Consider the following 144,179-nt stretch of genomic DNA (forward strand, 5'->3'; position numbering starts at 1 on the left):
TTACAACTGTTTGCTGATCTATGGTGTAGAAAGTAAAGTGAGAAAATAAAATGTTATTTTTTTATATCGTTCTATAGCTAACCTAGTCTACAATGATATGAAATGACAGGATCTAAATAATAAAATAAACATCGTATATGGTTCGCGCAATGGTTGAATACTGGGTAATTGCCTGCCACAAGGGTTAAATTCGGACCGTTTGCGACATACCCACCGCCGAACCGAATAAAAAACCCCTTCGCAGGAGTTATCCGGGGTGGGTAGACAAATGGGTGTCGTTGCATATGTAAAACGAGGAGCCCAGTCACCCTTTGTCCGTCATTTGTCACTGTCCGTGCGTCGGGGGCGGCGCACGTAGCCATGGAAACACGCACACGATTGCGTCGATGTCGGTCCGAGTCCCGATACCATAGTCTTTCACGGAACGTAATTGATATTGCATCGAACGAAAATGAGCTATAAACTGGTTTTTTTCAGACAACGTTCTCAGCTCATATTCCGTCCTTTTTTGTCGAATAGGTCGAGTGGTGCACGTATACCTACCGTGTGTGTTAAAAAGTTTATATATTTTTAAATGAAACACCAATGGCTGAGTGGCGAAGTCTATCTCAACCAAAAATCAGTCAATCAACACATGACCTCATTAAAAATTACGAAAATCAAATCAAATCACATTAATTGTTTTCAACGTATCACGCAATCAAAAAGAAATAAAAAAAAGACATAATATAATTATTTGAACCAGTCAAAACTGCAAAACATGCATGGAAGTTTCATCGCGCTACAAGTAAAAATTGTTTGAAACACGGTTTTGTGGGGAGACAAAGTAAATCAATCTTTATAAAAAATATATGTTTTGAAGGCACAAATGATTGTAATAAAATCGTTATTCTGAAAGTTATATGAATACAGCGTATCCCAGAAGCAGGCCATCAAACTTAAGGTGTGAAAGAGAATCAAAATAACCTGATATATTTTATCCATTATGAAATTTATTGTAAAATTTTGAGAAAGTGTTTTTAGCTAACGTTACGTAATTTTTTTCCTTGCTATAAGGTTTTTTTGAAATTAAGAATGATATATAATCAGAAAGTTTATTTTAATGAAAAATACAAAAACTGAAATGTTTAATGGTTAAATTGGATAAAGCTATATAGGGTTCTTTTGCTTCAATAGGACCACCCCATTCCCATCCTTCAATTTGATCGTCGACTTCTGGGTCACCCCATAATCAGTTTTAGTTTTAGTTGAAATATGCATTTATCGGCCTCCATCGAAATCGTTTAATTGGAAATCCAAAACTTCACTACGGTACAAATCTTGGATTTAGTTTTTATTTTCAAGGTAAAAATTTATTAGCCGTATTTTAAAAGAAAATTTCCATGAAAAATGAAAAGAACAATTTTTGTCATAGAACTTTGTCATGTGTATGCCCTTAAAGTTTAGCAGTATATTTTTTTAACTCTCGGTATATCAATTCCTATCTCAGAAAAATTTCTCAAAAACAGTTTAAGTTCTCAAACGAAAAAACCTCTAAGCACAATTCATCGCTTCAAAACAAATTTAAATCATGCCTGTCAAAAAGTTTCGGGTCAACCCGCGTGTGCACTTACCAATAATTGAAGGTTCCTCTGAGATTCGAAAAGTACTGGGGCCTGGAGCAAAAGCCGTGTCTCGTTGAAAAATAAAACAAAAAACTTGCAATTCATTAAAATCTGGGTCAAAGTCAGTCCCTTTTTCTACGCTAACGCTGGCGTCGGATCCATAACAATAACTCAAAAGCTGGGAAGCGAGCTGGATATCAGCAAAATGAAATAAAGTATAAAACAACTAGAGAACGGATATTTTCTATTATTGACCGATGACCAAAGAAAACCCGACAAGCTGCTAGCGTGAAAATCACATTCTAAACTCATAGCCTATTTAATATTTTTAACGTGCCGGCAGAAACTCACGAAAACGCATATTTTTAGGTATATTAATTTATGATCTCTATATTTTTCGAGAGAAAATGGAAACAACCTTGTTCTTCTATTGAGCTTACTACTCTGCTTTGACAGACTGACTTTTGGAATTTTAATAGTTTTCAGTTATTTTGTTAATTCACCAATATTCCCTATTTAATATTCTTATCATAGCTAAATTGGATCAAGTTCAAATTACGTAAAAATTTCAACACTTTAGCATCATTTTACGACGCATTGTCTGGGACTGCTTTCTTACTATTCCGATTGTTTAAAAATCATTGTGTGTTCGGGATTTAAAAAATATTTAACTGGTCGGTGTTTTAGTGTTTAACTTGTTAGAACGTAGATGGCGCGTAAGTATCTCTAAACTGTACTTCACTGGCATTTTAACAGTGGTTTCGAAACCTAATTACGCCGTTATTAAGTGAGATTTAATTAAATTGTATATTGTTAAATACGTAACCAAAGCTCGTATCCTTTTATTCGATGGACAGATTCCGTTTACTATTTCTCCATTCCATACTCTCATTTGATACTTTTCGTGTTATTACTGTCATTTAATAGAGTGAGTAAAGTGTAATGTGTCATAAGTATATAGCTATTAGATTTAAAGAGGCCTATGCTGATGTCTATGCTGATAATATTAGGAATTTTTCAAGCGGCGATGAAAAAAAAAATTAGTGTATAGTGATCGCTATTTAGAAAAAAATATCGACTGCTTAGAGTCAAATTTAGAGGCATGTGCGGAAGACCGTTTCTACAAAAATGTTATCTAATAGCTACATGGTACAGAAGTAAAAAGAATTACCGTCGCCTGTGGAAGTTTCTTTAAAAAAATAACTTCGACGCAGTTTGTAAACGAAACATAACCCGATTCATAACGACAACACACATTTCCCAACCGTTTGGCAACGTTGCAATATTTGATAGGCATTGCGATTATCAATCCTACAGTAAGATCGCGATTGCGGTCATAGTCGTTCTGTTGCGCTGGATAAAGTTACGGAAAAATAGTCTTTTTTATCCGATTTGGACTGTATAAGATATCGGTTAGACAGCAGTACAGATTCACTACTTAGATTAGATGAAGTCAATAAAATAACACCCTGTATAAGAATGTTTCATCAAATTTGAAATTCCAAAGTACACCGTCGTTATTTTAGGCTTCTTGTTTGTTAATATTTCTCCATTATTTCTTGAACCTTCATTCGACGTCCCCGTCTTTTTTCCGGGGATCGCAGCGACGGGGTCGTCGCTCGACTGGCTTTAGGTGGATAATTTGGAACGGGCGGCAAGCGAGCGGCTAGCTTTTCAGCCGGTCCGGCCATTCATCTCCGGTTTTCAGCCATTAGCCGCTATCGCTTAGCTCGCCTGTGTAATGGCCCGTAATGTGACTGATGCCGCGATCGCTTCTGGCTTGCAAGACTTGCTTCGGGAACGTCGATGTTTTTCGTTTGTTCTATGCATCGTTCAGATGTAACGACGATGAATTGCGTGTTAATAAAATTCGATTAATTGAAAACGAAACTTATTTCAATCAACATCGAAACTATTTTTTCGATTAAATTCCACATCATATAACCATTTATTGGATCATACCTTAACAGCGTAATTAGACATTTTCCGCTATTTTAGAAACTGTTCAGCAAAATTTTCTACTCCCGTCTGTAAAATATCTAATTACAAACCGATTTGGCGTGCGGGAAGCGTCACTTTACCACGCCACTTGGGTTTTCCACGGATCCGAGCCACTTCGGACATTTCCGAGATTTTACCGCATGGTTTTGGGAGCAATCGGATATTTTCGGAGATATTTCCCACGCTTTGAATTTTGGCTTTTGTCAATTCTGACGGTCATGTCAGTGAATGCATTCGTGTTGTTTTGCGAAAATTTAGTATGCAACACGTCCAGCAAACTTTTTAATTCACTCGTTTATTAAACACTCGCTCCGCTGTGTTTCGCCCGTGTCAAATAAACTCATCAGTCAAATGCCGTTTACCGCACTTGTTGCATAATATACAATAATGTAAAGGGCATTTGACTCCCACGCCTTGAATTTTGACGTTTGTCAGGTCTGACGGTCATGACAGTGAATGTATTCGTGTTGTTTTGCGAAAATGTACCCAAAAACTGACGGTCGTAGAAAAAGTATAGTATGCAACACGTTCGGTAAACTTTTTAAGTCAATCGTTTATTAAACACTCGCTCCGCTGCGTTCCGCTCGTGTTTTTATTAGTAATGAATAATTACTTAATACTTGTGCCTCTGTTTAGTTTTACAAAAAAAAACCTGATTGACGAAGAGGATGAAGAAGTGAATGTAAATGTAAAAATTGAAAACTTTGTAGAAGTCAGGTGCCCCTTGTTAATAATAGACAGTTTAAAAATATATATGATGAGCTTCTTTTAAAGTTTTTTATTCCTAGTATCCAACAGAAATATTGAAAAAATTCCCTATATTAATAAACCAATTTAGGAAACCGAAACCGCCCAGCAAATATTTGGTACTTCATCATAGAACAAACGGGCAAATTCGATAGTTTGCCACTTTTGCGTATGTTTGCTCTTAAAATCCCTCATTAGGATGTAGAACCTTTGCAGTGAACTATGCACAACACTCCGTATAACCGAACGCAAATGGAGTCGCTCTATTTACGTCAAAAAGCAATACCGGAACGAATAGACTTTATATGGAGTGACTCGGAGTACACGGAGTGAACAAGCCGAACCCACCTTATTATAGATATAGTTTCACCAGTTGCTATTACTGGTGGCGTTAAATAATTCTTCAGCGTCAACATTATGCCGAATATTCTCCTATAATAACAAGTTATAAATATCCATTATACAATTTACATTTGATAAACAAGAAGAAATTCAGGGAATAAATAAAATCGAAACACGTCCACTTGCTCTTGGGTTTTCTATTCTATTGCGGTCTATTGCTTTGAGTGGGATATACGGGTAAAATTTACCTATGATTTTAACTCTAAATATCAGCTTTGTATTGAACAAGTTGGATTTATATTTATTCTGGTGATCTATTAAAAATTACTGACATATATCAAAACCTCAACACCATATTTACGTAAAGGAAGATCTATCCAACTCGACAAAAGAATTTTCTAAATGCGCATAAGTAGGAAATAATGTCATATCCAGGATGTGCTACAAAATTACAATACAACCTGAAAGTTTTTCGAAGCACCATATAACCATATCGTATAAGGGTAACGTAAAGGGGAAAAGAGTGCCAGCGCCCTTATGTGATAAGCAGTTACTTTTCATTTTATTCGATGACGTTGCCGTAGTCTCATTTTAAATTCCACTTTGCATGTCTGCAGTCGTTCGGTTTATTATTATTTCATGCAATGGCAAATTATCCATCAAGGCGGTGGCGTATACCACGAAATCCGGCAAGGTTTTTTTATTCTAGAAACAATGTCATTGGCGTACCGTATTATTAAGTTCAACAACGACGTGACGTACAAAAGAAATACCTTATTTTGAGATGCTAAAAATGCTTTTTAGATTGACATGTAAATAGTATGTTATTATTAAATCGGAACAAAAATAAGTCGGGAATATTGGCAAAATTATAGAGAAAGTTTTACTACATCTTTAAATCAAAATTAAATACAAAAAAGAAATAAAGTAGTTTTTCTGAGATGGCATGCTATTGATAACTAATTTCTAAAAATTGAGTGGATCTTATTTGAAGAGCGGACCACTCCGCCACTCCAATCGGATTCTAGGTCTACTTTTAGCTCCGGTACTGTACCACCATTTGTCAAATTTGTATTAATATAAAAATATAAATATATATATTTTTTAATCTATTAGTTTGGTTTATTTTTTAGAGGTTTCGACACCGCGAGAAGCCTTCAATCTGGGTAATATGTATTTAGATAATTCTATTAATTAAATTTAAATATATTGAAATGAAAGGAGGGATAGGAAACAGGAGTAAATAAATGAGGTTTTTATTGTTTAATTAGTTTTTTTCATATTATATAATTTTATACATATCTAGTTTTGTTTGTAAGTGTTTGTTGTTTTTTTATTATGAAAATGCGTGAAATGCAAGGGAAAAGGTAAGCAAAATTTTATTATTAATATCAAACTGTTTTGATATTTTTTTATTTATCTCACCAATCTTACCAAATCTAGGCGTAATGCTTGATTCGCAACTTAATTTCTCCAAGCATGTTGATTTCATGTGTGCAAAAATTGGCAAGAAGATAGGTTTTTTCAGAAGAGTCTCTCAAAATCTTAGCCATTGGACTCGATTTCTTATATTCAATACTATAGTATACCCACAGTTTACTTATTGCAATTTACTTTTAATATCTTGTAACAAGTCAGACGTATAAAGACTTCAAATCTTGCAAAACAAAGCAATGCGAACTATTTTATCTTGTTCCCGATACACTCCTATGCGTCTTATGCTTGAATCGCTTAGATGGCTCTCTATGTCCCAGACCATTGAAATATTGTATTGATTTTCAAGATTCAACATCAATTGCTACCCCCATACTTACAGGAATATTTAATTCCCAGGTGCATGAAACATGCTTATAATATCAGATCTAAAAACAACTTCGATATGCAGTAAACCAGAACAACACATATGCAAAAAAGTCTTTTCAATGATGACCTGAGATTATTCAATGTTATATAATAAAAACTCAACCAATGTGCGGATTTTTCTAAAATTGTCCGTAATTTCTTACTCTACACTTATAACTCATTGCAGCATAAACACTAACAACTGAGCATATTTTTGCCTATGTTTATATGCACTTTTTTTTTGTTGATTTGAAGTATTATTGAGTTTTAATTCACTGTTACATACTCACCGAAAATAACCAAAGTGTCGACGGTATAATTTTAACCAAACTATCGACGTATCCATATTCAAATAAATTGTAATCGCATCATGCATGTGTCATTTGAGCGGTGCAACTATACTTCCTGACCATTCGCCGAGTTATCACAACAGGGCGAGGGGTGCCAAGCCCGACTTACTTAATAAGTTTTCTCGCCGAATTTTAATACGCCATTATCAGCTGGGTGCCTTCAAACATTTCGCATTAAAATCGAGCGGCGATGATACTGGCAATTTCAAAGAAACATCCACAGGCTACTGTAATACTATTTACAAATCTTCTGGATTCCTCCTGTTTATAAACTAAACTTGCTGACGTTACGCCAATCATCATGTTGATTTCTTCAGGGAGTTTCAGTTAAGTTCTGAAGTTGGGCAGTTTCTGTTAGTTTTGGTTAGAAAAACAAATATTTGGTGTTAAACTTATAGATAGAAAAAGAAACGAATGGATAAGAATTAAATGTCAGTAAGAGACGCTAGAGAGAAGTTAGCGAATAAAAAATGAAAATTCGACAGTCATAACATCCGACAAAAGGACAGATAGAACAAAAATATTATAAACTGGGGACCTTGGGAACAGAAAAAAAAGAGAGGGAATGAGTAACAGTAACATTGCCAGTTGCCAGTTGATGACATTCTTTTTATATCTCCCTGTTGTTGAACATTATTAATGTAGGAATAAGTGTTCATGTTTCTTTTTAAAAAAGGAAGGTTTCCAAAAGTTATTGCAAACTAAACGTCTTTCTCAATGTCGTCGGCAGTCTTTCCTATGATCATCGTAAACCTACAAAGAAAAACGTGATTGTTCACATGGAACGACCCAATTTTACTCCTAATTTCAGTGAGTCCGTTTATTACATCATGCCAACGTAGCTCTCTATATTTATTGGTTAATAGCAATGCCAATAACTGAGGAAAGTGTGACTGTAGCCCATAAGCTCTAAGCTTGTGTCTGAAGGCTGTCTCTAAAGGCACTAAGTCTTAGTCATTTCTAACGATGCGAAAGAATTTCAAAATTGAATACAGTTTCATCAAAACTAATTAAGTAATTATTTTGCTATTGACTAGTGGTTAGTGGTGATATAAATAACTAAAAAATATGAAAGTTCGTTCATTACAAGAAATATCTGCAATAGACAAAATACGTGAAACTGGTCTATAAATAAGTTAGATAGATGAAATAAAAGTCGAAGGGTAGCGGCCGATATGAGTCCGCCATTCGTGGATCAAAAATTAACTGGACATCATTATTTCCATTTCTTAGAACACAAATAATTTGGCAGCAAGATGATGTGCATCAATGTTATCCGAATCAAAAGAACACAATTTAAGTTTAAGCAAAATGCGTTGTGCAAAATCGTGGCAAATAAATATTTAGAATAATAAAATAATTAAATTGATTTTTCTTGTTGCAAATATGAAAACAACTCTTATCACCTTTCATTTGTAAGTTGTTGTAATAAAAAAAAGTAATGTATTTTTGTCCTACTTTTTTCCAAAATCTATCAAAACAAGTGCAATAAAAAATATAAAGTGTGTGGCCCTATATTTTGCTATAAAGAATGAGTTGCAGCGGACCATATCGATTTTCGTTTTGTATTATATGGCCTAAGAATTCTAGTTTTCTTTTCCAGTTTAATTTTATCGTTGATCTCGTACATTCCATAGTTAAGTCTTTGTATTACATCGACATTGGTCAACCGGTCCAATCATGATATACTCAAATGTGATTGTGTCATTCGAATACATATAATGTCATTAATAAGAATTATAATAATTACTGTCTTACAGAGCCATTCATTATTTTCACCGAGTAGATATTGAAAAGTAGGGGCAGCATGCAGCCTTGTGGCCCACATTCTATGGTCACTTCTTCCGCCATCTCTTTTCCCACTCTAATATTGGATATTTCTTTATAATTGAGTAATGTAGTAATGTAGTAATGCTGCAGTAATGACATAAGGTTATCGTGTTTGACATTGTCGAAGGCTTTATTGTAGTCAATGAAGCACATGTTGGAACAGTACTAGTACTGCGAGTAACGCTGTTATCAGTTCTTTGATGTATTACTTTTAGAAATGTTTTCAATAAATGGCTCATGAAAAAAATAATCCCGTGCTCGTCACATTTCTTCCGATTTGGTTTTCTAGGAAGGGTCGATTTGAACCCGTCGTGGGATTTTTGAACTGTAAAATATGAAATCTCAAAAAATTATTAGTGTTTTGTTAGGCTAAAACTTGACTCGCAAACCCTTCGTATTTTTTTTATTTACTTTGATATTTTTATAAACAAAATAGTTTCAATAATTTCCCCAGAATGATCCCATCTATCGTTCAAGCTACAACCAAGATACAGATGTATTTTTCTCTTGCAGATTAGCTTTGGCGTTTGGTTTTTTGCTAATGATCATAATCTTGATGTTCCTTGTGTTTAAGCTCATACCATATTTTTCGCATATATTTACGATTCTGTTGATTAATCTTTGAAATCCTTCTGCGCTGTTTGATATTAGGACTGCATCATTTTGTATATTTATTTCGGTAGATGTTGCACTGCTACTCGGATTATGACTTTTTGTTGACTAGGTTGACTATAATACTTATATCTGCGCCATTTATATCTAGGCCATTTCTAAATCCAATTTGAGTTTCCCCGATATGTTCTTCTAGTTGACGGTGTATTCTGTTGTGGATTATATTCAAAAAAACATTGAGAGAACATGACTCATTAAACTAATCATGCGATGTTCTTCCCATTTTTTGGCGTTGTTGGACTTATTAATTGGGATGAAGGTTGATAGAAGCCAAGTTTGATTGCTTTGATTTTTTCTTCCTTAGTAATATTAATAATCTCTTTTACTTAAATGTGTTCTAGGTTCTTATAATTTTCTTCACGGAACAGTTAATTCTTCCCATCTGTTAATTTTTTCATCCGTTTCCCAAATTGCTTTGCCATTTTGATCAGTGATGATATTTGATTTTTAGCCTTTATCTTCTTGTGTACGTTGAATGTGTCATGTCTTTTCTCAAGCTCCTCTATTTCTACACACTTTTCTGTTAGCCATGCTTCCTTGCGATATAATTTTATTTATTTGTTTCTAGTCTTGGTTTTTGGTGTTATATTTTCGGCGTTCCTCCATTTGTTTCAGTATGTTGCAGAGTTTAATGCTTTTGAAGCTTTTCAAAATGCTTTTTTAGGGCGTGTATTGATTGTTGTTTTACCCGTTCTGGGGTCTTTCATTTTCTGGATGTCTATTAGATGTTGATTATTTATTCTTCTTGTTTCTTTAAGGAGCAGTCTTATCACAAAAAGGAATGAATTGTGGTCAGAGTTAATGTCAGCTCCTGTGTAAGTTTTCGCTGATTTTGCGGCGTTTCGATAGCGTATATGGTTGGCAAATCTGGTTTCTTATTATATTGTTATTGTTGTCAGTGTATAATAGTCTAAGTGGGAGTTTCAAGAATGTATTCCTTAAGTCAAGAGTATGGTTCTTTGTAAAAGTCGCTGCGGGTGCTAAGTCCGTATTTTGACATTACGTTATCTTCCTCTCCATTTCCAACTTTGGCATTGAAATCTCCAACTAGCAAAGTTATATCTTTTCTTAAGACCATTCAGTGAGGTCCTCAATTCATGTTAAAATTGTTGGATGTCGTCTTCATTGCTATCAGCTGTTGGAGCATAGGTCTGAATAATATTGATATTATTTGGTTAGTAGTGCAATCTTATTTGATATAGGTAGAAATCCAGCTACTGCTTCTTCTATATTTATATTGACTTTGATAGCTACTCCGTTATAGTGTTGAGGGATTCCTGCGATGATCTACAGTTGTACACTCCCCGCTTCCTAATGGCTATCTCCCTTCACCGCAGCCTAGAATGTATATTTTCAGGCGGTTCATCTCTTTGGCCACGTTGGCAGTTTTTCAGCCTGGTATATACTTCGTAAGATTCTCTTCTGTTGTTTTATCTTTGGCTGACCGTGGAATTTTTAGCCCATTTCCGCACTGAAGGGGTGCCCTTCACCGCAGCCTAGAACCTAGACCTAGCTTAGACCACCTTGGCAGTTTTTTCAGCCTGGTACATACTTCGTACGTTCCAAGTACCGATTCTCTTCTATTGTTTTATCTTTAGGACAGTGGCTGACCGGGGTATTCTTAGCCCATTTCCCCACTGAAGGGGTGCAAGGGACTGAGGGCCGTAGATATTTGATTCTCAGCCATTATGTTATCCTGGGGAAGGTTTTAGTAGCCTCGGTAATTTCCAGTTGTTTTCCTAGGTTTTTCTGCTCAGCCGCTCCATACATGAAGACGCTGTCGGATAGTCGCTCTACTGGAGGAAGTCATTTCGTAGTTGCTAGTTTTGCTCCGCCTTGGGTCTTTCATTTCCCCATATCTGGGAGGCTTTCCCCTATCCACCACCTGAGGAGGCGCCCGATGGGGGACTAGCAAACCCCACATGAGACTTTTCACTATGCACTATAACTAAAAAATTCCATGACATCTCTTAATTATATTTCTCTCTATTTATATCTCTCTATAATTACAATCACATTCCCGTGTTTTAGGGTTTTATGGTTGTAGACAGGGTTGTTCAACACAGATAGGTCTGTAATAGTTCAAGAATTCTGAGGGTCTTAACCTCTTACATGAAAAATCTGTTTTCTACTAAAACGTGTCTTTTGTCAAACAAGTTGTTTGCCAATCTTAATTTTTAATTCAATTCGACCGCGTATCGTGGAAGTAAAGTCATATTCCCTTTATGAATTGGCTAAGCGAAATAAAAAAAATCGAGAAGAAATACGGTCTGCTTCAGCTGCAGAAATTCCGACTAAAGCGTTAGACGTCTCGCGAAATTATTCGTTAATTAACTTTACATAAGAACATAATCCGATTGCGACGCTCCAAACAATTAATTTTCCTTAAATGGCTGTATTATTGTCGCCGGGCAAAAAAAAATCGAGAGACGGCAAGCGAGCGGGGTTTTGCGGGGCGGGCGGGGTCGTCCCCGCGGCGGCGGGTGCGAAAATACATTTAATCAGAAATCTGCATTCTCGACGGGAAAAAAACCGGGGCCGCCGGACGGCAGATGAATGCCGCTTAACTGATAAAAAAGGAATTAGAGAACGAAAGCGAAAAAATGAATTTCTCTGTTTTTGACAGGCCCTTAATCGCGTATACGAGATATGCCGTATTAAAGGGGCACTCGTTTCCCTTTAATTAAAGCCCGGTGGCGTCCCATCGAGTCGTTTTTCCTGTACGCTGTGTCGCTCTATCTACTATACAGGGTGCGGCAGAATCCCCTGAAAAGCAAACCTCGATTAAATTCGTCAAAAAATTAATGTTGAGCCAAATATGCCCCGAACTTTTTCTCCGATGTTTCGTAACGTGACCCTTTGGAAGTATTTCACAATGTTTACATGATTAGTTTTGGTTAGTTGTTAGCGTACTTGGATATTCGTATTCCAGGGTTAAATTTTTGCACCAAGGACACTGTTAACTGTGTTCGGGCCAGACCAAACCTGCTAAAAAGTTCTCTGAATGTAGCATGTTCTAATTGTAATAATTTAATAATAATATTTATTTTCCCCAAGATAACTACAAAATTGGATAGGAATAGTCAAATTACATAGTACGTACAATGTACATAGACATTTACTCAAAAAAAATCTTCTGGACCATAAAATGTTTTGGATAACAAAAATATTTTTAATCGTTCTTTAAATAGACTAGGTTTTAAACTTTTGTCAACTCCAAAGACCGATTGTTAAAAATACGAACACCCAAATAGTCAGGAGACCTCGAAGTCGTCGACAGCCTACAGTAAGGAACATACAGCTTACTGCTCTGTCTTGTATGTTTAAAATGTACGTCACCAACTAACTAAAAATTCGATAAATTGTTAAAGACATACAATATGAGAATTTTGCACTAAGCAAATAAACCCCTACAAGATGTAATCTTGGACATATGCGCAATACTCCATAATATTTTATCGGCATTTACAGATGCCCCCCACAAATTCACCCCATAACGTAATCGGTATTCCACCTTCGCATAGTATAAATAAGGCAACTGTTGCTTCAGAACGGGTCAAAACAACAATCAATATACGCCCTAAAAAAGAGAAAACGGAAAGAGAGCAGGGCATTGAGAAAAGCTGCAAAAGCATTAAACTCTGCAACATACTGAAACAAATAGAGGAACGCCGAAAATATAACACCAAAAACCAAGAGTAGAAACAAATACATAAAATTATATTGCAAGGGAAGCATGACTAATAGGAAGATGTGTAGAAATAGAGGAGCTTGAGATAAGACATGACACATTCATCGTACACAAGAAGATAAAAGAAGCAACGTACCTGTGAAAAGGCAAAAAATCTAATATCATCACTGATCAAAATGGCAAAGCAATTTCGGAAACGGATGAAAAAATTAAACGATGGGAAGAATTAACTGTTTCGTGAAGAAAATTATAAGGGTCTAGAACACAATTAAGTAAAAGAGATGATTAATATAGTTGCCGAAGATTTATAAAAAGATAATTTAAACCATTTAAAGTTGAAATAAGAATATCACAATGCGACTTCCAATTTAAACATTCATCCAAACTCAAGCCTAGAAACCTCACAGTATCCCTACAAGCAATAGTGTCATTACAACCAGATAGATATTAAAATTATCACATTGATTCTGATAATTATGAAACCTTATATGGGTTTTACCGGCGTTGAAATATAGTTTAATTTTTTAAAATCATGTCATCAATCTATCGAGTACCTAACAGCGCTTCTCTGAGAGGTCGTCGTCATTTCCACACAACAAAAAAAAGGAAAGATCATCCGCATACATCACAAAAAACGTATCAGTTAAAATTTTCAACATAAAATTTGCATATACTATGAAGAGTACAGGTCCTAAAACTGAAACTTGAGAGACACCCATCTCTATGCGTTGACCAGCTGAATTTATATTTTCCATTCTCTTGCCGTTATAAAACTTAAGGGAACAAGTCTAGTCTTATTTATACTTATCCAACCTGGCACTCACCGTCCTCGGAACAACCAGCAGTTGAAGTGTTTCAATCTTTTCTGAAGCCATGTTGGCTATCTATAAAAATATGATATTTATCTACAAAATACATTAATCTCTCTAAGAAAGTCTACTCAGACACTTTAAAAAGACTATTTGAAATTGTTACCGGACGATAGTTCTTCGGTAACTGGCGACTTAAAAACTGGCACAACTATATTTCTTTTTAGACACGATGGGAATGTGCCACTTAGAACCACAAGAACGTTAGAGGACCTATTATCAAACTCAGTACTCTTTTTAATAAAAACGTTATTATGCCATCGGATGCAAAAGATTATTTGTTTATTTTCTAATATATGCAAGAGCTCATCCTCCACAAAATGTAATATATAAAAATTCTAGTCATTAACATCCCTAATAAAGAATAAGAATATTTTTGGGAGCATCTATAAAATAGTTATTAAATACAGACGCCACAATATTAGACTCATTTTCGATTTTATTACTCTGCTTATTCATTAAATTAAAATTCTCAACAATAGACCGAGAATCACTCTACAACTCCGAAATCACACTCCAAGCAGCACTATAAGGATCAACAGAATCCGAAATTTCTCGCTGATGGAAAGCTTTTTTAGTTTCAGAAACTAATTTTTTGTTTCTTCCAGGCCTCTGTATATACCCCGTTCAATAGTGAATTACACTGCTTAAGAACAAACAGATTTTTAAATTTAGCACTAGGCGCCTTAATTTCATTATTAATCCGTTTTTTGGATGATGTACAACCTGAAACCAATGAATTCTCCAAACGAAAGTTTCTACAAATTCGAGATGTTGAGCAAACATTCGACTTGGTGATGTCATTTCGAAATACTTCAAGTTCTATGAAAACTGATCTGTGATCAGACACATAATTGTCAAAAACACAACCTAAAGAATCCTTACAAATGCGTGGTCAATCACTGTGCTTGTAAAAGTATTCAGTCTAGTATCCCATTTCACAAGGGAAACAAAATCATAACAGGACATTAGACAACACAAATTTTTAAAATAGAGGATTTGAATAAATCGAAATTAAAATCACCACAAATTAAAATATTATTAGCCTTGTACAAACAATTAATAAGGTTTTCGATGCATTCCAAAAAAAGCCTTATCACCACGCGGAGAACGATAACGTACTATTATCAAAAAATTTTTCTTGTCTATTACACAGGAAAAATCCTTGTCCACACACGAGACATCTGAAAAGATTGGCCGAGCCTTGATCCTTTTTTTTATCCATAACGCAACAATACGAATTGATTAAGTCGTAAGTAATTTCAAATAATCCTCAGGCACCCGGTGTCAATAACACTCAAGAAAAGTAAACTGGGATAATTAACGCTTTCTTCAGTACATAATTTATTTTGGGTTGGTTCAAAATGTTTATATTTAAAATTAGGATTTGTCAAATTTGTCATATGTATGTGATATATTTAACTGCAGAATGATGTCTGGTTCACCTTAGTTTTGTACAACCTCAATGTCGATTACAAACTGTCTTAATTGACTACCAATTGATATATCGCTGCCGGAATATTTTGTTAATTTGTTAATATATATTTGTTTGATATTAGTAATTATATATTGCTCTGCTACTATTATTATTATTATTACTATTATTACATTATATTAGACAAGCCCTAGATGATTAACCGAGAAGGACTATACGCACGAACGGACAGTAAAAAAGGATTGCGATGCGGAATGTAATCCCAATTCCTCGTGGTTTTATTATGATGGCTATGAGTAAGATGTCCAGTGTGCTGCAGACGGCAGCATTACTGGTACCGCAAAGGAAATCACCAGGCGCAAAGTGGTTGGTAAAACTGTATTCATCCTTATAGATAGTAGGCAGGCAGTTCTGGCAGGTCGTCATAGACCACGATTTACGTCAGAACTAGCATTAGAATATCACCGTGGCCTCGTTGACGTGTCAGTCGACAATGTGCCTTCCAGAGGAAATCAAGCCGCCGACTCTCTGACCAGGAGTACTGCCGAACTAAACTTTAACCGGAACCTTCTGTCCGTCTAGCGACGCCAATCATTAAGGAACTGATAAAGGAAAACTACCGAAAACAATTTTCAAAACAATGGGATAAAACAGAAAACTGTTGGCTAACTAGAAAGCTATTGAAACAGCACCCAAAAAATACCTAACTAGCAGGAAAAAGATGCTCATGGCCACAGGGTCATTGCTTACCTAACAAACACCAACCCAAGTTGGGTTTAGGTTGCAGTAGTATGGTGTGCAAATAGGAGGACAGTAGAACACATTTTGCGCGAATGTCCTAACCTCTCGTTTAGGTGTGACTCTTGGAGCTATCATCGCCTAACTCGACTTGATGTAAAGCTAAGTGCTCTCTCTAGGAGGAAACACAATGGGGTATTATTTCGTCCAAAGTTCTAGTGCTCTTAGATTTAATAGGATATTGAGTTTTTTCGAAAACGGATGATGAAAAATTACTTTAGGTATACTTATACAGGGTTGATTTATGATACCAATAATAGCGTTATCTCGTCTAATAATCAACACGTCTAAAAACGGAATCGTATATGCATTAAAAAACATATTCGATAGGATCTCGTAATGACACTTACTTAATACTACTTACTTAAATCTAATTCTTCAAGTGGTTTAACACCGGACAATTCCGAAATTGCCAATTTTGATGCACCTTGGACCTTTGTGGAGGAGCTTGGTCTTTCTATTTCTGTAGCTGACGCACCAATGGAACTTGCGGTCCAGTAATAGCTGATACAGGCTTTGGATTTTGATGAGGAGCAGAAGTTAAATAATTGTTGGTTGAACCTGGTGCACCTATTGATTGACTCATTGTAAGTATATATCTCGACCTGACAGTATTGTAGAAAGATTTGGCTTAGAGCAGGTCAGCGAAATTGTTCCAAAAGTGACTGGAGGCTTAGTAGTGCTAGTGGTAGGAAGTGGATTGGTATTACCCGACATAATTATAGTGGGTTTAATCGGGTTATTAGTCAAGCACTTGGAACAGTCTGTGATATTTTCATATACTCTATAATTGCACTGTGGGACACTGCATCCTTGACTTATATCATTTTCCGTGCGACTCCTCTACTTTCAACCCTCTAAGAAATTTTTTTAAATATTTTTTACATTATATGAAATATTTTACTTTTATCTTTATATTGTATTTTTAAAATTAAGTGGTCGACCGGTTCGTGCAGTTTTCTTGTTTGTGTTTTGTCAAGACTCTGGTTCTTTCGAACGGAACCACGCAGGATGTTCATGATTATCACTAGTTTAGTCGTTTTGCATCATTCAAAGTGTATCTTTAAACATATCTGGGCCTACAGACATTTTTTTTACGAAAGTCCTTTAATTAGAGTTATATGGCACATATTTGGACCATAAGGATAGAAATATCGTACACTACTCGTGGACTCGCTCATGTTATGAGGTTCAACTCATGGATTTGAACGAAGCACGTTGATGGCCTTGGTTCCTTTATGCGCAAGTCTCAGGGAAAATATTTAATTAATCGTTAGACGACACAGCTAGAACTGGAATAGAAAATTCTCGATGCCAGTCATCGATTTCGGCGAGGAGCAAATTTTGCAAATTGTTTTCATTCGGGTACATTTCAATCGGCCATCAAAGGACACGGTCGGATAAAACGAAGCGTACACAAACCATTTTCAAAATTAATAATTAATGGAGCGTGTCCCGAAACGCTCACAGAAAGTGTTCGGCCACCCGCGTGCATGTTTCGGCGAGTTTATTATATTATTTACGTCGCCACAAGGAAATGTACATTTTAAAAATGAAGTCGTTCGGATGCGTCGCATCCTGAACAACTCCTCGTGCCTCGCTTACTACAGGTGTGTTCCTAATATAGCGGAGTGTTTTCGGATCCCAATGGGACCGGAGAAATGGATTGGAAAACTTTCTGTCCATTGATTTGTATTCGCTCTGCGTTTTGCTGCCGCCACTGCTGTGCTCACATATTCACCGATCGGTTACTTTATGCCCTTTTACCCTCTCGCGCTACGATATACCATTTCCGAAAGGTTTTTTTTTCATGAACTTTTGCGGCATGATTATGGGATATTATTTAATTGACTTATTGCGATACTATGGTTATCCGGCCATCCTCACTCTAAGGTCCATTGCAACCATCCTGGTATTCTCTAAGATTTCTAAAAATATTCTAAAATTACAAAAGCAGTCCAATTTCATTAACTCGAAAAATAAATTCAAAACAAAGTTGGTGAGGTCAGGTGTGTTTATTACATTTTTAGAAAAGTGAGTCAACGATACAGTAAAATTAATTGTCTTATTGGTTTCAAAAGTTTTGAGAAAAGGTCATTACACAAGTTATACAGATTGCTAAGATGCACCATTTATTTTTTTTTTGAAGTATACAGGGTGGCTCAAAAAGATTGACGCATAAAATTACATTTTTTAAAATTGTTTTGATTTCGTTTTGAATTTTTTTAACTTTTTTTTAAATTATTAATAACTCATACCTAAACCTAATAGCTATTCCAATATTTTAATTTTTCTATAGAAATACCAGTTTTCACACTTGCAAAAAAAATTGAACGTAGATTACTCATATTTGATATTACGTTATTCGAAGATGACGTGAGAGATTTTGAATTTGAATTAGATTCTGCAGGATGTTAAAATTAAACGAATATATTTGGATCATTTTAAATGGAAAAATATCGATTATCTTTAATATCACATCATATATAATATTATATTTAGCGAAAGATCTTACAAAAATCAACAACTTATATTGAGTATGTCATTTACCTATTTTTAATACTTTGCGGTTTATTTTAACTTATCCAATATTTACCTTTCTTTACATTTTCTTTCATTACAAAATTATTAGCTAACAGGTCTCTGTTAACATTAAAAAATCAACAGGAGAAAGAACTTTGTTAGAGCTGCAGGTAAAGCAACAAACAGTTATTAACAATTTTGGTGAAAATAACCTATTGCTATACTATTATTACTTTTATTTAAAAAAAACATCTAGGCCCGTTAAACGGTTTGGGAAAAAAAACATGTTCCAATATAAATATAAATTATAAATAAGTGTTTTATTCCACACTACACATTAATTGACCAATGGTTTTGGTTTTGCGCTTTGCGTACGTAAGTCATTCGTTTATTGAACACTCGCTCCGCTCGCTACAAATAAACTCGCGACTCAAATGCCGTTTACCACACTTGCTGCATAATATACTATTTTCTATTCCCTTCTGTAAAAAACATGTTGCATGTGTGGTAAACTTTTTAAGTCGCCCGTTTAATAAGTACCCGCTCCGCTGCGCTTCGCTCGTGACTCAAATCCTGGTTACCACAATTGTTCCATGATATACTATCATTAATTGGTTTACTCGGTTTTCAGGTAAGCCAACCAATGTTATAGCAATAGTCTTAGACAGAAAATAAAAATTAAAACAAATCGCAAAGTATTAAAAATAGGAATATGACATATTTAATAAAAGTTGTAGATTTTTATAAGGTCTTTCCGGAAATAAAATTTTATACAGCGTGTTTTCTAATTGAATGTCAATAATTAAGGGGTGGTTTTTGAGTCTATTTTGAAAAGAAAATTTCATATAATTATTTTTTAAACACTTTCGAATAACGCTATTATCAAATATGAGTGATCTATCTTTAAAAATGATACCCCTATCGTAATGTGAAAATTAGTATTTTTTAGAAAAATTAAAATACTGGAAAGACCATTAGGTTTACGTATGCATTATTATTAATAAAAAAGTTGAAGAATTTTAAAAGCAATTCAAAGCAATTTTTTTTAAATGTATGTTTTATTCGTCATGCTTTTTTGAGCCATCCTGTATACTTTATACTGTATACTGTAACAATCTTTACAACTTTTGCATTTACCATTGTCTCATAACTTTTAAAACCTATGAGATAACTAATTTTACTTTATCGTTGACTCACCCTGTACAAATAATGGGTGTTTTTTTTCGATGTATAGAACTTTAAGTTGGCATTACTGTTCAAGATGGCGACCGATTTAACAGCTGTCAAGTGATTTATTCTCAGTTTGGTTTGGCAATTCATCATGAATAGAATGACGCCTGAACAACGCTCGCAAATAGTGCAATTTTATTTTGAAAATAATGGTTCTGTGCGGAATACGTATCGCGCACTACGTCCATTTTATCGTCGACAAAATCGTCCATCAGAGCAGTTAATTCGATTAACCATGGAACGTTTTCGCACCACGTTTATTCTTATTGATAAGACGCCGTACAGTGCGTACAGAAGAAGCTATTGCTGCTGTAGAACGTAGCATTGAGGAAGACCCGAGTCCATCCGCCATCGAGCACAGGAATTTTATCTGTGTCCATCCACTTTATGGAAGATTTTGTGGAAGGATCTTGGTTTACGTGCTTACAAAATCCAACTCGTGCAAGAATTGAAGTCAAACGTCAACGTAGATTCGTCGAATGGGCCCAAAACGAGATTGCCGTTGTTCCCGATTTTCATAAGCGAATTTTGTTTAGCGATGAAGCGCACTTCTGGTGGAATGGCTACGTCAACAAACAAAACTGCCGCATTTGGAGCGAAGCTAATCCTCAAGTGTATGTCGAAACACCGTTACATCCAGAAAAACTGACTATTTGGTGCGCTTTATGGGTTGGTGGAATCATTGGGCCGTACTTCTTCAAAAACGATGATGGCCAGAACGTTACAGTTAATGGTGATCGGTATAGAGCTATGATTACTAACTCTTTCATTCCTGAATTGAATAACCATGATGTTCAGGAGATGTGGTTTCAACAAGACTGCGCAACATCTCAAACAGCTCGTGCCATAATCGATTTATTGAAAGACACGTTTGGTGACCGCTTAATTTCACGTTTTGGACCTGTGAATTGGCCTCCAAGATTTTGTGATTTAACGCCGCTAGACTCCTTTCTGTGGGGCTATGTGAAGTCATTGGTCTATGCGGATAAGCCACAAACGCTTGACCATTTGGAAGACAACATTGCCGATATACGAACACAAATGTTGGAAAAAGTTATCGAAAATTGGACGTCCAGATTGGACTACATCCGCGCCAGCCGTGGCGGTCATATGCCAGAAATCATATTTAAAATGTAACGCCACAAGATTATCTTTCGGATAAATAAAATTCATGTCAATCGAATAATCCATCGTTGTTTTATTGCAACTTAAGTTCTATACATCGAAAAAAAACACCCCTTATCATCAAAACGGTTTTATTATATCAGCAGTTTTACTGAAACGCATGTACATACAAAAAAATATATATGGCGTACGGAGCTTCAACCTCTGGTTCTAAAAGTTCTTTATCATTTTTATCAAGCACCACTTGCGGCAGATGTCTTTCCAAAATAGTTTCGTCCGTGGAAACTTCAAATGTTCAGATATCCTTGCCAACAACCTCGAGGATATATAAGAGTATCAAATTAATAAAACCGCGACTTCAAGTCCTATACAATCTTTTTCAATTCCTTAAAAAATATTAGTGGAAGATACTCTTCGTCCTCCTGTGCAGAAAATTGACCAAAACTTCAACAATTTTGCATGGTTTCCACTGTTACATCGGTGTTCCAGACCTTTTCTATTTCATGCACACAATGTAACAAATTTACTTATTGCAATTCAAGTTGCAATAATTCCTTGAGCTGTAATTTAGACGTTATGTTTGGTGGAAAACACACTCATCTTGTGGGTATGCAATCGTCAACTACTAAAAAAGAATCTTTTTGTCTTTTGCGTTGCATACATAATCAACAGGCATCCATTTTACTGCTTTAAACGCAGATTTTTGTTTTTTCCGTTCAACAGAATTTTCAACCAAATTTTAAGATTTTCTATAAAGACATTTAAAGCAGAAACCGCTTTCATCAGAGTTAAAGACAACTTTCCTAGATCTATCCATAATTCTATGAATTCGGTTACATTTGTGTTGTAATAAATAAAGGAAAAAGCAAAATAAAAATTTTGGATTTGGTTTCACTAGAACATAGCCGCAAGTGAAGGTTCGATAAAATCGGATTACGGGAAGAAAAAGCGTTTCGTTTCGTTTAATTCACGCTTGTTTACTCTATCGCAAACTTTGCCGTCGCAGATAAAATGAAGTTTTAGGGTCATGGTGGACATGAGACCACAATTGAACACACGACGCGCAGTATAAGTTTACCATAAAGAAGGATTAAATTAAAGTGATACTTTTGTGTTTAAACTTTAAAAAAATGTGCAGGCGAACTGTTTCGCGTCATCAGGAGATGATATAAACCGTTTAGCATCATGAGCAAATTATTATAGAAACTGTTTAACATGATCAATAGATGATATAAACTCCTTAACATCCTGCATAGATGAGATAAACTGTGTGGCATAATAATAGTAATAATAATAAGTGTCATGAAGAAATGGTATAAGCTGGTTGACATCATCAAGGGATGAGATTAACCTATTCATTATTCTCCTCATGTTTATCTAACAACCAATAACAATATCGAAGTCTTCTTACAAATTCAGTTTCATAAAGATGTTGATGAAGGTTAAACTTACAAGAATGATAACCGTGTTTTTTTAAAATTCTCCTCACAGATTCTCTTGAGATGTCTAATTCTAATGACACTTCACTTAGCGACACGGCTGGATTTACGTTGACGTATACCACAACAGGAAGCAGGAAGGCCACGTCCCAGGTAGCGGGCTGCATACGATGCACGGTGTTGTCGAGAGTTTTTTCTGCATTCCCCGTATATCAGAAACATATCAACTTTTTCTCCATTTGTAAATCGATTATTGTTTTCCATGATAATCCAAATCGATAACATGACAAAATCGATAATCATATAAAAATGTACCAAATGTCAGAATTTTCAAATATGAAGCAAAGCAAAGCCACCTAAATAATATTTTGGTTTTTATAAAAATGCACATGTGTTTACTTATCTGGTTTTTTCATTCCTGTGCACTTATTTTTTAACGGATTTTGAAAATTTTGGTGTCAAAATGTTGCAAAAAAAGTACCGGTTTAAAAGTGTTTTCCAGTTTTCTTTCTTCTGTGCTCGTGAAGGTAGCTGCTTGAAACTTGGTTTGTGAGCGGCGTTTATAAATACATTTTGTTGTATGTTGGTCAGTATGGTCTACTTGATTAGGTTTCCGAAGTTATCCGCGTTCAGCCGTGTATGTATAAGGTTGTTCGGAAAGTCATTTCGTTTTTTCCCGTCAGAGGACTTAATTACGTTTTTTCGAAACCAACTTCACACTTAAGCCGCATAACCATTATATGTCTTGAGAGCTGATATTGCAAGGCTTGTGTGTGAAAAAGTTCTATTAATTCTACGCAGTAGTTTTTGGTTGGTGCCCTTTTAAATATGGAGAGCAATAAGCAACATTTTCGTCATATTTTACTTTTTTACTTCAGAAATGGTAAAAATGCTGTCCAAGCGAGAAAAAAATTGACGGATGTGTATGGAGAAGGCGTGTTAACAGTACGCCAGTGCCAGAACTGGTTTGCAAAATTTCGATCCGGCAATTTTGATGTCGAAGATGCACCACGGTCTGGAAGGCCGGTCGAAGATGCGATAAAGGCATTAGTTGATGCAAATCGGCAAATAATCACACGAGAGATCGGTGAGAGATTAAATTTGTCGAATTCAACTGTTTATGGCCATTTGAAAGGCATGGGCTTAACCTCGAAGCTCGATGTGTGGGTGCCCCATGTCCTTACGGAGCGAAATTTGTGTCGTCGCGTTGACGTGTGTGATTCGCTCCTCAAACGTCAAGAAAATGATCCATTTTTGAAGCGGATTATTACTGGGGACGAAAAATGGGTTGTATACAACAATGTTAAACGCAAGAGGTCATGGAGCAGAAAAGATGAACCGGCTCAAAGCGTGTCAAAAGCCAACATTCACCAAAAAAAGGTGATGCTCTCCGTTTGGTGTGATGTCAAAGGAATCGTTTTTTTTGAGCATTTGCCGGACAATACAACGATTAATTCAGAAGTCTATTGTCATCAACTGGACAAATTGAATGATTCACTTAAAGAGAAGAGGCCCGAATTAATCAACAGGAAGGGTGTAGTGTTCCACCAGGATAATGCGAGACCTCACACAAGTTTGGTCACTCGCCAAAAACTTTTACAGCTTGAATGGGACGTACTGCAACATCCACCATATTCTCCAGATCTGGCGCCTTCCGACTACTATTTGTTCCGGTCCCTGCAAAATTTTTTGGATGGCAAAACCTTTACCTCAAATGAAGATGTCAAAAACCACCTGAACCAGTTTTTTGCCAGCAAGGACCAAAACTTTTATGAGAGGGGAATTATGTTACTGCCAGAAAGATGGCAAAAGATGTTGGACCAGAATGGCCAATATATAATTTAATAAAAACTGTCTTTCATGTTCCCCAAAAAAAACGAAATGACTTTCCGAACAACCCAATAGAAAAAAGCGGGTGACTTAATTAGCCATAAATCGAGGATACGTTGCAATTGTATTTCAACGGAAATAATAAAATCGTATCATTCAAATGCCAACTCAACCACGCATATCAATTAAACTCGAGTTGGGTTGAGAATACGAGTCGAATAAATTCAAAATAGACGCTGGCGTGCCACGTCAATCAACTGTCTGCGAGAGGTAACTGATTTAAACTTTCTGACGACGATGCACTGTTTTTGGACACGCGAAAACGGAACTAATTTCTTTAGCCCTGTACACCCATGTTTTTAAGATTTCCAGATATATGTCGAGAACTCTTACTCGCAACATTGACTAAAATAACGATTAACATAGTATTGAAAATTATGGAAATCACGGTTAACCAGTCACTATCATCAGTTTTATTTTTGCTTTTGAGGTCATAGTACATTTTTTCTAATTAGCCTTTGTAAAGCCTCAAGTATTAAAAAAAATCGCCTAAACTTTGACCTCGCTAAAAGTTTTTTTTGCATGCTACCTCTTGGCAAACCAGACAAGTTGCGAATCAAATTCAAAGAGAATACCTCTCTCTACTCTACTACTCTCTCTGTGTTAAGCCAGCAGCACCAAAACAGTACTAAACAGAAAAGATGACGTATCTGAACCATGCAGAAAATATAAAAAAAAAACGTCTTTTAGTTTTTTCCGAAGTATTTTCATAGAACTGACTCGACTCGTTTTAACTATCGATAGCTAAAACATAACAGTATATGACTATTTAGTACTTGCCCATAAAATGACCCTCTAGAACAAGCCTTACACCTGGTAGCAAGAATGTATTAAGAAATAGCTTAGTTGACCATAAAAAAGTTTTACTGCCTACTCTTCATATCAACCTTGGCTTGACGAAGTTTGTTAAAGCACTGTACCAAAATGGACAGTATTTCAAATACTTGTGCCAGAAATTTCCAGCCATATCTGATGCTAAGATAAAAGAAGGTATTTTTGTTGGACCGCAGATAAGAAAATTATGCAGACAAGAATTTTTAGAACACAATGAACAATGTCGAGAAAAACGCCTGGGTTTCATTTAAAGAAGTAATTGATAAGTCTCTTAGGAACTCTAAGGACGAAAATTACGAAAGTCTTGTTCAAAATAAGTTAATTTCCATCGTCTAGTTTGTAATATGAGTTTGAAAGCGTTTTCACACTGTTTTCCTAACAATTTTGGAGCAGTTAGCGAAGAACAGGGAGACCGACGGAGCATAACGATGACGGCATACTACTGCTGGATGTTAAAACGGGACATTCCCTTAAAAACAAACAGCCGAATGTCCGGACAACGCAGCTTTCTGGCAAAAGACGAAGATTTCACTCAAAAAAGTATGAGCAAAGTTTTTTTTTCACTTTTTTAAACTAGGATTCCACTTTTTTAGAGCAAAGTATTCAAGACGACTTGACCAGTTGAAAAGTGGTGGAAGTAATTGTTTGGGGAAATATCTCATTTGATCAACCAGTAAATATAGCCTTGAAACTTCAAGGCAGAGCAGCAAGAATGATAGAATGATAGAATACTGACTTCCATCTATGCACATCTTCGGTTGACATTTTATGTTAAAAGCAACTTAGATAATAATGAACTGCGCGCCTACAATAGTTTTTATCGAATTATTTATAGACATAACTATCTAGCAAAGTTTTGATAAATGTGGTTTCGGGACAACTGTCTTCCACACACTGACAAAGACTGAGAAGTTTTCAAAAATTTCAATACTGTTTAAAGTTAATACTGTAACCCATTTTCTAGTTTCCAAAATGCAAACGATCACTGGAATGTTGTGTTACGTTTAGATATTTTATAATTATTTGGGTGTCAATAAATTCTATTTAATTTTATTAATTCATTGATTATTGAAATTAATAAAGTTTATCATAACTTCTTCACCACTAAAAATAATTGCGACTGTAGCCAATAATATTTGAAATTGCGCTTTTATATTGACTTGGAAACAGAAAATAAAGGCAGACGCTTTACCAGTTTAGAATGCCAGAGGTTGTTCGATCGGAAACTTAATTATATTGGATATTTCGTCCTGGAAGGGGAGATTTACAACGGATTCCAGGATGCTGATCGACGACTTTACTCCGGCAACGAAACTGTGTGGAGCCGCAGAACTGAATAAAACCATTTCACCAATTTGTTTGCTTTTTACTTTTTTTTTGTTTTACTTGTACATTTTGGTAAGAGTTTTTGCTACTACTTCTTATCTCGTTTACCAATGTGACCAACGCCGTTTTAACTAAAATTAAATTAATACGTATAATTTTTATCATAAAAGCGTAATATGAAAAAAAAATTAAGTTAAGAGTCAATGTGATTTCCACTCAGAGTTAACAATAATGACTAATTTCAACAAAACCGTGAAAATGATCATTGAGATATTAATAAAATAAAATTGACGGTCTGTATTTTGAAAGACTTGGATTTTGCAGCTAGAGTACAGAACCGACACTTTTCAATTTCAACCTGCGACAGCGATTAACTTGAACTTGTACAAGTTAATGAATATTAAAAAAAGAGTTCTTTAAAAAATTTCATAAATGTTGAATTAATAAATGTACTCATGTTTGGTAAACTTTTTAAGTCCCTCGTTTATTGACTAATTAATAAATTCTTGATTCAAATGCCGTTTACCACACTTGTTGTATAATACACTATTAAAGCATTATGTTTCTGATGCAAGTATACATCTGCGAAACTTGTGACAGTGTAATAATTATTGTTGTTATTATCCGACTTTAACACAGCCAGAGCCAAAGCTCCAATTTCTCGTTTGCTTAACTTAATTACTTAAAAACTTCCCAACTATATGGCACATATGTAAAATAAGATTTACTACGAGAGGACGAAAAAACGCAATCTGATTGTCTGGACAATGGCAAGCAAGATATGATAAAGAAGAAAATATGAAAACCAGATTGTTCATTCCTACTTTGGAGAAATTGAGAGGGAAGCTAGAATAAATGTAATTATTAGCTGGGTCACCTTCCACATGTGTCGCGCAGATTGGTCACTTGGAGATTTAATTACCCCAGAAAATTAAAAAGTATATATCTTAACATATGTATAATTTAAGTAAACTTCATTCGATACACACGAAACAGTATCCAGCACACCCGCACTTTGGATCAGAAGAATTCAGAGGGAGATTTATTCCTGCGTGCCTGCCAAGACAGTTAAGGACTTTTATGAAGACACAAGTGCAGAACTTTTTAAAAACTGGTGTCAAAATTATCTTATCTGATGCTCTGTCCTATATATCACCACCACATCGCAAGTGATTTCCCCTATCTGAGAAAGACCATAACGGAGGTGGAAAATAGTAAAGCAGAAGCGTACAAAAAACAGAAACATTTCCGCTACGGGGGAGACTGCGGAGATTAAAATATCAACGGACGTTGCCGAAAGAGCCGGACCGGCACATTATAACTTCCCAAAGACCATTGGTCATCTTATATAGGTCCAGGGGTGAGTCCAGTCGGTGACAGGTTTCATATAGGCCTGGAGGCCGGAAATTGTGTTCAGCGCCGTTGGTCAACTTCCAGTTCCGTATCTTACGGACCTCGACGCCTGATTCATTACCCTTATCACGACTTAAACCAAATCACTGACGCCGAGGGTTCGGGGAGTCGTCGTTAGTATTGCATCGGAGTGCGCACAGACCGAAAATAACCGTAATATGCTAAACTTCATGACTGGATTTGCAAATAGTAACTTTAGAATTAGGAGGTAAAGCTGGATAGATTTGATTTTGATTTGAACATCAATAAATATATTTTGCCCCTATAGAAGTTGGGTTAGTATATCTATAAAGGAAAAGTAAGAATTTTGTTCTACAGGAGTAAAAGTCATAAGGATTAAAGACTAAATGGACTTATTAAAGTTAACTTATGCATATACATCTAGTGTCGAGGTTTGTCAATTGACCACTACTTAATTGACTAGTCCAATTCGATCAAAATGTTTTTAATAACATGTTGCAATTGTAGAGTGTTATCTATCATTATTTAATACGTATTTTTTAATATATTATTATGCGTTTGTGATGTCCAATTTAACTATAACTCTCTTCAAGGAATACCCGAATACGAGATTTAACGATTCGGGGTTTCCCGACTCCATTTAGTTCTCAGAACGACGCAACGGCGGCGTATCGCACAATATAAATAAATATAAATAAGTTAATATACATTTCATTGAAATTTTAAAATTATTTTGGTCAATTAACACAAAGAAAATATTGGCCGGTCAATTCAACAACCCTTATGTATGTGCAATGAGAGCAGTTTCCAATATTAACGGGTTCATTTTCTGACAACTCGTTGCTTAGTTTAGTTTCTAGATATGTATATTAGTAAAGAAAGTCAAGAGGAGACAGACATTTTGTTAGCTCATGCGCAAATTATTTGAACGCTCACTTTTAACGAGTAAAGTCCGGTAGAGACGAGGCATTTTCTACATGCATTTCTGCATCAATTTTTATGAAATACACAATTCTATTAAACATGCACGTATTTCAACACGTTGCAATTTTTCGAGCAATATACATTAAAGGTTGGTTTTGGCACTTAAGAAATGTAGTTTATAGTGTACGGAAGTTTCAATTAAATGACTGAACTTTATGCGAACATATACTTGCCACATTCTAAAACTAGTCGATGAATAAAAGAAAATCGTTAATCCTAAAACTAACCACGAGGGAAATAGGGTTGTTTGACTAATCTTTAGTCCTAATTTATATTATACTAGAAAATTACAACAGTTTTTTTAAATATATTGTTCATAGGCATTTTTTATTATCATAGAATTTGGAAGACGATCCGACTATTACTATGCCGTAGTTTTGGAAGAACGTGTTTTCTTTATTACCGGTCAATTGACCACTTTTCAATTGACCAGTGAAAAAATGTTTTATATAACATCTTGCAATTGTAAAGTGTTATCTATCATTATTTACTAATATATATTTGATATTAAATTATTATGCACTTGGCATGTCCAATTTACCTCTAAACTTCTTCAAAGAATATCCGAATACGATACAGCGATTTGGGGAATCCCAATAATATCGACTCTATTTGGTTCCCAGACTCGACGCGACGGCGAAATAACGCATATATATTTCATGGTATCTTAAATATCTCGGTCGATTGACACAAAAAAATTGACCTGTCAATTCCATAACCCGATAAACACTGGTGTTATAGTAATACTAATACTAATATTTTCGTAAAATAACTTCCGCAAAAATACATGTCTTAATTGCATCGTGTCTACCGGGCTTCAGTCATTGCGGTGCAGTTGTTCAATTCTACAGCTTTGTTTGTATATGGTGTTTTTCGATCAGAATGGGTCCAAATCTGCATACAAAAAACCAGTTAAGTGTGTGGCTGTTTGGAAAGAAATTGTTACAATGTGCAGGTAAGTGTGCAAAATGAAGGGGCACGGGCTAAAAATGTAAGAAAATATGTTTGTGAATACTGTTAAACTATTCCCAAGCAACCAATCGAAGGCTTTCATCAAGTGCTTCGGAGGGTATTTGCACACGCTACGCACTGCGAGCTTATTATATTAAACTGGCCACGCACTCTAAAATTTTTAGGTTGAAACTTACTCAATGAAAATCTAGTAGCCTATGAAAGCCATAGAAAATAAAGGCAACCATTATATCGTCCGGATATAGATTTACAGCGTCCTATTTTGTGATCCCTATAAGAGATTTTTTTTTTTAGTTATTTTGGTTCCAAATTTCATATGCTCCAAAATATTGACCCAAGCATACGTTAATTATTCTGTATTCATTTTTCCTTGAGTATAAATTTTACGTTTTTACCTTCATTAGGCGCTTTAACATGACGCATGTCATCGGATATGCTATAACGCGCGCCAATGCCATAAATTTGTAGAGCTTTATAACATCCTGAACTTGTCTGTGTATCCGTGTAAAACTCGAAATGTCTTTGGCGTTCAAATCGTTTTCAATATACAGGGTGTTTTCTAATCGAATGTCAATAATTATATTTTAATATCTGTAGTACCACATTATCACACAAATTTAAATCTCTTCTCTGTATCGGCATAACAATAACAATATGCAGAGAATTGTTATCATAATTATGTATTACTTAAGTAATTGTCTATTTATTTTATTAAAATTCTTTAAAAAAAGTATTACGAATACGAAGTACGTTTTTTTTTTAATTTAACCAGTGCAGAGTCGACCTAATCAACCAAAATATTATTTCTTCATAGCCAGTCAGTGGCACGCCACTGATTTCCTTAAAAAAATAACGACATGTGAACACGGTTTTAACTTAAAAATAAAAATTAATTTCTCTGCGTGCTATCATATTAACGTTATTGTTATGACCATGCAGGGACGAGGTTTTTATTTTTTCATCAAGAAACTAAATTTCTTTGTAAGATTGTAAGAATAATGTTAATAATTTTAAGAGAAATCAGTCGTGTACCATCTGCCAAAATAGACAGGTGAAATTCCGTACGCCCGCCACTGGTGCATAGTATATGTGTGCTAAATTTCATTAAAATATCCAAAGTGGTATTACAGATATTAAAAAAAAAATATTTTTAAAAGCTTTAATATCCTGTATCTCAAAAGTTAAGACGTTTAGAACATATGTTCATATGAAGTTTTCGTTTTAAAATGGACCCAAAAATCGCCCCTTAATTATCGACATTACATTAAAAAACACCCACATACACGGTGAAATTTGAAAAACATTTTGTTCTTCAGCAAGACAGTCAAACTATTTTATTAAATGTTAGCACTTTCTACATTTTGACAATAATACAGTCTGTCAATTAACTCGTTCCCACCATTATGCAAAATTTCTTTTCTTTTCTTTCAAAATTTTTTTTACATATCCCCAAAGAAAAAAGTTCAGGGGTGTTAGGTATGGCGACCGAGCTGGCCATCCAATGGGACCTCGTCTTAAAATCCACCTGTGTCTCTTTGAAAGTCATTTCGGTTGTTTGCTACAATTGTTTGAATCTAAAGATTTTGGAATATTGATCGATGTATAAAATATAATGGAGGTTATGTGGAAAATGTTAATGAATAATATAATTTTATTATTTGACGTTTTTCTTCCTCAGTATGGCCCATTTGAAATATCTTAAGTTATTTAGCTTATGCTGCAGATCTTTAGTTTTGATTGGTTGTCAAAAGTAGGTGTTTGCCAAAATATAATAAATAACTCTGCACATATATATAATATTCAATTATTTATGTCTTCGTTATTTTATTTAATTTAGAGCATCGATTTAATTTTATTTTTAATATTGTTGCAAACTTTTTTGACTCCTTTGACAGAAGGCTATCTTTATAGTTTTTGTTGTTAAATTTCTAGTTAGTTCCTTTTAACATTAGACTAAAAAATATCATTATTTAGTCGAAATAGTTAGTATTAAAGCAAAACAACAAGCAAACGGGCGATCAAATTGTAAAATAGCATAATTATGTTCCTTTCCTATTTTTGTGTGACGTAGAACAAAAGGATATCATAAACATGAATTCTGGTAAACTTATAAGAATTTTGTGAAATTCACTTACTACTTCATTACCTCCTAATTTTTTTTTCAGTAATACTATTATTAAAGTTTTCATACCAAACTAGGAATTTATTTCATTGTGCATTAATGGAAATCTAATTAGTTGAAAATTGTTTAAAATTTAATTAATTAAAATGAACAATAATACCTATCAGTTAAATGGAAGTAAATATCCCCCCCCCCCGCTCTCACTTTATCTCTCTCTCACTTCCTCCTCACTCCCTCTCCCTCCCTCCCTCCCTCCCTCCCGAGGAAAACTGGCAAAAAGTTTGATGTATATATATATATATATATATATATATATATATATATATATATATATATATATATATATATATATATATATATATATATATATATATATATATATATATATATATATATATATATATATATATATATATATATAGACTATAAGAAACACTTGGTTGACAGTTATATCTTACATCTTAAAAAATGCGCTTGATGAATATAACAGTTGTTCTAGTTGGTCTAAAACCATTCTATTGTCAAAACGGAATAATTAAAGGTTCTTATCTGGAAGTGAAGGGAATTACTAAGAGGAAGAGGAGAATAAAAAAACAGTTTATATAAGTACACAAGATGTAGCATTTAATGCTCACGTTTCAAAAAAACACTATACAGAGGACACGGCGTTACCAAATTAATTTAGAGGTATCTCGTCCCATAATCGTTTATAATATTAATATATAATTTTCATTAAAAAGCAGAACACAATAAAGTTTCCTCTCATACATTATTATAACATAGAGGTACGATATTCTCTCAATGATCTGTATTGATTTATTTCTTGTTTCTCGTATACATTGGATAAGGCGATAATGATTCATGATGGAAATCACTTAAAACGAACAGCCAACATTTTTTTATCGGAGGTAAATTGTATATACAATAAAAATTAAAAACGCTGCGCCGAGTGAAACGGGGACGAACGCGAAGCCTCCCTCGATGAGTGATCGCTTTGTATACATACAACGGTAGCCTATCCATAAATACTTATTACAATATATACAATACACCGGGGTATATTAAATAAAAAACTATAGTCTCCTGTAAAATGGTATACGCAACAGGTCTGCCGTTTCACTCGGCCGATCAACAAAGGTAACGCAGAAAAACGTAAACTACGCGAACAACACAATTAATACGAAAAAAACATCGCATTGCCTGATTGTCGAACAAACAAAATGTCACATTTTAAGTCTGGAAATTTTACGTTTAGTCAATGACTTTGAGTACCGTTCATGGGCGTTTGTAGACGATCTCCTTCCCCCTTGCGAGGTTCATTTTACGTAGTGTCCTGGATGTGCTTAAATAATTTTCATAGTTTTATTAAGAAACTACTAATTTACTGTTATAACTCAAAAATTAAGTGTGCTAATCACATAAAAGAAGAAGATCCCCTCCTAAAATTAAGACTTTTCAGAAGGACCCGGTGAAGAAATCTTTACGATGACACTATATTACAGTGGACCACTCAAAACCATTGAATTTGGAGATCACGTCATAATGTGATTAGCTGCAATCAGAGGTATTTATTTAATTTGGGCTTAAGTTAGAATTAATTGCTGAACAATTAAATTTAAAAGCAGCAATAGAAACGGCAAAATCCGGTGAAGAGTATTTGGGTTTATAATATATATGACCTAATTTAATTTCGGAACTCAAGTGAACTCAAATAAATTTAATTTCAGCAACTGTGAATTTTTAAAATTAGGTCCCCAAATTACAGTGTGTATGTGACAAGTGATATAAAAAACAGGTGCTCATGTGGAAGAGAAGACTATAGGGATTTTGTTCAAGATGCCCATTTTCCTTTTATTATTATTTAACTGATTTTAAACGAAATTCCGGATACTTAATAGCAAAATTACTGGAGTGATATTGAAATGAACACTCAGGTCAAAATTTTTAAAACAAAAATTACGATATTTTCAACTATTTTTTCAATTTAATTTAGTATTTAAACGTTTTTAGCTAACCTAGGATGAACAAATGTAAAATAATGCAAAATGCATTATGCATCATTCGTGGTAAAAAATCACATTTTAATAATATTGTATGTAATTCCAAATTTCAATATACAAGGCAATTCTGAATTAACTAACTGACCACGATTTAAAATTTGGCAGATTTCAAATAATTTTTTCATTTGTGAAAGGATTTACTTTATGTTGATCCATTAAAAAATTTCTCATTAGTTTTCAAGAAATACCTGATGTTGAAGGCATTTTTTGCAAGTTTGAATTTTCGAGTTATTAAAAAAAAAGTGTTATAGTTAGATTTAAAATGCAACACTTTTTATCCGATAAAAGGACTGATGTGTTACTTCTTAGTACAAAGCATAGTGAAAATATCAATGACAAAAGAGCGACAACCCTGATTACCATTTCCCGCCAATTGAGTGTACGATAAATTTATAATAATTACAATAATAATAACCTATAACATCACTAAAATCGTATACTTTGCGTATTTGGCAAGGTAAGCAAGGACGACGCTGCCAGTGTCACACGCTGGTGATAAGAAAATTTCTTTGGACAACATTAACAACAAGCCGATTGGCTTTGTAATTTTCTTGCCACCGAATACAAATAATTAAGGGCCGGTATTTGAAAATCATCTGGGTGGTTTTGTTTATGCGAAGATTATTTTTCAAGTTTAAGATTTGTGCCAAAATCATCGAAACTGCTGCAAAGTAAGTCTTGATTACTTCAATCTACCCATCTGGTAGGTTGGTACGATAGTGTCGATCATCCGTAGACCACCTGAGGATTTTGCGACATTCTGTATACTTGTGTATATGAATTATTAGTCTAGTCGTAGCGAGAGGGTTTCGATTGAAGCCGTCTCGCCTGTTAGTATCTTTCTAGGTTCATTAGTTACGTATATCGTATATCATTATCGGGACACAGAGGAGAGAGTCCAAGGTATCTCAAATAGCAAAACAAAAATCACAACAGATATAACAACTATTAAATTTACAACAGCACAACCTTGAATTCTTTTTCTCGTACGTTTCGCACATTTTTTTTTACATGAAATTGTTTCAAATAAAGCTGCAATGGTGAGTCGTCGATGGAGTCGACACGCCTGCTGTGTACAAACAAAACGGCGGTAATCTTTTGAAAATCGAGTTGCTGCGAAGGTGAACTTGCATATGATGAACAAGCTTGTCGACTCCGCGTAGTTACAGTATTACTAGAAATGTGGGGAGGATGATAAAGTTTAGAGGGGACGGGTAGAGCGGCTGATCGTTTTTTTTTCCTAATAGGACCGGGGACAATTTCCATTGGGGACTAGGACGAGGATGTTAAAAGGTAACACATCAAGGAACCTAAGCTACGATACCACATCACTTAACACGTTTGCGGATATCCTTTTGTTTGCTTAACGGTATAGTATACAATTGTTATACATTATTCGGCCCGGGGAACCTCTTCGGGGTATCCCACGCATCTCACCACTATCTATTTACAGCAGTCAGCACGATTAGTTTTAATACTTTTGTACAAGTCCTTGCCGTCTTTTGTTTCAACTAAACACCGTAGCACTACATATACACTTTGTACAAAGATAATCACATTTAAGAGTTGCATATTTCTATGTCCATTGTCGTTGTGACAAACTGAAGGGAACCTGAAACAATTTGCCAAATTTAGTTAACCATATCGTTCAAAAGATTATAACAGTTAACAATTGGTATTTTTGAAGAGTCAATGAAAGTTAAAAAATGTACAGGGTGGCTCGTTTATTATGGGATAATCTTAGAACTATAAAAATTAATAACCTTGTTGCCGCACATGATTTTTAAAATTCATTAAATTTATATTTAAAAAAAATCCTGCCATGTTAGCAGTCATCTTCTAGGCAAATGAATATTTGTATATTCTTTTGACAATAGAATAACGTTTTATTGCAAATATTTCGATTTACACATGCAACCTAAGGTCTTTTATTTAAATAAAATTATACAAATGGGGTGATCTTTTCATTCCAATTTCTAACGTTAGTTTTTGATCACTCTGTATTTATTTTTTTTTAAATATTAAAAGGAAATCAACCCCCAATATGCAATAAAGGCTTTCAGTCGGAGGAATGGATAGATATATTTAGACCGGCAAACGTCACTTTTGACAAAATTTAAAATATGTCTGTCAGAAACAACAAACTTAGGTAAAGAATAGTGTATACAAAACATAAATTTATTTTATTTATTTATTCATCTTATAACCTTCAAATACAATAACGTGGAATATAATCTAGAAGTTTCTTTTTAAAATGTAATATTCTTTATAGGTTGTGGGATAAGATGTCATCTCATCATAAACCGGTCACCCTTTACAAACTAACCACTAAGATTCAAACCTCTATCCACAATCATATTTATCAAATCCAGTTTGTCTTTCGTTAGTTGGCAATTTGAAATATGCCTACTAACTTTAATTTTAGAAACCATTTTTTTTTATTATAGATATCTTCTTCTACTCCTTATACAAGGCGTTTCGAACAATAATGTGGGAAATTTATCCTTTTTTTTATTTTTTTTTTTTGATAAAAACAGTTCTTATTAAAAAAAGTTGAGAATTGTTCCCGAAAAATGGCCCCCTTTCAAAGGTCATCAAAACTCCACTGAGGTTGATAGATTAGATACTCAAGAATAAAGTTTTATAAACAAATGTGGTTATAATCGAAGAAAGTTAAGGTTATTCTGATCAATATGCATAAATAAAAGTTGAGCGATCGGTTTTTATATTTTCATTTCAATTTTACACTGACAAATTGAGGTAATTTTGGCCCCACCCTTTCTTAATTTTTGTTGGTGGTTGGCGAACATCCTATGTATAGTTTGCAATAATGTAATATATAAGAAGCCTTTTACATATTTCTAATTCGATCCATGGATCCTTTACATTAATACGGGAACTTTAACTTTAACTTTAGATAAATAGGTATACGCTCTTCTGATCTAGCAACGTGGTATTATGAAAATTTAAATATAGCTACAGCTTTTTATTAACTAATCATTAAAATATTAAATCAAAATTAATTTTAAGACATTGTTTTCTAATTTTATTATAAAATCTTAAACAATATACAATATTTTTATAGCATTAAACTTAACATTCAATAGTAAAAGTGAAATGTAAACAATTATTTGAAAATTAGTTTGAAACGCTAGCGAGGGCTTACCTCACAGATGATGGCCGTAATACTCTGCAGGGTAATGCGCGTACTGGTTGTGGAAGGCGGGGTCGCCCGGCGGTCGGTGCATCATCTGCTGCTCGCCCATCATGTAACCCATCGTACCGTCGGGACTATACGCACCGCTAGGACCTGCGTGAGGAGAAAATACTATTAGGAGTGTAAGGCGCTGCTCTTGGACTGCAACCATTGCTTTAAATCAAGTCACAGAGGTAACTATAACGGAAGGTACTCAATCTTATAATAGGCATTGATTGCTTCACTAAAGATGAGCAGTAAGTACTGCCAAGTATCAGTTATAGTTACGTCTGTGACTTGGAACAACTATTAACAAATATATAGTGCTAAATCAAGGTAGGTATTCCTTTGTTATTCGTTGTTACTAATTGATATATGGTTTATGGAATTCTAATTTGTTGTGTTTAAGTTACCCATTACAGAAATCAGTCAACATTTAGTCCAACTGTTTAATTTAAAACAAAAACACCGTCAAAAAGCTAAGTTAAAAACTAAAATATTATTAGAAAAGTTAAAATACAAAAAAAAAGTAAGGTAAAATTAAAATTATTAGAAAAAAAAGATTTCAAAAATGAGGAGGTAATTGTTAAATAAGTGAATCGTAACACCATTACTGCCATATTTTTATAAACGAGTAAAGAACGCACAGGAAACAATTAGACAGCCACAAAGACAATTTTTTTCACGAAGTGCAAAAGTTTCTTGAGTAGATAGATGGTAGAAACTTATAAGTAAGAAAATTTTTCGCCGCTTTAGGCTTGGTTAGTTTATTTACGCACTTGTATCTGCGAGATTGAACTTTATACAACTAAGTTTGTGTTTGGTTAACAAGTTTTATACTGTTCTAGGAAAAATGTAAATTAGAATAATGAAATGTTGCATGTTAAATTATAATATAAATCAATAAAGCTCTACTGGAACACAAGCGATCATGTGTATGTATTCTAGTGGTAAAATGTGCAAGCAGGTCCAAGTGATTGCTTGCAGTGTCAATTTTAAAACACTGTTTTGGTTAGTTGGACTCGAATTTTTATTTGATCTTTGTGAAGGAGCAAGCAAATTATAAAAAGCCGACAAACCAAAAGTCCTATTTCGCAGTTATCCAAAAACCAACACAATTTTCGTTGTAGTAAAGGGAGACGTGTTAGTTATTAACATCATCTGACTGAGGCTGTACTGAAAAGTTGCAGGCATTTGAGTAGTGGTACTACAGATGCATACTTTTACAGGGTCGATAGGATCACAAACAAAAGAAGTCACGAGACACGACAAGAAGATATATTTTCGTCATATCATGCGATATCCAGAAAAGGAAGAAAAATCTAATCCCAAATAGAACCTGGAAGAAGACGCACTTCTTTTCATGGGAATCTAAAGCCGACTTATGGACTGTCAACAGAACAAGAACAGGTGTGAAAGTGCCGGTAGCCAACGGGCGATATGGCAGCACAAGAAGAATTTGACGTACTTCTTTGAAATGTCAATTTTAATATCTTTACACCATATTTTGTACATTAACTGTTTAAAAATGGGCCCACTCTTTCAAATTGCATTTTTCATATGAAATGCAAAAGGAAAACCGGGCAATTTGACAGTTCAAAAATTAAAAGTTGCCACACACGAACGAAGCTTAAAACGTTTCCCGTGATTTGCCCAAGTGTTTATTAAGTCTCTTTTTGACTTTGAAAGACGTGTGGCACGGATCCCGAAATTCCATCAAATTTCCCTCCCCCCATGCTACGTCGTCGTTGGGGCTGTCTAACGGAACCGATTGTGTGCCGCGCGGTGATGGATCGGCCCGTGAGGGTCAATGGCTCCCGCCATTTCTCTTCGCTTGTCTTCAACAGGAACAGAAAAGCTTTGGAATCGATAGCGAACGAAGGAACACTTTTACACGGGCAGCCATTAATAATCCGCAATGGTGCGGCAGCGGCACTCTGGAAATTCTTCTCGAAATGCCAAAATAAAAACGAGAGTCGACGGTTACGGGTTTATATCGGGTGCGAGGGCACGGTCCTACGATAACCGATCATACAAGACTTTCCACTTACAATTCATATCGGACCGATTGCCGCCATGGGATCGGCCCATATCTTCACAAAAATGCATACAACAACGTTAGGCTTTAATGGAAATCACGATTCATTAAAAATTGAGATAAGTACGTCGCGGACGGAACGAAAGGGAAGAAAAAGAGACTCGTAGTACATGTTTCTGAATAACGTTATTAGATTATATAGTTTCGAACCAACGATGTGTTGCCCGGATTTGTCAGGTGCCGCGGCTCGCGAGGTTGCCAAACCACCGGAAGATCTTACTTGTATCAGGTCCCTTGTACTAAATGTATAGTAACCTCATCAGAATTATAAGGGAGTAGTAAAGTATTAAGATTCCCTCAGATGGATTGTCAGTAATGAAAATTCAGTTTGCAGAAGGGTCTAGAAAAGAGCCGACCCATATTACCAGATTCCATAAAAATAGTGCACATTTTGGGTTTGAATTTTTATTGTCGATATAATTGTAATTGTAATTGTAATTCTGGGGTCGGTACACATTTCATGGAACTTACCCGCTCGGTTGGACTGGTCGATCATTGGTTGTACTATCCTCCGCCTCGCATTAATAAACCTGAAAGAACAAAATTCATAAACCTACGCCCAACGCGTGTGGATGCGGCGTATACAAGAGCTAGAGCTAGAGCTTGAAAACATCTTAATTATTATATAATAAAAATAACACGAATAGTTTCGATACATTGTATGCTTTTAAACGCGATGAGGGAAATGACGTGCCATAAGCAAACTTCAGACGGTTTTAAATTTCGATATTTTCGATTTTCGACTAATTGTAATCATGTGAACCGGCACTCAAAAAACTAGGGTGTTTACTTAAACCTGATTCACCAGATATTTTGAAAACAGACAAATAAACTTTTTAATATTATTAAAATTGCGCCTTTTCCAATGCTAGTATTTATTTTTCTATTTAATCAAATCCACAACAGTATTGCTATTCAAAATAGGTACATATGTTTCTACATATGTTTCGTCAAATTAAAACAATATAGAAATAATATATAAGACAAATTTTTTTTTGTTTGAATTTGATTCTTGGTTCTTTATTTCACTAAACAGTAGATTCAATATTTTTATTCCCATTAAGTCGGGAGACAATTAAAGGGGGTTATAAAGCTACCGCAATTACTAAGACTCATTCTGTCTCAGGTCGTGCATGCTCCCAACAGTAAACCTAGTATTTCAGGCCATATTAATAAGTTGCTTTATTGTTAATATAAGTGTTGCGGTGTTTTTCAAATTTGGATTTGGTCTACTGTAAGGACCTATGTACTATCAACTCTAAAGAGTCCCTACCCAGCAACTTTCATATTAATAGAAAGTTTTTCCTTTATTGGGGGTTATGGAACCGGAAATAATTTGTTTAAGTTGTGTTTAAGTACAGATCATTTTGTGTATCAAGATTTGCATTAACTTTTGCTATCACTGGTTTACCATCTTTTAGACGGAAGACATTACCGCCATTGTCTGCGAACTTTGCAGCAACACAATCAGGGGCAAGACATTTAAAAATACTATTTACTTAGATAATAAAGAATAACGGTTCCACGACGGAACCCTGAGGCACCCCCATCTTGACATTAAGTCACTTTTAAGTAATTTTGTTATCATTAGAATTAGCAGTACTTGGTATTGTAATAGATTGTTCTCCATACCCCTTATTCCGTAGTAAGCGCCCTCGCCTAAAAGTATATTATTTTCGATATCCGCCACCGATTGCTTTGCTAAGATAGCAAAAAACCCCCTTTCGCTTAATCTCCTGATGAAACAAATCGTCCGCGTACGCAAACCATATTAGTTAGCACCTTAGATATTATGTTTCGTAAAAAAGTGTTAATTTAATCTAGATAATCAGTAAACATTTTAGAGAAACCAAAGCATAGTACTGTACGCCTACATTTCTGTAGCAAGTCTTCCCCGCCCTTCTCGCACATGGGAACCACTTTAATGATTTTTAATATCCCAGGAAAAATACCGTCCCGAAAAGATTTATTAACCAAAAACAATAATGGTAACGCAATTATTTTCGAAACATGTTTTAGTATAAACGTTGCAACGCTATCATATCTCAACGATAACTTCATATTCATTTTAACAAATTAAAAAATCTAAAAGTTCAAGCTTTTTTTTTAATTCAAAGCCTCTCGTCAAGACAGGGCACGAGACTCTACGTTTGCGCAGAGATCTTTACCTCGTTATTATAAAATAAAAAAGAAACATTAGCCAAGTTGCCAAATCACCATTTTTAATTTAGGGAAGGTAATTAATATGTATTAGAAAGTGTTGACGCGTTTTACATCAAATAATGCAATGATGCTACCTACTAAACCAATCACTTTCAATATCGTTTTTTGATGCAATCGACAAAAACCAAGAGAAATTTGGATTACCTCCGCCCATTCGTATTGCTACATCAGCGATTTCTCAGACGCGTAGCCCGCGACGGCCCAAAAACACGAAAAAAAAAAAACAAAAATATAAATATATCGGTGTGCAGTCGCGCCGACAGTTGTCAGCGCGTGTCAAAGTAACGCTACAACTAATGCGGCATGACACCGGAAATGATTGGGTTTTCTGCCAACCGATTGGTCGCGTTTCCGATATTGGATGTGTGTAGATTTGTAAAAACAGCAAAACGCGCACATATATATCAATCCGAAACGCAAACAATATAAAACGGGGCAGATTAAAATCAGGTATTACTACTATCACGTCCCCACCACATCGTTAAGAGACTTTATTTCAACATTTTTTTTGTGACCGGCAATAAACAAATTTCAATTCGTTTGTTGTCATGTTTATTTTTGTATAGGAGAGAGATACAAAATGTTTGATTGTCCGAGATGATTTTCGTTCAAAATGGCACAATGCAAAAAAAATAGTTACTTTTGGGACTGTTACATTATAATTTCGGTTTATATACTAATGAAACAAATATCCCACAATATTTTGCACATAGACGACGATTTCGACGACAATACCGGGTCGTTTTTCTTTCAAATAAAAATCTACGTAACACGTTCCGAAATTTCTTTTACTAAACTCTTAAGCAAGCGAAGTGGGAATCCTGCAGCACTGCTACTCGAACTGCTATTAACTCGCTATTGTCAACTCCAGTATTCCTGAAGCTACAAGTTCGGTTCGGTTAGTGCAGGTGTAGTATTTTGTTTTTGGATTAAAGTTGATGTAACCGAAATATAAGTGAAAATAACATTTCCGAGTTACTTAAAAAAACTGTAGTTTTTTTAGATAAAAGGCGACCGAAACATATTAATTATGATATTTATATTAATTATGATAATTATGATAATTTAAATTATTAACACAAACACCAAGTTATGTAATTAATTTGATGTCGGTATCCAAATTATTTCGTGGTGGTAAAAATCACAAAATCACTAACAAATGGTTTCTACCACATAGCTATTAGATATTATCGTGGCTCTACTACGGTAAAAATGAGCAGCAGGCAGCATTGATATTTTTGTAGAGGTTATGGTTATGATTTTCTGTGAATGCTTTCTACATTTCATCCATTAACCTACACTTTGCGCTATTTTCTTTCTAAACGGCGACTTTCACACACAAAACTCGTTTTCCCAGAACATTTAACGAAATCTGGGCATATTTTGAGAAAAAATACTGCCGTAAAAAAGCCGCATCCAAACTTATTGACGGTCTGCCAGCGGCTATGTTGATTATTGAATCTCGGAAGGTCACTGAGTAAAAAAAAATTTTTAATCTCCCGCATGCGTATATTTGCTTCATAAGTTCTTGTATTACCGGCCTAGTAGCTATATGGTTGCTACCAAATGCTTATGGCTGGCTCTGTATGTCTCGAGGTTGTTCTTCAAAATTTTTTTTATTTGTTTTATTTTATTATTTGTTTTATTTATACCGGGTCTCAACTAATTTGTAGAGACAGTATTGGTGAATATATCAATTAACGACAATGTTACGATGATGTGTTTGCCAATTTTTTTATTTCTATTCCGACTTAGAAAGATGTTTTAAAACTAATTTCCTCCGATTTATTACCATACTTATCTTTTTAAAACAAACTAAATGAAATGTTCAAAGAAACGTTGGTCAATACCTGTTAGGACATGTTTTTAAAATTGCTCTACAATGAATCCACATCTTCGGATGCATCGAATGTCGTTTTCATTTTGGACACACACCGCCATTTTGGTAAAACAGATAAATATATTCATCATTCGGTTATATTTCATTTTAGGCCAATATTTTAGCATTCCATATTCCTGCCTATCGTTGGCTAAGCGTTTTTGAAGGAATGTGTGGAGTGTTAAACAAATGAAATAAAATAACTGACAAATTCCAAGATATTGAATATGAACTTTAAAATAGTTTTTTATTGATAAACGTTATTTTTGACTTTTCCAATGATAAATTGTTGGGTGTTTAATAACGTGTATGTGTTTTACGTTTTATTTAACGTTTTGTCTAAAGTAAGATGCCGTTGTTTTTTATTTATATACGTAAAAAATTTTTGACAATCCCATAAATGATTAAAAAAGTATTATTATGAATATTATATTATTATCATTATTATATAGGGACGTTTATATTCTACGAAACATTTGTAAACATTATAGTAAAAATACATATAAAAAAAAATCAATTTTTGTTTTTTGTTCGGATAATAACGTGTATGTATTTTATGTTTTATTTAACGTTTTGTCTAAAATAAGATGCCGTTGTTTTTTATTTATATACGTAAAAAAATTTTGACGATCCCGTAAATGATTAAAAAAGTATTATTACGAATATTATATTATTATCATTATTATATAGGGATTTTTATATTCTACGAAAGATTTGTAAACATTATAGTAAAAATATATAAAAAAATCAATTTTCGTTTTTTGTTCGGAATGGATTTTTTTTGCATTCGCTATCTCAATCAGCATAAAAATATGCTACTACTTTGCTAATTTAACCCACTTCGTGTCTCTAATAAAAAAAAACTCGCAATAGTGCCCACTTAACTTGGTACACTTCATATAGATTAACAGACACATTTTTCCTTCGACAGAAGAACGCAGCGAGCTAAAAGTTTCATTCGCTTCAATATTATCTATCGCTTCCTTTCGGGTTTTAAAATTGCAATTTCTTACGCTCCGGTCGCGAGTCTAATGAGCATTAGAAACGAGAGATCTACGATAATTGTTCTCTCTCGCGCGCCGTTCTTCTTTTGCCTCCGTATTAAATTTAGAATACCATTTGCCTCCTCTCTAAGTACTTTGGTCTCAAAAAACGGGCCCGAAAATAAATTCGTTTGTTTGGAGAGGAGAACAAGGGCGGTGCGCGCAATGCGCGCTTGTTTATGGGAATTAACTTAAAAGTTTGCGGAAAACATTCCGAAAGTCGTATTTCGATTAACCCCGGGCCGCCGAGGCGTCTCTTCTTCCCTCCGCGTTTCGCGTCACACATAAACAAAATTACTAGGAATTTTGTAGGATCAATTTCCCCTATCCATTAGGGGCGGCGGGGTCGCTACCGCTTCCCACGGCGACTATTACAGTTGCACCATTCCCTGTATTATTCATATACGAGTCGAGGAAGTACGGCACATCGATTTCTGATGTGTATGGGCTTGACGGGCACTTCATCTTTCCGCAATTTGCAAAACATTCCCGGCGATACGCGCCCGCCTTTTGGGGAAAATCAAAAAACGGACGGGAGGGAATAATAATCGATGAAGCGCGTACGAAACGCAAGTTGTTTTGCAAAGTTTAACGCGATATTTATTTTTCAAATGCAACAAATATAACATGCCGCTGATTAAAGAGGAGCCTATAGCTTATCTTTTATATACAGGGCAGTAAAACAAAGTTACTTTTTTTCACTAAAACACTGCTATTTGTTTGAAACTGTTTTGGCATTTTTTTTCTGGCAATCGCCTATGGGGAAATTTGGCTCTATAATGTCAGAGAGCAAGAGCCGGACTTTTCTTTTTGACGATGTAATATTCTAAGAGGTAAACTTTTTCCTCCTTCGTATACATTATACAAAATAGACTCAACAAAAATGCAACTAAATAAAATAAATAGAAAATAGTGGAAGTTCGAAAAAATAAGCTTCAAATATTATTATTATGTCAAAAAGGCCACAATTAATAACATCATCAATTTTGTCTTTGTGTCTTTCAACAGCCAGGTTTGTATATATTTTTTAAAGATATGTGGTCTATGTTATTAGGAATATGAATATTTTTTAAAAGTTTTTTTCCATTTAAGGATCTTATTTACAAGATTCTTAAATTATGAATGTAAAAGAATTTATGTATTATTGAAACATAATGGCCAATTAAGCCAAAACGGTAAGTCAGAGATCCGTAGTATGTTACATAATTGAAATTGCTATTAAAGTGGCTATTCGAAAATCCAATAATAAACGGGGTGTCGCATATAAGAAAATTGAGAAAAGTATCATTTTGCGAAACGTGGCAACACCGCGCATTTTAAGAAAATATTTTAAATTTGACCATTGCCTAAAGCAAAGCATTATTTTCGTAAAAACAATAGATTGAAAAAAGTTTAAAAAGTTAATGAGCAATCCAACAACGATGGTTTAAATATAACTCTAATTATGCTAATAAGTTAGAAACGGTGCATCACAGACGCATACTCATATATATATGGTTGAAGTTGTCTTTAAAAGGACTATCCAAAAATGCAATAAAATGTGTTTTATTTAAAAAAAAAATGTAACTTTTTTTACCACCCTGTATATAAAAAAGTGACGCTTAGGAAAAAAAAGGTTATTTGAATAGAAACAACTTTAGTATTTAAATTATTTTTGTAACCCCTGTAGGTTTCGAGATAAGGTGGCCTATACCTTAAACGGGCCACCCTTTAACCGGAAAATCATTGTTATTGTGAGTACCGTTTATTTTAAGCTGTATTTAACCCCTGTTAAATTTAAGTGTTCTTTGTTGCTTGTATTTTTAAAAAATATTTCTACATATAAGTTACCAAGAAAGCAAACGAATAATATTAGTAATTATTATTTTATAAACATTCCAAATATTTTTTTAACATTTAAAATTGCCGAAAAGTCGAAGTACAAGTGAGTAAAATAAAGGAAATAGTGCCACATGCTCACTCACCAACGTGCATTACAATGCAACGATGTAAATAAAACAACACAAACAACGAATAATTTTTTTCGTAAATGGAAACTGTTTTATTTTCTGTACACAGAACCCATTTGGTTCTTCAAAAATGGGGTATTTTTCCAGCACATGTGAGAAAAAAAGTTTCTTTTCTTATTGTTTTGAGTTGAATTTTAATCAATTTTGCTAACTATTCTGAGAAAAACGCTCTTCCTCCGTCGATAAAAAACATGAATATAACGACCTCATAAAAATTCCAATCTGATTAAACGATCGGTCTCTGATGGAGAAATACTTAATTGATTTGAATGAAAAAGGTTTTTAACAAGTTTTTTTAGTAATTTCGCTAATTGCTAATACAGGTTGCTGGAAAGAATAATTAAAATGAAATTGAAAAACCATACTTTTTTCGAATGTCCCATTTAAAACTGGATGTATATTCCGAATATCTGTAGTTTTCGAAATATTTCTATTTAAACATCTCTTGCAAATATGGCTCATAGCTTTTATATCCCGCAGGAAAACAGTATCAAGTATCAAAAGAAGAGAGATATGCTGTTGTCAGTAAGAAAATTGTCGTCAATAATTATACCAGTACGGTTAAATTACACACAATTACACATATTTTGATTAGTTTTTTTATACACTCTTGCAAAAATCTAGAATTCGTTAACCGCAAAAACTGGCACCATAGTTACTTAAGAGAATCATAAAAAAAATAAAAATTAAAAAATCTGTGAACTATTTTCTGAGGCCATCATGATTATTAACTTGAATTAACTCAACTTAATTAAAATTACGGTTATTTACAACGGAAAATGAAAAACTCAGAAAAATATACAACTCTCCACAAAGTTTTGATTTTTTTTTTAATTTTAATTTTTTAGATTGTTACTCATCACTCTGTATTAATAATTATCGAAATTACGAAAGTTATAGAAGAATTTTCAAATTTTTGTCAGTTCTGGTTCTGCCATAACATATATGACTTCTGAAATACGGGACATTGAAAGACGACTTGCACAACCTCTGGCAAAAAGTGCATGGCATAAAAGAGACGAACTCACACACAAAAAACCAAAAACACCACGTCATCGATAGGATTAAGATATCGTTGATAACATTAAATGGGTGACTCTTAAACCGGGGATCTTGATAATGTATTATAAAATGCACTTTTATTTAGCTCTAAGTGAGTGATAACGATAAAATGATTCAAATTACGAAATCCTAAAGTTAAAATACGTGATAGTTGTGTTTGTAGTTGAGGAATATAAAAGGAATACATCAAGTTTTGTTATGTAAATTCTTCACAAATTTATTTACTCGATTTTGTTGTAATTATTTATGTTTTAGTTAAGCAATTTATTTATTGGTGCATATTTCTTGTTATTAACTAATTATCTGCGATTCATATCATGCCAAAGAAGAATATACCAATTCAATGATATTTCCGTTGTTCGATATTCCAATCCACAAATACTTTGGTCGCAGCTCCGTACGGTTAGGTTTAATTTTTGGAGTGGCGTTTTGTGTTTTCATGTATACGTTTGATGTGATTATGAAAGTTACTGAAGTATGAAATCTCAAAACATGAGTGATTCAAATGAGGGCAGCACAATCTCTTCTGGGAATACAGCTTCCCAGTCACCGAAAGGGTTAAACTTCGATGCTTTAAAGGCTCACGTGATTGCCCATAAAATGGACTGTACGTTTAAACATTTGTGAAATTATATTAGAAAATTATAGGTAAAACATCAAAACTTGTTGACTTTTTAAGTTCGTTGGGAATATGATATTGACGAATTGGCGGAGGAGGCGATAGTTAAAAAACAAAAGGTACGAAAAAATGCGTGTAAATTTCGATCAGTTTTTCGATGCTTGGGTTGTGTTTCCGTTAAACGGTAAACCCGAGAGGGCACCGACGACGTCGAGGGGCCGATCGACACGCGGAAGGATCCGCTCCGCATTGTTTTTGTCAACCCTTTACCCTCTGGGGTAAATTTTCGAGGGGCGCGCGCGCGCGAGCCGTCCCCTAATCCGTTCTAATGGTCGGCTCGCAGCCTCCGTTATCTCGATTCCTGACACTTGTCGAATTTCCGATCAGCCGAACTTTTACAAATAAACGTTATTCCATTTGCGCCCCGGTAATTATCGACGGGGCATTAGGGTCGAGATGAGAAATCGCTTAGCTTTTACCCCTTCCCCCAAAAACAAATGATGGATCGGGTAGCGGCGGCGAGGGGTCGCACATAAAAACAATTACATTATAGCTCTACACGTATATATACGTGCATTATTAAGACTGGAATCAGATGTCGCCACCGTCGTCGTTGTCGTCGTAGCACGCGTTAACGCCGCTACACGGGCTGAGAGCGGAATTATGAATGTGCCCAATTACATCTTAAAAGCCGTGCTCCATTAATTTTCACAGCTGCCGCCTCTTAATTGGGATCCGCGCGCTCGATAATAAACGCAGACCGACCAAACGTAGTTGTTCTCTGCGTATTTTCCACGATTACGTGTGCGAGAGTGAATCTCGACGACATTCGAAATGCAAATAATAATTTAACCCTTTATACTCCTCGAGGAGGGTTAAGCACGGTTAATTTGAGCGATCGTTTTCGTGTCGCAGCCGTGCATAAATAATTTGGATTGGCCGCGCTAATAATAACTTTAATCCTGTTATATTCGCGGAAAAAACTTTGGTTCTATAGAAACCGAATAAGCTAGTTCTCGATAATTTATGTTATTGCGTCGCGGTTACTTACACACTCGAAGTAATCACTGCAACCACACATAAATCGTCCTTATCTTGCATCACCCAAACCATTATATTCGTTACTTAGCGGGTATCTATTTTCTTAATCGGAGTTCACGTTCGTTTGAGTTTGTTCTCAGTGTGTGGCATTTGAGTAAATATAGTCTTCATTTTTTACGATTTTTGAAAATTATTTACCAATTGTAATAAATACACCTTATATACGTATACGTATGTGCTGCTGTACACCTCTACTACTTTAATCTAAATCTAAAACCGCCTTAAGGGCCACCAATCTCATATATTTTGGGTGGTATGTAATGTTTGAGATTCTCTTACTCTATTCACTTCACGCTCACGTGAGAAAATAATTATTGCTACTTCGTTCTAGCTCTAGCAGAAATCACCATTGGTGATCCAGACTTGCCAGTTAACCCGCACACGACTTCTTGCAATCATCACTGGGTAGGTTGTATAGCTATTATAACTTTTGAAACTGTTGTACGAAACAGGTTAAATGGCGAAATTCCAAACTATTCTTATAAGTTGCGAAATCAGGAAATTATGCGCTGTCCAACGCTCCTTCGGTTTATGATCTTTTACGGTAGCAATCCATATTTGTTGTTACGGGAGATATGTATGTCTGACCAATTCAAGTTTTCTGTTTTTGATTGTAACCAGAACTTTGAGATCTTCGTTTACTCTCTGCAATACGGTTTGATTTGTCATTTGTTCTCTAAATCTTTAGCTGTTATAGAGTGCGGGAAGTATCAATTTACCCTTCGAGATAATACCGCATGGGTTTGGGAGCAATCGGGTGTTTTCGGGTTACGAATTCATTCATTGACGTGACCGTCAGAAATGACAAACGTCAAAATTCAAGCCGTGTGGTAAAATCTCCGAAAACGTCCGATTGCTCCTAAATGGTAATATCCTAGAAATGCTCGAAGGGGCTTGAATTCGTGGATCAAGAAAGTGACGCTTTCCGCACGCTAGGTATTTTACAGAAGGGAGTAGAAAATAGTATATTATGCAACAACTGTGGTAAACGGCATTTGAATAGCGAGTTTATTTGGAACGAGCGGAGTGAGTAGTTAATATACGAGTGACTTAAAAAGTTTACCCAACGTGTTGTGGAAATTTTTTGCCAAACAACACAAATACCTTCACTGACAACAGCGACGTGAAATAAGTTAAAACCCCAAAACCAAAGCAGTCGAAGCACCGAAGTCGTTCAACTGTTTCGTCGCGCAACAAATACCCGAAAACAACGCATTCGGTAAACTTTTTAAGTCACTGGTTTATTAAACACTCGCTCCGCTGCTCTCCGCTCGTGTCAAATAAACTGTTGAGTCAAATGCCGTTTACCGGACTTGTTTATTTATTTATTTATTCTTGGATACAACTCGCATTTTAGCATTTTTGTTTATGCCGAGCTCATATTCTTCACTAGTGACTGTCACCTTGTCGATCAGCCTCTGTGTCACTTTCGTCAGCATACCTTATTTTGTCTTTTTATTAATTGAGACTAAAATCTTCTGGGCTCAATTTTCCTCTCTTGTGCCGAAGTGTCGGATATAATAATAATTAGGAACGCCGCAGAATGTTATAAGTAGCCAACGTCTACCATTCGGCACGCAACGCAATTTCCCAAACCTTAAAGAAATCGGCATCGAGTTTCCGTAATGCCCGTTATTGCCTATTTGACCGCCATTTCTATGCCCGTCTCGATCCGGCTAAATAAAGCGGCGATCTTTGGCGCGGTCAGCGTGACATTTCGATGATTTGTTCGATACGTGATATTCGAAATTGCGATTGTCGGACGGGCGGAGCCCGCAACCGACCCCTAACGGTAATTATGTCGTCGGCAAATGGTCGGGGTCTCTCTAAAAGAGCAGCGGCAGCTTGCAGGAGTGGCGACGGCAACAACGGAGAACGCAGCAGGGTCAAATCGTGGACCGGCATCACGGGCGTCAGCTTGCGACCCTGCGCGCGTTTATGTGCCAAGAGATATTAAACTGAGAATTTATTGCCGCCCCCGGTCCATAAAGACAAGGCCGCCGCCCCGAGAGATCTACAATTACTGTTTTCTTTATTCCAGCGCGCCACATGTGTGCGTGTATGTATGCGTCTGGCAAACTCCTAAACCGAAGCGCGGGGAGGACCGCGCCGGAAGAACCCCTTCTTTAATCCTTGCTCAGGAAGCGTGCATAACTTGTCACTCCTGCTATGCGGTGATTAATGTTCGAGAAACAAATTGTCTAGAAAAACATCGTCTTACGCCGCCGCCGCCGAATGCGACGACCTTCTTCGGTATAGACGGGGACGCCCGCGTCGCCTTTCCTAGTCAATAAAACTCCGCGAAATTGCCAACGCTCGTCAGCTGCGCCCTATTAAAAAAGCTTCAACGACTATTGCAATAAATAGAACGTTTCGGAATCTTTTTTTAGAAAGCATGCGTTGTCTACGCGCTTTATTCGTCAATTCTTTGTCCAAGAGCAAAGGGGTGTGTGGTAGTGATCGATCAGATCATTGGTATGATATTGTAGCTTTGAAAAATTTTTGACACACCAAACTTCCAAACGATCCAACACAATAGATTGTGCAATTATCTTTTCGATCTTAGATTATCTTCTTCTCTTTTGCGATTAAAGTCGTCACCTCTACTTAGCACACTCGTCCATTACCGACATCCGTCGACGATTTTTGACTTCTTGACGACCGACACATTTTTTTTTTACTCTTCTTATTCGTCACTCAACAACCCATATACTAACGCATGTTAACAAAACATTTACGAACGGATACCGGAATAAACAGCTCCCCCTGCTTCCGCCGCCGACCACTTGATCCCCAACCGATGTGAACGATAAACAAAACAACGGGGTTGTTCGACATTTACACTTCAAAACGTTCACAAAACGCTTAGGAAACAAAAACCAGTTAATTAAAACTGATATCAAGGTTTTTAGGGCCAATACAAGGGATTCTGGCGGCAGCCAGTGGATGTTAAACCGCCACATGCAATGCTCACGACAGAATCCCGCAGTTGATTATATAGGACCATAACATAGACCCAGAAAACGTCCACAACATATCTCATTTGTTTTGTTCACCGTCGTATACTATTGGTTGCCTTAATCGTAAAAGGCTTTTCGCAGTTTCCGAATGCCTGAAATATAATAAACATTATGTTAATTTATTCCAACGTAAGTAATCATTATATATCTGAGTTTGTCATTGCTATTTGTCGACCTCAGGTTAGAATTCAATTTAATCATCGTATATGTCGTGGTGGTGACCATCAAAATATTAGAAGTATTCTGGGATTATATTTGAATGTGGTCTCAATAGCATCGTTGTGTACGTAATAAATGCGCTAGAGCTAAAAGAAAACCACAATCGTCAGAAAATGCTACTAGAAAACCCTAGAGGGTAGTTTCAGTCACGTGTTAACGTTCTCAGGACCAAAAATGAATGCTAAGTCGGTGCGTAAACCTAGCGAAAGGCAGCGTAGACAAAATAATCTTATGATTTTTGGTATTAGTGAAGCGATTCGGAATGAGTGTGTTTCAAACAGTGATTCACATACTGCCGTGGCAATAGACATTATTTTACAGGCGTACCCTCAGTCAAAGGTTGAAACGATAAAGGTAATTAGAGTTGGCCCTGAGGATGCAGCAAGGAAAAGTAACTTTACTGATATCGTACGTAGAGCAAGGGATGGAGTACAACTAATTAGGCTCGAATATTAAGACACAGATTAACGTTGCCTATAAGAATTATCTAGTTAAAGTTGAGAATTCTATACATATCTATCCTAGTGAGTTTTGGTCTTTTATTAATTTAAAAAAGACATCTGACACGCTTGAAGATGGTGATCGTCAGTTTCCAGTCTTGCTGAAATAACTAACCTTTTTGACGATTATTTTAGTTGTGTTTTCATTGCACCATCTGAGGTAAGTCGCCCCGTGGCTTCTGGGCAGGGTAGCTCATGCTGATGATTCAGAACTTCAAGCATTGAATAGTTCGAATAATAGATTGTACTGTGGTCCTGATGGAATACATTGCTTTTTGATTAGGGAATGTGTAGTTTCATTTATAAACAGCTTGTCTTATCTTTTTAATCTTGTGCCCGAGACACGTTCTTTTCCTAATACTTGGAAGTAGGCTAAAATGAATGTAAGAGTAAAATTTCAAACTATAGGCCGGGTCTATATTATCACCTCTTGCGAGGGCTTCCGAGAGTTAATCAAATCAAATAAATCAAACATCAACATCAACAACTCAAAATAAATGCATAGGAACTATGCATCAGTTCAATTTTTACTTTTTACTGCTCTGAATTGTTATCGTAGATCTATTTTCACATTCCTTCGCGTACAGTCAGAATATATCCAATGTTCCACTTATAACTCACTCCACAAACATTTTGGTTAGTCGACTCTTTCAAGCAATGGACATTTTTAATTGTATTGTAAATTGTAAATGGGATATCAAAACTCATATCACATTATTATAATATATTGAGATAAAAAATTGCTGGGCAGATTCCAAAAAAAAACATGCTACATACCTAGTATTTTCTTTTTCTGTTTACTATTATGCTGTATTGATAGACAGTGTATGTTTGCAAAGTGATGTTTATTAAGTTCGGTTAAGTAAAATTATATATATATATATATATATATATATATATATATATATATATATATATATATATATATATATATATATATATATATATATATATATATATATATATATATATATATATATATATATATATATATATATATATATATATATATATATATATATATATATATATATATATTATTCTAAATCTCAAGACGTAATAAACTCAAAACTGTAACTGTAATTCAAATAAGAATAACAACAACAGGCTGCCTGTGGTAAGAAGAAAAGAAGAAAATAGCTTAATATATGAAAGTGACGACTAAACCAAAAGCATTTGAGATTAATATGGAAATAACCACACTATTGTGGAGATTTTGCAAGATTCAAATTAATAGAAGTATTGTTGTGTTGCGACATTTTGCCGGGGGTAGAACCAATAGAAGTACAAATAATTTGCGAGTTACAAAACAATTGTTCCGGAAAGAAACCCGATTACCATGCGCGTCCCAAAATACTTTAATTAGTTAATTTAGTGAAGGAAAAGTTTTTTTAATTCATTGACGTTTTCATCGAGAAAGGGGTTATTTTTAAGACATCCTGTATATAGAAACAGGCAATTTACATAGTCAGTTGATGAAGAAAATGTTTCCAGTGCCTGGACAAACAGTTAGAAGTCAGGTGCGCGACCCAAGATAAGCGCGAACGGTGACCGCGGTGGCGGTGCGCTGAGGGCGCACGCTGTGCGCGCGTACGTGTGTGTGTGTGGTGCGTTAATTCGAATTTTGGAGATTACGCACGTAGCACGCTTCATTGGAAATCCTTGCGCGAGAGCGGCTGCTGTTCTATGGAAATGTTGGTCAAATATATCATTCCGGCTTGACAGTGCAATTCTCTTATCTACGCCCGCCGGCAACGGGATCCCGGGGGTTGCTGAAAAACAGAATCAACTCGGCGAACGAGGCGGCGGCGGCGGCAGGAACGGGGGTTGGACCGGGGCCAAATTACAAACAAAATGCGAACCGTTTCGAAGCATGGCATCTCGCCACCCGATGCCAAAATGGATTTTCTTTCGATTTTGGTAGTGAAGAAAACGCCTCGCGAAATCGAATACCTACGGATTACATGTAATTTCTAAATTTAGAAGACAAATTCATAACAGTTTCTAATATATAGTTTCCGTAGTAGTTTGAAAAATGTGTCTAATATAATAACAGGAGATTTCTAAGGTTAACTCTGCATAACAGTCATTAAACACAAAACTGAAAAAGTCTCCGTCAACTTTTTTGATTTTTTAAAAGTTTCCTCCTTGTAGAATTTTAATAATATTGAACTGAGATTTGTTTCACCTAGTAGACTCAATGCGTAAGGCTATTAAGAGTGTTTCAATATCTAGAAGGTGGAAGGCTTTTTGAAGTAGAAATCAATCTAATAACCATCTCGAACTATTTTGAGCAACTCCTTTGCTACCTGGTTAACAGATTTACTTTGGGAAAATTTTGGTATTTTAAAAATGTTTCGTGAACCGTACCGATTTCGAACTAAATAAGAAAAATTATTCATTTGTAACGAAACCGTTGTTTTTCAAATCCACTTTTTGGTACTATTAAATAAGTTTTCAAAATTGGTGTACACTTAACAAAAAAGATTCAAAAGATCAACAAGTTTCAAAATCAGGCAGAGAATCTAAATTTATATTTATATAAATTCAAAGACATTTCATGGTCTCAATTATTGAGTTTCCAAAGTGTACGAACGGTATCAAATTACAATTTATTATTTTCGAAATTTTATTAGTAAACTGAAAAAAAAAAACAGCAACATTCAAACTGAACACCTTGTATCTGAGTATAAGACGTTTCTAAATCTAAACTAACATGAATTTTCTCTTATTTTCAGCTGAGGAGCGCGCTCTTAAGTTGGGTTCGTGAATTAAGGAATCATCCTGTATATACACAGTTCAAAACTTAAACAATGTTTGTTGAAAAGCAAGTTGTTATCACAGTAATTGAATAACGGAATTCATTCTTAACAGGCATATTTCTACTCCTTTCTCTACAATACCCGATTATGGCATTTATTGTAATAAAATACAAATACAATGTTATAAGAGAAGTGCAATATACAGTTTTCATTCCACACGAGTAACCTGGCAGGTCGAAAAAAGATCGTACATACTGAATACTTTCCAAGGATACTGTTAACTAAACTATAAACTACTTAGACAACTTAAAACTATACCCAATTGTAGCCATGAAGACATTTTTTAAAAAACCTTAGTAGAACCAAAAAAAAAAAGGAAAAAAAACCGTTAATAATTCTGGATTTTGTCCCTAGTAAATAAATAATAACCCTTAGATTACTAATTTCAACCTAATAAGTATACAGAGTACAAATACAGATACAAAAACTAGAAAAGAATCGTGGGCAAATAATGGATAAATGGATCAAATTAATAAATTTGAAATTATTAGTTCTTCAAATCTATTATACTATTGATTTTATCTCTAGTTATTTCAGTTTTAAGAAATGTTTTTAATCTCATTTTAAATAACGAAAGTGGTTTACTATTAAGCAATCCCATTTTTTTTAAACTGTAGCAGAGAGATAAAGAAAGCATCTCTGTTCTATTGTTCTCGATACCTTAGGCTTTGTTCATTTTGTTTTTGGTTGGGTAAGGATGTTCATAATTTCTAATAGGAATTTTATTTAATAAGATTTGGACCCTTTTATTAATAATTTCTAAGTACAAGGTTTTAAGTTGGTCTGGGTAAAATTTTTGAGAAAAATCTGAAAATTTGTGTAAGTGGTCTGTTTATTTGTCATATATTCGGAGTGGTAGTCCCATCTCAAATGACTACCAAAAATTACTCCAAAATACTTAAATTTATTACAAGATTTGATGTGAAAGCTACTCGAGTTAACTTGAAATTTTGGTGTATCATATAATAGTAATTTATTGCTATAGCAACTAAAAAGCAGAAAAACAGTTTTTGTAAAGTTTATACTATATTTATTGTTGTTAAACCCTTTTATCTGTTCCCGTATCTAAAATGCCTAATTACACATCGATCTAGCGTGCGGGAAGCGTAACTTTACCACGTCAGTTTCGTTTCCCACGAATCCGAGCCACTTCGGATTTTACCCCACGGGTTTGGAAGCAATAGGAATTTTTGCAGATATTTCTTATGGTTTGAATTGTGACGTTTGTCACTTCTGACGGTCATGTCATAAGTATAAAGTAAACTTTCACTGGTTCCGCTGCTCGTTCCAAATAAAATCGAGACTCAAATGCCGTTTACCACACTTGTTCGCATAATATAATAATCATTTATTTATTATTAATAATATTTATTGCTTACATTCTGCTATCTACCAACCCATATGACGTAATATCTTTAATATATCCCTTCCAATTTCATTTTTTCAAAAAGATAGCAACAGCTCCAAATTTGTTTTTATTAAATCAGACGTGGCTTCATAAATTTTCGTAGAGGCTCCTTAACACTCTATGAAAAAATATAAGACTTGGTTTTACCAATTTTGAGTTAGGAATGGTGACACACATTATACTAAACAACACAGCTTAGGGATGCTAGAGGAACGACGCACCAGTAACATATATTGCACGGTGTACGTTCTAGCATAACATTTTTCTACATCATCACCTGCACCACGTTCCTGCTGCTGCTGAATAATAAAACGTTGATATATCCATACAACATGTATCGGAATCAATCAATACCGGCGACGGTAAATTACCTTTTATTACTTATTCTTTTCCAATCGCATAATGAATGCAACATCAAAGCCGTATTATGGCTTTGTTATTGTTTAGTTTTTAATGGCGGTTTTATAAACGATAATTTTATGGTAGACTTTTTCCGCGTTTTGTTCTTGCATTTCTCGTTACGTACTCGCTGCGAAAATGATAATAACAACGGTCTTGTTTTTTTTAAATCCTTCACAACGTAATAATTTATCCCCGCTGTTAGTTCCAGGTATAAATAGACCCTAACAAACGACATTGATGGCGCCACATGTACTTGGGTAAATACGATATTCGATTAAAGAGCTTTCGATAGCGACATATCTGTTTTCCCTGTTAGAACGTCCGTTTCAGACAGTGAAATAATACCCCCGCGGCATTCAATCCTATCAGTTGCTATTACAGAGGAGAACAATACTTCTTTCCATTCAGCCCGCCGCAATCTACAAGCCTTTTAAAAGCGAACCACGCTTTTATTGTGTGGATTACTTTTTGTCGAAAAAGAAAAAAGTGTAATAAGGGGGCGGCTTTATTTTCCATAATTATTGTTTTAAACGAAGGCGTCTTTGAAGCGTTCGAAGGGGCGCTACAAACACAACATTAAATTATTCACAGAGAGAATCGAGTTCGCTTTAATTAAAAACCAGGAGTAATTGAACAGATTCGTAAGTAGTTCATTTGATATTGTCATTGTGGCGTAACGTCCCTGTGCTTAGATATTTTTCGCACAACAATGACCATAACATTAGAAGCCAAGTAAATAAAATCTTTATGAACTACATTTTCTTAAATATTAATAATTAATTGATAAATGGATCTAAATATCACATACACAGTATCACAAAACAGAACAACAACATTTTGTTAAAAAGATGTTGCCGCCCTTAAAGTATTTTGTAGGTAAAAGTGGTTTTACAACGTGGATAAGCTTAATGTGCTAAACGAATGTTCTTTTAGACACTGCAGATTCAATCTCTCTTCGAGATCGCAAAAATAATCTCAATGCACTACGTTAGTTATCTAAAACTATAAATCCTCATTTATGGCCACCAAATATGGAAGGATGAGAAGAAGAGTTTCAAAAAAAGAAAGTGAATGTTAGGAGCCCTTGTCAACTTGTGTATTTCCGCCATTTTTGTTAAAAAAAATGATTACCTGAAGTACTTTTATCCAAATAGAGATTCATTCATGAAGACGATCAAATTCCATCAATAAAGCTGAAGAAGTGTTTAAAACTACTGCATACTATTCTTTTTCTAGGTGTATATTTTTTTGCCAAAACAGCAGCACGAATACATTCAGCGAGTGACAGTGACGTGACTTATAGAACTCACAAACGTCAAATTACGATGTCTGAAATCTTGCAAAAACATCCGATCGCTTCCAAACATCTAATTCATGAAGGTAAACGTGACCCGCGACAGAACTACTAGCTAGCTTCTTAAAATTAGATAGTCTGTTATCTTGATTGGCGCATTTTAGAGCAGACAGTAAAAAATGTTCTTTTAACCTCTAACTCATCTCTTAAGAACAAATGAGTAGAGAGGATAAAATAATTATGTATACTCTTGATATATCCTGTATATTCTTCTTTGATTGCCTATGCATATAATTGAACGTTGACAACGAGACCTCAAAATTTAAATCTGTCTTTGACAGTGTGAGCCCTCGACATTTGTTTTCGCCTCATTCTTCTCTGTTCCTCAATTTTGCCTTCCAGAATTTACTGTATATACAATGTGATTTTAATAATTCTATTAGTCATGACTTATTTCGGACATAACGTCAGCTAGAGGCAAAAACATAATGCTTCAGACCTACCCCTTCAGCGATCTACGGAAAGTCTGTAGTTTCTAATTGGAAAAGCGGGGAAGATGAGCTCAAGCGCGCCGCCTAACTTATTAGCGTAAACTTTTTCCGTTGACGGTTTTTCTCCGATCAAATCGAAATCCAATTTCGCTATTAGGGTAGCGCCAGTATCGTACCGCATTAGCTCCATTCTTTCGTAATTGTCGCAACAGAGAAAGGGCGAGGCAGCCGCGTATACCCACCTGATCCATTAAGAGATACATCGGTTCTATAGAGAACGACACCGCCCTATCTTTCCGCGGCATTCATCACGGACCTGAAGCCAGCGAAAGATTCGGTAATTACATTTGCGCGAGCACAGAATGTAAGCGAGCTATGCAGATCACATTTTAATGCAATTCCATCCATTATCGTGGCAGGACCATTAACACCCGCCCTGATGCAATTTGGATTGTATAGAAACGGACTGCTACGGTATCTGCTCCTCGTCGTCTCGCTATATATAGGAACCGAGCGTTTCGGAAAGCTATCTGCCCGCCCAACCACCCCTTTGCTCCTCGTCGTCGGATAACACAGGCGGAGGCTCTGATGAAATTACACACGCCGCGAAACTCTTTGAATGGCATAACCGTAACCTTTCCGTCCAGAATTAGCACCGGCAATTCTTGCGATTAAACGTGCGGAAAATGGATGCGGTTCCAAAGCATAATTATCGAAGTTACATTTGAAGCGAAAAGGAATCTAGTGACAAGGCGCATGTTAAATCTTTGTTGTACTAATTACAGGGCTTTTCCCTGATTAAACCTTTCAATAATAGATGAACCAGATCATTGTCAAACGCTTGAAGGTTTCTATTGTTAATTTTAATGTACTTAAAGTTTTTGACTGTTCTTCTATTTCCATTACGTGCCTTATCCTTACCTTACACCAACGTGCCTGTCACTACACTTTACATAAAATATGTCGAATGGCCTAAAAAGGAACACGCAAACGAAGATGAAGAATAATTTGTGTCAGATTTTGTATTGCTTTAGTCAATAAATAAAACACCTAAACTTTTGTATAAAATATTCTTAAGACAAACAAAACGAAAGCGTATTTAATAAAAAAGCCATTTTTGAATGAAGCATGAAGTTTTATTATTATTATGTTGTTTACTTACAAAACCGAGTTTTCCCAAAATACTGTTATGATACACTCTGTTAATCAATTTAAAGCTTTCTCATAAACTATATTTTTTATTTTGTTTGTATAATATGTGTACCGCCAAACGACGTCATCTGGAAACAGATGTTACATTTTTGAATGTTGGTCAAGAAGTTCTTAGAATCATTTTCAATCAGAGAAACTAAAGCCCGTAAAGGATCTGGTGGTGGGACCAATTGTGGCAATTTTACTTTGCCTGCAGCTTAACAAAATCCAGTAGATTCGCCAGTGTATTTGAACGCCAAATTATGTTCATTTCCTCAATTGTTACCGATTTGTCGGCACAATAATCAATTGCCGGATCATAGTGGAATGCAGCTCGTTCAAAAATCACAGGAACTGCGTCTGCGCATTCAATTTCATTATGCCGTGATTGATGTTGTTGTGTTTGACGTGTACGAACTCGTTGCATTCTAAGCCTATCCACCTCATTGTCACTCACTAAATAATGCAATTCTGACATAGCAATACGACTATTTTCTTGATCTTCGCACATTTTATTGACTGCGACGACCTTCTCCTTCTCCTTCTCCTTCGGCATCGCAAATTGTAATGAATCAAATTGAGAAAATTTCTAGCTCACTCAGCAGTTATCACCAAATATAAAAAAAGAGCCAATTACATGGAATGTCACTATCACAAAAGATCACCAAAGTGAAGAAAATTCTTGCGCACGCATAGATATCGTAACACAATATCATAATACTTTTTTACGTGTTCTGAAGTGCGACAGGATGGATTGACATATTAGTTGGTTGTCAAATCTTATGGTTGCGTATAGAACTTTAATTTGTGACAAAACTTAATATTTATCAATATATAAAACAAAATAATCAAAAAGATTAACAACTGAAGTTAGCTAAAATGAAGTTTCGAAAAGCCAACCAAATTGAAAATCAGTACTGCTAATGATCTATAACATTTTGTGACTATACAATTCGGTCGCATTCGCGATATTATCGCTTTTATTGAGTTTCGGAACGTGACATTAAATCCTCCAATGCGCACGCAAAGACTGTTTTGATAGATATGATTGAATTTGAACTTTGTGCAGAGGTAATAAACAACAGCAATAAGGATCAAACTGACTGTATATTTTATTTAGAAAAAACTGTTTAAACTAACCAAAACTATTTCCATAAGAAAATGTAGAGAAAATATTTTCTTTAATATAACAAAATAATCACCTTATACAAAGGCGCATTCAAGGATTGGCGAGGCTTGCAGCAAGTAACCTTTGGTGTAGGAACAAGGAAGCACAAGAACAGTTGAATCATTGACCTTTGTAAGTAAACGATTTTACTTACCACTTATTAACAGATAAGAGCTGCTAAACATATTCCAGAAAATATAACCCTGTTTTTCTAAAAAGCATCTAATGTTACAACAAACAAATCCTTTTGATCTGGAAATGTATCGAGGTTTTTATTTTAAAAGTTGCGATTGAAATAATTCTTTCAAAACTTTCCAGCATCTTTAGTCAATACAATTACAAAGCGCCCTAGTGCCTACTACACTCAAAATGCGAAGTGAAGGATTGACGTAACAGTTGAATAATAAAATACAGATGAATAATTTTCTGAAGATTTCGGTGGAATTAACTAGTGAATAAAAAATTGGAACGGTTGCTAAATATGATTTCCGATCGATAATCGCACTATTCGCAATTTACGTATTCACGATTCGCGATTCGGAGCCTCCGATATGGGAGGACAATCCTAACATGATCCGGAGTTAGGAATGTTCCCACAGAATCTCATGGCGTACAAAAGGTGCCATTAATTACGTGGCCGAAATGCCATCAGACATTCGAACAATGAAGTTGGTCAATGTTGTTTTGTTCGATACCGATCGCACTCTCTAAGATGCCGAGAGAGGCCGACGCTAAAGAGCCACATGTTGTAGACACTTTGGTTTTTATCATCGCTGTTTAATTTGTTTTCTTTTTGGCCGATCGACGTGGCTGTTAATTAAATTGGCTTTTTTTGTTTTGTCGTCGTCGGCTTTTAATCTGCAATTTGTTGAGATCGGTTACGGTGAACGACGTTAAAGATCTGCATATATTAAATCCGGGAACAATACAGCTGTCATACGAAATATGCGTCGCAAAAAACCGAATCGCATTTACACATGTTTGACGACATAATCTCGAAGATACTATAATTTATGTGCTTTGTGTTTTATACTTATGAGCTGAGGACTTTTTGAAATGCATCTTTCGCCTTTTTCACTGACATGTTTTGGTTTGCAAAACAACACACTACTGCAGTGATTTTATCAAAAATGTTATACTTTTACCGTTTGTGCTCATTGTGATTGGTGTTTGGTGTAACTCTAATCTTGCGAGGGTTTACTTATATATAGTCGACCCACTACTAAATGGTAATAAATTAAATAAAATTATTTATCATGCTGGCGTTTTTGGTGTATCAGGATTTACCTATTAGACAGTTGAAGTTAAACCAAGACTATATAATTTATATTGGCAAACGTTGAAAGTGTTCAGGACGGTTTAGAAACATCGAGTAGTATTATATTACTCAATACAACAATCCTTACATTTGTCGTGTTATTTATTAAAAGTATATTAATATAACAGTTCTAAACTGTGCAGTATGAAGGAATTCCGCGAAAAATTCCAGAGCAATTCCAAGGAATTAAAGGAATTTCGGTAAACACTCTTCCCTCTGGAGTTTGCCCTTCTATAAAAATCATATTGACTTTATTTTGGATAAAGAGTATAAATCTTTCTATTCATAAGGAACTCAACTTTTTAAGAATCGATATTGACGACACGATGTGACGGTGGCCTTGTCTGTGTATGTGTTTCAGGATGTGATTGGGGGCATAGAGAATTTCAAAGACATAATCACGAAGGGTGTTAATATAGACAAAATCTTTTTCTGTGAGAGATGTTGGTACAATCAACTAGGAGTAAACCGATGGTCATATTTTTGGGGGTGCAATAAGAATCTTTTCTTAGTTCAATTAGGCAGTGAGTTTTCGAACATGGAGTAAAAGGTCATGCATAATGAATCACAATTCTAGCAGAATTAGGATATACAGACGACTGCTCAGCGTTGTTTAGGTTCCTTGCTCCTTGTGTTTATCAATTCTCATATTGGTTCGACATTTTGACAGACCAGATTTACACGAATTAATAGCTATAATGAATGCGAACTACCCTCTAATTTTTCATATTGATTGAGAATTTATATAAGAAATCAATTAGTCAAACTATTCAGGTCAGTGGCGTCTACTTGGTGGGTGGTCGGCGGCTTAATGATCAAAGCCGACTGCGTACTGTTTCAATATTAAGCATCAACGTTTTATTTTTCATATTTTTGTTAGGAATAAATTAGTAAGTGCTAGTCTTACGTCGTCTTTCAACATTGCGTTCTTTATTGTTCAATATCGAAATAGCATTTTTAACCTATTTATAAGATATTTTTGTTCTACTTGCATGTTGCGTTAACTTATATTTGATTTATATATAATCATGCAGAACTCGTTTATCTTTGATCTTTGATCTTTTAAACGAGTCCATTTGATAGAACGGCAACCTAAGCACCCACGGAGCTTTTTAAAAGTCGGCGCCCCTGATTCGCATTTTGCATAGGGTCGCATGGGTGGTGAAAACGACCCCCAAAATCAGCAACTATCCGAAACCGGAGTAACAACACTTTGGAGAAGCGATTTATCAGAGCCGGCAATTTTCTGTTCTCGCACTATTCGCCCAAACTTGCTCCCCCCAGAATCTTTGAATATTCCATCTCCCCAGTCGATGCCGCCGCCGGTCCGTTCCAGTCGCTTGAGCCCCCAACAAAAAACACTTTTGTTTGTGTGCGGGTCCGCGAACCGCCCGTATATTTCCGACTCGAAAACGAAGACGGGGAAAAAACGGCAGTCAGTCCCTGGAGAATTTCGTTTTTCACGAAGCCGTATCATCATCATTTTTCACGGCATCATACCATTACCGCTCGGAGACATTGTCTTGCTTCCCCCCGTGCCGTTCGGGAGGAGGGGGGTTCACCTGGGTTAATGCGTCTCGGTGATAAATTGTCGTCGCTGGCTTGGAGAAAGGGGGGGCGGCCGTTATCAGCCCGCAAAGATGGAATTGCAAGTTGACTCTTCGGCCGTGCCGCCGCCGCCACCGCCGCCCGGTCATCACGCGAATACTCGGGTCAAATGTTCATTCTCCCTCGCCTTATTCCGCAGTGCCAATTTACGAGTGACTTTCATTGTCGTCGGATGCCGCCGCCGGCGAATGGTTCTCCAAGGAGTAATATCGGGCCACCTAATAGCTTACCAAATAGCCTCCGAAACACCTTTTTAATGAACTATTGTAGCGGGAAATGAAAATAGGGAAAGCTGGAACAATAACGACCCATTTTACCGCTGTTCCTGTCGACCAAAGACCCCGCCTGCATACGTGGATTGAGCGGGGCGTTATCTCTCAGCCCTGATTACGTCCCGGCGCGCAACCCTTCCGCCCGGGGTGTACTCTCTATCCTCTTGGGTGTCGTCCGCCGCGTGTTGGAGCGTCTATTAAGAAACTGCTCCGGCAATTAGTCAAATGGTTCCGTTCCGACTGCTTAATTACTACGTAGCTACATAAATTCGAACGGTCTCGCGCCTTATCGCCGAACACGAGCTTTCAATTTCGAATTTCGCGTTTTCAAAATGTTTTTTTGATGTTCGGGCGGCGTGTCCTGTCGTCGAGATAATATCGAGACCTATTATCGTCGATATTCGGGGTCCGTTTTCTTTGAATTTAGTACGGTGTACGAAAATTAGGAAAATCGATTTGTCACATAATCGCTTGCGTTAATTGGAAGTAATTTATTCATTAATCGAACTGAATAGCCGCTATTTACCTTGTCAATTACGGCCCCGTATGCGTACAGAAACAAACCTTTGATCGGGATGAGCACGGGCCAGTTCCTTCGCTAACTTAAAATTTGGTTAGTTTGGCAACAGTGAAATAAAATGTGTCTTGGTCCCTGGCGAACTTGCCCCCAAAAAGGAATTACGATCTTGATACCTATTGTTATTGGGTATACACAACAACTAATAATTCACAAGTACGGGATAGACCACGTGTTGGCTAATATTAGCTTCTTACTGATTTTTTCATTATGTCGCGCCGAAGTCACTTGTCATAGATGCAAAACAAAATTTGAAAAATGTATATGAATGTTTAATGAGTAGAGGATTAAATATACAAGAACCTTTAAAAATAACCTAGCTACTTACAGAATATATGGGATACTGAAAATTACTTAATTTCAATCTCACCGTCTGAACAAGTGAACCACCACCACAGTGAACAAGACATGATACGTACCACATACATACTTTGGATAAATTCAAAGTGAAGCTAGAAGAATCACACAGAATTCGCACTTGGAGATTTGATTACCTTCAAGATTGGTTCGACACACACCTTCAAATAAAGGAAAACGCTTCACGCTGAATCAGAAAAAGTATTTATTCCAAACTGTCTGTTGGACTTACTGGTCATGGAAATACGAATGCAGACCTTTTTGAAAACTGGTTTCAAAATTATCTTTTGAAACTATTCAACAAGCTATCACAGCCGCCTGCTAGAAAAATTGAAGAATATTTTATGAAATTATATTTACTTTGAAACCAATTATAACATCTGGACGTGTTAAAAAACAATGTGTATGTGATAATTTAGCTAAAGAGATGGTGCATACTGTTTTACATCTTCCTCTGTTTGCTGATATGACAATCAGACGGTTTAGATCTGGCGACCTTGGTGGTCCGTGAATGAATCCATCCCAAACTATTAACTTAAGTGCTGTTTGTAACTAAAATTCCTTTACTAGCTGACCTACAAAAAATTGGAAAATGTAAACAACTAAGTTACCTAACGCACAACTGTATTTTACAGGTTCGCGTACATAGATTGGAAAATGGTTTAAAGTCAATATGAAGGTGAATCGATGAAGACTAATGAAACAGTGATGTCGGTTTTAACATTAATAGTTTTAGCTGAAATAAATATCAATTTGGTTTCAATTTGGGCTGGGCCATAATAATTATTGACTCGCATAACGAAATATAACGAAAAAGATGGTTCAATAAGATCCATTTCGTTGATTTCAGAATAAAACAGTTTGTCAGCTTGTGTAACAGCTCTAGAAAGTTGTAAGAAGTTGCAAGCCCGCATTAAGTGACGAGAGTGTTCACGGCGGCAAGCAGCCACACGTTAGCTGCATCGTTTATAAAATTGTACATGGTTAGTAACTTATAGACTGTTTTTTAATTAAAGTCAAAGTCAACAAAAAAAAAGTACCAACACGGTTCAACTTGAGTTTAAATGCTGTTTTTGTTAGTAGTTTAGTTATTTCAGTGATTGAATGGGGAAAATGTACTAAATAATATGCATTGATAAAGCTTGAAAAACTAACCAAAACTGCTGTTACGCTAAATAAAATAAAAAATGTCAATCAATTCCAAAAAGACTGGAAAACAAAAAAAAAAGATTATCTTTGATTAATTTAAACACCTATTATGGTTTACGCAACGAGTGTGGTAAACGGCAGTTGAGTTACGAGTTTTATTAACTTTTTCTGGTACCATTCATTTTTGGGTACATTTTTCAAAACAAAAACATTCGATTGCTCCCAAACCCGTGAGGTAATATCCCGACAATCGCAACCGTAGGAAACGAATCTGACGTCGTAAAATACTAGATCGGTGTATAATTGGGAATTTTAGAGAAGGGAGTAGAAATATTATGCAACAAGTGCGGTAAACGGCATTTGACTCACGAGAGACTTAACAAGTTTACCGAACGTGTTGCGTACTATACTTTTTCTACGACCGCTAGTTTTTGGGTACATTTTCGCAAAACAACACGAATACATTGACTGACATGACCGTCAGAATTGACAAACCTCAAAAGTCAAGGAGTGGGAAATATGTCCGAAAACATCCGATGGCTCCCTAACCCTTGAGGTGACATCCCGAAAATGTCTGAAGTGGATCAGATGTGTGAAATTGTTTTTTTAAAGCATTAAATAAGAACACAGTATAAAAATTTCATCTGAAATAAACAAATTAAAAGCGATTAAGTGCTAAAATGTGTAGAAATAAACGCTAAAGTATACTTTTATTGAATGGATTTCTAAACGAAATATTTCGAAATATTTATTCATTAACGCTTTAAAAAAAAAACGGAAAATATAACCTTTCAAATCATGCAGAAATCTCACTTTTTCGAAGAAATCCTCGGCTAATAACATTCCCCGTCATTTCAGGAATGACTTCCTTTTCCTGCAGATGAATTCTGGAGGGCGTCGCTTACACCCTCCTCGGGAACGTCGACCCACAACATAAACAGGGTGTCGCTAAATAATCGAAATATGCAATTCGCACAGCTCTCTATATTGTTGCAGTTCGCAACGGCGGTGAATAATTATTGTTAGTTAACAACATAAATTCGCTCGGGTGGAGGATTTTCGGTGCGAGGCTTAATTAGTTGCCGTTAACGTTTTTAATTATGGCGACAATAATTCCCGGAATGGAAAAGCAAATATATACAACAACGCCGAATCAGATGCGGCTGGTCTCGCGTATACACGGTCGATATACCGGCACAGTGACGTGGAAAGAAATGTTTCCGGAATAGGAATGGATTGATTAATCGCAGTAATTACCGATCAGCTTTCCGCGCTAATTAGATTTCGTCCCCTGGCAGCGCTGCAAATGAGATTACGGCTGGAAATGGCGCTCGCCACATCAGCCGTTATGCGGGGCGCACGCGTTAATTGTCATCGATTTTTATAATGCCATTATGTCAGTACACAATTTATCACGTAACTCTGTGGCGCGGCACCCGTCGCATAATTTTGGCAACCAGTTCCGCTTTTACCAGGAATATATATCCGAGAACGCCCGCTTTCTTCATTGCCGAAACCCGTTTTCGCCTAATCTATTGTCGAAGAAAACAAATTTCCAAAACCAAATAAGGTGTAGGAACGTCGCCTCGTGTTAAAAAAAAAATCAACAATTATTATTTCCATTATAAATAAAAATCAACAAATTTCGATATACTTTCGTCCATTAAGTATTAAAAACTGCAACAAGTTTTTTTTTCTAAGAACACTACTAACAACAACATTTCCTCAAATAGCATAGCTTAGTGCGTTAGGTGGAAACGTAATATTTAAAAAAATAAATAAAAATGATAAAGTGAAAAACAAATTCAAAGCAATTCATACCTTAAGTTGTATTTCCATGATCTTGTTAAAAATGAAATAAGTACGATTTACCCTTATTACTTTTGCAAAGAAATAGTTTAAATTTTTTTTGTCTTCGAATATTGGAAATAACTAAAAAATCAGAAAATACGTACTGCATTAAAATTCTATTCTGATAAAATAATAAAAAAAATGAATGAAAATTATAATATTGATAATAACGATAAATGCAGGTATTTACTGTTTAGGTAATTAAGTTACTCAAGTTATAGGGACATTGTGAGTATTGCGAATTACCGTGACTGTTTCCCTAATCTATTTCTATTACTATTATTGTAATTTATTATTATTAATAATAAATTTTGGTTTGTTAGATGAGTTAGGTACTTTTTATGCAACCATGAAAAATGCTTCATTAGCTAATATTCAAATAACTTTAACCAAAAATTAATGTTGTTACAATTTTGTTGTTAATAAAGATTTATTTGCGAAGTTTTCGATACCGAGTTCTAGTTTGTTCGTTTGTCAAACCGTTAATTATTTAGTGATCGTAAAATTCATACATGTTTAAAGATTTTTTTTTAATTTCAGTGAATGTTACAGCAGTATGAATGATTATTTTTACCTTTGTTTATTATTATATATCCTACGTATAGTCGAAACGTGTCATTAAATAAAATATACATGTATTAGCTTGTCAAAATTAGGATTCAGTTGAGTTTAGTTTGGGACAATTATTTTATCACGTCTGTTTGAAATAGATTACTTTAGTTTTAGTTTTTGTGTCAACGACTCCTTGTCACTCATATATAATTATAATTTTGTTTATTTACTATTTTACCATCAAACTGACCGGGATAGATCAAAAGTTCAAAGGAAAAGCCGTTTTCCATATTCAAGAATTATAATATAGTCCAAGAACTATAGTTTGTTACTAATATTCGGCGGGATATACAGAATGCCAAAAAAAGTTCATCGATGTTCGGTAATAATACAATAAAAGGCTTTATTATGGAGACAGAACGTGTCCAAAAAGAATAATTTTTGAACCGTTTAACTAGATTTTTCAGTATTATAAATTCTTGGACTTTTTTTTAACGATTTTTTTACCAATTAAAAAAATTGTCTTATTAGCAGTTAATCTAAATTTTATGAAATTCCGTTTCAAGCTTCCGTCGAGATAACATCAAAAGAGACAATAAAAAACAAGCTTACCAATTATTAACTTGCAGTATCGTAAGGCCGGTGTCTTGCGCTAGCTGCTTTTTCTGATCTTCCGAAGGGTACGGATGCTGAAATTCAAAAAGTAGGCGAATTAGTGATTGACAACGACTCCGGTCAGCTACGTAGCTAGGAGGGCTTTTTAAGCATCAAATAAATTGATGGCAGGTGGGCGGACCGAAACGTGTGATAATTCCTGCATGTCGCTACGGAGTAAATGATATTTGAGGCGTGAACTTCTCGTCAGCTTTACGTGTCAGAGCCGGGATTATAGCAGTTTATTTCGGCTGAATTTAATGATTTCCTTTATATAGAGACTGTCTCCTTAAAATATCTCCAATTAGATATAACATTAATCCTGAAAAATTTGTAATATTATTATTATATCTTAAATCAAATGGAGTTAAACATCTCAAAACTTCAGCACTGTATTACATTCGTTGTAGGTATTATATTTTGGTCAATTTTCTCAAATTTAGTTCATATACTTTACCATAACTACAACTTCAAATTTGTGCGTATGTGGTAATTCATATGCAATGATGCAATGATACTTATTATTGACTGATATTATTATTATTATCATTACTTTGCGAATTTATTCATGAATGGGTATGTTTAAAGATCTCCTGAAAGTCGTAAAAGAACGTGATTGGTTTGGTTAGTACAAGATCAATCATAACATAATCATAACATCATAATTATCCGTTGAAAAGGGATTTCTGAAGTATCTTATGTTTATGTTAATTTAGTCTCATCCGAACCTCTAGCATAACTTTATCCTCACTAGCTTTGGAGAGATGCCCTTGAAGGTGCGTGACTTACGGGTATTCCATTTCACGACGTCTAAAGTTAATATTTGCGAGGTTGATTATTTTGCCATTTTATCCTCAAAATTGCAACCGCATCTGGCCTCTCTGTCTTCTTTCCTCCTTAGCTTCACAATCTTAGGTGGGTGTTTGGCGACTCTAACACATTCCTCTATCTTTCTCTGTCCAGACCATCTTGAAAGCTCATGACTCTTAGGTCTGTTCCAATGTTGTTTCTCCACCTAAGGCGTGGTCGAGCTAAATGACGTTTTCCTTGTGGGCATCACCCATACTAGTTTTGCCATTCTGTTTCTGGCATTCTTCATACGTGACGAACCAACCGTAGTCTCCTGTCTGCATTTTGCATCCTTCATTATATTGCCATCTGTATACAGTGCTTTGAGCTTTTGGTTAGTTTTTATTTGGTATTGTCTTGTTGCTTCATCTTCTTTTCAAATATCTTTAGTCGTTCTTCATGGTCTCACAACCGTACATTTCTGTATTTTAGTTTTCCATTAAAACGACGAAGAACAAAAAAAGACATCTGTTTCCAGTTTGGATTCTGCCTTAATACTCGTGCCCAGGTATTTGAATTGTTTTACGCAATCTATCTGGTTGGCCCGTTTAGTTTTAATTTTGGTTTTGTTAATATTGGTTTTAGTTTCATTTTTTATATTTCTTCTTGTATTATAAAAATCATCTACATATGATTTTTGTAAGATTTACTTATTTAACTTGATTTACTTGTTTGAATTACCTTATACTATAAGCAATATTTTAAAACAGCAAATTAAATAAATTGCCATATAAATTATAATAATTTTTCTGTACCAAGCACCATAAAGCTGATATCTAATTCAGACTGTATGTTGTCCGACTATGGTTGAAATCTTTAAAATGTTTCACGAACGAGTAACATGATCCGTATATTTTTATAAATAAATAAATTACATTGCAAATTACGAGCTTGTTGATGGTAGTTCCAATGTAATAATTATCATAATTTAAATCCGTCTTGTACCAGAAAAAACTAGTCCATCGAGGCATTACGTGTTTAACCGGCCACGCGAGTAATCGGAAAAAAAATGTAGGCGGTCGGTAGTGGGGACGGGGAGATTTTTCAAAAAATTACCGCGGCCGCCGCGTTCGATGATCCGTTGCAAAACAAAAACAAAAACCAATTTAACAGATTAAGTACGTTGCAATTTGGCCGTTACGCTAATGCCTCAGACGAAACGTAATTCCCGCAGAGACCAGCTAGACTGCCATTAGCTGCCAACCGGAATCTGCGGTCGTAATTCCGTGAAAAACAGCGTGCTCGATCCATTCATTTCCCGTCACACCTCGCAAGAGCCCCACCGAGACCTATAACCCCATCTTCAGTGTCTCTCCCGGGCGGCATAACCCTTATGCGCGCAACGTCTGGGCCGCCTCTGCAGCCCGCCTAAGACCTCCCCCACACATCAGATCTCCGCTCCGCGGATATCTCGGATTCCTACCAATGCATAGTGATTTTTATGATTATGTTGGGATTCCGAAACTGCCCTTGTTTCCCGCCACACACACCCACGCACACATCGGATGCGCTATTATTTGCGTATCTACATCTAGAATGTGAAACGGGTAGAAAATTGAAGAGGGTGCCCCCCGTAAGCACCTCCAATAGCTGATTTTAATGCACCTCGGGGGTACATATATCGTGTTGGGCAATTTACTGCTCCGGTTCTACACCGGAAAAAAGAAAGATTTAAATCTGTTAGGTATCGATCCCTATTATATAGGAAGATTTTGTTTATTACACCAACAACCAACAACATTCTTTTGTCTTTAGAAGCAACTGGCACAACGTTTCGGTCAGCTTTATTATTCACAACTGAATCGTTACGTGAAGTTTTCTATTGAGAACACTAGGATCCGTATGTTTCAAAAATTGTTCCAATTGTAGCAAACTAGATACTAGGATTATTGAATACGTGATTATCGTCTGACAACGGCCCCTTTCCACTTGTGGATATAACCCGCCCATCAGACCATTTATTATTATGTTGTTTAGACCAAATCATTTTTTGTTTCTTGACAGGGCTTGTTATTCCACTACCCGACTTATAAGCAGTTTTGGTGTACTTGCTATTAGCTCAGTCAGCATCACAGATGTTTGGCAACTGCAATTAGCATAACCTTATACAAGATTGAATTTTTCAGAATGGTTCGTGGTCTTGGTCAGTTCACATAATTCATCCATTAGTAATGACTACCAGTTTGTCTTTTAAAAACTCAACAATGTCTCAAACGATTATGTTTTTTCAAACTCTCTACAATTTTAAAAAATTGCTTGTGAACTATAGGTGCAATGTGTCCGTGAGTAAAAATCCGGAAATAAACCTAAATTTTGCACAATTGTTTTATTTTTTCAACATTGATAGGGGACAACACATTTTTCTGGACTAGAATTCATCGTTAAGTTTTCGAAAAAAAAATTGAAACAATGGAAAGAGGGTCTATAACCATATAGACAACGATCGAGTTTCGTTTAGAGAAAACTGTTAGTTTACACCGTTTTCATCAATTTTACAAGCAAAATTAAACAAAAAATTGCAAACCAAATTTAGGCAGATTTTTATGCAAATTCTAGGAGACTTGTTCCTTTTGCAATACCTATATGATATAAGTTTTCACTTACTTAAAAACTATTTCTTTAATCTTGACGTATTTGTAAAGATAATAAAACCGATTAATCAAATTGCAAAAGACCAAAACTCTCATGAACAAGAATAAACCGCAAACGTTCAAATTTTTAAATAAACTGAAAAAAAAAAATAAAACTTAAACCTGGAAATTTTCGTTTTTCCGTATTTCTAGAACTTTTTAACGAAGTTCCGTTTCTCGCACCGCTTGAGGTACTATCTAATATCGAGAGTCGGATGAGAGATAGCTTGTTGTTAATTAATGCAATGTCGTTTCACAAAATCTAATATGAAATTTCTTAACCGTTTCAATCCAATTTGGGAAGCGCGTATACTTGAGTGCCCTCGATGCGCATATAGATTAAGATGGCGAAACCGATAACCAACAAAATGCGACCTAAGAACAATATTTGATTTTGCACAAGACTTGTGAATACTCTTGAACTGTTTATAGTTGAAAATTGTTGAAAGTTAAGATTTCCTTTTTGTTCATTTTTTTTTTGTTGAAATATTGCTTCAGGTGGCGAGACAATTTGTGTATTTATTTAGTTAATTTATTTATTTACAAACTCAAAGACAGACAAGACTGCTCAATTACAGAATAGCCCATGTTTAACATATAAAATTACATAGTCGGGAATACAAAAGAAACTTACGTTGATATTTATAAAACCAATAGAAAGTGTTTGAAAATTCAGGATAAAATAAAATAAATCAGTATTTTCACTGTTCAGAAAAACATAGTTATACGCACACAAGTACATGTAATAATTGCAGAGTTTGGGAAGTGGTTTGATGAGAATCAATTTAGAATAATTAGCATTAAAAGATAAGTATAAGTAATAAAGGGCTCATGATATATAATGCACTACTAGCCTATATTAAATCTGCCATAGTGCTGAATGATTTTAAAAGAAAATTATGAACATATGTAAAGTTAAGCAATTAGATATTGTGATATGAATAGAATGTACCGTGCGTTCTATTTGTCTTGATAACATTTTAATTGGTTGTAACTTTTTTGTATTTTATCATTATTGTTAAAATGGTTTTTCGTGAATGTATAGTATGGTGTAATAGATGGGCATATTTTGGGTCCGATATTTATAAATCAAAAGTTAACTGGAGATCATCATTTGCAACTCTTAGAGCACCAAATAGAACAATACATATACCCCTAAATACATCGGGGCTGACTATTTGGCAGCAAGACGGTGCCCGTCCTCACAATGTTGTGCAAGTTAAATATCCCAGGGGTTGGATAGGGTACGGCGGAACAGTGGGTTGGTCAGCCAGCCGTCCCGACTTAACTTTAATGGATTTTTTCTTTTAGGGACACATAAAAAATCAGGTGCACAGAACTCTTTGTAATAATGTCGTATAACTTCCGTAAAGGATTTCAGAGGCAATCAATCATACAATTAGAGTGTATGAGAAATGTGTTCAGGAAAATGGTGGTCACATATAGCAGTATTTAAAATAGTTAAAGAATTTTTACTTTAGGGTGTCTTGTCATTTTCAGCGTTTTTGTTCTACTTTAATTTGTAAATAAAACTTCCAATTTTTGCCGATTTGTCAAAAACGAATGGACTAAAATATAAAGTGTATTACTTCACTGTAATCGGAATGAGATATTTTATTAAACACATATATAATATACAAGGTGTTCCATTTTCAAAAATTTGATGGAAAAAACATGGTTACTAACCCTACATTTTGTTATTTGTTTACTTTGATATTTCTAAAAACAAAAAAGTTACAGCCAATTACAATGTTGCCAAGATAAATTGAACGCACGATACATACATTCATTTAAAACGGGTAATAACTCAATAATATTGTTAAATTTTATAGAGGAAAATTGCATCGCTTTGTTTCAAGTGTCTGTCTCTATTGCATATAAAAAGTATCTTTTTTACACCCGCGATCCCGATCGATATACTTGTGAGCAGTCCATGCAGCAGATGTATATTCTAAGATTGGTCGGATGACTATTATAAATAAGAGGATTTTTTTAATTCTTTCTTCCGCTACCTGAATATTTCCACCAAAAAGTAACCAAAAACAAGTTTATCATTAAAATGCAGTTTGCTAAAAAAAATTACGCGCAAATAATGGTAACGATATTGTTAATTATAAAATAATTAGTTATTTATGTTTCATTTTCCTTCTTCTAAACTAGTTGTTTTTGTTGAGTAACAGACATGGCAAGTTTTGGGAAACGGAGGTTGAAAAAAAAGCATTACGGCAATATTTAATTTTGGCATTAAATTCGCACTTATAAACTCGCGGAAATAAATAAGCCGACTTAAACTATCCCGGTTAAGCGATCTCGAACGCGACCCGCCAAAAGCATCAAAAAAAAAATATGTCCGAGCGTAGATATGAACCCGGGCGAGGAAGCAATCGGTTTAAACGAAGGGCGGGCCGGGATTTATAATGAACACACCCATGGAAAAAGTTTCACTTTGCCCGCTTTATCGGAAAGTTTCGAGAAAATCGTGCAGAATTGATCGGTAGAGACGACGACGGCGGAGGCCGGGGGTAGTGGCGCGGGTCCCTCGCAATATCCGATAGCGGGATTAGCGCACAGAGTTTAATGAGTCGTGCAAGTAAGCCGGGATCAGAGAAGCGATACCCGTGCCGCTCGAATGATGCATCGTTCAATTATTCATGCGTCCTCGAGTGGCCGAAGCGGGGGTGGACAGTCTTTAGCGGCAGCTCACACATTCAAAGTGGGCTACCCTCGCATTAAATATTGAGACGCGAGCGGTCAAGTGTTGATCCCGCGGGAATTACGCTTCCCGCGTTATCTACGGTCGCCGCGCGGGCCTTGCATTTCCGATTGCACCGAGCCTTTTCTTTAATTCCACCTGACAGGTGGACCACGTCCGTCCGTTCCCTTCCCGCCGCACCCGGGGGAGCCTTTTTGACCCGCGTATATCACACGGGGACGAAGGTGAACGGAATACGGATCGAAGGCCTCGCAAATTCGTAACCTTCGCATGCATGTAGCGACCAGATAAAGCGTTAGAATCATTATATGCCACCGGCAGGGATAAAATGGCCCGAAGGGGTCTTCCGTAATCCTCGGCTACGTGAGGGCTGCGCATATGACGCCTAATTTCCTGCCCTCGTAATTCCTCGAAAGCGGATAGTTATTTCGACGGAAAATTCTATCCGGCGGCGGACGCTGGGATTTCTTTCCCGTCGCTTTATATTGAACGCGACATATCCCTCCGCGAATCATCCGAATAGGTAGTTAAAATATTAGAGGTGCGGAATTATTTGCGAGACGTTATATAAAGTTCGCATCAAAATTGAGGCACCACTAAAATTTGGGTCCGCTTCAATTTTCTCGCCAACTGCTGACTCGATTTGGATATATATTTTTTAGATCTTCAGAAACGATGTTATGAAAAACAGTTTTATTTAAATTTAAGTTTGTACATGGTGTTTTAAGAAGAAACAGTTTCGTGCTAAATGTTTGTCACGTTCTATGGGATTTTTTAAAAAATATTAGTTTGTCTAAGTGTTGACGGCAATTCCCATAGCATGTGACAAACGTCGAGTATAAAACTACTCCTTAATAAATAAAAATCTTATTGAAGCACTTGCTGAAGCTAACTCTGACTTAACAAGAGCTAAGGACTAGTTTACAAAAATTAGCTTAACCCTCAACGAAGGGAAAACAGTTTCTTTAATCTTCTCTCAAGGGCACATCAACGAAATAAATAGTGGACAAAGTGCAAAGTTCTTGGGAATTCATTTAGACCCTAAACTAAATTGCTAAGTTGCTAAAAAAAATCCAAAAACATTTTTCATTGACTCCCACTTGCTTTATGATAAACTAAGGTCACGCTGTCTGTGCAGCAAGAATCTCAGGCCTACAACGTAGAACAATTAGAATAATCACATATCTCATATCTCAAAGTACGTTAGATCTAAAATTTGGAAGCTTAAAATTCTTACACTGCCAAGCGCTTATATACTTAAGTGTCTAGTTTACGCTTACGAGAATCAAACAGATTTTTTATATGAGAATAAAGTTCACCCTTACAAAACACGGAATAGGGACAACCTCAGAACTGATTTCTTCCGTCTTAATGCGAGTAGGCTAGGTTTAAATTACTACTGCATCCATTTTTTAATAAACTTAAGCTCGAGACAAAACAACTCCCAATAAACAGGTTCAAAAACTTAGTCAAAGATTTTTTAATGAAGCAATCCTTTTACAGCTTGGAGGAGTTTATCTTTTTTCAATAGCTATATCTACTCAGATGATTGCACCTCTTCGACTCCCCGCTTTTGGTGATAAGTTTTTGCGATAATCTTCGTTCAGCTTTAATGTAGGTCCAGATGCCCACAGAGCGTTTTATGTTTTATGTATATTATATATTCTCAATGTATGATTGTATACATTTTCTATAAATTCAAGTCCGAGTACGTGATGTGGGTTTTCAGGCAAAAGGTTATGCCTCCATAAATTAGTTACAATTTTGTGTGGTTTGGTCCCCCAGCCTCCCTGCTCTTCATCAAAACTATACATTTAGAATATACCTAAAATTAAGTTTAAAACCAGTGCCCCTTCATCCGTAATATGAGTAACCGAGAAGATTTTCTAGAGGCATATTTTCGTATGTCTGCAACAAAAAGCAATAATGAGAATGAAACGTGACTAGCGTTTGAAATTTGTATACCCATAATAAATGATAAAAAAAAAACAACTATTTATAATCTGTCATTCTAAAGAGGTCGTGAAATGCACAAAATCGCAAAGTCAATTTTCACTCGATGTGGATCAAACTCAAAATTCAAATATTCTTGGTGATTTTCCACATTTTATGCACTTTCGATTAGGCGCCACTATACCAGACAACACAAATGAAAATTGCGTTTTATTACGCTCCAATAATTGCATAGAAGCCCCATAAACATTTGCTTATGCATGGTGAACCAGTTGGGTTCTCATTTTTTTTAGAGAACTTTTAATTATAAGTCATATTTTGGGAATTTCCGAAAATATTAAATTAAAAAATTAAATTAAATAAAGTCGGCGGTATTAGTTTCGGTTAGAGACTTTTACCGCACTTATATTTTTGTATGTTGAACGTTGAATACCGGTTCCAATCGGGGTTTCAAAAACCACTTCGAAACTATTTATTTTCCAATTATTTCCAATGAACTGTCGAAGAAATACTATCAACTAATTAATCATGTTAACAAAGCAACTAAATTCAAAAATGCATCCTAAACCAACTAACTAAAAAAACAACCAAAATTAATTGGCCACGTATATGGCGAATTTTGAGAAGAAGCTGAGGGTTCCACATGGAAGTCTATAATTCCGTATCAAATATTGGGCAGAAAAACGACGACATTTTCGGTTTGAAATTTGGCAAATTATAATTTCGGAAAATGACCTTAATTAGCTAAAACAACTGTTGAATGGAACATTGCAATACATGAAGATCTAAATTAGCAGCCGCAAATCCACATGAAAATTGATTGAACACCGCATCAACATGGACGCCAATATTAAATAAAAAAAAAATCGAACCCTTTGCTTTCGTCGGAATGCTGTTGCCGAAGGAAACCGTCAGTTCTTAATTAATGTCACAAAATTAATGCTACAAATCAAAATTGTGAATATTATACTATTTTTAAGCTATAGTAGTGTTCGCAATTGACTATAACGGGAGATGACGAACAAAACGAGCAACGCATTCAATTTTAAAAACGTCTCCCCACAAGAAAACACATTTATCGTTTTAAAATAAATATAGAAGCTGTCCGAATGGTGTTCGAGATCCCCCGCCTTGGGTAAGTAGGACACATGTCGACGACGGATCTCCCTCGTGGATAAACTTGGATAACTGTGTCGGAAATATAGCCCCGAGATGCAGCCGAGCCGGAAATGAAACCTTGTAACCGGAAAGAACAGTTTTTTTCGTTCATTTAGAAAGATGTAAACATCCGTATGCGCCATGAGAAAAAGTCCAAGAATGGAGAATATGACGTTTTCCTTTTGAGATAAAAATCGTCTTCAAATAAATAAAATATGACCACGACCAAACTATATTCATGATATTTAAGTATTAGATATATGTCTCACATTTACTTGTCGCGAGGAATTCATTATAAGAAGAAAAAATGTATTTTTTAAAACATTCATGTTGCGGCGGGATTCTATTTGAGGTTTGTGTATTTTAATCGTTTCAAAATGATCAAGATGCATTTTAATGTTATATATATATATATATATATATATATATATATATATATATATATATATATATATATATATATATATATAAACATTAAAATGCATCTTGATCATTTTGAAATGTTATCATGATTTATTATTATTATAATAAATAGTCTATGCTCCAGAAGGGAATCACGGGATAATACCGATGGCGATAAAATCCAGCATGCGTAAAATGGGTGGGCAGTTGCATAAATTAGGACAAAAATTTTTCTAAGTGAGCTCAAAGATATATTCAGTCAGAAATCAATAACGTAAATTTTAATAACTCCCAGCCCCTAGAATAAAGAAGTTGTTAATAAAAGAATGCGGAATTATCATATCATCTCTCTTTTTACACTATTTAAACCTCGATTTAAACACAACAACAAAAAATTATAGATTGATTGATTGATTATATTTGATAGAGACACGATGTTGTCGAAACAATTGTCATGTATAAATATATAATTTCGTGAAAATCTTAACTTTTAGTTCTTATTTATTTAAAAAAAAGATATTGTTTAAAATTTTAAGTTAACTTCTTTCGCAACGGTTACCAAATTTTAGTCCCATATAAAATTTTTACTACCCATTTATTGTAACAATTCAGAAACCTAGGACGACTTATTAATTTCATATTTTACCGTTCCTAAAACTGAAGCGCCCTTGTCTTAAGCTTTTTAAAAGGTAATTATGGAAAATCTGTACAATTAAAATGTAGATTATTTTTTAATCGTATATTCTTCGTCTTCAAATTCCAGGAATATTCCTTAAAATGCGATATTCTTCCTTTTCTATGAAAGTATTTAAGTCAATTCTAAAAAACCTAACAATGGTCGATACAGATGTAATGTTCATCAGGTTTACCTTGGAAACCGAAGATAAATTTGGAACACTTGTAGTTTTATAAGCTAACAAAAAGGTATTTATAAAAACCTTCGTAACCGCTATAGATTCAAAAGTAACTGGAAAACCAAACGAAAACTATTAGTGCGCAAATTTGAAATGTTAATAACCTCACATTTCAGTTGTTGTTTATTTATTTGCTCTTGAAAAAAAAAGTGCTTAGTTGCATGTAAATATCTGAACAAAAATTAGAATTAACATTAAAATTGTGCACAGGTAAGAAGTTGGAAGACGTCTTTGATGGTCGTTTCAAGTGCATGATTGTTTGGGTTTTGCAGAAGCTACAGAATATTTAGTAGTGCTTTAAGGTTTATAAGGCGTTTTAGAGAGTAAGCTATGAAACCCCAAGAGTAAAAGTGTTTTAATAAGATTTTCAAGAATGCCATAAAACCTTTATAAAGAACCTGAAATAACCAACACCAAAAGTTTTGTAGATAAAGTAAACAGTTTGGGTGCAAATAAAGGGTGTTTACTGGAAGTCTTACACAACTTGGAACCCTATTGGTTTCCTTAAAAAACTATAAAAACTGTTGTCAAAGTTAAGGTATCTTTCTTATATATATCCGCTTATTGTTGATAGCACAAGTCACTCGAAAAGTGTTTGTTGTATGGTAACAGCCTTAACATTAAACATATCGGCATATTAAACCTGTTTCGGGCTGTCAAGAACAGTTAATTAGCATACTCTCAAATGTTTCATTGCTCTCTCTTCGTGATGAACGAGCGTCGACGATTAGGCTTACCGTTAGGTGTTGAAATAGCCACGCCCTGAGGATATTTGTGGCTACTTTGGGAAATATGCCTCTCTTTTTTTGATTTTTCTTTCCGTTCGTGTCGTCGTCCTCCTCGCCTGTCCCCTCCCCGCTACCGATACTCGCGTTACTGGCCTCACCTAAAACAAAAAAAAAACAAATCCATGTAGCGCGTCCGTCACCCAAAACGAACAATGCCGATACGACCGCCTAATTACGATACGCAATTTTGCGGGTGTCACAATGGCTCTTGATCCAAAGTCGCGCGAGCGTCTGTGTGTGTGTGTGTGTGTGTGTGTGTGTGTACGTAGTATGGAAAGAGACCCCGAATAACGAGGGTGAACAACTGAGAGGGGTTTAATGACTCACACCCAAACTAAGAGGGGAAGAAATCAGATTAGGGTGGGACCTACAACTTTCACGGGCTCTATGTTATTTTTGTTTGCCGAACGTCGACGAATTACAGTCATTACCAGATACGCAAACACACGCGCGGTTTCAAGTCACTCGCAAGGTCCTTTCTAAAGGCTATTAAAAATGCCCATCGAAGTCATCTGCATATCCGTTATACAATATAATGGGTTTATTCGTTAGTTCGCGATTTTAATACATTCGCCGTTCTGGAGTTTTTATGATAAGGTTAAAGTGACGTCATCGGTAATCGATATTTTGGACTTTTCCGGAATGAAAAAAAAAACAATATCATAGATGGCATTCTACGGCCAACGAGGCACAGAAATCACCGGGTCTCCTCTCTCCTCGGTTTAGTGTAGCTTCTGGAGTCCTACAAAGATCACACCCGGTCTAAAGTTATTTTTGCTGCTTGTAAATGATACAAGGAATAATTTTTCAAAGAAAATCCCATAGGCTACTAGTGTTACAATAGTATAGTATTTACAAATCTTCTGGATTCCTCCTGTGTCGGTTGTTGATGAATCCAACTTGATTACGTTTCACCAATCATCTTAATTAATCAACAACCGACGCGGAAGGAATCCAGAAGGTTTGTAAATGATATAGGGAATAATTTAAATTCAAATTTGGTCTTGGTAGATTATCTAAAAATTTAATGGCCTGAGGGTTGCAGATTTTTACAAAACGATTTCAATCTGTTGAATGACTGAGCCGAAATTAAACATTAATAAATGTTCATATATGGTTTTTAGTCGTAAAAGAAGTGTTATTCATTGTAGTTATAATATTGAAGGAGCTGATGCATGTAAGGTAATACTAAACAAATGTTGGGATTCGTATAAAGAATGTCGAAAGATTTTTGTGTTTGGCTTGTATTGTTTTACTTTACATTTGGTATGTTCGATCAGTTTTGGAATAATCCGAACTATTAAGTGCATATAAAATGGATGGAAATCATTCAGTCATTCAGAAAGTTTTTAGACATGTACAGTATAATGAATTCACTTTAAGAGATTTACACTTAGATTTGGAGCAATTCAAGAAATATTAGGAGAAAATATCTGGATATTTGTTTCTTTTTTATAATTGTTATGATAAAGTTATCTCATTTGAAATATTGGTCACTATGAACTCTTATGTTAAAACATTAACAAAATGTGGCTTATAATAGAATAGTAGATTGTTCCAGTAAAATTTTAATTTAATTAAGTCTGAACTGAATGAAGTCTCTGATTTCCAACTAATTTTTGTGCTTAATATTTTGAATTCATTTCAATGTATATTTTAAATCATCCTGTTGGTTTCTTCAGAGCTTAACTGAAACTACTTGCTTACATATTATTCCACTCAAAAATTATATAAACAGGCACAGAGTAGAATGCGAGCAAGTTTCAGTCATGTTCTGAAGAATCTAACAGAATGATTGGCGATATGCCACCAAGTTCGATTCATCAACAACCGACACACGAGGAATCCAGAAGTTTTGTAAATAGTAATAAAACTATTAATATTATTACTAACACCTACCTAGAAAAGGAGGATGGGACGATTTTTTGGATTGAGTGTGAGAGACGTGAGCGTTCCCAAGTGATTGTGATGGAATGATGGATATTCTCAGAGGATTTCAATATGGGCAAGCCTTTGCAGATCCAAAGAAGAAATATCAAATGACTAAGTTTGAAGTTGTATTTTTGTATTTTTGTATCCGATTTGTTGTTACATGTATCTGTATCTTTAATATAAAACCGATGGTTGCTTTTACTGTTAAAGATTTAACGAAAAACTATGTACATTTTCTCCTCAATACCTGATATGAATAAATAATTTTATACTTATTGCGTTGCCGATGTAAAAACAATCATTTGTGCTTATGTCAAGGTGGGAAATTTTCTTCATATGACTGTAAAACTTATTGAAAAATTAAATTGAATTACACGATAGTATTTTTTTAATTCGACAGAACAATCAAAAATTAAAATTGCTAAACATTGACCAAATCATCCAACCAATCAACACAATTACTGATTTGTGTTTGATATTGATAATCAATATTTACAAATGTACTTTTCAAGTCCATCTTGGCAATTCTCTTAACAAACCAGCTTTAATTGTTGCGTGTTGAGGCTGACATTTTTAAACAACGTCGGAAAGTTAATATAAATTATTTTTATAGAGTTAACTTAAATTGCTTCAACATTAGTATTCCCAGAACTGCATACCATAAGTCTTGATTCGATTTATATATTTTTACTAATAGTTCTGTATAAATATCTTTAAGTTCAGTTTTTCATCAATAATTTCATATACAACATTAATGCAAAACCATAAAACTTCATTCGAGGCTATTAAGAATTGCATATGATTCCCAGTGATTTTCCTAACAGTTTCCGGGATATATCCGCTTCCCTGACTTAATCGGCCATCTTGCAAAACTACGTAACATGAAGCAATTTTTCAGATCTCCCATCCAAGAATCGCGTTTTCGAATGTGTAGTTTTTGATTGAAACAAAGAGGATTTGACTTTGCACGAGAATTGCGAATTAATGTCGTAATCGTTACTTGAAGATTATCTTAAACTTAATTTCTAACGGGAATTATGGTATATCACTATTTTTATCAAGGATTGCTTAATGTCCATTAAAAACAGTCGTCTAGGATCCCTCAAGGTGTCGACTTCCTCTATACTCTAAAACAGAAACAACGTTATGCTAAAGCATAAGACTTCCATGTAAAACATTTCACTTTTGGAAACATGCTTAAAGTGCCGCTCACAATCGTAGCGTCGCAGATAAGGTTTGATTAATTGCGTTAAGCGTGCGGTGTCGGATGATCTGACACGAACTGGTTTTTGGCGATTTAAAGTCAGGATAAGAACGGACCGTGGAATGTTCGATCGCGATAGAGTTCGCCAGTGGACCATAGGCGGGAGGTGCCCCGATAAGTACAGGGGCGAAAAGACCTCGCCTAGATTTATCGCCCGCTCGTTTCGAACCCGTATAAATCCATCATCGCCGTTGCAGCGGTTCCGATCTCTGTGCCCGAAACGATGAGCGACCGGGGTGCATACTGATTATTTTTTCTCCAGTTCGTATACAGAAGATTTAATTTGATGCTCTGAATATTTTACCATATATTATTCGGATTCGGGTTAATAAACGAGATTACGTAATTTTATGGCCGCATGTGGTGTCAAATAAAAACAAACCATTATAAAAGTCGCTCGAGTTATTAAAATTCGAACGGAACCGTTCTATATTTGCAAAAAGTAAGTCACACTACTTATAAATTAAATTTTTTTAGTCTACCGCCATACCGTTGAAAAATACATTCATTTTCTCAGATACTGAGGTGAAATATAGGTAATACAAAAGAACCACAAAATCTACAAGATGGTTGCTGTTCATGTGTGTGGTTTGTTTTCAATTTGTATTGCTCTGATAATGCAATTTTATGCGAAACAGGTCACCCATTTTTCTTGTATTACCTATAGTTTAATACCACTCTAGCATCATACCGGCCAGTCAATGTCTTTGCTTTCATTTGTTTTGGATTGCCCTTCTGAGCTTGCACATGTGGCGTAGCGGACATGCTCATGGCCGGCCTTAAGCCTGTAACTAAAGCGCAAAGAAAGAAGATTGAAGTTGAGGTTATTAACCACATATAAGTACAATTTCACTTTTAGATAATCTCCGCCAATTATCATTCCAAGGAGCCATTGGTGAATTCTAAATTTAATGTGACGTATCGTGTCCGAAGGGAGACGTCCAGATTTAAACTATGGAAAGTATGGAAAGTTCTACGGTCTAATAAAGTAGCAATAGCCCGGGTCAACGGTAAGAGATTTTCATTTTTAATAAGCTCGATAGATAGGTGGTCATACTATATTAAGAAGCTAAATACGTGTTAGTGCGTTTAAATTTAATAAGAAGATTTGTAAGATCGCTTTTCTATTTCGTTGTTTATCTAAGATTGCCTCAAGATTAGGTTAGGTTAGATTAAATTAGGAACATTTCCTTTTCTTTAAAAAAAAAACATTAGTATTGAATACCAAACTATTCGAAATTATATCCCGCCTTATGAGCAGGCGGATCTCTCCATTACCACGGCGGATCTCTCTCCATTACCACGGTGGATCTCTCTCCATTATCACGGTAACACCAAATTGTTTTGCCTCCTTTTATTTTTTGATAATATCATGCACGAATATCACTATCAGTGTACCTGTTAGTGTTATAACTACACCGACAATTTTGAGGTGCAGTTTTTTAGTATGAAATTCAGCGCGAAGCCAACATTTCTTTCTATACCTTATTATTTTTTAAACCAACAGCAACGCAAATAGAATATGAACATTAAAACTCCCCTGGGAGCAATTAATTTGGTTGCCGCATTGTTATATAATCGATCGCCAATAAAACAAACACATTTTCAGACAATATCAACACGAGCAGTACCTGTCTTCGGCGACGCGTGTATATTTATAAACATCTTAAACCAAAATCACCGTTTCTTGATAAATGGCTCTTAGACTGTTTATTTTTGTTTATTTACGTTAACCGTAGTTTACGCGATGTGAAAGTCTTCTTGTGTAGCTACAGACCCGGACTGTTTGTTGTAAGAATGCGAGTTATTTTTTTTCCACACCGTTCAATGACAGTTGTTCTATGTAAAATAAAAATTAAAAATAATCGTAAAACTCCATATGATGATACATACATAGGTATCATATTTTATTAACATTTGCTCCAGCGGCTCTATAAGGAATTATTAGCGATTGATGGACTCAAATTAGCATAGAGTAAACAATTTTCGAAAATAATTAAAACAACTTTATGCGCATCCATAATAGGGTTTTCTACCAGGTTGGCATGTCATGGAGTAAGTACCTAAGTACCCAATTTAACTAAATAGTAGAAAATGAATACATGGAATATCAATTTTTCTCCTGGGCAGCAATATTTTTCATAAAATTTTGGAACAAAAAATTTTATAATATTTTGGGCTTATTATAAATTCCTTGACATTTCTTCCGTTTTGTAATTTTTTAATGTTATAATTGATGCCAATAATAAATAAAGAACGCTTAACACGATAAGTAAAAGGTTTAAACTATTAATACTAGTTATACTTGACACCTTCATGATTCCACAGGATAAAAAAGACAAGTAGGACAAAATATATAGCTTAGTTCTCAAACATCGTAAGTAAAAAATTGAGTAATTGTTATTATGCTTGGAAGTTATAAAATACATTTTTGGAATGATGCATTGATGAAAATGAAATGAATGAAAAAATTATAATACAAAAAGAAATACTTTAACAAATAAGTGAACTTCCAATTGAAGAAAAAGAAACAGTATTAAATTTAGATAAGACCTAGGAACTAAACTACAAATTAAATGAAACGCTTAATTATTTACGACAGATATTAACTGATGTAGTAAGACGATTGAGAGTTTAATTTTTTTCACCTAAAATAATTTCCCTTTTTGAAATAAGTAATTAACAATGTTAGTTTTCATTTTAATAGGCCAAAAAAAATGCGAAACGTCAAATTTTATATTTTGAGTGTTTTGAGATTATGATAGTGAGATGCGCTGGGATTTTTAACATTTTTACGCTAAATATGAGGACTATTGTTATTGGTGCTTTGTTGGTGCACACGAGTAAGAATTTGGATATAGATAATTTCACTTAGAAAATTGACTTCCTTCTTTAACCAAATTATGTAAAACCGATTATATGGCCACAAGCATTTGGTTTCAATTTATAAATTTATAAATGTCTGCCATAATAATACTTCGGGTTAGAATAACAGATGATACTTAAATCTTGTCTTATTGAACGTTGTTAATTAAATAAACCTACCGGGTACCATATTCTAAGAATGTAGGGCGCCATTTTTGCCCTCAAACTCGCCGTCGAACAATACGCCAAATTACTATCCAATTGTCAAAAAGTGTAAGTCGGGTCTCGGCTAGGTGTTGCGGTCTTGGGAAAGGGCCCGGAGGGAAGGGAGACGCGAAGTGGGCGAGAAAGTCCACCATCGGTGAGCTTAATTGCTGGTTCCGTCACTCACCAATCGCCTGACACATTATGGGTCGCCCGTAAAAGTATTACCCATGGCCCCGGACGAAGTTTTGTGGGATTCCAATCGGACACACACACATCCGACGTGTATAGTACGTTGCCCCCTCCCCCTTCACCCGGGGCCGTCCGTGACTGACAACGTGAAAATTCGCCGCTTCGTCCCAAGGCTATCACCGAGCAGCATTATAAAGTCCCTATAATGTGCGTTATTATCATATTTACATAAATTATAATAACCAATAAAAAAAACGTAATTCTTATAATCGACGAGACATAGAAGGTTGCGTGGAAGTATTATAACCTCGCCAAACTACCGCTTTAGATAATACTTGCGGCACACGCATCGAGTCGAAGTACGAAACCGCAGCTTTTATAGAGGCAATCAAACACTGTAATTTTTTCTACCCTTCGCGAACCGCAACGGACTTCTTGTCCGCTATTCCAGAACAAATAATACTAATAAAATTATCTGTTCTGTGTGTGTATGTGTGTGCTTTTTTTTATAGTCCTTATAGTCCCGACGTTTAACGACTTCTTAGGAATATCAATTTGCATATCATTCCACCCGGAGCGGTTTGGCAAAAACGGTTTATATTCAATTTCACTCTGCGCGCGAATCGAGCTAGGCAGTTAATTTCTTAACGCACGTTTTACGCGCCACAATGGCCTCCTGGTAGATATTTATTTTCATAAAAAGTTTTAAAATTACATTTAATACCATTTACATAAATCAATACCGTCAAAAGTTGTATAGAAGAGAATTACTTTCCAAGAAAATTGACATATATTTTTTTATATGTTTAGAGATGATTTAATATCAATCAGCAATATCAGACAGCAAAAATGGTTTCCGCGAAAAACATAGCACAATTTCTACTCTGACTAGTATCCTCCATTACTCATCCATCCTGGAAGCTGACGATCCTGACTAGGAAGTATTCTCGTGATGCTGTAAAGCGTTATGGATTTGATTATAACGCACTATCCCTCCCCAATTAAATCTTACTTCTGTGATAGGTTACAGAGGCTCCAGGTGGGTCCAGACTCTTGCGAAGTAATGTCTTTAGTGCAGGGATTATCTGGGTCTGCTATTAATCAAGATCTGCAACTTTGCTCAAGATTCTCTGGAACCGTAGAATGATCTGGTCAGATTTGATTCTTTAATGCGAAACGTGGTCTATATACATACTAAACATTTTATTCATTAGTTATCCAAATTTAAAGGAACTCTCCCCAATTTCTAGAAATTCGCTTCTCAGCATCATCCTAAAGTTCGAATATCAATTAAGTACTTATTAAAATCTATATTCCAAATATTTTTAATTTAAGAGGATGATCTTGTTGGCAATCGTCCTTCGATTTTGAAATTATATAACATTTATATAATTACATAAAGTCAAAGCAGGAAGAATTCTTATTCTATAATTTGGTAAATGTGTGAAAAAGGAGCTATACATTATATTCTCAAGCTAACCAACTAATCAAACTAAATTTTATAAATGAGTATGTACTACCATTGAAAACAATTGCCTATTTACAATAAAGCGTGGCCAATCCATGAGTGAAGAAGACCGTAATTAATACGCAATATATGCTTATTGTTTTGGTTATTAAATCCATAGCCGTTGCAGATTTTTTTGCAGACACATTTGAAACAAATTACTTGCCTTTGTAGTCCATAGGAGGCATGTCATTACCCACTCCGAAATTGTCAACAAATATAAAAAAAATCAAATTAACGTAAATCAAAATCGCATGTTTTATGTTTGTTTTAAAATACACTCATACATACACCGCGAAGAGTGAATAAATGAAATTTTTCGATTTCAAAACTAATACCAAGAAAAAACAGTAGCGTGCATAATATTTTTTGAACAATATTTCGTCTCCAACATGTACATTCCTCGAAAGTTATTAGTAATGAAAAAAAAAAAAAGTTTTTTTAACTAATACCGTGCCAATTTTAATATTTCAAAACAATTTTGAATTCCAAAAAGTATTAAGCTTCTTCGGGGGTAAAATTTGGAGTGGTAACATTGTTTTCATTAGGTTCATATTTTCGTTGTACGGTTCGTTGCTCAAAAGCTTAGCGGTTTCAAATCTAAACACTAAACAAATTGATGTTGTTGGAAGTCACTAAAACATTAAATAAAACTTATCTTAATAATAGGTTTTGGTGTAATTTATGTATTTTTTAAAGCTACCTAACACACTTTAGTAATATAATGGATTGACGACATTTGAGATTGAGATTGAGAACAACAAAGAAAGAGTCGGCACTTCTAAAGATATCGGCTAGATCTCCAGCCCTCAACGATACGGTCTGCTCGAAAAAGCTTGTGCCAACAGAAACAAAAGTCCGCATACATCAAGAGCGAACACCACAAAAACATGGCACATGATTCGAGGAGTGCGAATTGAAAATATTGAGGAGAATCATTTGTAAGACGAGGATGGACAGAATTAAGAATGAAGATATAGGAGATAATTGCAAGATTCAGAGAGTTAGCTCGTGGGTCCTAAGGAGGAGGGTAGAGTGGAGTGCACACGTATTAAGAGTGAATGAAGAACGGTTGATGAAGAAGAATCATGGCAACGTTCCTTTATCAAAGAGAAGTCGTGGTCGACCAAGAAACACCAAGGTCCAATTTTACTATTTAGTAGGCCAAATTAAAATTATATGTTTTGCATTTAATAATTTATCGACGTCTACCAAACTCTAGCAGAGTCGCAAATAATGTCTTATGAGCTGGTCAAAAGGTCAAAGATAACATTATCACATGGCCAATCAGAGTGGTAAAATATCCTGAAATATCCTAAAACATGGTGAAATTGTCTTCTTTCGATTTAACATCAAAATGTATGGTACCTTTTTAACCAAACGTCTAAGTCTAGGACATACTTTACGTATGTCCTAGAATACCCACGCCGGCAATTAAATGATTACACAACTCGTATTTATCAAGATCTCCATTTTAGTCTGTCTAATTGGCCTACGTTGCGATGCTATTTGGGAGACCATAAGCGCAGCGCATCGTTCCGGCATATTGAATTAATTATCATATAATTGCGTTTGAAAACAATAAAATGCCGTATCTGTTTCTCGGAACTGGCATTTCCCGGACCAACCACCACACCGAAAGCCGGAATAATTTTATACATTTGTACCTGCGAGAATTAAAACACTGGTTCTTCGTCCGCCCCAAACTCGTTAATACACTTTTTTCTAATTTACGAATCCCCGCACGATAATTATAGCCGTGCCGTTAATAACCAACCCTCAAGACGTCTTTTTAATTATAACCTCCAAATCCGTATTAAAGAATGCGCGCGCTATTTTCGTCAAAAGCCGTGAGATTGTATTTCGGAAATGAGTTCGTTATCAGAACCGTAAAACGCGAGTCGATGCTCGGGAACCAAAAAAAAAAAAAAAAAAATGGAAGCCACACGCACACGCGCGCGTTTTATAGAATAAACATGTTCCTCTGGATCGTTGGACGACATCCAAGCGGACGAATTAAAATAATGTCCTTCGTGCGAAAACATAAAATGGATCATTAAAGAAGTCTCTCGTGTGAGTGCCACGGAGTTTTACTGATTTAACGAAATTTATGACGTACCGGTATTAAGGCGCGATCAAAATAACTTAGCGTAAGGCCCCTGGATCGGGTTTATTGTGACTGTACGTTTCGACAGCTTACACGAGGACCGGGAACAGGTGCCAAAATTTATAATCCCGTCGCTGGTGCGTCGCTCAGGAAATCGCCCGGCACTATATATTTTGGCTGTCGGTTTAACCGCATTACACACAGGTTTCTAGTGCGTGCTCTGAAATTTTCAAAGGGTTCAATTGTAAGAAAAGGAACTGGCAATGAAACGTGTCATTTACGCATTAAAGTTTAAGAGACCCCATCCAGGTTCTTTGGCATCAAACAGTCTGGTATTGACGGAGAAGCATCAAATTGATGAATGCTGATAAGGTTTTAGGACAATCAAACTCTAAAATCACCTCGAAAAAAGCTATGCCCACATTGATATCTGGCCCTCACTATTATACTATATAGTAGAGGATTCGAACTAAGATCGACCCTCACCATAGGGTCAACTGAATAAAAATAACTCTTTATCAAATAAAGTAAGTTTCTGAAGATGACTTGATATGGCAACATCAACGGAAATGTTCAAGACTATTATTAATTAAAATAAAAAAAAAACAGATGATTTTTTTAAATTTCACACACCTTCTCGTCGTAGAAAAGCAATTAATTAATCCACTATAGAGCAGTGTTTTGAAAAACTTGGCATAGATAAAAGTAGTAAAGAATAAATAGAATAAATATAAGAATAACATATTCGTAAAAAAAATATCAATCCATATCTAGCAGAGAAATGAAAAATTCTTTAGTAAATGATATCTATAATGTAGTACAATCACGTATTGTACTACATTATACAAATACAAATAACAATAATAAATTATTCAGGATCAGAATCCCCCGAAGTTCAATCATTTTCCGAGTCAAAAGAAACGCCTTCATTTTCCTTTTCTGTCATCTCTAAAATATTATCTATTTTTAAAGGCGTTTCTATTTCAGTACAATTTTAATCTCAAAACCTCGTGAAAGCAAAAATGGTGGAAAAAAAATTCTGATGTAAATAAAAAAAAATAGCAATATACTCAAGATTTTTAACAAATGCATCAAAATTCTAATTGTATTTTTTTTTAAAGAGTTACTCTTATATAACAAGCGGAGTGATAACCTTCAAACTGAATTTTGGGTTAACTAAACGTCAGAATATTTAAAACCTGTTAATCGTCGAAACGATAACTTCAAAGAACAATGTTTGAATGAATAATGAATTCGGACAATTTTTTGCCACTCACGTGCAGTCGAAGACCGATACTATGTTCACTAAAGATGAAACTGGCACTCTTCCAACCACCAAGGCAAAGAGTATGTTTTTCATGCCATACACCGATAGAGAAGTACTAACCTTAATTCAATCACTCAAAAACAAGCGATCTGTTGGAATCTATGAAATATTTAACTACTATTATCAATACGTCCGTTCTCTGCGGGCAGTTCCCTGCGGCATTGAAAAAATCAAAAATGATTCCTGTATTCAAAAAGGGAGACTCTGAGCTAATAGGGAATTATAGGCCTATAACAATCGCAGGTTGGTTCTCTAAAGTACTCGAAAAGGCCATGTACGACAGAATGACACATTTTTTGGAGCAAGAAAACATTATTTCGAATGTGCAACATGGTTTCCGTGTTGGTTACTCAACGGAAACGGGGATTAATGACCTTGTCCAGTATATCTACGACAAACTCGACATGGGTGAGACAGTTGTGGGAGTGTTTTTTGATCTATCGCGCGCCTTCGATTCCTTAGATCTGAATATCATGGCAAAAAAACTAGAATGCCTGGGGTTTTGAGGTAATATGAATAGTTGGATAATATCATATATGAAACACAGGGAAATAAGGGTCAAAGTGAATGGAATATACTCGCAACCGTTCAACGTCAACTTAGGCACGCCCCAGGGAGGAATCTTAGGTCCACTACTTTTTCTTCTGTATATGAATGACCTTCCTGAGTTCCTCAATAGCAACAGCCGCGTTTTTATGTACGCGGATGACACATCCATCTTCGTCTCCGGAAGGGAAGCTCAGGAGCTGATCAATAGGTTTTCTTGTGTTGTGGCACAGTTTGTTGATTTTTGCAAACAGAACCATTTGATTATAAAATTGGAAAAAACAGTTGCGATCGAATTCACTGGTCAGTATGTTAAACCTCTGACTAACCTAGCGTTCAGCTTTGCGGGTTCACGCGTGGAATTAAACCACACATCAAAGTTTCTCCGATCTTACATCGATGCCTTCCTAAAGTGGGACTACGACATAGATAGTGTTTGTAATAAAGTGAACAAAACGTTTTTCGCAATGTTAACAATCAGAGATTCTTTCTTTGAAAGATCCTTGTTGACTTTCTATTACGCCTCAGCATACTCGTCTATTTCATATAATAAACTGGGGACAAGCGAGTGATGCGGAGAGGGTGTTCATTCAGCAAAAAAGGATACTTAGGTTAATTTTCAGACTGCCCCCGAGGCTATCCTGCAAAGATATATTTATAAGGTATAAAATACTAACAGTGCCTTGCATATATTTATTTAAATTATTCATCATCGTTCATAAAAATAAAGGCTCTCACAAGAAACACATGGATGTCCACGGTTATAATACCCGAAACAGAGAACACCTCCTAAAGCCAAGACTAAACCACATGTTCTACAAAAAGTCGCTAAATTACGCAGGACCTTATTACTATAATTTGCTTCCTACAAGAATAAAAGCATTATCTACAAGACAATCAGAAAGCTTCTGACAACCGATGCTTTCTACGACCTGAAAGAATTTGAAATATATCTTACAGGAGTGCCCTGATGAGTTTAGTGATAATTTCTCTACATTTTGTCAATATGTTTGTACTGTTTGTATATCCGTTTGTAACTATTCTATACTGTACTGTTAAATGTGTGTTATCATATTGTTTATATACATAATTTCATGTATCTTTATACTACTCTATAATGTACTCGTTTCCTGACGAAACATCCACTGTAGACATACTGGGCTTTGTGAATAAAACTATCTATCTATCTGTCTAAAAGATTTTCCATTAAAATCGATTACCAAGTCCTTTTTTTACACGAGAAACACTTTTTCTTCGTCACTTTCAATTTTGGAAACACAAAACGTGTTTACAAAAATTTCAAATTCAAAAAACTGCCCTGTAGAAAATAATTTATCCTTGCTATTACTAAGCGCGAGGAATATGTGCACTCGTCTTGGACTTTCCTCGGTTCGAATTCTTTAATTTAGATGTCTTGCAACGAGCATCTATGACCAAATTTTTTGAGTCAACTGCAATATTTATCATTAAATTACTTGTATTTTAAGACTAGTCCAGATTGGTTAACAAGGGGGTGCAACTGTTAACATCAACTTACCTGTTTGACAGCAGCTACCACATAAAAGGGACCAAAACAAGTAAGCTACTCTGGTGTTGAATATTGTGTTTAGTATATACTTTTCACTAGGGTTAGGTGCGTTTGGCCGGCGCACCAGTGAAATAAAAAAATATTACTTTTTTTTAATTTTAATTAAAAATAATCTTGAACATTTCAGTTGGGGTTGTCATATCAAGTCAAGTTCAGAAACTTACTTTGACACTATGGTGAAGGTCGATCTTAGTTCGGATCTTAGACAACTAGGACATACATGAAGTTTTAATTATAAGGTCTCCTTAAGCATAGATATTCAATTCTTCTTTTAAAAACTGTTTACCATATTTTTACATAAGAAAACAAATACGAAAGAAAATAGTATTATTAAAACCGTAGTCTAAACAAAAAATATACTCAATATAAAAAAAATATATCAAAACTCAAATATTTTTAAAAAATCTTCTATAATATGTATATATATTTTAATGTTACTCTTATTAAATTATTAAATTAATGTACTTTTTAATTGTTGAAAGTTGTTTAATGGCGAGGCAGCCGGGAACTTCAGTAAAAAAGCGGTAGCCTGCCATCTATATCGGGAGGGGTTTCCAACCTCAGAGTAAGTATAGAAATAGTGTTGGTAATCATAATTAATAACAAAAATACATCTAGTCATAAAAAATGAATAGTTTATTTACGTAGAACTTCATATTTTTATTTAGAAGGCCTTATTTTTAATTTGTCACATATAACGGAGGTAAAATGCAAATATGTTGTTTGTAATAATACTGCAGTAAAATAATACAATACAAAATTCGCATTTTGTATGAATATTTTATTGCAAAAGTAATTTTGCCACGTTTTCGGGTATATTATAAACAATAACAGCGTCTCTTTCGCTAAAAAGGAATTGATTGCTTTTGGACTTGGTTTAAGAAAAGTTCAAATCTTATCGCCGTTTCGGCGATTTTTGATTGTCCGTGTTAATATATACAGTAAAATTGTGGACAACGAATATTTATATATCTATTCTATTCTATTATCGATTAACGCAACACATTCGGAATAATTAGACCCCATAAATTATTCCAGCTTCTATATGTTTTTTTTTCTAAGGCGTTAATGAAACGACCCAAAATCCACGTTAAAGGCCGCGCGAACGTCAATTCAATAACCGTCCGTTGTAATGGCCCTTTGGAAAGAATACGTTCAACACAGATCGTGGAGGTCTCTACGTAGGGGAGTCCTGCACGGAAAATTGTGCCAGTGTGTGTGGTGCGCTTCGATTGTTTGTTTTCTTTCACCAACACGTTACCGTCGAGTGCACAAGAATAGTTTTCGCTCTTTGCAATTATCATCGACTGCAATTATTGTTCCGGTTTTGCGTTTCGGTAGGGAAGGCACCCCATATTTGCGGTAGGTTGCGAGCGCGTTTCATCCAACGACCTGTCAATCGCAGGCCAACGTGGTCGACGTTTGAGCACGTGCTGGATTTTTAAGAAGACGCGACCGCCTCTGTCGCAGCGTCAAAGCCCGAATTTCTCGAGGGGTAATTAACTAAGGGTTGCTTCGGCGGGAACGATACCTCGGCCGGTCATTGAGCGATGGACTTCGTTTCCAAGGTAACAATTACACCACGTGAAGGTCCAGTATGGGAACCAATTACGGAGACGGCAGTGATGGATAGCCCAATCAGGGAGGACTACGGAGGGTTCACCTCGCGCGCCCGGGTCACAGTTCGGATTACGCGCTTTCTCCGTTATATTATTTTCCCGCCAACTTCTCACGTTTGCTATCGGCACAGAGTCGAAATTAGCTTTAATGAACGACGGCCTGCTGTTTCCATATCGGATGATCGCGATTGCCGATATAAAATGCGTAGATGTAGATAGGTATGTGGGGATTAAATCTCCATGCATTACGGTAAACTTCAAGTTTAGTTTAACGTTGACTCTGTTACCGTTGATGAGGCAAGTTACAATTTTACTAAAGAGGCAAAAACGGTTTTTCGATTATATCACAACGTATTCATTTTTTATTGCGAATGAAACTTGTATACAGATATATACAGACCATATTTAGGTATGTACGGCAATCGGTACAAAAACAAACAAACAACATAACCAATATTTTTAGGTTCAGTTGAAAAATTTATTTCTGAAATGAAATATTAAGGTGTTTTATTAGATCCTCAGTAACATTTTGGTAAATATATAGACCGCAAAAAAAAACGTAAAAAAGATGATGAGAAAAGAAGTAGAAAAGAAAAAGGTCTTCAAGACTATTTTTGCCTCACTTTAATTACCTCTTGTCTCTCTTGTTGTTGATAGGCTGCGTACAAATGTGATCTACAATAAGCATACACCTATGAAAAATATGCTACCCATAATGAATTGGTTGACTGTATAACTTGACATTATAAGAGTTAATATGATATTGATTTATAAAGCTACCGGTTTATCTAGCCAAAAAAAAAACATTATATTACGAAGGGCTCCGTTTGTACAATAGTCTTTTCCAGAGTCAATAAGTAGTTTGCAAAACGTGAGTGCTTTTAGTAAAGAATTGTAAAGCAGGATTTCGAGGAGCTTGGCCCTAAATTGCTAAAGTGCCAAGCCGAGTGCTAAATAAGCAACCATTTTGTTTTATTCTATCTCGGAATGCCATCAAATAACACACCGCTTACCATAATGAAACTAAAGCGTTGAGAATTGCTTAACAGTATGATGACAAAGGAATATCGTCACATAAAAAATGGCAAGTTTTTTTTTCGCTGGCATCATTTTCTCTTAACTGAACTGTCTCCATAGAATATTGAGCAATTGGATCTGATACGCACTTAGAAACTCCCTCCATACATTAAATTTAATGACCCATTGCCGCCCCAGCCGACGTATCTCATGATCTATATACTTTATAAAATACCAAATTATACTTCCTTTTAGAAACCTACAGTTACAGCACTATGCTTTTTGGGCGATTGATGATTAACTTTGGTATTTTATTATCTGATACCTATTTTCGCAAAAAAGAGATAATTGAATCAAAAAAATTCAAGGGGCACAATTTTGCTTAGTCTTTCCCGAGGGGTAAGGTAAACCGAAATTTCCACGTATTTTGAAAAAAAAAACAAAATCCCTCAGATATCTTTGAAATACCCTTAAGTAACCCGAATTGTTCAAACTTTCTCGAAATTCCCTAAGTACTCTGAAGTTAATCCGTTCCAATGATTGTATGACATCACAAGCATATTTTGTATTAAAATAATTAATGTCACCAAATGTTTAGTTTAGAACATGGTAAATTTGCTTCTGCAAAAAATATCTATTTTTAGACGATTTGGGACGGAGAATGAATCCCAACAACCTAAATTATTAGAAAAAAAGACAAGAAAATAAAGCTCTTAAAAATGGATTTTAAAAATTTAGAAAATTTAAAAATATCCCATTACTTACGGACGACAAAATGGCTATTTTTTGAAGTGGGCATAAACAGAGTTAGCGTTTGGTTATATATTTTCATTGTGTCCCCAATTGAATCCTCAAAATGTCGATGAAATGCCACTGCAATTCCCTTTCAATGCCACTGCAATTTCAAACGACCTTGGATTTCAGTTGAAACAGTCGAAATCCGTTGTTACAAATGTCACTTCTTGGTGTTCAACAGCAAAAATGATTAGAACCCTTAATGAAACATTGGCTTGCAAGTTTTTAAATGATTTTAGACATAACTACAAATCTTTTTTTAAGACATTTTATTGTTTAATTTGACTAAAATATTTTTATTCGAAGGCCTAGACAACAGGAACAAAACGAAGTGAGTAGTCTGACGGAACGGTACTACAAAGTTAGTTCCTAGCCAAGCCGAGAGAGACAGGAAGGAAGATTTTTTTCTCGGGTCCATATTAAAAAATTCTGAATGGAAATATAAAATATTTAACATTTTTTACCATTCTATCACCAAAATATAAGGAAGTGAAACGAGTTTGGGTGTCAATGGGCGTTATCCGCGTTTTAAAACGTACTGACCCTACATTGTTTATGTATATGCACACACGTTGCGTGCGTGCGTCCATGTGTGCTTGTGTGTGTGTCTGTGTGTATGTGTGAGCGCAGTAATAGTTGGAATAAGGTGCGGAAACAACGTCGGTATCGTAGCGGGTTACGGGGACGACGTCCACGACAACGGGGGGGAAAAAAAGAGGAGAGCCGAACGTTGCGCCTCCTCCCCGACAGTTCGCCATTTCGCCGTGACGCGCCACTAGCGGGACGCGGCGCACGCGCATCGCGACGTCATGGCTGCAAGGCGGGAATGCGGTGGTAACCATGACAACGACGGTCGAGTGTCCCCCCTTTCGGTGTTCCCGGCCCCCCCACTGGTGGATCGAGTGGGGACGGCGACTGCACACAGCTGTGAGCTTACCGTGCGGCAGAAGGGAACGGCGATAGAGAACCGACGACGAGGCTGGCGCGGCGCGATTACTCCCGAACATTTTATTTAAAAAAAAGCGCCGTAGTTTTTTTGTTTTAAAAATCCCAATAAAAAATGGCGTCCAAATGAAATTTCGAAAGGGGCAAGTGTCGGGCGGGCGGGTATGGTTCGTGATTAATAGCGTTGAGATAAACTTACCCGGACTTCCAAGGAAAACCGATGAGTAAAGGACGCCTCTTCGGGCGGCGTCCGCCGCAACCCTCGCGTCGGGTGGTGACGACCATTCTCGCCGCGGGCACCATTTGCCTGAAACAAAAGGAGAAACCGCATTGAAAGCCATTGTTTTAAGCTGTTTTAACGTTACTAGAAAAACGTCTTAGTTTTCGACCTGCCAACGCAGTTTGGTTAGTTTTGGTTAGGTCGTTATCAATTCGCGGCGGTACGAACAAAATTTATATTCATTGGTATTGTGTTAATTAATAAACAGGACGACATACAGGTGTATTTATCTTTTGATCCACGAAATACTGTCCAAGTTATTTGGGCACTGAATTTCCAAGATATCATACGTTATGCTATTTGGTAACTCCAATGATGATTGAATTAAAAAAAAGATTTTCCCAGTTCCATCGGGATTAATAGCGTAAACCTGCAGTTTAAAACGGTTGTAAGAAATTTAGGTGTACATTCGTATCTTCAAAAAGCATGTATAAACTTAAAAATGATATTTCAATATCGTCATGCCCTAAATGGAGCTCGTAAATTAATATTATGTAATGCTCTAGTACTTTCCAAGTTGACTTGCTGTGATATTGTATACGGAGATTGTGTACTATAAGGGTTGCTGATCGTATATAAAAGATATAAAATTCATATGATACGACTTGTTTTCGTAATACGAAAATTCCATCATATTAGTGCACATTCAGACCATCGGGATATCTTAGAATATGTGATCGAATATTTATATATTAAAAAATCAGTTTTGCATGGACGTTCCTACCATTAAAGTAATGTTTATTGGTAAACTCTAGGTCTATTTTGGGGCGTCGTCTATAGATTTGGTTGATACTTATATTTATGTTCATTTCATTCTTGTTGTTTTTTATTATAATGATGCATGTAAATTGTGAAGCAATTACTAGCATAATTTAATATCTCTTATAATTAATATTTTTTCTTCTTCTGAGTTTGCTAGACAATCGGCGGATGAAAAATCCAAAATCTAGAAACTTTATTTTATGACAATTTTTGTCCACAATTATTACAAAAGCCTGAGAGGTAAATTGATATGTTAAAGATATTTTGATACTATTCCACCTTCAACAGAGACCGATTGTATGTAAATATATTTTAATTGCTAGAAGACATCCAATTTTTTAAGTAATAAGTAAAATAATGTTAAACATTAACACAATTAACTGTAGTGATTTTATGAAAATATAGGATAAGTTAGGCGATAATTCACAATATTCATGGAAGCAAAAACAAACAACAATAGTGACAAATATAAAGGAACAGAGAAAATACTGTGTAAAATAGTGTCCATAGGACTTTTTTTTAATTAAAAATAAAAGTTTTTGCCTCCTGTCCTAATTTGAATATTGAATAACCTTGTATAAGAAAACTTTATTATTATTATTATTATTTTTATAGTAATAATAAAGTAACCAATTGAAGCTGCATAATTTGCATTTATTATATATGAAAACAACAAACAGATGTTTACAGAAACCAAATGACTTTAGAATCACCAAGAATTCAGCATTGGGAGAATAAAGCAAAAATTCCTTTGGTACTTTAATTCTCTTTTTTAACAGACTTCATGGTCCACCCTTGTTTAGCTATTACTTTAAATCTGGATCTTGATATGCATGGAATCCGCTCATCTTCTCTAACCGAGAAATATGTTCAATGGGATATAAAGGTATACTGATTATTCATTATGGTCCTTACAATCAAAAATTAATGACGGTAAAGTAGTCAATATTCTTTAAAGTAAATATTTTTATTCAGTTTGTGCATACCTAGTTGCAGCCGTAATTTGAATTCTTGTCTCTCTGAAAAGCATTAATCAAATACGTGCCCTTAAGAAATTCGTTATTCGTAGTAAGAACTTTCGACAAAAGAGTGTGGTATTCTGCCTCTCCGATTTAATTCATTGGGGCACCCACTACCAGTTTTCGACGCAGATATTTGCGCCCTTAAGACAGTCGTTTTTCTAAGTTCGCCCGGTCATTAAAAATATCCGAACGCGCACATATTCCCCAAGGAAAATCGTAAAAAGCTCATAGACCAATAAATGTAATAACAAATGCATATTACGTAAATATTAAACCGACCATAACCGCAATCGTAAATGAAATAATGTTCGGCGGGTCGTAAATAACGTCCATCTGGTTTCTGTATATTCAATATCAGAAAATTGCATTGGCAACTTGCATATTTGAAATGTTAATTCGCGATCGGACGTCGAATGAAGATACGTATAGATTACTTATGTCCTCCGCGCTATTCTTATAGCACACGCACACGTACCATTGTGTCGAACATTTTATTTTCTTCTAAACGAAACAATGGTGGTACTGTGTAACATAATAAACTGGCGATAGGAAATATAATTTAATTTAATTTTACAGCAAAATGGCTCGTTAATGTTTTAATGAGGGACACATCAATCAAAATTTCCAATTTCCAACCGCCGTCTTTTAAATAACATAATCATAAATATTTATTTCTGTTTGACATTGTATCACAAAGTACAAACTAACAAAATAAACCCTACTCATCAAATAACTTAAAAATTTCGAAGTCCTATTTACCATTAGATACGGAAGTTATTTTGATTCATGGATCAATTCATTTTTTTTGGGATTATGTTCAGGTAACAAAAGTTTCATAAATCCCAAGAATGCGATATGAAGTGGGACAACTCTGAGAAAATGATTGAAGTAAAAGCTGTTAGATTTAAAGCAGCAAAGTAGCAAATAAAAATTAAAAAATGAAGATTCATCTACAGAAGATGATATATGAGGTGTTGGTAATAATTCGAAGAATGTAAAGTGATCAATAAAATATTATTACAATTATTGGATCAAATTCCACAGGTCATAAAACCAACTAAGCCGCATTGTGCGGTTGACCGATCAATTTTTTGTGTGCCAATAGAGCGGTCAATTGACCGAAATTTTAAAAATAAAATAAAATCTATATAGGTATATGCGTTACATAGCCGGAATTTTTCATTTTGATCGAATTTGACTATTATTTTATGTTAATTAAAGGTTTTCCAACTCTACCGAAAATAACTTAAAATTTATAATAGGGCACTCCAAAGTAGATTCTTTTGGGTGTCTTGTAGACACCTTAATAAGATAGTTTTGGTTTCATTTAAGTTTACTAGAAGACTCAATGGATCTCAATTTATGTTTTCCTAATAAATGATTATATTTATTCGCGCCCACCAAGAATGAAAAACAATAATATTGAAACTAACTTAATAACGAATTGATGTAATAAATGCATGGGTAAATTAAGTTTTTTTTGCGGCAATTGGCAATTAAGTAAAATAAAGACAATAAGTGTTATTAAATCCAAATATACCAAAATTTTTAACTGCATCAGTAGATATATAAAGAGTATTTTCGATATATATTAGTTTTGAAAATAATATATTTCATTTGCAATTTCAAAACGTGTGACGCGTGACGTCTGGCAAGTGAAAACTTCAAAGAAACATTCAATGAAATAAATCAGCTTAGCTATTTTAAAACATGATGATAATATGTTATAACATTAGCGTAAAACAAATGTCGACTATTTTGAGAATCCCCCACAAACTTGTCAGGTTCACTGAATTTGGTAGGTTCAACTATGCCTACTTAGATGTTGTTTATAATGAGGATTAATTAGTGTTAAACATTTATAATTTCAAGCAAGATTTTCAATTAGGAACATTAATAAACCCAGGATTTAGATACAGTAGCAAGAATATATTGCAGAAAATATCTTATGGTAGGTTATCCTTTTCAAAGATAAGTAGAACATTTTTGTATGAAATAACTATATAATAGCATCGAAATTGTTGATCTAGGGAAAAAGTTATATGGAAATTTTTGCTTAATTTGCCGACGGTGTGGTATACGACGGTTTCCCTTTATAAAAAAACAATCGCTTTCACTACCATAATCGTTGAAAAGAAAAGTATATTTAGCTTTATTGTATCAATAGTACAGAAGACTGAAGTTTTAAAATCCACGGCATAAGATTTATATTGTGAAAATTGGGAGGCATTTTTGGAAAAAACGATGTTTTAATAATATAATACGAGCGGGTGCAACATGATATATATAACATACAAGAGATTTTCAAGTACATAGCACAAACTTCTGTGGTAGAGAGTTCGTTGGCACCTTAATGACTGCGATCAGAAATCTATACACTAGACTAAATCAAAACGAGGCAATATACTAAAACGGATAGCACAAGCTATAGAAAAGAGGAAAATCGAAGATCCCGCAACACAAAGGAATAATGTAATGTTCAAAAATTCCAGCACACACATACATATAATATCCCAGACAATTCAGAAACAATCCAGCCCCACTCCCGCGCGTCTGTGCGCTAATTGAAAAGGGCGCGAACCAAGGGTCCGTGGCATAGCGCAGGGGGGACGGCACACGCAGCGAGAGATTGCGTTCTTATGTCTTGTAACGACAGGTTGTCGAAATTAAAGGGTGGAATTTTGATTTACGAATAGAATCGACAGCAGATGCACGCGGAAAATGCGAGAAAGCGAGGGGCCAATCGGAACGCGGCGTCGGAGGGTCTCGACGACGCCTGCTCTCGCGTCGTTATTTATACGGACGCAATGAAAAACTCCGGGTCCAGATTCGTTTCCCGCTGACCCTTTTGCGTTACCTGTTTTTTTCTTCTTTTAATTAAAAAGTTTTCTCGTTTTGGTTTAAAGGTTTTTCTTACTCTTTAAAACGTTCACGTTTTTCTTACTGTTTAAAACGTTTACATTAGTTGAACCGGAAGTACGCAACTGATATTCGATCATATTTCAAATATACTCATTGTCGTGTAAATAAACCTTTAGAACCATTAACTTATTTCAATTATTCAGTTATTCATTTATTAATGAGCTAAAATTTCCTTTTAAAAATCGTTGTTACTGCAATGTCCAACTGACAGTTACTTTTCGTTTTGCTACGATGTGTAAGAATTTAAAAGCATCACTAATAGTTTTACGTTGTTTAATAAATCCAATAAACTATTACAATTATTCTAATTGTCACAGTTGCATAAACCTGGAAATAGTGACATACTGAAAAATATTACGTGATTAGTTAGAAGAATTTTACTTTAAACACACTGTATGGTCAAGAGAGTGAGTAGTCGACTGGTTGACACTTCATAAATGCGTGTTGACTAGGCAGTCTGTGAATGCTTGAAATACTTTTACGAGAAATTTTTATTTGTCTTTAGTATTTTTTGAATTTTCAGTTGCTGCGCAGTTACTCGGAAGGGCTTAGTACAATTACAAATTTTATTTTCCCTATTTGCAGGTGAAAAAAAAAAGTATTTACTTAAAAATTTGATTGACTATCTATTGATATCATCATCATTATCATCATTTTTTAATTATTAACTAATCGGTTTTTTATATAATATTTCCATATATTTATGTGCTACACTTATAAACCGAGATATATACAATTTACGCAACATACAAAATGATGATAACGTGGTTAGCTTTGAAAACAGAAATTATGGCGTTAATGCTCAAAATATTGAAGCATTTTTTTACGATAAGTTTAAAGTAAATACAATTTTTTTAATATCGTTTAATATTCAACCAACCTACGTAGTTGTGTGTTTGACCGTTTTTTTTGTAAATTTATGAAATATTTACAAAACTTTTAACATTTTTGGTTGTCTAAAAGTTTAGGACCTCGTATACCACAATTTGTTGATTTGTGTTTTTAATACTTTGACAGCGAAACAGTTAATACGATGTTTCCAGTGCTGTGAGACAGGTTGCACGAAAGTCTTAGCAAAATAAGTATTTCTAAGGGACCATCTGAGAAATAAAAAGAAGGTCAGAGAAAAATGACACTGGTCGCAATTTATGAAATTGTTGAGAAATATTAACCAGTAATTATTTTCTAAAAACTCGTTTCCACCTTTTAATAAATTAGTTGCAAGAAAAAACAAGAAATCCTAAAAAATATTAAATGACACAGATTGATTTTAATAAGAAAATTTTGTACTCAACGTCAATTCACATTAACGAAAAAAGTTGTATTTAATCACCCAAATTGTTAGGAATCTAAAGCCTGTTTATGTCGTGTAAACTTTATCGCGGATTCCAGAAATAAGATGACGAATCCGAAACTTTGCATCAGTTGGTGTCATTTTCACTATCCCAAAACCTCGATGGTTAAATGACGACGAAGACGTTACAATACCTTTTACCGCTGGCTGTAAGGAGAATTGGAATTCAAATTCCCTCTACCGCTTCCGTCGCAATTTGACCTCGAAATGTATCAAATTTATACTTCAGGTGGGCGGTGGCGGTTTCTATTCTCCTCGACTGCAACAACGACAACCTGCGGTGGCAAAAATTGTAGCAGGAGCGGAGAACGGAGCGCGCGCTATTGACTAAAATCTGAACCGTCATCTGTTTATCATCGATTACCGTTCGCTTACAGCGAAACGGTCTGTCACTGGCGTTCGCTTCCGTATATCCACAAGTCCGTAGTCTGCTCTTGTCGTGTTTTGCACTAAATTTAAACGCGGCCCATCATCCGCACTCAAAACGCTCCCGATGCAGATTACCTAATTCGCAAATTTCGCACTCATTTTTAATCTATACGCCACCGAATTTATATGTATTATTATAATTTTTTTTGACAACAGCAGACACACAAACAAAAGTACTTGATGAGATTTTAATGTAATATTAAAAGATAATGCTCCTCCACACACCACGAATTGCAAAATTTTACCGAGAAACGGAAATTTGCAGTCTTAGAGTGGCCTTCTTGCTCACCACACCTTTTTCCTATAGAGCACTTACGGAACACCAAAAGAATGATTAGAGCTCGTCACATTAACCTTGGTAAAATACCAACACGCGAGGAGTGACAAATATTCCCCAAGAAGAAATTAACAATTCATCCATCACTCATTAGTACTGATTATTAAAATAATTTAAATTGCCATTTCTATTTATTTTTGTAACACACTTGAATTGGAAAATCCGCTTTTTCTGTACTATTCTATTTTATTTGGTTGTGTATTTCACGATGTAAATTTAAAAAACATAAAATGGCGTACGCAACCAGCGATCATTTGCGAGACACGTTTTCCCAAGGGGTAAATTAAAACAGCCTTTTTTCGTTTATAAATGAGACCGAACCAGAATGCGCCTCCAGAACTAATAAGCATAATAAATTGCACGATACAAATCGGCGTTTAAACAATAACGCAAAAGCAAAATTCCGATGAAGATTAAGAGTGTATGTACACGTTTGTGCGTCCTCGTTGCGATATCCCAGAGAAAATGTTATACCTTTAAAGCGAAAGACTTTAATTAACGTTGCTATATTTGTAATTACGTATTTTCTAGCCGAACTTATTACAGATAAATGTAAATTGCATCATCGCGTTTAACTTTTAATTAGTTTTGTTGCGTAGCTCGCAAGAAACGTTTTTGTTCGCGTTAAGTTTGTCTTTAATTATTCTGTACGGCCCTTTTACAACTTTTCGTTTTTAGTTTAGATGGATACGATAGATGTTTAGTTCCGTTCCGCCAAAGGATCGAGTTTTGGTTAGTCAACCAGGGTTAGAAAAAGATACTACGAATAGCACTGAAACGTTGCGAAAGGCAAGATGTTTTCATTTAAATCCACCCCTTATAGACCTAAAAATGGGTTCCATTCTACGGCCATTGAAATATGTCGCAATAGAAAAATATCCGCATACAGTAAGTTACACCGTACGATACCGGAATTTATACGCGGTTTATAAAAACGCGGGTAATCACGATCGGAGTACATCGTTTATTCAGCTCCGCATCTGTGTTCCGATTGAAATCAGTTCTCATAGAGTTTTTTTCCGAACGTTCCACCAAAGAAAGAATCGCCGGCCGTACGTTATTAATAAATATATTGTCTAACGAGCATCGTCCTCGTCACCGGGTGGTCAACCGGTCGTTTCATAGTTTTTCCGTATAGGCTGCGGGGAGATTCATTACCAAGTATGATCGCGATTCCGGCGGGCAACAAAGATCCGCGGCTTTTAATTTGCTGAAAGACGTATACAAATAGAGCAATTTATTCGGAAAGAAACGTGGAAAGCTAAATTTGTAGACCGCGGAGGCTTGCCGGAGAGACTCAATGGTCACCATAAATATGACGCGTATAGAGACGTAGTCGGCGACCGATACTCTCCGGCTCCAGAGTTATTGTCCAACGCGGGGAGTTTTTGCGAACGATATTAACGAGAATGCCGCGCCGGTCCAATTGAGAGAAGAAAGTCATTTTGAAATTTTACTCGCTGGACGAGCGAGTTTAACAGGATCGGACCAATCGCGAAACCGATTCGCACATCCCGAACCGCATATTTCCGATCGTGATTAATCATAACGACCGTTTGTCTGCGTTGGATTTCGACTAAAGAAGGATTTAATTATGACGGATGTCGTAATGATTGTCACGACTATCACAAATTTCGTACAACACAGAGATTAACGCAACTCAATCACAAAAAAAGTACGGAGTTAAATGCTTTTTGAGTTATGAGTTTTGTTGCCCCAAATATTCTATTCTAACTAAAATAGAAATCAGGAACCATAGGTAATTCATTAATACACGCTCCTTATTCCTATTCGATCTGCGATGTCTTCCAGATGTCCGCATTCATTATGGCGTCACATCTGCCCTCCCTGCCCTAGAAGAGACAGATAGTTATTCGTGCCCAATGAATCGCTGCCGCTTAGTGGCAGCTAGTTACGAGATGAATTCGCGTTCCTCCTATTTCCGCAATTAACTACTACCTCAATCCCAGCAAACCCGGTCAATACAGAGAGAACTGCTTCCAGAGCCATTTATTCAGCTTGCTTTTCAGCCTACTGTCTGCTATACCAAACAGAAGATACCGATTTTCTACCGCATCCCAGACCAGTCTGCCAGCTATCTCATATCGCCAGTTTTCTGGCAGTCAACTAGCAATCCCTAGCTCACTCTCACAGATGTAAGAGCCTGGACAGCCGCCATTCGATTGTCCCTCGAGTATCCTCTGTTGAGTTTCGCGTGAGTAGACATCAGTTTCGCAAAAATATCTGCTTGGAATACACTGGGGTAGATTCCCAATGGTACAGGCATCTGTGCCGTAGGAGAATTGCCATATATAATTGTTTCTGTCTGTTTTGGACAAATCCGTATACCACACTAGCCAGTGAGTTTTCTCTCGCACATTGGCAGTCGTCCTCTGTAGGGGTCCTCGTTCTGTATGGTGTATGAAAGTAGCCTGAACCCTGTTCCTTCTCGTAGAGAAGACATCTTGACAAATATCAATTGTTGGCTGTCTGTAAAATTAGGGTCGCTCTTCGAGCATCGATCCCCACCCTAGGCCTCGAGTTAACAAGTTGGTTTGGTTTTCAAAGAGCCGATCCCCTCTGCACTCGCGCTAGAGCTGACCTGATGTTGTGTCTTTCAGTAAAGCGCCACTATACCAAGGCAGCTAGGTAATGAGTGGTCTTACCAGCATCGCGTACACCCAGAACGCGATTTGTTGCTTCAATCCCCAGTGCCCAGAGGGGACGGCACATTCATAGAGATGCGCCTTCCGGCTTGTTTTATTGAAGTTACCCGTCCAAGACAGGAGGATCAAATCAGGAACGATAGATATACAGGGCAATTCGATAATAGATTGGTTTAACTTGGGCGAGCTTCTTAGCTCAAAAAAACATAAATCGGTATTTGGTACACCTAGTTCATACAAACATGAATTGGTATCTGGTACACCTAGTACACATTAAAAACTCGATATTTGAAAATTTTTAATCATTTTTAATACTTAGAGACTGACATTTTTGGAGGTGATATTCAATTAATTCCTCTCGAAGTTCTTTGGTAAACATTTATTTCTCTTCTTAGATTAAAATGGGAACTTTGTAATATTTTGAAGATTTTTCGTAAATGTATTTCGATATAAATTCGAAAAATTATGTTATTTGTAAGGAAAACGATTCGAGAATAAGTTTTACATTTTTAGGTTCGAATTTCTTACCTTTAAGATGATCCAAACAGTTCACTTTACATACTAAACAGATAAACGGAAAGAACATTTAAACTGTCACATAACTGAGTTCGCAGCAAGATGCGTCACTACATGTCAGTGAACGAATATTACAAAAAAAGTGAGGAACAATTCACCTTCTCTTCAGTTTTACCAATTTACAAACTTTTTTTTTAATTATGGAAATTATGTTACAGAGAAATAAAACAGCTCTGAATAAAAATGCGCTTCGATACTTAACTTATGGCGCATACTTCAAAGGATTCCTATATCGGGTATTTGAATTGTTATTAATAAATATTTTTACATATAATATAAATAATATTTATATGAATATTGATTATTGATATTGTTTTGGTTAGTTAAATTATTTAAATTTGGAAAAACAACAACAGATAAAAACAGTCGTACTATCATACTAGCGAAACGTTGTATCCAAAAGTGCTTGTATCTATAGTAAAGACGGTCCTGCTGTTAAGAGATTGCCGAGCATTAAATCTTTTGAAAAGCCTTTTAAGATTCCTAAAACGAAAAACGGCGAAATTACTTAATTATAATTTTGAACTGTTTATTTCCGAAGGTTTCACCGAAACTTCTTAACCCAAGGAAGAGCGAATAAGTTTTTATTTCGACTTGTTTATAGCCCAGTTTGGAGGATTGTTATCATAAATCAGTTCTCCCAACAAGTCGGATTAATTTAAAAGTTGAGTAAAACCTAATGATGCATTTGTCGACTTATGGCGCCCACTTAAGAATGTAAATTGTTATCTCGGTTTCACATAAATTTATTATATTATATTAATCGAAAGAAACAGTGTGTCTAATTTACGAAGTCTAAATTTAAATGCTTTTCAATTGAAGTAACCATAGAGCATCTCATTTCTTCCGGGGCTTGATTTGGACCGAAATCTGCAAAAAGCGTTGTTTTCGTCACCTTCCCTTAGACATGATGTGTACCGAAACAAAGGGTCACAAGGTGGCGATTTTTTAGAAGTTTCATAAAAAGTGAGGGTTTAAGTATTGACACCAACAATAAGATGTGTGATGACTAGACTAGAAAAAAAAGAAGGAAAATGAAAATACGGTTTGTGCTGCATATACATAGTGGCCACTTTTTCAATGGGATTGTCTGAGCAACCTTTAAACCGTCAAGGATATATGGTAGGCTCAATTAATTCAATTAGTAAAATTTTGAACTATTACTATCCACAAAATTTTAAACAATAATAATAGCCTGTAGATAAAACAAATAAATTTCAAAAAAACTTATTTTGAGCCCTACAACTATTGTATACATTTTCATTTATAGAAACTACATGTGTTGGCAATGGGAAATACCTCAATCAAGGAATTTTCTAAAATATTTGTTAGTACACCTCTGAAGGTTTAATTTTGGATAGTTTCGCTTCTTCAGGACATTATACATTTCAGTGCACAAGCTTTATCTCAAGAAAACGCGGTCAATATAGTATAGCCCATAGTATAATTATGAAATATTCGTAATTTGCGGATTTAAAAAATACCTGCGATAGAAATTATATTTTAGGAAACTTTATGAACAGCATTTTCTAAATTATGGAATTAGTATATTAATAAAAACTTATAAGCGAATACATAATTATGTTCTTTTTTAGTACAATTAAAACAAAAAAAAGTTAATTATATGTTGCTATTACTTAAGCTTTTCTTATGCCTTTGGCTTGTCCCACAGATAAGTAGTTTTCTCTGTTTTACTATGAATGTAAAATTATACAAAGGATTTAATTTAACAGAAATAAAAAAATCGACAATATGAGACTTTGTTTTTCGGTATGACGACAGTATTACGATGCTGGCACTGGTAACAGTAAAACAAATGTGACCCTTTGCAACTATTTCATTATATTTACATGTACCTGCGACCAGCTCATTCTATCGGACCTTTCTTCACTGATTTTACTGCAGGAACCGATAGATATATTTACATTATCACTTTAAAATTTAAAGCATTCCGTCTGAAATTAAGGGAAAATTAGGTATTGTAAAAGGGCATGTATTTATAAATCGTGTTGCATAGAGTTATAAAAGCTGGTTTGGCGATAAATTGCAAATATATTGCTAAAGTGTATTGAGTCACAAAGGCACTGAACCATTTTTAAACAATATCAATACAAGATTATCCTTACAATACACCCAAGCACTTGATATAACCAAACAAGTCCAACACGCGGTTACACAGTCAAAGAAGAAAAAAGGCTCCAGGCCTAGACGAGATCTAGGTTTATTAAATTCCTAAACAATGCAGAGAGTCATAGCCATAGTTAAATTTTTTAATATGCTCTACCAATAGGGCAGCATTTCGTGCAACCGAAAAATATCGTGGTGAAATGGTGAAACATTGGCGACATTCTTCCGAAAAACAGCAGATGAAGAGAATAAGGCATTTAAGGAAGAAGAATATTAACATAAACATGTACGTAAGTGTCGCAATTTCTGAATAATGCTTCTTTTTCTTCACCCTTTTTTCTTTGGCTTTAAGTTATGTGTTAGAAAGTTCTCTTATTCCCAGCTTTAACTTTTTATTTCCAATTTTTCGAAGATGTTTTGATAACATTGAATTGTCTCAGGAGGCAGGTACGCTTTCCCTGTTTTTAGAAAACAAAAACAGACAACAGACTTTGTTTTTCGGTGTGAGGGCACTGCTAAAGTAGCCTGCTGTTGAATTTTCTTTTATCGATTTGACTGTGGCGTTTCGTAGACAGAAAACACATTTCGTTGAGCATCGATTAGTTCGGTATCGACATGCCCGTGATGAAAAAAGTGCGGCCGGCACCCGCGTGAACATTGAAATATGAGCTCCGCGCCGCTGTTTGCGTACGTCGCGTCGTCGTCGGAGACGCGCGAGGTCACGAGGCCTTCTTGATTTACGTAGTAGATGCGAACGTCGCCTGTCGCGTTGTCGTCGTTACCGTAGGTCGCTGTCGCGTCACTGTTCGGCTGATAGCGACGCGACACGAGAGGCTACTGCCCATAGAATCGGCTTGACGGTCAATTACGAATAGCGTTCAAAAACATGTCCTGCAATTAATTTAAACTGCGCCTGCAACAATTAACGATGGCGGTCGCGGCGCGCCACGAGTTAGCTGTCATTCCGTTTCGCTCGCAAATTGTGATGAATCATTACGGTTAAATCAAGGAATATCGCTATGCTTAGCTTAACATTATTCCATAAATTTCAACTGTCACCTTCGCCATCTATCGTGTCGCGGAGCCACTATCGCTTTTTCCGCGACGATGTCATCCGCCCGCCGCCGCCGTTAATTTACGCGTTCGCCTCTTTTGCAGCTGTGCGTTATTAGAGTTCGCGTCGACGCCGACGTCGCGACGCGACTAATTTCGAAAATTTGTTTTTCGACGGCGACGCCGACAAACATCCGACTTTCGGTTTCCGTCTGACGCTTCTCATTCTTCGATTAAAGTCAAAAGTATCTTTTGTTTAACAAGCAAATGTTTGAATTCATCTATTTGAATTCAAACATTTGCTTGTTGTTCACGATGGTTGTTCACTTAAAACTCACTTCTTACTCTATTTCCATAGCATATTTCAGCAAAGACAGCAGTTCTTTTGCCATTGCTCCTTTATTCGTCTTATAAGGCAGGTCATAAAGAGTAAAATGCACAGACATTTACAATTGTTTTGAAAGATTTCTTTGAATGATGGTCACGTATATTGCGGTAATCTTTGTTGGGATAGATGTCCAATTGGCAAAATTAACTGATCTATTATAACGGCATTGAATGCTGGTTGAAATGAAATGCTTGATTAAAACATAGTAAGTATAATTGCAAGATATTACTAAAAGAAGCAACGACTTCGACCTGTAAAACATAAAATATACAAGCAAAGCCTACCACCAATTTTTCATTATAAAATGAAAAAAAAAACATAATTCTAAAAAGTAACAATGAACAGTACATCGTACATCGGAAGAATAAAAAAATAAATTTAAGACAATTTCCGACCAATGTACAAAATTCAGTCAACTAAACTAGATAATAAAATTTGGAAAATTAATTATTTTATAAGCTCAATCCATTTTTATTAAAATATAGAGTGGTAACGCTTCTTGTGTAAAACAAAGCAGTACATACAATGCGAGAATAAAAACCAACATTAAAACGTCAATTTCCCAAAAATGCATTGAACTAAATCAAAGAGCATGGTTCGATGTGTAATAAATGTTGGAAAACAGATTTTTTTATAGGGTAGTCAACTAATTTTTGTCGCTGCATAGAATGTTGAAAAATCTAATAGCTGGAAACGTTGACATTTATTCGAACCAACGCACTGTGGGCGACTTTGTTATTTTGACGTTATTAATTAGTAGGTATTTTATTTATCTGAACTAGAAATCTAATATTAATATCAAAAATCTTCCTTTTGGACACTTAGTTGTTATGACTATGACCCGACAGACTAAACTGTTTGGAAACAGTTTATTTTTTCAATTAATTCCTAACTGATTGTTTACCGAACAACTTTTCATTTTGTACATTGGAATATGCTAAACATTCGAATAGACTCAAATTTACGGTTACCTTTTACCTAATTGTTTATATTTTTATACTGCTGCAGATTGTTCACTTAAAATTGACTCACTCATTACTCTATGTCGACAGCATATTTCAGCAAAGACAACACTTCTTTTGACCTTGCTCCTTTGTTCGTCATGTAAAGCAGTGGTCTTAAGGAGTACACATGTAGATAAATACCGATTTAACAGCTGTCAAGTGATTTATTCTCAGTTTGGTTTGGCAATTCATCATGAATAGACTCACGCCTAAACAACCTTTGCAAATAGTGCAATTTTATTTCGAAAATAATGGTTCTGTGCGGAATGCGTATCGCGCACTACGTCCATTTTATCGTCGACAAAATCGTCCATCAGAGCAGTTAAATCGATTAACCATGGAACGTTTTCGCACTATGTTTACTCTTATTGATAACTCCCATCCCTAGAGACGCCGTACGGTGCGTACTGGAGAAGCTATTGCTGCTGTAGAGCGTAGCATTGAGTAAGACCCGAATGAGTTCATCCGCCATCGAGCACAGGAATTGGATCTGTGTCCATCCACTTTATAGAAGATTTTGAGGAAGGATCTTGGTTTACGTGCTTACAAAATCCAACTTGTGCAAGAATTGAAGCCAAACGATTATCAAGTAAGGCGTAGATTCGTCGAATGGGCCTAAAACGAGATTGCCGTTGTTTCCGACTTTCATAAGCGAATTTTGTTTAGCGACGAAGCGCACTTCTGGTTGATTGGCTACGTCAACAAACAAAACTGCCGCATTTGGAGCGAAGCTAATCCTCAAGTGTATGTCGAACCACCGTTACATCCAGAAAAACTGACTGGTACGCTTTATGGGCTGGTGGAATCATTGGTCCGTACTTCTTCAAAAACAATGATGGCCAGAACGTTACAGTCAATGGTGATCGGTATAGATCTATGATTACTAACTCTTTCATTCCTGCATTGAATAACCATGATGTCCAGGAGATGTGGTTTCAACAAGACGGCGCAACATGTCACACAGCTCGTGCCACCATCGATTTATTGAAAGACACGTTTGGTGACCGCCTAATTTCACGTTTTGGACCTGTGAATTGGCCTCCAAGATCTTGTGATTTAACACCGCTAGACTACTTTCTGTGGGGCTATGTAAAGTCATTGGTCTAAGCGGATAAGCCACAAACGCTTGACCATTTGGAAGACAACATTCGCCGTGTTATTGCCGATATACGGCCACAAATGTTGGAAAAAGTAATCGAAAATTGGACGTCCAGATTGGACTACATCCGCGCCAGCCGTGGCAGTCATATGCCAGAAATCATATTTAAAATGTAATGCCACAAGATTCTCTTTCGGATAAATAAAATTCATGTCAATCGAATAATCCATCGTTGTTTTATTGCAACTTAAAGTCCTATACATCGAAAAAAAAAACACTCCTTATATGTATATATATTTTTTGAGTTGTTCGAGAATGATGGTCACGGTATATTGCAGAAATCTTTGGTGGGTGAGATGTCAAATTGACAAAATAAACTCAGCAGCGGTACGGCACGGTACATGTGACAACTAAAAACAAAACTTTTTACTTTTTATTCTAAAAAATATACGAATAAGCAATTTTGAAAATATAAATTAGGTTCTCCTGCTTTTTTTTTAACAATTGAAGTAATCAAGTTGAAATTTTTGGATAAGCAAAATGTTTACTACTTCAACTCCTATAGTGCAACATTTGATTATTTTAATAAGAACTGGTAAAAATAACAACACTACTGTGGGTCTTCCGCGTTACGTAAAATCGAAGCGAAGCACACTTTTGAATAAGGTTTTTGCACTTAATGGTGCTAAATTCAACAAAGGGGACCGATTATGTTCGTTGTGCTATAGAAAAATTAAAATTAATCTTAAAAGACCCGTAGAACAGGTTTTTGTAGAAAACTATTTACGAAACTGCAAATGTAATTCATGGTTTTAAGTCTTCCGAGTGCGAAAACTAAGAACTTTAATTTTAACTGAAAATCAGCAGCGCAGCGAACTTTTCTAATAACGCAAAATCCGGCAAAAACGGGCATCCGCAACGTCGTAGCAACGCGCGGCAAAACACGGAATATCAAAAAATAAAAGGCACGACGGAAAACGTAATTACGTTATTTTTCTGATGTTCGACGCTGTTACGAAACGGTATTGGGATGATCTGGGGCGGTAAATTTTATCGCGATGGCCATTTAGAAGATTGCAGGCAAGATGGCGAGGAGGCGACCGGGATAAAGTAGAGCGTCGAGACGACGGGAGACGCCGCCGACGCGTCGATGCGCCGACGCCAAACGACGAATCTATTTCAGGGAGGATGGCCCTCCTCTCAATTTTGATGGACATTCGAACGACCGCGCCCTCATTTCCGCAAACAAATAGCGTCTTTATCACCTTCTCGCTATCCGAATTACGCCACAGACATCGAACGACGCTATACGTCCGTGCCTGTTTTTCGTAACGCGAAAAATAATAACAAAAACGAATACGATAATAACAACAATTGTTGTTATCACCATCTATTAGTTATTAGGTATACCTACCTATACATTCATAGGTTTGAACATATAAAAAGAGAAATAAAGAAAGATATAAAGACCAACCACAACAAATTATAATATAACTTATAATAAGTCGTAGTGTAGTTTTATCGTCCTTCTTTATTTATTTCTTGTTTCTATTTTATGCCTTATCTGAATTTCCAAATAATTCAGAGAAATAAAAAGCAATAACGTTAACCTGGCTTACAACCCTAACGGCAGACTTGGAAATTCGTTTTATTGCATTATTTTGTTTGTTTGGTTTTGCCAATGATTTATTTATGGGGTTTATTTCGAGTAGGACTTTGTCTAATTCTGCAGTTGCTTTTGCCCAATAGCTCGGGGCAGTTTATCGCTCAATTTATCGTTTTAAATAAATACCCCCTGTCGACCAATGTTGTTGATTTTATATTTTGAAGATAGTCATAATTTGACAGTAGGTCAAAAATTTAAGAAATTTGCTATGAACTATTTCAATACTAACCTTATGGCAATTATGATCCCACGAGAGAACAGAACAGAAAGGTAATAATTTTCATTGACCTAACTCAAAATCCCCGATCTTTATTTGACATCGAGTCCAAAACTAGATCATTTAATATAGTCAATGATATTCGGCTAATTATTGGCGAAACGTTACAAATTCAATATAAAAAACCAACACGGCTGAGATAATGGATACATAATGGATGTTTCATAAAAATATTCGAATGTTTTTTAAAGAGTATATGATTTTTGGAAAATATGCCTCTTTGTTACGTTCGTTTTGACTCAAACATTTAATCTAATTTACCTTCATTAAATTTCCACACTTAACATATCACAGAAAGAAAAACGTTCATAAAAAAATTCTAAAGAATCCATTTTAAAAACAGTTGCAGCTCGTGCTCTTTTTGTCCTTGATGAGAATTTCTTTTTATTGCGTTTCGAAATTTTACAGATTACAATATATGACAGTAACGATCCACATATCGTCTGACTTTTTTAAGTAGTACTTAGGTAACCGAAAATAAAATACTGTAAAAATGAATAAAGGAAATATCCAGTAGTTTAGGTATAAAAGAAATATATAAAATATACTCAAAGCTTTATTAGCCCATAATTTGTTTACTACGAATTTTTAATATAATATAGATCCGAGCTGAGAACCGAAACGAGTAGACGTCTTTCATTTTTAGATGCCCAGCGCCTGCCTACACCCTATACTATAATTAATTAGAAGGCCATAGAGACGCCATGATCCTATTAAGTAGTTTTTCTTTGAAAAAACAACAATTTCAACACATATATGGTTTTTTTTACTATCCTGTGATAACTAACTTTATCCCCATCACTCTTTGTTATGACTTCCTACACGAATCTGTTGCACACCATTGAAATAAAAAACAAGATACATGTCAGCATAGGTTCGGTTTTTGATATAGAAATATATCTTTAATTTTTGACAGACTTTATCGAAAAAAAAAGGGCGCGACATCCTTTTCCCTCCTCCCGTAAATCACTAGTCCGGGCCTCGGATCGAATCGTTCCTTTTTCTTTGCCGAACGAGAAAAACACAGCAATATTAATCCGCACACGATCCCGGCGAAAAACAAAGGAAATTTTCTTCTTCTCCTCCTCGCTCGGGCAGCAGCAGCCAAGCAGCAGCGCGTTCGTTTCTGAACGGCAATATTTCACAAAGTTGGAAAATGGAAAAGCGAGTGGAAAACCGAGCTCGGGACCCATCCTCGTCGCTGCCTATGACGTAGAGAGGCTATTGATTTTCTACCGCGTAGTCTTTTTGCCATCGACTAGCAAAGGGAGCCTCACGAAACCGGTACCCGGATTTTAGACACACCATTTTGTTTATATGCGGCATTTTTGACGTAAATTCAATAGCCGATTGCTTCAACTTGCATTAAATCGAACCAAGTGTATTCGGACTAATTAAAGCAGGTTACGTTGTCAACAACGCTGGTGTTGACAATCGTTGAAGCTAGCAAAACGTTGCGTTTTTTAATAAGGGTAGCGACTATCTTGTTTTTCTACCGACGCAATGCCAATGCTTTTTCAGCGCCATGAATTGTCAATAATTGCCCGAACGCTTGTAATTATGGATAAAACTGATAGCCGTTTGCTTAATCGAACATTTTTTTATAAATGTATAATTATAACTTTTTTCATGTGACCTTGCCGTAAAAGCTTTCCTTGTTACACTTGTTTTTCGATAAATCGTGGGAACGGAGAATTTACTTTTGTACAAAATTTGTTTTGATAAAATTTCCTTGGAAACCATTAAAAGAAAATTGCACGAAAAATTATTAGTCAAATATCTATTTCATTTATTTATCAAACTAATCTAGTATTCTATATAAACCTATACAAGGTGTGTTCTAGTCTTTCTGATGAAAGGAAGGAAGAGAGTTCTCGCCTAACATTAAGACGAAATTGTGGTATACAATTTTTTGTCGCTTGAAACATTAATCAATTTTAAATTTATATTAATTAGAATTAATTCACAGAAAATCGTTTTTGAAATCTTCATTTAGTTTAAAGCAAATTTTCTTTACGAAATTTCAATGATTTAATTTTATTGCAATGTTACACGGACATACATTTTGCAAATATATATGAACATATAACTTTTTAAGTATAATTTTTAAACGTTTCATCATGTTTACATTAGCATTTCTCCTTGCGTCATCGGGTCAGCGAAATTAAAAATTTTCATACCTTTATAGTTCACAACAATTGAAGCCGATCCAAATCACCCTAAACCAACCAAATCTATTCAAAACTGAAGAATTTCTTAAAGTAGCCATCACGCGTTTCTGAAAACTTTTCTATATTTATATTTAGAATGATATTCATAAAGTAAAAACAATAAGAAAAGAGTATATCTGCGCTTTAGTTGGTGTTTGGAAAGATATTGGGAAAATAATAATAATTCAAGAAGAATCGACCGAGGATAGAACTTTTTGAAGCAATTAATGAATCCCTTAAAATTAATTTTAACATTTACATTCGATTTATTCATTTTTTGCGGTTTATAGTGCATTTCCTTCACGCAGATAATTCAATTGAAATCGTCAATGAATAAGAGCTTTAATGCGATTCTTATTTATAGTGCTAGAGGGGCGAAAATTGATGGCTGAACTTTTTCCACACAAATTCTGCTCTCCTCTTTTAAAACTTGGTATTTGATATCAAACAGATGCAGGTAATTTATAACCGTGCGTGTAAAAATTACTTCTGGATGTTGCTTGATTTTTAAAATACAAAGATTTAAGGTTTGCTAAAAGTAATTCAAAATAGATAATATCAACAGAAAAGTTAAAGAAAAATCATCAAGGAGGACTGAGAATTTACAATCATATGTCTGTGCGCAAACTAGTAAATGGTCCAGAGTCTATTTATGTCAATATTTCGGGTTCTGCAGAAGAATGTGCTGTAAAGCGCCAAAGTATTAATAAAAAAAGAATAAGTAATTTTTTAGATGGGACATACCTACATAATTCGCTTTTCTTAGACAATGTTCAGGTCTCTCAATGCCAGAATTGCCATAGGAAGAAAAATGAAAATCATTTTATTATCATAATTAAGTTAACCTATTGAAACCATTTTTATCTTTAATGAAAATGTTGTATAATTATTTATATTTGTCTACTACTTATGTTTGTTATACAAATTTAATTAATTACATTTGCAGGCAGTGATGTTGGTACCAACTTGATGGAGCTCTGGCTTATTGCACAAAAAGAGTAAGTCACAAACTGACAATCATGTTTCCAAACCGTTTAGGTTCATGGAATTGGCCACCGCGTTCTTCAGATATTAGACAGGTTGATGCCTACCTTTGGTCGCTATTAAACAAAGGGTTTATAAAACTCCACTTGGAACAATAGAAGATTTGGAACGCCGTGTCACACAGGCTTTTCAATAACTCGATCCAAACGAAATTCAAAGGGCAACAGTATACAAAGTTTTGAAGTCAATCCATAGATGTTTTAGAGCAAATGAAGGTCATTTGAAGCATAATATCTAGTTGTATGCAATTAAAAAACAATTTAAAACCGTTTATTAGTCTTTAACATTAGTTTTGTTTCTATGAATATTAAATTTTTGTTTTCATATGTATTCCCTTCCAGTTTCACTGTTACAGTTACTCATACGAAATATTAAGTTTATTTATGTCAAAGACAAATTTGTTTACAAAAACGTCACCATAGAAGGCCAGAGCCTGCTACTCAGATGAAACATGATTGCTTTAATTGGCTTTAATTGCATTATTTTGTTTTTTTTCTTATAACTCGAAAACCAATGAAAATAGATATACTAAAGTTTCGTACTTTTAGATAGAAAATTAATTGCTCCTTTACATGCCAAAATATAGGGTTTTATGTCTTTATTATGTATTTTTATGTCTTCCTAATTGGGCTTTATCTTAAGAACGCTCTGTATTCGATAAGTTAATTCTCATACTATATTATAATAAACCAATTTAATAGGAAGTGTTTAGCTGTACGGGTTGCGAAAAAAATTATTATTTCTTGTTTGGGTTGTTTGTTGCCAAATTTCTTAAAAAATATCTTCTATCTCGGAAAATTTTCAAGAGAAGAATTTTAATGTAATAAAATAAAGGTTGTTCTTTTCAAAAATGAAAGTTGATATGCCTTACGTGTATATCTGGCAAACACCGCTTGGCCAAAAATATTTTACATAGATAGCTCACATTCGCTTGCATAAGTAACCAACATTGCATATTTTTAGAGTAAGTCATTTTCCATAAACGTTTAATAGGACACTAACCGTGAATAACCCTGTATAGTACATGCGTTTTTTCCTCATTTCAGTGTTTGCAATAACCCTTTTGCTAGAAGTAAGCTTCAGGGCAAATTTGCATTAAAATCTCTAAAAAAATAAAATAGTAAAAATTACTATATAGTGTATATTCTAACGGAATAAAAATATTCATTTTTACACAGATTTTAGAGTTTAGAAGTTACACCGGAACAAACTCACACGTGTGGCCACTGATTGTGTGTCATCAAATGCGATCATCTTGTTAGGCTATCCATCACGTATCGGTCTTGACGACACGCAACACACCTGTTAATACCATCCTAGGGGACTTCACTCCCACGTCGACATCTCTTCCCCCCTCGTTATATGCATGCCGCTATTGTCTTTTAAACAGATTTTAATGTCGTCCCAAAACAATGACGCACTTCTCGAGTCATAACCACCAGCCGCGCACTTATAATAAATATATTTTGGCCCCTCGAATCGAAAGACGCAGATACAAAAGGGGAGGCACGAGAAACGCTCTTGATTGCCTTATTATTCCGATTATAATTTTCCCATTGCGTGGGGATCGGGTAATTGCATCCATAAAGTGGCTGGTCATAGAGAATACAGATGTGACAAATGCGGTAGAAAACGGTAAACGGCAATTTGGTTAGGTTGATGCGCGCCAGCGAGTCCATTAATTAAATTGCAATAAGGCGGACGATTTTTATCGGCGTTTTCGAAAGGCAGATTGAATTTTGGAATTTTCGCTTCGATCCGTCGAAATTCCATCTCTCCACATTACGTACCGTCAGATCCAATAAATGCCGAATATTTTGCCAAAGAAGCGGAACTGTTTAACGTGCTTGTCATGACGAATTGATAGAATTTTCGGTGCCGGCGCGTAAAAACGATAGAATGGGGAGCCCCCAACGGCGAGGCAAAAAGGGGGAAGTGTAACGTGGTGCAATTTCTGCGACCAAACTAATACGTGTAGTGCATAAAGATGTACAAGATGGGATCACGTAATCTATTTGCGGTCGGGATGCTCAACAAAAATGACGTGCGTTGAAGCCCAATTCCGACATTTTCGTTGACGCAAATGTACGATTTCGAAGTAATAGACACGAATTTGCCAAAGAAATTGCTGCCTGTTGCTCGCTTAAACTTTTGGCGCTAAGCCATTAGTTTTCAAAATTTTGAGAATTGAGAACTTCCAATGCCTATTTTCAGTAAATGGGATCGAGAGATGTTTCGTACTATTTTAGGTGAAACATCGAAGCGAAAAAGCGGCCCCAAGAGGGTAGTTTCAAAAATATATAATACGATCAAATTTGTAATAGCCGTTTGGCTAAAAATAAACTTTAAGAACAACGAAAAAATTCAAGGGTGCTCGTGGAACATAAAATAATATAGTGAATGCCCTGAAGTTTACTTCTAGCAAATGCGTTTTTGCAAACACTGAAATGAGGAAAAATGCATGAAATATACAAGGTTATTCACGGTGAGTGTCCTATTAAACGGTTATGGAGAGTGACTTCCGCTAAAAACCTGAAATGTTGTTCACTTATGCAAGCGAATAGGAGCAACCTATGAAAATATGTTTGCCAGATATACTCGTAACGTATATCAATTTTCATTTTTTAAAAGGAACAACCAGGATTTTATAACATTTTTGTATTCTGAGGAACATTCTGGAACTTTTTTATGTAACATACCTATCTTGAAAATTTTCGGAGATAAAAAATATTTTTTAAGAAATTTGGCAACAAACAACCCAAACAACAAATAATAATTTTTTTCACAACCCGTACAGCTAAACACGTGAATTTTTGGTTGCGATTCCCAATTAAATTGGATTATCATAATATAGTATGAGAATTAACTTATCGAATACAGGGCGTTCATAAGATAAAGCCCAAAGATGTAAAAATACATGTTACTTCGGAATTTTAAAATGGAACACGCCGTATTTTGGCATGTAAATGAGCAATTAATTTCCATCTAAAAGTACGAAACTTTGATATATCTATTTTCATTGGTTTTGGAGTTATCAGAAAAAAAACAAAATAATGCAATTAAAGCCAATTAAAGCAATCACGTTTCATCTGAGTAGCAGGCTCTGGCCTTCTATGGTGACGTTTTTGTAAACAAATTTGTCTTTGACATACAAACAACCTAAACAACAAATAATAATTTTTTTCGCAACCCGTACAGCTAAACACGTGAATTTTTGGTTGCGGTTCCCAATTAAATTGGATTATCATAATATAGTATGAGAATTAACTTATCGAATACAGGGCGTTCATAAGATAAAGCCCAAAGATGTAAAAATACATGTTACTTCGGAATTTTAAAATGGAACACGCCGTATTTAAAAGTACGAAACTTTGATATATCTATTTTCATTGGTTTTGGAGTTATAAGAAAAAAAAACAAAATAATGCAATTAAAGCCAATTAAAGCAATCACGTTTCATCTGAGTAGCAGGCTCTGGCCTTCTATGGTGACGTTTTTGTAAACAAATTTGTCTTTGACATACAAACAACCCAAACAACAAATAATAATTTTTTCCGCAACCCGTACAGCTAAACACGTGAATTTTTGGTTGCGGTTCCCAATTCGGTTCCCAATTAAATTGGATTATCATAATATAGTATGAGAATTAACTTATCGAATACAGGGCGTTCATAAGATAAAGCCCAAAGATGTAAAAATACATGTCACTTCGGAATTTTAAAATGGAACACGCCGTATTTTGGCATGTAAATGAGCAATTAATTTCCATCTAAAAGTACGAAACTTTGATATATCTATTTTCATTGGTTTTGGAGTTGAATAAGCTTAATATTCCGTATGAGTAATTGTAACAGTAAAACTGAACGTAAATACACATGAAAACAAAAAATTAACATTTGTAGAAACAAAACTAATATTAAAGACTAATAAACGGTTTTTAATTGTTTTTTAATTACATACGACTAGATATTATGCTTCAAATGAGCTTCATTTGCTCTAAAACATCTATGGATTGACTTCATAACATTGGATACTGTTGCCCTTTGAATTTCGTTTGGATCGAGTTATTGGAAAGCCTGTGTGACACGGCGTTCCAAATCTTCTATTGTTCCAAGTGGAGTTTTATACACTCTTTGTTTAATAGCGCCGCAAAGGTGTCTGTATCTGGAGAACGCGGTGGCCAATTCCATGAACCTAAACGGTTTTGAAACATGATTGTAAGTTTGTGCCTTACTCTATTTTGCGGAATAAGACGGAACTCCATCAAGTTGGTACCAACATCGGTGATGTAACACTGAGGGCTAATTGTCTTAAAGATCTGTAACTACTGTTCGTAAAATATCCAGATATTTTTCCTCGTTCAAATTCTCGTTGTAGATACCAAAATCTATTTTATCAATATTCATCAAACAAAAAAGTTTAAACTAAATATGTGTTGAAATCGCTTTTCTTGTACAAATGTTGGATTTTCTGATGATCAAAAATGATTTTTCCTATTAAAAATACCCTCTCGTCGGTCCAAATAAATCTTTTGAAAAAATCGAGATCTTCTTGTATTCTAAGCAATATCACCCCACAAAACTCTACGTGTAATGGTGCATTACGAGGGTAATTAATTGGTAATTAAGCATATTATGTTTCATCTCTATAAATGTCTAATAAAACACTCACGGTGATTAATCCTGTATAGCGATCAAATTAAAGAAGTCTTTTGTTGGGGCAATTGAAAATACCCCTGTGAACAATATTTTTTTATACATTACAATCGTTACAAATAGCAACACTCGCAATTTAATAAAAAACAGAAATTCAAATTTATTTTTTATGCGAAATTGAAAAATTGAAAAATACAGGGTGTTTTATACATCACAATCGATATAAATAGCAACACTCACAATTTAATAAAAAATACAAATTTAAATTTATTTTTTATGTAAAATTGAAATTCAAATTGAAAAATACAGGGTTTTTCATTTTTCGTGAGCGAGTATCAACTTTCTTATTTTAAATAGAATACCTGGTTTATTACTTCATTTTTGAATTGTATACAAAATTTTAATTTAATTTATTAATTTATTATGCGAAACTTGATGTTTGCTAAACGAAAAATATCTGCTAATTTCTCGACTCGACTCGACTCGACTCGAAAAACGGATTTCATAAGAAAGTTCGATGCATATTAATACAGAGCACACAAAAAATTAGATTAAAAATGAAAATAAAGAAACTGCCAACAAACTATTTTTACAATCTTGTCATATTTAGCATTAAACGTTAAGGCAATTTTAAATAAGGTTGTATATGCCTAATTTTTTACTTCTTGAAATATTTCCTTTAAAACATTTGCCTATCATAAATAATATACTTGCCACATAAGTTCAGTTAGTGTAAGGTGGCTATGACGGTCTTTGAACAAAACAAGTGCTAGAACGCTGCCTCCTTGGACGCGTGTTTTGTTGTTGATGACTGTCGTAATTAAAATATTTTTTGACACCTTATTCGCTTGCTCGCGTATCATGTTTGCCATAGAGGAAAAAATTGATATGTTAGAAAATAGATATCGAACAATAAAAACCGAACTCTGGCTCTTAGAGATTATATAACAAAAAAAAGATTTTCAGGATTTACCAACACTTTAGAATATATGGAACCATGAAGAAAGAAAAAAATAGTCGTCATCATATTTTGAACGATGAACAATTTAATATTTGGAGATTGAACCCGAAATGCATCTGCTTCTTTAGATCCAGATGTCAAATAAACAACTGGAAGTGCTATAAACTCTGTCCACTGCAGAAAGTAAAGCACAGAAGTTAAGAAATTAGCACCTATTACAATGCACACTATAGAAAATGGATTGGGAAGAATGGTAGTTACGCCTGGCGTCCAAGGGGTCCCTACTTAACCCCCCTAGATTTTTTTCTATGGGGTACACTTAACCGTGAATTGCCGAGGAACTTCGGATAAGAGACGGTATCGGATATTTAAGTGGGACCGAATTTGTTATAAATGCCAGTATGTATTTAGAAACCCTTTACACTACTTGTATTGCTCAAGGTGGAAGACATATCGAACAACAATAATTATTATCCTTTGTGTTCGGGAAGAAGGAAAAAAAAAATCAAATATGGGACACTGGCAACCCGTGTCACACAGGGAATGAGGTTATGAGCGACGAAAAAAAGCGTCTCCCGCTTCGATGTTGTGACGAGAATTTATTAATTTTTCTATTCGTAGAGTGAAATCTCTTTCCTGCTTTACGTTAAGCGTGTGTTGTCCAAAAAATGATTATATTTTTAGTTATAAACGCAAAGCATACCATGTTGGTGATAATTCGGTCACGTCATTAAAGTGCTTGCGAAATCTTTTTGGGATTTGAATTACCCGGATGTTGCTACTTTGTAAGCTATTAATTTTTTATTGATCCTTCGTTAATATAATATTCACCAACGTTATCGCGTATCCTTAGTCTTATTCCGTATAAATAATGCATACATACATACATTTACCTAATCTTTGGATCTTCATAAGCGAATTGGCAAGATTATGGTCAACTATGAAATAGTAAATCATAGTGGCAGCAGTTTAGCACTTGCATTAGTTTTGTTCAAACGCCGTCATAGCCAGCTTACACTAACTGAAGTTATATGACAACAGCAAATTATTTGTGATAGATGTTTCAAAGGAAATATTTCAAAAAGCAAAATATTAGGCATATTAGCATATATATGCTAAATATGACAAGATTATGAAAGTAGGTAGTTTCCATTTAAAAAAAGTTTTTTGGCGGTTTTTTAATTTCATTTTTAATCTTATTTTTCGCGTATTAAAATGTATCGAAATTTCTTATGAAATCCGTTATTCGAGTCCTTTGTCTTCAACAAATCTTATTCAAGCGAAACAATAAACGCTTCCGAATGAAGAAATTGGCAGATATTTTACGTCTTGCAAACGTCATTTTTCGCATAATAAATTAAATATATATATATATATATATATATATATATATATATATATATATATATATATATATATATATATATATATATATATATATATATATATATATATATATATATATATATATATATATATATATATATATATATATATATATATATATATATATATATATATATATATATATATATATATATATATATATATATATATATATATATATATATATATATATATATATATATATATATATATATATATATATATATATATATATATATATATATATATATATATATACAGAATTCCAATATATATATATATATATATATATATATATATATATATATATATATATATATATATATACAGAATTCCAAAATGAAGTATATACTAGGTGGGTGGGTCGCCCACGAAAAATTAAATATCCTGTATATACAAAATTGAAATAAATTAAAAGCTTGTAATACTTCACTTAACTGTTGTATTTAACTTTTGCGTAAATACTCTATAGTTTCTGAGGTGTCCCCCCGCTTGCCTACTTTTAACTTACACCCCAATCTTTGTGATTAGAAATGAATCTAAATTAATATCGTTATAACTTTATTATTATTGAAATTTTGGTAGTTAATACTATCAAAATAAAATTAAAAAAAAGCAATTAAACTAGTAGATAATCTCTTGAAATTATAATGTTTTCGCATCAAGTTACGGTCGTGCACCTAATGTGGGAAAATAATCCGACGTTTAAAACATTAGACAACGTCCTATTGTTTTACTTAGATTTTTGCTTAGACTAATATGAGTCAAAGATCTTGAAACTTTCTCTCTGCCATGAGGATTAGCCAATTAGATTAATGACGAATATTTAACATTGTTTTCTTGACAATGGCGGAGGCACACGCAAAATTCTCAACTCAAAAAAATATTTGGTTTACCTAACCTAGACCCTATTTACCCAACGAACAAATTATCAGGACGGGGTAAACAGTTCTTAAGGGTTGCTTTAATTTGGTATTATGTCATGGGAACGTCGCCCGAGAGTAATTAACTAATTCCGCCTCCCGTTATTTGGATAGCAATTGTTTAACTACACATTACACTGCGCAATTAAGCCTAAAGTTCCAGACTTACACTCCCTCGTTTAATTATTCAATAAAATTGCTTCGCTCGCAGCAAACTTTTGATTAAATTAAAAATTCCTTAGGTTTAATTAAAATTGTTCGTGATATATTATGTTCGAGTGAGATTTTCGTTTTACCGGAATTCGCGGCATATTGATTAAACTCCCTGGGAATAGAGAAATGGAAACGGGAACCATTTTTAATAACAGGCGGTGAATTTAAGTAGATCCGACCATAAAAAAGTGTCCGGAAATAAATTCCAGGAACTTTGAGTGATGACTTTAGAAGACAACATGAGAAAAAAGGTCATATGAACATACTGGATAAAGGGGCTAAAAGTCTCTTACAATTAAACATAGAAGATTATTTTTCGTCATTATGTTCGCAAGGGGCAATCATAAAATTTTTAAATTCGATTTCTTAAATTAGGTTGAAATGTCCAATGTATTTTAATAAAAAAGAAAAATTCTCAATCCTAAAAGGCATTATTTTTTAATTGGTACATATCAAATCGAAATTAATTTCAAAGATATGGGTGTCATTGTACAAAAGTAGCTTATCGCGAATTCTTGGATATATAACACATGGGGAGTGTCATTTTTAGTTTCAATTAAAAAAAAAACTTTCCCAGGTGCCGTATTTCGCTTTCGTTGAACTCATCGGTACAGTTAACTGAGTAAGAGATGCACACAAAATTTTGTATTTTCTGTACATGCACCGAGGCGTAAACCACAGAAGGAGGAGTGTATTCTGTAATTCCTTTAATCACTTTTTCTCCTTCGTCATCTCTTCAAGTGTGAAAAATGGTGTCATTTGGGCTATATGCAACTGATGATTTTGGCGTTCCATTGTTGGCAATCTTCCGACTGTCGACAATTTGATTGCAATGCATCACTTGTAATTTTTACTACCTGGTCAATTCATCTTGATGGTGATAGGCCTCTGAATATTAAGCCTTCCATTTTATGATACACTATTAGATATGGCTACAGTATTGCAGGATACATCTACGGAAAATAGTATAGAAATTTGGAAAATAACAGGGATGGAACAAGAGTCTTTTCGGTTTTTTAGTTATGTCTCTGGCTGGCCATATCTTCCTCACAACTTTCAGCGTTTATTATTAGGGACCCTAGGTATATCAATTCGTTTACTCTTTCTATATTGGGCAGGCGATTGTACACGCCTACTGCGTTGCTTCTGTCAGTCAGCATGAGTTTGGTTTTATCAAGGTTTATTTCACGACGAAGATTGTTACTTTCGATCATGATTCTTTCCTGCATTCGGAACATTTCCACTTCACATTTCGCTACAAGTCTCGCCAGCATACATAAAGTTATTCAGAATTTTGCGGTTGACTTCAATTGCTACTTCAAAGTGCGACTTAAGATGTATTCACCATGGGCATCAAACAATTCGGCTGACAGTATACAACCCTGACGTACTCCTTAGGTAGGTTTAAATAGAACCCAAGTTTTATATCTAGCTTGACAACTGCAGTATTATCGTCATATAAACTGTTAACCTCTCAATATTAACTATATATATATATATATATATATATATATATATATATATATATATATATATATATATATATATATATATATATATATATATATATATATATATAATTTGGATGAGTCCAAGTAGATCCACACAGTAAATATGCGCACATACCATGAATCCCTGTATATAAAAAAATACAGCTATTAAGTTATTAATCACGTAAAATTCAATTTTAACAAATGACCTCAAATCGTTATTGGTTATCACGTCTTTGGTTTTTGGTAATTGAGAAATTCCCGTCGTGTCCATAGATTTTGCAACACCCCTTATGTCGAAATATTATACCAGTATTATAGATCTTCTCGTGTTGTTTTTAATTGACGTCAACTATGCTCTTGTTTACCGTAATTGATCGTGAAAGGTATTCGTGGAAGTTACAGATATAAGCCATAAAACGCCATTAATAAAAGATTTGTTGACACATTAGGCGAAGCATTTAAATTGATAATTAATGCAAATAAACCTTTAAACACATAAAATTAATTAACAAAACAAGACGCATATTCTTGTTCAAAGCAAAAATAATTAAGTGCGATACTTAATAGAAATAGGTATTCGCCTATTTGACTAAAGATTACCGCGGTATGTCACACTAGTTGTAAATTTGATTGCAAATTTTAACGGTTTTCGTATTTACATATACGAGTGGAATATAATCCTGAATAAATATTTTCAATTTTACTGCAGACTTTGAAGTAGATATTGTGTTCACGAGTTATTTAATACAATTTAGTCTGTGCTTCAACTTTTAGTTTGGGTAACCAATTTATTTACATACAATAATCCCTATTTCATTGAAACTACTGATTGTGTTCTAAAACGGGATGTTCCAATAGTCTCATTTGTTTGAAAATAAAAAATATATATAGTTGTAATTTTATGAAATTATGAAATCTAAGCCAAAACAATTTGAATGTAACATTCAAACTTTTGCATTTCCTATTGAGCATTTGTAGTTTCATTTATAACGAACGACAGCGTAACAACGATACGTATTGATACGTATTCAATTTAACCCTGAGACGTGCGACTTTGACACGTATATGGGCAAGAAGAAATTGGAAATAATTTCGATAATGTAGGGGAGGATTCAGGTTATAATGTATGAAGCTAGCTGCCTTTCAGTGTTCCAGTATTTGCGTACCGATTCCGTTTTATTTGGAATATACCGAGGTTTAACAGCAGAGCAATTCTCTTGTATAGTATGAAGAATTCACGGAGAAATTCTAAAAAAATTCGTGAAGAATTCAAGAGGAATTCTGAAAAATTCCGCATAGAAATCTAGAGGAATTCGGAGGAACATCAGAAATATTTCCAGTAGTTACGAGAAATTGCAAGGAATTATAAGTACGTGTGCGCTCTTCTCTCTGCGGTTTACCCCGGCTTTGTCCCAATATTGCTTATTTTCAAAGTTTTATTTTTGGGGTAGGATAGTTTTTTGGAATCCTCCTCGTTATCAGGTTGTCTTGACATTGATTTGTAAGTTCATTTTTCAATTTTATTTGATAAGAGACCGAAACGTTTCGAAAATAAAGCAATTTTTCTTGTCGGCGAATCTTAAGTGTTGAGCGGCGTGACGGTGCTCAGATGGCGACAATCTGCGCACTCCTAATCGGTATAGGAAAAATGCTACCACTAAAAATGGATCAACTTTGAATCAACCGTTAATAATTCGAATTTTATCTGGTTGCTTTCGATCGAGTTTGGCGTCTTGAGCGGCACCTCGACCCAGTTCAATGACTCGATAATATTAAGTGTGGTGCTATAGATGTTAAAATCGATATCGTACGGACTCTACGCTAGGAAATGACTTGCGAATCTCGTGGCACCTGGACTCCCCCCGCTTAATATTTATTCTAATCGACATCGTCAGCTGCGAAGCCATTATATTAGATGAATACGCATTTTGCAACGCGACAGACATTAACCAAACCATATACTCTCGAACTCTCACTAATTAATATAAAATGGGAAATGTATAAACCTATCGGTATACGAGCACAAAACGTGTCATTAGCAACCCGAGGATTATCAGCAATATCGAAATTTGATATTGATATTAAGGTCTAACGCGGTACTATAGCAACCAATCCGTTACAAAGTCTTCAGTTATGTGGGAGTTTATTTTCGCGAACAACAGTTTCCGAGATGGAACTCACTGAAATATGTGCGTATCCTCTAATTCCCGTTTGGTTGAAATTCGCCGAAATGCCCAAAAGTTTTCAAATCTCTTTGAAATTTCAGGCAGTTTTCCAAAAATACGCTTTCGAAAAAAAAGTTCGTGCCTATAGCTTACTAGTGAGTGATAACTTAAGAGTTCAGTATTGAATTATGACTATAACTACAAGTGATCTACAACGAGATATATATAAATCAAAGAAAGTCTATGCAAGCAGTGTTGGATAGGCAATTTGTAAAATACTGCAGCGTCTGGGAAGTGTCCACGACAAATGAAACTGGTTAGTTTTGGTTAGTTTAGCTAAGTGATACTGAAATTATGACATATTTAGGAATATGACTTAGATATACACATCACCATAATGATAATAATATAATGTATTTTCAACGAAATACAATATGGAATGCTACAAAGAATAAGGACCACATGCAGTGATGGGTATTGGATTAAAAAACCAGTTTCATAAAAACAATCAGTTAATAAAAACAAATTGGCGGACAGCCTAGGGGACAATTTCGTAAATAAAGGTTAGAAAATTTTCTAACGAGCTTCAGCGTTTGGCAGCATCCTGTCAAATAAAAACGAGAATAAAATATACCGCACGAAGTAAATATAATATTAACAGCGCGTGCATGAATTTACGTTTTGGCATTATGTGTAATTTTTTTTCGCCCGAATCCGGCTCCCAATTAATACAAAAAGCGGCGGGAATTAAATCGAATGAAATATTTAATTCGGAAAATCGTTATTTATACGGTCATTATAATTTATATTTTAGACAGCATTAAACAAACATTGCTCTAGCGTGTTTTCAACTAAAAAGCACTATTTTTCGCATGTTAATGAGTGACGGCAAACTTCATGTATATTTGTGCGAGGACGTATTTATATGTAAATGAATGTTAATATCGGGCCGGGATGGCGCTACGATAGGCCAGCGTATATCACAATTAAACACTGTCCTATCGATATACCAGTAATTTATGGTGCACATTAATGGGTGCCACACAACTGATCCATATATTCATTAGGGTTTCTAGTTTGGATATACATATATATGTGTGCACGCACTGGCGTTTTCGGTATTTTTCGGTGGCGCCCTTTGCGGAAACGCGGCGAACGATACTATCCACCAGAATGACTAAGAAACGGGATCTAGTTTTGGACGTTAGTAAGTCTATTCCAGCTATAAAATAAAAGTAAAATCCAGCATTGTCCGTTGGTCATGTGTACAAAGTATAATAAAACTTAACATCACTTAGTGTATAATACGTTAGAACAACAATTTGTTGCGCGAGAAAGAATCCCTAACATTGTAGTAACACAAAATGATGATGGTCCAGGAACCTTTTGACTATCATGCTGATAGAAGCACCCATGCGTTGCTAATTAGTTTTGATCCAACATAAAATCGATTATTTTGACCGACAGATAATCTCGAGGATGGTCCCTCGAGTAAGTACTGTTTTGCGTACATATAGCAAAGGTTTATAAATATATAATGGAGAGTCGTATAGCTATCTCCCTTACGATTTAGCTCGATTAGAATTTAACAGTTGAAAGGTTAAAGTTTTATCAAAACTTATTGTTCTACTTTCACAACTTACTTAGCTCGGTTCTTCAATGTGAAGTTAAATTTTCAAATAGACCACATTTTTGTAGGTAATACTTTAAAATTTAAAATACTTTCTAAACTTTGTTTGGAATTTATGATAAAAAAAGGTATCTTTCCATTCTGTAATATTAATAATGTTTACTCCTGTCGTTTTATTTTCTTACGCCAGGTGAATACTCTTTAATGACTTGAAAAACATTTTCTATTTGGGGTTGCGGATTTATCAGAGATTAATGAATCCAAACTAAGATTATGAGATACAACAAAAAATTGAAGAGTTTTAATTCAAACAATGTGTTTAGTAATATACGGCATGTTCTAAAATATTGTAAGAGCTCCAACAAAAAATGAGATACGATCAGTTAATTTTTTTTTATTTGACTATTTCGATATATACATGCATAAACCTTGTGCGTAATAATAAACACTAGTAGAGATAGACCATAGAAAATGGTGAAGCAGTAAACAACAAAAAAGAGAGATAAAAGACGTACTAAGTTTAAGATTATCTACATACAGTGAGACACCCCAAGCAAACAAATATAACAAAATACAGTAATAAATATCTAAAACGACAAGAGTAGTGGTAGTGTTGACATCACTAGAATATAAAGCGTCCCATAGGTCACAGTCTAAAACGCAAATTTAATACAACGCACAGCAGAATATAAAAAATATGTCGGTTTGAGTGAATATCACTACTCCAACACTAGTTGTTTATTTTGTGCTCTAAGATTTTTTGTCTCATAGTATAATACTTTACCGATATGTTCAAACTTGCCAATTGTTGCGGTGTATGACTATGAACAGAAAACTTATGAAAATTTGTCTTTGATGCCACCGTAAAAAAGAGAAAAGCCCCACAAGGAACTGTATTATCTATACATTTATTATAAACACTTTTTTATCAGATGATTTCTTCTATCGCCCATTTTAATTAATTTAACTAATAAAGGATGTTTTGTTTACTTTATGAAATTTTACACCTTCCTTTTTGATTTATTTATTGAGCAGTAAAAAATTGCTACCAAACAAAACACGAAACTGCAAACGTTAAGATGATAGCGAAATACAAACAACATATTAATAAAAATAAAAGTACAATATAATCAAAGATTATCACCATACCTGACCGCGTGGGTTAGTAGCGATAGACCGACATCTGCAACGAATGCAGCATTCAACCACTTACCCATGGCGTCTGAAACAAACCAAAAAACATTACGTTAAATTACATAAGCTGAAATTATCCCTCCGCTATTCCATTACTTATAATTTAACCGCGCGTTATATTTTAGTTTGTTTTAATGGTCGGGGAAGAAAAAAAATGCGTGGCTCGCACACCATCTATAGACTGGAAGACTTTATTACCGGTCACACCCACCCGTGCCCCAACTCATTTGTTTTTTGCTAGTCGCGGGCGGCACGGCGGCGGGTCCATTTCAAATTATTTTACTTATCAATGTAAGGGTGGTTTCTTAATTACTTTTCCAACACGCGGCGGTAACCGTACCGACGTTCCTCGTTTAATTAAATTACCCAATAGCTGTTGCGAACAACGCGTTTACTTTTTCTCGTCCCTTTTTTTCCGGCGAGCGGTAATTAGCGAGGCAATATACATCTTACGACCGTGTTACGTTTTTATCACCCTTCTGGGTGACATTTGGGCGCAAATTAAGGAAAGCACAATTACCGGCGATACTTTGATATCTCTCGCAATACATCGATAGGAACCCATCGGCCTGGTGGGCGGTTCATTAATATTTAGACCAACGAGTTTATTATCGACTCGTAGACGGAGACGAAGGAAAAAGATAGTTAAAGGGTCACTTACACAAGGCAAGTTTACTGACTGTACTTCAAAATCAAAATTCAAAATGAGGAACGTAATTGATAAAATCGGAGTTAACATTAAGATACCTATTTAGTGCAGATACTTTGTATCAGACCTTTAAAAGATTACATTAAGTAAAGTCTATGTTAAATAATAACTCATGAATAATGCCATAAGTTTGTCAAAATTTTAATCTAAAATTAGAAAGCCAGAAGAACCGAGAGCTTAGTCTACCGTTAGCTTTAGTTTATATCTAAGTTTGCCACCCGTTTAAGTAAAAGTGCGAATTTCGAAAAAAATGATACAAACGGAAAAAAATATTCCTATAGTTAAGAAAACAAAACAAAACAAACCCGTCTTGGACTGCTATGGAACAACGCTTTGACTAAAAGAAACAAAAAAGCATCTTACAAAGCATATTACAGAATATCACCTTATATGAAGCAGAAGTATGATAACAACAATAAGAAACAAAATAAAAACAGTCGAAATGGATTTACTACTACACTGCACACTACAAGTGACAACAACAAACTACAAAATAGGAACTGCAGACATATGAAGGGTTCAATAACAAGAAAACTTGAACACAAAGCTCTCGGTCTCCCGTTCAGCTTCGCATATTTTTCTCCAATATCAAATGAATTTCTTTAGCTTTCATTTTTTCCTAATTTTTTGTCTGATCCATAACATAACAACAATGTTCGAGGTATTTACCTATAGCTAGTATATCTAGAGACATACATTATCTTTTCTACAAGTTTTAATTTTTGCTGTTGACTACTTTAGCAAATACATTTGGTGAATGTCGATCGTTTATTTCCGTGGTCTATTTTTGTAGTTTCAATACTATTTATTCTAGGTCCTCGTAGTCTTCAGCTGCAGCCGGCAAAATATAAGTAATTTATCTAACCAAAACTAACCAGTTAATCAGTTAAGAAGCAAGAAATTTTCGCAATATATTCAGGACCAATCACTAATCAATATTATACTAGTTACAAGTAAATGTGTCTGATTGAGTAGTTTTAAATTGGATTTTTTTTTTATTTATCTAAAGAGATAAAAGATTTAGTGTTGAGGCGAGGGAATGTTTCAATCTTGGTAGTGCGTTTCAACAATACCTTGCATAAAGTTGTTGTTCTATTGTTGTGGGTTTTAGTTGAGTTATGATTTTTCACCGTTCATGGATGCCTCCACGTATTTGCTATACCATAAAAACCCAGATTCGAAATCAAATACTGAAAGTGCTTGCGCTCAGCAAACTCGACAGCGTATGCTATTTTCATATTAAGGTGTCATGGAGTCGATGACAGCGACTCGAAAAAAGGCAGACGCCGAATATCCTATCAGTCAGTCGCTAGCCCGGCAAAAATATTGCGATTCCTGACAGGATCGACGTCCCGACGTCGATGGCAAGCGATCACGCCGAACGCGTAAAAAGGAGATTGGTGCCGCCATACATTTTTAATTGGTCGGGATGACGTGGCACGGGGGCGATTATGCAAATTCCGGTGTCAGCGCGCACCGTATAGACCGAAATCAAATTTTCCATCCCATTGAATCTGAATGCGATTAAGAGGAAATCGCAATATTCCCAGTCAGAGGCACCTCGAGTCGGGCGTTGCTGGAGGCATCGCCACCAAGCACGCGGAGGCTACGTCATTTCGTGGGCCGTCTACAATTGTATACGTCGGTAAGGGTGAAATTTTGAAAGTTTGCCCGCTTTTAACACGCGATGGAGTGGGTTTGACGGGATTGCAGCAAAATTTCGCAAGTAACGAATCGAATTCGGCAAACCTTTTGCACTCTTAGCAGTTTTTCGTTGATTTTATACAAATAAGTACAAAAAAGTAAAATAAGTAATGCAAACACAATATACAAAGTAAAATCACGTTCTCTTTAACACTTCCGAACACTTTTAGTTAGTGTTGTAAAATTTTAAATTTAGAGCATTCTTCCTTCTCTTATATCTTCTTCTAGTGAGTACCACATGCGAAAAATAATAAACAAAAGCTTACGATATCTCATTAAAAAAAGGATCCCTAACCGAAATATCCATATTGTCAAGGCATCAGCACAACACAGTTGTTTTGAGATTTTTTACTTTTACGCAAATACCGAGATTATATGGTCATCAAAAATCTACCAAAACACAGTGTGGGACTTTTAGATACGGCCAAAATGTGATTTTCAACTATAACATTGGTTAGCTTTTAATGGTTCCGTGGAGAAAATACCAAATGGTTCATAATTGCCAACTAAAAAGCGTTTAGGCTTTTAGTATTTTATTGCTTAATTTAGTCCTACAATTAATTCGTAGCCTTGTACTTGAAAGTACAAGAAAGAAAGGGATTTGACTTTAGCGTCTCTTAAACTAAAGTCTACTCAACAACAGCAAGCTGATCAGAGATGATGCGAAGACGCAGGTGCCGCGTCTTTTGTCGAAATGATCTGATAAGGATATCGCTCTGGGGGTGTTTAATTATCCGAAGGTGACGGTGGACGTCGCTGTGTCTAAGACGTGTAGATAACAACTCCTTTGGAGGGGCGGTCGGGGCGATAAAAGAGCCGCCGCGGGGCGGCGCCAATGACAACAACCGTCTTGGAATAATATATCCTGAGCTGGCGAGCTAGTGCTTTTCGCCTTATTCGAACCTGTATATATGTATGCGTCCTCTCGTCGGCTATCGCATTGTAAATCTTTAAACGTCTTTTGTTCGCTTTGATAAATTTCTAACCCCATAACGGCGCGGCAAAAGGAAACAAACATTCGGGCTATTTCTAATGATGCCAAGACTGACTACGGTATGCGGCGAAGAAAAACCAACGAACGAAAACATGTTTACTCTCAACGCTTTGACAGGACGAAGAAAATGAAAGAACCGCTCGATTTATTTCTATATTTAGACACACGTTTCTGTGTGTGTGGATGTGTACGAAGATCTCAAGCCGCGCGATCGAGGTGTGCGCGGCTCCTTTTTTTCAAATTTTCATGAAATAGATCGTATTGGTGGCGTCGCACAGAGGTCATTTATGGTAATTTAGGTGTAAATAAATAAAAATAGAAATCTTAAGTTGAACTTGACTTGTGAATAGCTTTAGATAGAACTTAATTTTATTTAAAGTTGTATTTCTGGTCTTACCTACACGTTAATAAATATTTGGTACTTATTATCATAAAGCGGATTAAGCAAATACTCAACTTAAAATATTTCTATGTGTTAGACACCAATATAAATTTTAAAATTTGTTATTAAATAAAATTAACATACCACATTTTATTTTTTATATTTGATAAATACGGTGTTTATTCCATTCTATACAAATTATAAATAGAACATAAAATTTTTAATGCACATATCTAAAAAAAACACCCACTAGGTTTACACAATTACATAGCTAATTTCCTAATGCTTTCTTTGCTATGCTCACATCAGGCAGCAAACGTAGTTTTTAATTATTGACATGATTACTAAAAAAATATTTTTTTTACAGCGCTTTAAGTTAATAGTGTTATTTTCAAAAATGATAAAAATTGATGCATTTACTTTGAATTTTCTTCAGAAGTACACATTTTTTAAATAACTTTATGTTAAATATTAAAGCCCTGGCCTTGTTCTCAAAGAATTTTAAGATCACAAAATTCTTTTTTAATATTACAACAGAAATTTTACAGCTTTTTTTTAGCTTTTTATTAATTATTAAAAATTAATTAATTAATTATTAAAAAAATGAACCCTATGCTTTGGTTTTTAACTAAACGATATAAAAACACGAGGTCGTGTCCAAGAAAAAAATATGCAACTTTGCGATAATTTTTTCGAGGACGAGCGGTAACATCGACTGGTTTCGACGTGGCTTGAAACTCAAGTCTATGTAGCTGAAACGGTTCTTATATTTTGTGTCTTTGAGTTGCATTTCGTTTTGTAAACGACCTGTTTACTTGATTAGTAGCAAAGTAATCAATAACGTATCTTTACATAAAACATTATTTTTTATTTTCTAAAGTTCGCAATATCAACGAGGTACATCTAAAGCCAAGAAAATATATATATTTTTAAACCCGTCCTGGTTGTTTACCACAATTTGTGTGTTTATTTCAACCCACACGACAGTTTTAGGTATGTTTGTGTTTCCTTTTTTTTCCTATTCTAGAAAACACAAGCAAAAAACTTCACTGTCCGTTTATTATTTAGTACATACTAAATCGGTATAATTAAAGTTTAACAAAAATTTATTTTTTCGGAATGACTGACTTTCATTTTCAGAAAAAAGACGGGCTTACCTATGTTTTTATTTTTTGTTTTCGAGCCAAATGTATAGGAAAATAGGGAAAAGAAACATTTTACTGATTCTTGGAAGTTTCTTTTCGTCAACGTCAAATGGCAATATTCAAGGAGATATTTTGAGATATCGCATAACTAAAATTTCAAATAAATAAATAAATATAAATAAATAAATTCAATGGCTCGAAAACAAAAAATAAAAACATAGGTAAGCCCGTCTTTTTTCTGAAAATGAAAGTCAGTCATTCCGAAAAAATAAATTTTTGATAAACTTTAATTATACCGATTTAGTATGTACTAAATAATATATATACATATATATATATATATATATATATATATATATATATATATATATATATATATATATATATATATATATATATATATATATATATATATATATATATATATATCCTAAATTACTTGGTTCGAGAGATTTTAAAAATAATAGGTATTTGATCTGTATCATAGATGACACGACAAATTGGCTAAAACTTTGCTTTTTGCTGATTTAGACCCGAAATCAAAATTGTTAATTCAAGTGGCGTATTATATATCGAAAACCTATGTTTTTATTTCTTGTTTTCGAGCCAAATGTATAGGAAAATAGGGAAAAGAAACATTTTACTGATTCTTGGAAGTTTCTTTTCGTCAACGTCAAATGGCAATATTCAAGGAGATATTTTGAGATATCGCATAACTAAAATTTCAAATAAATAAATAAATATAAATAAATAAATTCAATGGCTCGAAAACAAAAAATAAAAACATAGGTAAGCCCGTCTTTTTTCTGAAAATGAAAGTCAGTCATTCCGAAAAAATAAATTTTTGATAAACTTTAATTATACCGATTTAGTATGTACTAAATAATATATATATATATATATATATATATATATATATATATATATATATATATATATATATATATATATATATATATATATATATATATATATATATATATATATATATATATATCCTAAATTACTTGGTTCGAGAGATTTTAAAAATAATAGGTATTTGATCTGTATCACAGATGACACGACAAATTGGCTAAAACTTTGCTTTTTGCTGATTTAGACCCGAAATCAAAATTGTTAATTCAAGTGGCGTATTATATATCGAAAACGTAGTGCCATACTACTTTACAAAATATCAGTTGGGTTGGTCTTGCAAATAAAATGATTACATATTTTTCACATATACACAGGGAGTTTTTCATATATTTTATTTAACTACTAGAATCTTCTAATATCCTGAAAAATGTTTTCAACATATGCATTAAAACTGATTAGATTTAAGTTTTATTACTTGCAAAATTTTAATTTTGGCGCCCTCTAACACCGAGATTCTAATTATAGCAGAAAATTCGATCAAACAAACAAACAAGAAAGTTACTTTTGATGTAAATTCCACAACATGCAAATTTCCTATTCAAATATGTATGTAGCCGATTGTCGATGTCGATTCAAAAATTGGGACCTTTTTGAGGATCTATATACCGTAAAAATAAGAACTACTCATCCGCAAAGGACGTTACCGAATCACGCGTACTCTATTAACTTTACTTCGGCAGCACACTCCAGGAATTTATTATTTTTTTTATTTTTCGGGTCATTTATCCCGAAAGCGCCCCTCACTTTAACGGAATGGATTTAGGGGGGGCCAATAAATAAATGACCGGTTTCCATTTGCGCACCGCAGAAGGGCCGTAGATGCTCCGCTCTGCCTTTGTCTATCCATGCTTCAATCTCCAAGGAGTTATACAGACTGTCGGATGCGTGCAGTTTTGATTGAGATATATCGAGTGGTGAACGCGCCAGGAGGTCCGGGAAAACGCACCGTTTTTGATTTTATGTCGATCCATCGGACGTCGAATGTCTTTCACGCGCCAGTAATGGCCGTTCAGTATTCCGGAGAGCGACGCTGCGCGGCAAATTGGAAGCTGACGCGTCACGACGGTCAAACGACCGCTTGATATACGTGCTATGGGCGACTTTACAATTCAATGAGACCTCTGGCGGACAAATGCTATACCACTTTGGAGGTAAAATTTGCAATGGCGACATTGTTTTCATATAGTTTCGTTTTGTGTGATTTTGATATTGCTTACAAAAATTAAAGGTTTCAAATTAAAACACAAAACAAATTGCTCTAGATGTCGCTCAAGAAACATTAATTTCCCAAAAATAGCTTCTCAAGTTCTTTCTTTTTGGTTTGCTACTTTGAAGGAACAGTGTAAAAATGTCCTTTTAGTTATCGGTTCCTGCATTTTGCATTTACTAATGTTTCATCTGCTACAAAACTGCGGCTTCCATCTTACACTTTAAATACGATAACCATGGATTTCATCGTAAGATGGATATTCATTTTCCACACACGTCAAAAGACAAAAACTGTTTAAGAGAGTCAGCTTTAATTTCTCTTGTGCAGGTACAATAAGCTGGTCAACCGTTCAAAAGTAAAGTGTAAATATTATCAAATACTTCCCAATGACCACATTTATTTATTATTACCAGTGCCACCATGTGCCTTGGAGTTAGAAGTGAAACAAGGTGAAATAATTAAAATATCGTTTCAGAAAAATGGATTACTGTCCGCCATCAAGTGTAAAATAAGATGCAACATTGCCTCCCACATTCAAAAAAACATTCATTATACTCTTGCTCGTTGATAGCTATCACTTTCCGAATCGAACTGCCCCATTTTAAATGAATTCTGACATCCGCAAAGCAATATTTATAAAACAATATTATGGAGAAACTGGTAGCCATCACGAAACATACATAAAAAAAATTATTACCTTATGTCAAAATATGGCAATTTGAAAAACTTAGTAGCAATTAATACTATTTACTCTACTACATCACCGATCTTACTATTTAGAAGTTCGAAAATTAAGCTTATATACATTGTTATTGCAGAGTGATCTTCTCAAAGTTTGAATATTTCGTTTGCACTCATCCGTGTACATTACCAACCTAAAAGTACATTACTCTAAAAGTAAAAACTTTTGTGACTACCGAGAAGCCGCTTTTCAGGAAAGTTTACACAGTAGCAGTTTACACTACTACCTAATCAGCACTGGTATTCTGGTTGTTAGCAGTGCCACCATGTGCTTTAATGTGTTTAATTGTATAATGTCAAAATATCGCAATTTGAAAAGTTAGTAGCAACTAATACTGTTTAACTCTTTTAGTTTTAGTTAAGCTCTGAAGTAGCCAACAGGATGGTTGGCAAAACGTCAGCAAGTCCGATTGTTACATTATGTTATATAGTTATAGCATATTCTATTAAACGAAAATTCCAATGTATTTTTATTAAGTATACAGAATCGCTACTTTAAAAAACTGCCTAGTTGAGTCTAGAATGTAATTTTACAAGACTTCATATCCCTGACAGATTAGAAACCACCTTACTTAATTTTAGTTTGGCTTCGAGCCACCAAAATAGGGAATTGCTGCTATTAATAATTGCTTCGAACAAATTTTCAAATTCAGTTACTTCTGTGGACGCACCCCAGATTCCATTACAAACAACCAACAACTAGGAAAAAAGGACTAATATAGTAAATAATATAGTAACCCCAAAAAAAATTGCACATGATGGGTCTTGAGCCAAAAATACAATTCCGTTATTAGTGTTTGGGTCAGATATTATACGGTAATCGAAGATTATGCAACACGTTTATAATAACCACTTTAGTAACAAGTTTGATATGTTTGATTGGTTGAAGATGTTTATCAAAGTGTTGCATACCTTACTTTTTTCCAAGACTATTAGTTTTTGGGTATATTTTTATAAACACCGCTGAGAGACGTGTGATCTGATAAATGTCAAAACAGCTGGCTAAAATTTACCAAAAACATCTGATGATTCCCAGACTCGTGGCCAAAGTATCGGAAACGTCCGAAGTTGGCCGTTGCACACAT

General features: G+C 35.0%; 1 protein-coding gene across 1 annotated transcript; it reads right to left on the bottom strand.

Annotated features, from left to right (window-relative positions):
• Positions 1-32,610: 32,610 nt before the first annotated feature.
• LOC132708325 (homeobox protein homothorax-like) lies at positions 32,611-104,521 on the bottom strand. Its single transcript, XM_060680593.1, has 7 exons — positions 104,440-104,521; positions 99,658-99,765; positions 81,500-81,648; positions 70,102-70,178; positions 39,826-39,884; positions 37,227-37,388; positions 32,611-35,672 (listed from the first exon to the last, which is right to left on the bottom strand). The coding sequence occupies exons 1-6, from the start codon at positions 104,519-104,521 to the stop codon at positions 37,228-37,230; spliced, it is 636 nt and encodes a 211-aa protein (XP_060536576.1). The 3' UTR covers positions 32,611-35,672; position 37,227.
• Between the last annotated feature and the right edge of the window lie 39,658 nt (positions 104,522-144,179).

The sequence above is a fragment of the Cylas formicarius genome, unplaced genomic scaffold, assembly GCF_029955315.1.
Source record: "Cylas formicarius isolate icCylForm1 unplaced genomic scaffold, icCylForm1.1 PGA_scaffold_10__41_contigs__length_53128322, whole genome shotgun sequence".
NCBI lineage: Eukaryota > Metazoa > Arthropoda > Insecta > Coleoptera > Brentidae > Cylas > Cylas formicarius.

Excerpts from the sequence above, each read along its gene's own strand:
- LOC132708325 (XM_060680593.1), bottom strand. The coding sequence starts at position 104,521 with ATGATCGAATATCAGTTGCGTACTTCCGGTTCAACTAATGTAAACGTT. Across the intron at positions 99,766-104,439 it reads AAACGTGAACGTTTTAAAGA|GCAAATGGTGCCCGCGGCGA; the intron begins GTAAGAAAAACC and ends CTTTTGTTTCAG. Across the intron at positions 37,389-39,825 it reads CGACCAGTCCAACCGAGCGG|TATTTTCTCCTCACGCAGGT; the intron begins GTAAGTTCCATG and ends CACTCCTAATAG.